We start from the raw sequence: 144,179 nt of genomic DNA on the forward strand, positions 1-144,179 counted from the left end.
GTAAAGCTAGACACATTTCACATCGACTCTAATGTCACATTTTTCATCGCACGTTAAACCCCATAAACCAAACCAAACCCAAACCACGTGGTGGCTTTCTGACGACAATGCGCACATCTTGTTTGCTTTCCTTGCCCACTCACAATGTAGTCGATGCGGTCGAATCTGCTCAGCGATTCCAGAGAAGACTGGCGGCTCTTTTTAACGCATGCAACGCACAAAACTGAACACACACAAAACCACGCTTGCATGGGAAAAGTTTAGTCTCTTGAAGCTGCTCTAGCGGACGCAAGCGTTAACAAATTAAGCTTTCAGATTTACTGTGCAAAACATCGATGTCATACATATTTTTGGTTTTGTAGAATAAAATCGTGTAATGAATTCACCGCTGCTTTCTGTTGTGCCAATGGAACTTAATAAAATATAAATATAGAGATAAAAATATGAAGATATAAATATAAGGATAAATAAATAGGAAGCTATGGGCATATTGGGTTAATGGGAATAACATTATTACATGAGTCGATGCTCCCTTAAAATCGAGTTCCTTTTTAAGGCAGAAATACTGACTAGATGTTCTCTGTAGCTCTGGAGCATAATTTAAGCGCTTTAAAATTAGACGCCCGAAAAAAAAAAGAGGAACGCATATTCGCAGGCCGAGTGATAGCGTGTGTATATACCTCACTTTGTCTTGCGACAAACATTTAATGCGCTGGAAAATGTACTCCAGCTAGCTCCTTGCTCTTTACAGGTGGATATCATCTGCTGTGGCTCACTGTGTAGATACATGCTTAGAATAAGTGCTTCGTATACCTACATGACCACGTGTTTGTATGTTGAACGCATGAGCTGTAAAACACCGCCGCGGGTGTCTACGTCGAGAATTCAACGGAGCACAAACACCAAATTTTTGGTTGTGTGTTTTCTTGTTTCAAATGAAGAGCTAGGCACTAGTGTACATAGCTGACTCCGTGGCATTGGTCTACGACCGCTAAACAATTCATAATTGAATTTCTTCTTGATGCTGTTTCGGTTTCATCAACCGAACGATAGCTTGAGTTAAGGCCTCGTGACGCATGAAAACACGTAGATATAATCACTGCTACGTAGATTTAATTCCCAACAACAATTAAACCAGCCTGCTTTTAGAGCTGGGATGACAAAAAACGACGCATCAATGGTTATATTGCAATTTTTTTCATACCTCACTCGTCGCAAACATTTCTTGTACAGTCTGCGTCACCCTTCTCCAGAGAGCTCGAGCGGCGCGTTTCTCGACATAAAATTTGACACCTCGCCACAGCTTCTAGTTTTTAGAGGCAAGGCTTGCAGGGAAGTAGAGCCACGCAGACATACCAGCAAGGTGGCCACGAGCACTTTGCCCGGAAACCACGTGATATTTTCCAATTCCGGTTTTTACGGGTAGGATACACTGCCCAAGCGCTTTACACAAGGGTCACACATGCTATACGTCACAGCTATCGGTCGCTTGATGAAACCAAAATAGCATCAAAAAGAAATTTATTATAAATTATTTAGTGGTCGTAGGGGAGCAACGTGGAGTGATCCATGTATAACAATGTTTTTGCGTCATTACAAAGATGAAAGCTTACAACTAAATGAGGTGTCTATAGTCCTTTAGCCACGCTTGACGACAGGCCCCGTTCACGATAGCCGCGTGCACATCACCCAAGATGGCGGTCTCTGAGGGCCTTGCACTGAACGCCTCGCCAGTGGGAGTAATGAAAACAAGTCTAGACACGCGTACCGGTAAAATAAAATAACTTCTTTGTTACAGCGTGCCTGGTTCTTTCGTATCCATCTTTATCGCTTTGTGTCCTGCAGGAGGGAGTTTCAGGTTAGCCCGTTGAAAAGGACCCGTTTTGATTTGTTTCGCTTCAGCGCTTTGCAACGAAGCTGTACCTTGCGAGACAAGAGCGATTTCGGTTTAGCGTGGAAGCACAAAGTTAGAGCAGTATGAGCAAATGAGTACAGCTTTCGCCGGGAGAAAACTACTTCCGAGTTCCAAACGCACTACGGCAGGCAGATGCTGTCGTCCTGACAGCGTTCTCTAGACAGCCGGGTGTAAGGCTTCAGCGCGCCGGAGAGACAGAGGGAAGAGTTCTCGGTAACGCGAAAAACGTTGTCGCGGTGGCTCAACGCCGTTCGGCCTAGACCCGGACGCTCTTCATTCACTGCCGGAACTTGTGTGCAACAACGTTTTCTGCAGATAACGCAAGTTGGCTAACTGGACAGAGCAGTGCATCGTGTGGGCGGAATGGGAGTGGCTGCAGATTATTACTTTTTTTATCCTCCTGCCCGTCGCATTAGGAGCCCAACTATACAGGCGTCTATCTGAGGCAGTACGGGCAAGGACTTTCTCAAAAAGGTAAGAGGGATATAAGGCAGCGGGCTTTGCGACTTGCGCGCGTTGTGTTTGGTCGTTGAGAAAGTCACAGCCGCTGTATGCGCAGAACTGTACGAAACTTCCGCGTAGCAGTATAAAACGGCCTATACGGAAGTAGCGCCAGTGGTGTTTATGCAGAGCGCCCACGTTTGACCCGGGTCGATCAACTAGACGAGCTCGGAGAGTACGCCATTCGCGCTACAAGTGCATCAGTAAGGGGGTGCTCTGCGGCTTGTAGGTGACTGCCGACTAGGCTGTTTTTTTAGTGCTGCTTTGTTTATTTTTAGGTTTTTTATGCTGTGACCTGGCCTCGCACTAGTTGCCGCTCTGATGCGGCCGTGTAGCTGCGGCTAAATCATCCGGTTGCTAAATAAGGCGGTGAATTAGCCCCATGCGCTCATTACCCAACGAGTGACTCGTGTCCCGAGGTTTGTTTGGGAGCTGCCGGGAGAAAGAAGCAGCTCGACGGGAGCGTCATCAGGGAAGATCGTTTACGTTACCGCTGATGATCACCCAGCTTTGTTTGCTGCTGGTTGTTTCAATCGCGGCGAGTGGCTTGCGGCTGACGCAGCTAGAGCGGTCAAATGCGCCGTACCGTTGCGTCGTGGTGCTTGTTTGCCTTACATCGTGCAATCATTTTCAAAGGAGGATCTTGTGTATGCATCTTGTTGCACGACACCCGCTTTGTCTGTTATCGAAGCTTTTGGAGTCGCGTTTTGATTCAACGGCAACGTCAGAATTAGCGCTGACATTCCTGGTTATTGATTCTAAACACCGTTGTGTCCAAAATGCAGCACCCGATCAGGCTTCGAACAAAGTCACGCCTTAGAAAAACGCACCTCGCAATTTCGCAGCTGACAAGAAAGATTTCATAATGGTCAAGAGCACTTAGACACAGGGACGGAACACAAAACACGACGACATATAGAACACGACGAAGAAAGACTTCACTCCTCCATATATTTTATACCGCGTGCTTCACTTATGGTATTTAGTAATCTCAAAAAATAAGCTTTTGGAGTTGGAAGAGCACTGTTTTCGGTATAACACTGTTTGCAGGCTGTAGTGCATCATAATACAGCTAAGATGAGCTAATTAGCAGGCTGGTTAACTAATACTGAATAGTTAACTCTTTAACTACTACTGCCAGTCTCCTTATTTACTAAGAGGCATGTAGCCCACCGTAATATCCATATTAGTTTTTAGAATGCCCAAAATGCATTTACCTTCGGTGCTGTGGCGTAACAAACTTGGGCGATGTCGCGCCAAAATACATGCGCTTTCGGAAAGATTTCAGGCAGAGCAAACCCCTTCAGTGTACTTATCTCGTCGAAAGAGCAAAATCTGTTGGGCCACAGTGCCGAGCATAACTGTGTTAAAGAAATTTTAAAAACTGATATGTATGCTACTTACGGTGGGCTACATGTCTCTCAGTAAATAAGGAGACTAACAGTAATTGGTAAGAGGTTAACCACCCCGTATTCCAAACATCCTACTAGTTAGCACGTCCTAGCTGCATTCTGACGCTCTACACCACGGTCAGTGTTATGCGTAATAAAGCGCTCGCCTAACCCAAAAAACCTATTTTTAAATATTGCAGAATATCTCAGGTAAAACAGCCGGTACAGTAAAGGGAAAGCAGCCCAAGATAAGAGCTATAGTGTTGTCTATGCGTTGAGTAAGCCTTAAAGGTCTAAGTTATGCTTGAAAAGAAAAAAAAGAGAACATACTGTGTTGAAGGCAAATGCACTCGGAGCTTATTTTTTAGAGGAAAAAAAAAGTACACGGCGAAGGCACTGAGAGGTGTTTATAAAAGAGCAGTGGGTTTTCTTAGGGAGGCATGAAAACGAAACAAAAAATTAACTCACCTCCTTCAGACAGTTTCCTCGCTCTTCTGTCTTTCATTTATGATGACGTGTTCATTTCAGAGCACTGGGCAACACCGTAAGCGGTGCGGCATAAACTACGGAGAAGTTTCAGGAAGCAGCAGCCGCAACAAAACGCAATCTTCCTACCCGTCATCCCATGATAGATGGGCATACAGCAGGCCCGCAGAGATTCTGGCAGCGACTTCTGGCCTTTTATTCTGCACCTCCGAATTTCTTTAAACTCGGCTCTTTATATATGCAACAGTGACGTGGAAAACAGCCACTTTCTTTAGCTGCCATCTATTTTTCCGCCAGCAGGATGGCGGGAAACGACTTAGGGGATTCTGCGAGAAAACTAGTGGCACTGCAGAATATTTTTATTTCCGACGGCCAGTGTTGAATTAGAGAGACTGCTGACTGCACTGGGGAGTTGAAGCGGAAGATACTTTTTCTGTACGCTTTGGAAGAGTGGCGCGCCTACTTAATTACAAGGAAGTCAACAGTCTCCAGGGTTAGAACATCAGACGAGGCTATAGGACGCGTCGCGTGATTCTGCGACGTCGAATGAATGAACGTCGAATCGCGCTGCTTGTCGGCGAAAAGCCTGATAGTGATGCGATTTCGTGTCATTGCGTCATGTAACGGGGGACATACAGCTCATAACTTGTTGTGATTACTTATGCGAATCCGCCTTTACTTGTGCTTTACTAAAAAAAACAATAATGCGGACATAGTTTGCAGGAAGTCATCACTTGGATACGTTTAATGTCGAAGATGGTAATCGTACCAAATAGAATACTGGAGCGAAATGCGCAAAATTCTACGTACTTCAGCTGTGGGTGTTCTGCAGAACTGGGCCTTTGTGTTACGCCTCTGAACATGAAGTATTCTGTTGTCGCAGCTCGGATACGAACATGCCGTGCGCTTGTAATGAGGAGTTGTTCTGAGTGCACTACATTTTCCAGAAACATTTTCTAGATTGTTGAAACCGACGAACAAGAGGGGATGCTCAGCTTTTGTATGCAAGTTTAGATTTTGCTGAGGTATTCGAAGACACTGACCTATCCCATCAACAACAAAATACAGTGCAAATTGCAATGCTTTCTTTAGCGGAAGTAATAAATAGAAGCCCCAAACTATCAGTAGACCAAAGAATGCGATTTACAGCGGCTTTTATTAATGTTTCTTGAGAACTTAGAGCCCTGAATGGATATAGGTAGTTCTTATTTGCGTGATCTTTGTCCACTAGCAGAAATCTGGGACAGGGGTGGTAATGAAGCTGAAAGCAAATTTGAACGTTGCAAGCAGTGTTGATAATTTCTTGCAAGCGAAGGCTTATGTTCCTTTATTACAGGTCTGAAACAAAGATAGCTACATGCCGGTAGATGAACGAAACTCTTTCAAAACATTCGCTCTGCTGTCATGACAAGACGTCGCTGCGCAAGGTACGACAAGAAAAATATGGTGCGATTGATTTTTGCTGGCAGAGTTTAAGGCACTATTTACCCGAAGAAGCCGCCGCCATTCACACAAAGAGAACCCTTTTGGAGCTGTCGCTTCTTTTACGATCAGTGGCTCGCTAAATCAAGCAACTACAGAATAAGAGCAAAGGCACGGCCGTAGCGATTTCATTCTGCCGCATCAAAACATCAGTAGAGCAACATAATAAAAACGCAAAGGAAAACTCAAAAGCAGCCACAAGCAGTGTGCGTCAGTAGAGATAAAACTTGTCATGTAAAAGCAAAAACACCTGCGCAATCCTTTTATCAGCGCACGAGGAGGAACCTGCTGGTCTTTGTCAGCACACTGCGCCTGTTCTTTCAACCCCGTATCGCGTGCTCTGCACCTGGAGTTTACAAAAGCAAGAGTCGATATCCGGCGAAGAAACTTGCACTGCCACCGGTGCGTGTTCTATGTCCTTTGTGCTGCCACTTTGCTGGCTGGATCTGTTAGCCGCATGAGCCCTGTCGAAAATCCTGCGGAGAAAGTTTAGGGGCCGCGGGGATTGCTCTCTCTGTCATTGCGGAATCAAGGCTACTCTATTGTGACGCTGTTGGTCGTGATGAAAGCTTTTTATCGTCAACCAGCAGTTCCACGTGCAAGTCATAATTGAAAACCGACTGTGGGTTACGCAGCACTGAAACCATCTAGGAGATCTGTGCTGAGCGGGAATTTAAAGTCCTTTCCTGTGACATAGGTAGTTGTCTTCGAACGAACTCTGGTCGAGGGTATCGCAGTGGTGTTTTTATGGAGGACTTGGCTCGGGAACAAATACGTCGGCGTCCCCATAGCTGCCGGTATAGTGTGTAGTGAGTGAAAACTTTCGCGCTCATCTGCGGGCACATGACGATGCTAACCACGTGATAAGAGAAGTGTAGTTGCTGTCGAGAGCAGGACCTGTAGCTGTTAGCTCCAGGTGGGCATTGCCGCTGTGGACACGGGATTGAACTCTGCCAAGAGGTGGGAAAGGAAGGGAGGGGGAGCACGGTTGTCTCCCTCACTGCTTTGCTTCAGTGAAGAAGGAAAAGGGCAGGGTTTGTCTTACTGCTTCACCGACACCCATAGTCTGAAATCCCGCTGTTGTGGATCACTCGCTTTAGCTTTGGCTGCTGACCCCAAGGTAGCGGGATCGAATACCAGCTGCGGCGGCCGAATTTCGACGAAGGCGAAATGCAAAAGTGCTCATGTGCTCGGCAAGGTCAGCGCACGTTAAAGAGCTCATTGTAGTGAAAATTATTCCGGAGACCCCCACTAGGGCGTCCCGCTTAGTTCACGCGTCGCTTCGGGACGTTAAACTCCACATAAAATACTAATGCCATTTTCTGAAAATCTTTCCTTTTTTAAGGTGTAATCCTTATGCCCCGCCCCCTTTACTAATGGGAAATCGTTAGATGGCTCATGGACTCGAAAACCAGGCGTCACCCAAAAAGCGGAGTCCTTACAGAGCTCGCGGTTGGTCGATACGGTGGGACGTCATCAAAGATGAGAAAATACGAAATTCTAACCAACAATAATCACTATCACTACTTCTGCACCAGCTGCAAGGCATTAGAATACCATTTGAGTAGAATTTGTATAGAATAGGAGTAAAATCAGAATATAATTAGAATGGAGTTGGAATAGAATTAGAAAAGAACCACAATGCTCGTACTTACCCGTACGTAAGTTCCTCGTACGTAACTACGTAAGTTCCTTAAGTGCTCCGGGTTATTTTTTTCTTTCCGGGAATATTTGTGTTTCCTTACTGTTGTATATGTTACTTTTTATGAAAGGTGGCAGCATCTTCGATGAAAGCATTCTGCTCCCAGTGTTTGGTGTGCTTCAAGGCTCCCGAAGCTGCAGGTGTTTCTTCTTTTCAGTAGTGGGTGCTACCCGACAAATTATGGGCAGGTAAATTTTCTCATATGTATTCCTATTTTAGGGGCTGTACATGCTATATTATGCACTGTCCTATTCGTAACTGTAACAACAGATAGCGACGGGATCCTTTGAATTTATGTCAAATATTGCGCACCTGTAACTACTACCTTTGCACAACTTTGGTGCTCTAAGCTATAGTACCGGCAATGGGTTAAAGAGGCGGGGAATATCGTTTTACACAGTCGCTGAAAGAAGCGTGACAGGTCTCGCAGGATTTCAAGTGTAGTTGGCATATTGGCATAACAGTTTGAAGAGCACGGTTGGGGTGTAGGTTTTATCTTGGGCCATTTACAATAAAGCTTGTGAGGAGTGAAAATGCATTTGCTGTGGTAAAGACGCCTGGGTCATCCCGGGAAGGCTTGCATTTATGTGGACTTATAGGTTAACATGAGTGGGCGTGTTCGGGCTACACAGCGTGCTCACTCGCTCTTGAGAAGCATGTACTAGGGAAGTTGTAATGGAATGTAGGGTTAAGTGTGGTGTTTGAGCTTATTTGAAGATTATGAATATCAGCGTTGAATATCCGAAGTCTCCAGTGCATGGTTTCCGCGGATTTTTTTTTGGTATGTCATGAAAATGTCGTGGGCTGCTCGCTCCAGAAAAGCAAGCGAAACACACTTCATACGATTTGTGCTTTATGGATACATATTATTCATGGTAAGAGCGAAACAAAACTGCGCGAAGACGACGGGACAAAAGAAAGGCACGAATACACACATACAAAGCGCAGACTTCCAACTGACTTTATTTTGTAAAAGCAGGGTGTTTATAAAGGCAATCACAGCAAAATAGGAGACAAGCAGAAGCAACGTGCGAACGGCAATGACAGGGTAAACAAGACCACGTGTGAATTACGACGCATGAAAAGTTCGGATGTGTACATCTAAGAACTTGATTTCCTGACATGAAAGAGATAAAGAAGGGGCGCTAACACACTTATCACCCCTTTTAGAAATGAAATAGGCCTCGATGACTTCTCTTTCGGTTTTTGTTTTGGCCTTTGAAAGGAACTTTGTTTTTTCCAGGTAAGGCCAAAACAAAAACCGAAAGAGAAGTCATCGAGGCCTATTTCATTTCTAAAAGGGGTGATAAGTGTGTTAGCGCCCCTTCTTTATCTCTTTCATGTCAGGAAATCAAGTTCTTAGATGGACAAATCCGAACTTTTCATGCGTCGTAATTCACACGTGGTCTTGTTTACCCTGTCATTGCCGTTCGCACGTTGCTTCTGCTTGTCTCCTATTTTGCTGTGATTGCCTTTATAAACACCCTGCTTTTACAAAATAAAGTCAGTTGGAAGTCTGCGCTTTGTATGTGTGTATTCGTGCCTTTCTTTTGTCCCGTCGTCTTCGCGCAGTTTTGTTTCGCTCTTACCATGAACCGACTAGCCCAACATCATGTCTTACTTCGATATTATTCATGTTTTAAGGAAATTCGTTTGACATCAGAAGTCATGCGTGACGCGCGTTCTAGCCTGCTTAGCGGATTTCGCTTACTGGTCGCTATTTTGTAAAGCGTGCTGATGCCAGAACGTGTGCTCGGCGCTTAATTATGCTTTAGGAACACAAAAAGACTGTTTATTTGGCTAGACATTTTATCGGCACAAACATTTGGTCCAATTTCGCCCTCACACCAAAGGTGTCCAAGAGCGAGAAGGCTGTGCTGAGGATGCAATGCCATTTCGACCCCAGGATGCCGTTCAGCGGAGCAGTCACATAATGAAAGAAAGAAACGATGACTTTTTGAAGATTCGAAAGGTGATTTGATTCTTAGAGGGACCTACGTTAAAGTTAATCATATGACAGTCTGCATGGCAGTCTGTCTGTGAAAACACATTTCTTGGGAGCATTTTCACAGGCCGTAATGCTTCGACTTCTACCAACGACGGGCCAAGGGTGCAGCACGGATGGTCTTGCCAACTGCACCGGGACAACAGAGACGAATCCTTCTTCTTCCTTTAAGGCGGCTGCTTAGGGATGTGGGCCATCATGCAAATGTCTCGCATCTTTCATGCTGAAAGCAGAGAAGGCGAAGACACATGTTTAAAATTCACGTATCTGGTTACGGGAATTACGTGAAAAAGTCTGCGCGACAGCTGGACGCGGGACAGAAGAAAAGAGCAAATATGAAAGTCACATTTCAAATCATACAGCACCAACTAGCCCGGCAGCATGCTTTCCTGGACGGGCCATGGAAATACGCGTCTGAACAGCCGACATGAGAAGGCTGTTCGCAACATTTCATGACTGCATATTTCAAAAACACCCATGACTTGAACTTGACAGTAAAATTAACAGGTTAAAATGCCGGTTTTTGTCAACCTACTAGGATTTCGTATTCCAGGTGGCAGTCGTACGATTATTGAGTACAGTGTTGTTTAAGAACATTAAAAGGATACTGAGAGCACAGTGAAGTGGACCTGTGTCAGTAGACTACGACATTATAACGAAAAAAAGACCACTCTCTCCGACAACGGAGACTTTACGCGCTAGAAAATTCCAGGAAACGAAATACACGTGTCGTTATAATCGGTTCATTTCGCAAGTAAACAGCCCGCGTCGACAGCGAATTTTGTGCTAATCCGAAAGGTTATGGTAACCAGCCATTCACTTCGAAACGACAGCAGCCAGTTCTCTGTGTAGACATAATGAGTTTGAATGGAGTGTCCAGAACATGTTTCTCAGCCATAAACTCATCTTTTTCTGCCGTAAAAATATTAACATGTCCTGAAAAAGCCGGAAAACCAATTTTTCCTCCGGGTCATTTTAAAGTTCCCGTGACTTTCAAAGCGGATCAAATGCTGATAATTTCGCACACGTCGTGGTCTTCGCGAGCAGGTAGACAAGCGCATTGGAATTGGCAATGCACGTGCAAGATGTAGCACACGAGCAAAAAAATAAGTAGAAATGAACCCCTCGAGACGAGGTATTGTCCACAGGGGATGACGTCTCAACAGTTCACGAGGCTATATAACGCATGCTGAGGCAACTGCACGTGTCCTACTTAGGCAATCTATCATTGGTGAACGCTATAATATAGCGAAATATTTACGCTATGCACAACATGGGAAGGTCTGAATCTGCGTGGAAGTTTTAATGATCACTCTTGGGACACAGGCCAACCACAGGCTGAGTGATACTGATGTTTAAAAACCGCCTTACGCGTGGGCGTAAAATAAATCTCTAAAAACATGTCTTCCCAGCAATCTTAAAAATGATAATGCGCGCTGGGTAAGTTTGTTTATTTTACCTGAGGAAGTATGCAGACGGTACTGCGCAAGATACTGGAGGAGAAAGACCAGCCTATTATTACCAAGCACTAATTACCACACGGTTTTCAAGTTTGAGAAATTGCTACGGACGGCTGAAACCCTCGGTTAAACCTTCGCCATAGTTTGTCATTGTATAGATGTGGAGAAAAAAAAAAACCTAGGTGAAGTAAATTATAAACGACTCAGGAGCAAGACTTTTATAAAACTCTGAAGATAGTTACAAGCGGCAGGCAATTAATAGTTATGGTGGTATGAGGTATGAACGAACCAACGCCTGCCTCAGCCCTGGAGAAATGGATTGTATTCAATAAAAGCTATGCGCTTTGTGCGCAAAGTTGTTAATCACACAGTAAAACTCCGTTAATTATAATTTCACAAGACCAAACAGAATGCCCAAATTATACGAATGCTGAATTATCTGGGTACAAAAAAAAATGCGGCAATTAGTATCACATGAGCGCTTTTATGTTTTGAAAAAACCTGTGTTCGTCGATCACCTTGGCCGAGTAATTTGCGGGAAAGTTGCGGTTTTTGGCCGTTACACCCACTGATGCGGTATGCGCACATTAGAATGAAGCGAGACAGCTGTCCTCTGGAGCAAGTGGGACATTAAGGGCTGCACACGACGTAATCTCAAAAAATTAAACGCTCCTCGATAACGCGAAGAACGCTCACAGCACTATCCACGACGCGCACGCAACAAAAACAAATAAGAGAATGGCGAAGCGCAGCACAAAAGAAAAAATAAACATCCGGTTGTAGATTTCCGACCCATGGTCATAGAGATGAGTGCTGCAGCTTTACATTTCGGTTGGACACTAGCCACACTAGTGCTACCAGACTTCTGAGTGGCGCACTCACCATCACCACCACCACATTTACAGGCCATGTGGACATGCGAGTCCCGCCGTCTGTCCGAATTAACCGAAGCGCGGCCGAATTCCCTCGAATTAACGAGTTTCACGTCATAGTATAGCAGATATGTTTATTGGGACCAGAAGGAGTGCGCGAATCACCCAGTCTTCCCAATTTACGCGGGTCGAAATAATGAGGTTTTACGGGATAGCTTTGCGTCATACCGAGCAGCGTTTGAATAAAAGAAACGATTTTCATTGCGTGATCTCTAGATATAAGTGCTCCTTTCTTTGCCGCATTATTGCGGACCACGCGAATTAATTTTATTTTTAGTCACCTTTGTTCTACTGGATACTCTACAGTTAATAGGAGTCTCTCATGCTACCAGAATGCAAGTACACAACGAACTGTAGGTAGTTTCTGGGACCAGATCAGGTTTCTTTCACTGATCACTGATTGTTCTCATAAGGGTGCGCATAATATTAGATAGGAAGTTATTCATGAGGGCAATATCGAAACACAGTTTAGAGGGGTAGAGGCGGTAAATATATATCTCAGTTGCACCGGATCTGGCGACAACTGCCGACAAATTAAAAGAAAAAAATACGCAGCACGCAGTGGCGGCGTACGAACCAAGCTGCGCAGTGCAAACTGGTGAGTGGTTGGATTCTTGTGCGAGAAGAATAGTCGACCTCAAGGTACTAGTCCAGCGCTATAGGAGATGGAAGAGTGGTCCGAGATACCTAAGGGTTGTGTGTTATTCTGGGTACTGCAGGGTTTAGTCAGCAGTCTGCTTGAAGTGAGAAACGTAAAATACAAAAAGAAAGTGCCATGCTTTACTCTGTCGATTTCAATCGAGAAGATTCAAGTAGTTTTGAATTAGAAAAGGGCGCCATGGAATGTTTTCACATCGTAAATTGGCCCCATGCTAGCTTAAAACCTTGTATCCTTGGGCGTCCATCAACGTTAGGTACCTCGTAATGTATGAGGCCATGCAAATGTTTCAACTTTTTAACGGGAAGGGATGTACAGCGTTGTCATCTTGTAACCTTGGACGGCATGAGACTGCAACTTTGAAGGAATTGGTGCTGTACAAGGTCAGCTCCTTGTTTACCTTAGGAGCCATGCATATTTCTGGAACAGCTGCACTCGCACTCGAATCCATCAGAGGAAACAAAGATTTTTGATTTATGGAACCTCTGGTAAACAGTGCCCACTGCTAGCGGTTCCGGTTGCTAGACATGTAACCAGAAACAATGCTGCCCCGGTTAGCATTGCCTGCAGGGTCCTACTGCCTACTGGAGACAGTTCTACTCGAGTTTTGTGAGATATTATTTAGACCATCCTGCGTTCGGTATATTTATAAATGCCCCTTTTTAAGTGCACATTAGTGCGTACATTTCCCTAAAGCGCTAGAAATCTGCACTTCATCACTCGTCACTTCCTGAAAAATCTATGGCGCATTCCCAATGTTGCCATGTTCTGTAATGAACACTGCACACGTACTATGAATCAACGGGCTTCCTGTTCTCTGGAGTACTTCGAAGCGGCATCTTGAATTTGCACTAATGCCCAGTAGACCTTTAAATTAATACGGAGGCTTTCACGTCCCCGTAGTGATGCGCTATCTCGAAATCGCTTCGGAATTCCCGAAAGAGCGACGTTATGTCAAAGTTCTTCGGGCAGGAACGCAACAGCGGCACAGCACTCGGGGCATCTGCGTAAGACGAGCGCGCATTCTGCGCGCGTACGAGATCGGGACACGAGAGCCGCGGAGTTATTTCTAGAAGGGAGCCGCGCCGGCTTATTGATTTACGATTCACTGAGCGCGCCGCTGAAACGGCCCGCGAAGAATGCACTCTGCGGATTCTCACGGGAACCGACGCGGAACCGAGTTCACGCGCAAGTAATCGTGAGTTATGGAAGGCGGCAGTCTCCTGGCGTGCTGTACTGACTACTCGAAGTGTTTGAGAATTTTGTTTTATCCTGCTGTATCGGCACAATATTCTTTAGGCAACGATATCTCCTCTATGTGTTTCTGCATCTTGTCGATGTCGATGGGCTAGCTGTCGGCTGTGCGTGTCTGCAAAAATTACTGAGATTTTTTTTAGTGTCATATACCAGGTACTGTAGACACTATTCTTGCGCGCATAGCTATAATATTTTTTGAGATGTTATTGCGTGAGAAACGTACATACATTCGTAAAACGGTTAAGCGTGCAAGAACATGGAGTTGATGCAATACTGTGAAGTGGCGCGCCTTGAAGATATATAGCAACACTGATAACATTGTGACTGGTCAGTAAGAGACATTCAGCATAGCGTTAGCGTTTACCACTACTCCCTGCCAGGAACATGAATGAGAATATGGCCCCGCTGGCCATCGGCAAATGCGGGGTTGGTGGTAGCGGTTAATGATAGCGGCACACGGAAGTGCTCTGTGCTAAACTCTCTACTCGTCATGGTGCTGCGCTTTCATCTACAGGCCATGCATGTAAAGAATGATAATCATAATCATTTGAGCTGCGTCCACGGACGGACAAAGGGCGTTCCAAATGACCTCCGACTGCCCATGTTTCGCGATAGCTGGACCGTTTTATTCGGGCAAGTTTACAACATTATGTCTGTCGCCCGCGATTTGTTCTTGTTTTGTTGGCATCCCCTTTAATACTCTAAGAGTTCACTCGTTTTCAGTTCTGCAGCACATTTCGTGTCCAGCTCATGTCGGTGTTTATTTCCTTTTTTTCTCCCAAATTTCAGCTCAAATGTCGTCTCCTCGCTGACGAAGTTACGGCAGATCCAGAAAATGAGAGAGAAACTAACAGGTTAATAATAATTCGGGGAAGTATATTTGGCCGCTATTCTGAAATTATAGAACCTAGCTCGTTAATAAAATTCAAACTGGAAACATATGACTGATGTACATTGCGAGTATTCAACTATAGGGTCGAAACATGGAGGTGAAAGCACTAGGATGGAAATAGGGTTAGGAACAGAGCTGCGGGCTTTTTACACCGTCGCTGCGGGTAATATATATGAAAATAATACGAGGTCTGTTAGAAAAGTATCCGACCTTTGGCCGTTGAAAAAAAACTTGCATAACTGGAGCGTTGCTAACCTAGTCATCTTTAAAGTAGTCTACTTGGGACTCCACACACTTCTCCCAGCGGTGCTGCCATTGTGGGAAGTAATCCGAAAAGGCCCTTTTCGGAATGGAGTTTAGCTCAGCTGTCGTTGCAGCCATAATGTTCTTCCTTGTCTGAAATCGCGCTCCTTTCAATGGCCTTTTGATTTTGGGAACCAGCCAGAAATCGCAGGGGCCATATCAGGACAGTAAGGAGTCTGTTGAACTACAGGAGTCTGGTTTTTCACCAAAAAATCTGATTCGAGTGCGAGGAATGTGCAGGAGCATTGGCGCGATGGGTGCGCCAATTTCCTGTTGACCTCAGCTCCGGGGTTCTTGCGCCGCACAGCATCACGTAGGCAACGGAGGACATCCCTGTAGTACTCTTTGGTCATTGTTTGACCCTGTAGAGTGCGTACTCGTGGTCTGCCACACAGAGGGTGTCAAAGAAAGCAGTCAGCATCACTTTCACATTGCTGCGCAATTGGCGGGCCTTCTTAAGCCTTGGTGACGTGGAATGCTTCCACACTGACGACTGGGATCTGGTTTCCGGGTCGTACCTGTACACCCAAGACTCGTCACTAGTGATTATGATGTTGATGAAGTCGGGGTCACTGTTTGCGGAATCCAGCATGTCCTGTGAGACTTCAACACGAAGCTGCTTCTGCTCCACCGTGAGCAGCTTCGGCACGAATTTCGCCGCAACTCTCTCCATGGCCAAATCTTCGGTGATAATGGAATGTGCGGAGAAATTGCTCATGTCCACCTCTTCCTCAATTTCTCGGATAGTCACGCGACAGTCCCGCATCACCATAGCGTTCAGTTCGGCAATGACCTGGTCATTTTGGCATGTTGATGGCCGATTGGAGCGTGGCTCGTTCTCCACCGATGTGCGGCCATCTTTAAAACAATTGTAACACTGCTTAAACTGTGTGCTGCTCATAGCATCTTCACCGAAAGCCGTCTGAATATTTCGAATGGTTTCCACTCGGCTGTCGCCAAGTTTATGGCAAAATTTGTTGCAGTAGCGCTGCTCCTTTCACTCCGCCATTTTCCTTGCAATAAAAAACCGACGAGAGCACTGCACACTGCCTCACTCAAACGCTGCTTCCCAGCGACTGACGCTATCGGCAGGCGGGAAAAAATTCATGCATGTGCATGAAGGTTCAAGGTCACCTGATGCAAGCGCGCTTGTTTCATATCCATCAGGTGTTCGCAAAAAAAAAAAATAAAGTCGGATACTTTTCTAACAGACCTCGTAGATGTAACGATAAGAGACAAACAAGCGAGCGTAGTTTAGAGAGGTAATGAGAACTGAGGACCCATGTTCATTTTCCTGTCAAAGCAATAACTCCAGTTTAGAGCTGCTTTCTAGTTTGACGTTTGGCTGAGGATGCTTTCTTTAGTCAACTATGAGAGTATAGAACAAAGGCTTCACAGCTTTCCCCTATCTATTTTTAGCCTGATGGCGGCTCTTATGGGGATGTAGGCTGTAATCTTTTCATTCATCGAGCTGCGCGCATTGAGTTTCTTTTCGTTGTCTGTGGCTTGTGAGTAATTTAATGCCTCTAGCTTCCCGGTACTGTTTTGCTTCCCGGTACTCGGTGTTTTGCAGCTTGCGCTGCCTACCCATCGAACTCGCATGTAATCCTTCCTTGATGGTGTTTGTTTGCGCAGTGTTCGTTATACGCGGCCGGCTTTGTCTTTGATATTTCTGAGAGCAATGACATTCGATACCATTTCTGGTGGCATATGAATCCATAGCCAATGCCAATCTGCATCGGAAGCCTACAGCCGGATCGAAGGCTGCTCATCGTAACAGCACATCTATTGCAACGCGCGCGCACGTAGTACCTCTTCTTTACGTTCGAACCTCAAAACGTGCGGGGAAATACACGAGAGGATGAGCACAGCGGGGATCAAGCTATTGGCCCCGGGTTCGATTTGGTTGTGCTCGAATATCATCTATTCCTTACGGCTTCTACTGCTTGAACAAAGGAGCAATTCGCTCAGACAGTGTCATATTTATATTTCTGTTTCGCTCAGACGCAATAGGGGAAGTCGTTATTTTCACCGAGCGCTTTCGTAGGTATTAGATGAACAATCACGAAAAGGGTAAAGAATTATTTCGTAACTAGAACTTGGACAGCAAGTACTTTTTAGAGTTATGGCACCTCCGTGAACAACAAATGTCGATAGGCCCGGAATTGCGCCGTTACTTCCGTGAAACTGCAATAGCCCGCTGCATGCCGCACTAAATTTCAATTGCACTCATCTAAAAACATAGCGACGAGAGGAACAGCAATTTTAACTGGAGGATAAAGACTAGCTGCACATTTGAACACCCTCACCTCCTGATCCGTGTGTATCACGCGAATAGTGTATGGAGCCTGGTTTCTTGCCGAGTGGTGCTCGTGAGGGCGCCGACAACTGGACGACGAGAGGGAGCCACTGAAATCAGGCGACCCTGGAAGTTGCCTGCGCACTTTGGTGCAGCAGCTCCCGACGTAAGTTGCCAACTGAAAACAAAGACAAAGCAAGAAGATCAAAGCAGTGCTTAAGAGTATAGAGTAAGAGGATTTTTTTTGTAGCACTTATGTATGGTAACAGTGATTACCACGTCACAGCGGGTGGGCCATCAGTCTCAGGAAGTCTATGTAGTGTTGCGACGGAAAAAGTTCGTCAGGCAAGCGCATCAGAAAAGTTCGCTTTGATGATCACAGTGCTGGCTTTGCTCCGGAGAGTTAAGTTGCGTTGCGCAACACAGCGTGTTTCATAACTGTCCGCAGTAGCCCAATAGGAAACACGCCCGAATGTGCCCTTGCTTGATTATGCTGTGTTAAGTTCGGAAAACTCAAAGTATGAAACCATAAGCTTTGCTGTTTCCTTAATAAGTAGAGGGGTGAAAATATTCGAAAAGTTACAATAAGAACTAAGAAACAAACACTGAGTATTCGTACAGATTCGAAAGCACAGTGTAGTGTGAATTTCGAATATTCGGAAGGCACAAGTATTCGAGAAAAATCCAATAACCGGCTGTGGAATTCGCGGGGGCGAGAGCTGCACAACTAGGGTGCCTCGAAGCAACCCATGGCACAACGACATGCAGTGTACTGTACGGCGAAAATTTTTAGATATATTTTTTAAATGCGTGATATTTTTACATGATAGCATGTTGTAGTTAATTCTCTGTTCTTAATCAGAACTTAAGTTTTGAAGTTAGTGTAAAAATAATGATGTGTTTCACCCGGAATGCTATTCTTGACTCCATCACGGCCTTTTCGGATTAAGATATGTCCTTGGATTATGTTTTAACCTGCGATATTACTCATTCGGGCTTGGATTTAGTGTTAAGGCTTAATGGTTTTTTTTTAAAACAATGTTGCAATACTAGAGTAGAGACAGTTGGTATTGAATTTTGAAAGCAATAACGCTAACAGACGATGGATGGTGGAAGAAAAAGATAACACAAGCGTTTTAGTTCCCTAATAGCTATTTGTACTTGAAAAAGCCTGCTCATCAGCTTATCCTCAGTATTTAGTAATGATGCTGCTTATCGTACGCCCCGTAAGAATAAGCCCAAGGTCTTAAGAAAGATTAACACCAGCGTTTTGCGATTGAATGGTTTGAACATATTTCTAAATAAGGTAGGGTAAGACGAAAGGCAAGAATTAGACTCAATATATGTTTCAACACCTGCATTTGTGCGTGAACATCTACTCCCTAAATTGCTTCCGAAATACCCGAAGTATCCTCATATCTGGCTGTAGTGACAATAAGTTTCAATGGTGTCATATCAGTGTGCATAGAGAAACCCTACAGACGCCGAGGTATGGCAAACGCATAAAGGCTCTTAGTGAAGCAGTCTAAAAGCGAAGCAGCCGCTTTAATCGCTACCCACCTGGAGTGGCGCGACAGAGTGCAAGGAATCCGGCAGTACCCTGCTCATGTACCGTGCATCCAACGCTGCTTCGGGTTCCATCTTTTCATGCATCAATGGTGACGCTGATTCCGTGTCAGGATCATCTGCTTAGGTAAAATTTCCACAGTTCAAGACAGCAAATGAACATATGCGTGACAATATGGCACGTACGAGGGTGAAATAAATCACATTGCTTGCACTGCCTGGCAGAATAGAAAATGCAGGAGACTCTAGCAAGTATGGCCGTTTATATAAAGCGGTAGCCAGCCGGAACACCCCTTTGGTTAACATCCCTGCCTTCCCTCTTCCTCTTATATCTCTCTCTCGTACTGCGAAGTGTACTGCATAGCTCTTCGTCTGCTGTATTATTTTACACTGCTCCGTGTGTCGGTTGTCGTTTCGAAAAAGCCCAGTTGGCCACTTAAAATGTAACAACGCAATGCAATATTTCAAAGCACGTGAAGAAGAACCAGGGTCAGTTTAGCGCAGTGATTTATTAGTGTGAGTGTGTCTAACCTCTTTACCACCTGAACGAAATTATTGCCAATTTTCCTCTCACGGCTTAAATATGCTGCAGGCTTGAAAACAGAAACATCAGCTACAGAGGAGGAAACGAAAAAAAAAGCAATTTTTTATGAACTCGCTCTGGCTGTAAGCTATCAGTCAGAGAAATTGGTTGTATTCGATAATGATGATGGCGATGACAATTGATTTGTACGGCGCCGTGGCAGCTTTTGCCAAAGAGCGGAATGGCACAAGGTAGTCTTCATTACAAAGATGGGGTCAAAGACCCACTTCCCAAGCATTTCACCCTAACTAAACCGAGCACCAGACCAGGAGAAAGCTTGTACCTATTGTATGAGCTGTGGCTACCCGGCGGTACTGGGGATCGAACCACGCAGCTCCCGCATGCGAGGCAGTTGTATTCAATTGCGCAATCATTTATTCAAGCTGCTAAATCTGCCAGAGTACGTTCACGTGAGTGACAAAGGCATAGTGTTGGTGCAGTGTGTTTCAAGCAAAACATTAATTGCAGTTAGCACCACCTTAACGAGGATATTCTAGCGGATTCCTGGTTACAAGTCTACTTCATTTCGACGGATTCTCCTAGGTAGAGGACACAGCGACGTTCCCGATCGTTTCGCTGATCACTTTTTCTATCGCCTAAACAGGCTAGCCGTCCTTATGCGTCATGATGGTAGAACGACGTACATACAGGGTGTTCAAAGTTAGACTTTACTGATTTAAAAAAAAAAGCGAAACGCCGTACGCTAGTGCCGCTTTTGTTCCTAGGTAATGTGGCCAGGCGTACACTAATTGGGGTAATAATTGGGGTAATATAACATTCTCGTTCTGAAGAAAAAACTGGCCTGCTTTCCAGTGGCGTTTACTTTGGTGCCTAGTGAACGCCCACAAGCTTGCACGCACATACACATGCATGCATGCGGAAAAAAAAAATCATGTCGAAATGTGCTGTGGCACTCGCCTGACATGCAGTACTTGGTTGTGATGAGATCTGGTGACAAGCAAACGATGCCACTGGAAGCACAATCGCGGAAAGTCTCCTCTTGAGAGCATCTGCGCAAGCGAAGCGGGAACTGTGGCAATATTCACTTCTACGTGCTTGCCTTGAACAGAAAACTGGATTATATTTTGTGTGACATCAACCCAAATACGAAATGCAAAAACTAAGCAGCCAACTTCTTTCTTAACACGCCTTGCGTTAAAAGAGAGTGATTTGAGCCCCGCTCATATATATTGGTGCTCAATACAGTGATGTCCTGGATTGTGTGCCACTAGTTCCGTATGCTTTTAAACTAAATAGTGGCATGTTAAAAGGGTAGAGGGCGAAGGCTTCAAAACTTTCCAGTTGGCACTCTTGAATAAGAAAACGGGTCGAGGCGGAAGGAAAGCGGTAACAACTATGCAGTCGCTGATAATTAAAAGCAAAAATAAACGCTCTGTTTGTTGGATCTTGTTCCAAACTCCACGCTCTTTAGTGTTAAGCTATACTTCAATCTTGTCGCTAATCCTTCCTTCTGATTGAGAAGTACTCCAATCGTCCGAGTGGCTTTCATCCTCACACTTCTGTCGGCGCTCTTCTGACAGCTGTTCATTCTTTCGTCGTTTTCACTGTGCGCATGCGCATATGCAGCCACACATAGAAAGCATTAGATTTAATGAAAATAAAAACCCGGCGCTAAAATCACCGAATTTAGAAAATATACACGCTTGCCTTGAGGAGCATGCTACTTACTTTTTCAGCTTGACTATTCCTTTAGAACCTGGACAGAAAGAAAGATATAAAGGCATGTAGGCACTGTAGCAGACGTTAATCACTGATAATAAGTACGTGTATATGTGATAAACAAAAAAAAAATGGCAGCAGCGGCTTCAAATACACCCAGAACTCTACCAATACAGCTGGATTCTGCTAACTCCACCAGAACTGTTGCGGTGCTTACAGGGCATTTCGCGTAACTTGAATCAAGGATTAAAAAGAAACATAGGAAACCGCCGCTAGGTAAAACCAACGATCGACACATTGTTTGCCGTCATATGGAGCTCCTAGGATTATTTTGTTATATTTCGCTCAATTACCAAAATAACTAATATGAATTACGCAAAAAATTTTAATGCTCACTTTAGGGACAAGTGCGTTTTGGTAATTTGTAGAGGGGGTTTGGAAATAAGAGATCGGGTTTTGTGGAAACGTACCTCTTGCATGTTCCTTTTTTTTTCGGCAATTAAAAAAACCCCACGAAATATGAAAGAAAAAATACCATGTGACTGCTCTCACGCCATACCACACTGTCGCACTCTCAATCGCGTTTTGAACGAATGAAACGTGCTTGGTGGCGCGATGACCACGCCCAAGTAAGCGGCCATCTCTCAGTTTGACGGACTGCACAAGGATACAAGGATTCGTGTTCTTTTTTTGTTGTGTTTTGTACACGTGTCCCCCCCGCGCTGCAAGTCATGTATACGGGGGGTTCAGGCTGTTTCAAGTGGAAGTTGTTTCCACTTTTTGCCTGAACCAACCCTCATCAATTTGTGATGAAAATAAAAACGTTTGATTGATTGATTGATTGATTGATTGATTGAGGCTACCTAAATGCTTCCTCTAACTACCCGACTTCACTGCTTTTCCTTCAATTTTTGTTTTATCTGCCTGATGGCTCAGTGAAAGCTCTATTTGAATTTTGGCTGTCGCTGGCCAGCCCACCACTTATCGCAAATGACAAATGACGGAGCGCGCTTTCCATGTTCCGGCAGAATCTGCTGACGCGCCTTCAAAACTGCTTACAGCGGCGTCGGCCGCTCACTTCGGGACGGTGAGCGCGCACACTTAGTTCATTAAAGACGCGCTTAACGGCGCTACAGTACGGTAGCTCAAGAGTGCGATTACGTGTTTTTTTTTTAAAATAATTCGCGGGCTTTCTTTAAGTTCTGGAAGAAAAGGACCACGTAGGAGATACGTTGGTAGAAAAAAGCGGATTTGTTGCTTCTTAACCTCCTCTACTTGCTATTGAAACGCAGTTGATCTTAAAGTCAACATTAAAAATTTTCAGCACAATAAGTTTAGCTAATTAACTTATTAAGCGGAATGAGCACCAGATGATGGCAAACAATGTATCGTTAGCTTCACCCAGTTGGGTTCACCCAGTTGCGTTCACCCAGTTGGGTTCACCCAGGTATTAAATCTCGCAGTGTTTCGCGGACGCCTGCACACAACTCGCAATAAAAAGTGCGCTATAAAGGAAATATGGCGCGAGCACATCCATTTGAACAACGTGGCCCACGCCCACCTTTTCGCTTGCGGCTGTGTTTTCGGTGCTTTGTCATAATGAGGCAAACGATCGCGCAGGTGAGGGCGACCACCACCGTGATGAGAAAGGCCAGAAGGTTTCTGGCGAGCCTCGCCGTGCTGGTGTCTGCGCATAAATAACGCCAAACTCGTTAGATCACACGATAATAAACTCACTGGATGTTACAAAAGGTTGAGCATGTGCTACTGAGGCTCCAATCCATTGCACAGAGGACTCCAATCCATTTATTGTTCTATGGAAAAGAATACCTGGCTCTATCTGGATATTTTGACGTCTGTTCGGCAGAAGAAAAAAAAGAAAACATTTATGTAAGAGAAAATTGAATTTAAAAGTTTCCCCGCCACTCGATTCAAACTCTTGACGTCTGCATCGCAGTGAACTGGTTGACGCCGTTCTGAAGAGTTATTTTGAAGAGCGCCCGCGCCCGTCCTGTGTTTCTGTGCTTCTGCTGTGTTCTGTGCCGTCTTTTTGCTCTGCCCGCTAATGTTTCAAGTATGAACCAGCTAGCCCAAGCTCAAATTTTTGTTTTGAAGAGATTGGCAGTGTAGCGGGATCCGCGCGAAATGTCCGGGGTCGACATCAATCCTGGCGGTGAGGTAACTTTTGTCGATGTGGGTACATGAACGAGCCATTTATTACACATGTGGAGTTGTCTGCTTCTAGGATACGGCGCGCAAGCCTCTTTACGCAATTAAGTCGTGGGGCTGACAACCCCCTCCCCACACCGATAAATAAAAAAAGGAGGGAAGTTTGGACCTCCTTATTGTTTGTAGCGTTTTATTGTACCACTTATTAAGCATGGCCATAGATAGGGGCGGATATAACGCCACTTAAACTACATTGGTTTACCGCTTTGCGATTTTTACTAGGTCTTCATAAGCCTTTCAATAAACTTAGCTCAGATTAGAAAAGAGCTAGACAAAAGGAAAAAGGACGGGATTGTTATTGGCCACTAGGCAAGAAAAAAGGAGAAAAAAAAAAAACTAGCTGCGTTTCGAGGATGTTCTGCACACGGTACTCGTTTTTCATGCTAAGGATGCTAAGGTTTTCTACGCCCTTATAAAGCCTCGGGGAGCTACATTTATAAGATAATTTCGGGTACTAAGGGACTTAAAAGAAGTACTCGCTGCATGCTCTGGCTTTCAGGCCACACAAGCAAGCGTAGCCTGGAAGACCGATACCGTGGAGAAACACATTTTTTCACCTTTCTTTGTATAGAAGCTGAAAGACCAAGCGTCTGGCTTCAAACTGGAAAGTAATCACTTTTATTAAATTCTGCAGGCAACAGATATTCATCAGAGATGTACTAAGGTGCTAAGGGTTGGCTCCATCGACGCGAAACATTAAAACAAACCAAAGGATGATAGAGGCGCTCACCCGAGGCGGCTGAGCCTTGTGTGTCGAGCAGATGTCGTGGATCTTCCGGGAAACGCACTTCAGTGGTGCCGCTACGTCCTTGCGAGTTGGCGGCGTAAACACACACTAAGAGGGGACCCATTTGCGAAATACCAGCAAATACAAATTGGGGCCACCGCGTGTCGCTCGCATTGCGCCGTAGCGGAAGTGGCAGGGTTGATGAAGCGGGTCCTGCGTGATACAGCTCGGCGAAGTAGGTCACAGGCAGTCCGCCGGTGGCGCCAGGCAGGCACCTGACCACGACGTCATCCTGGCCTTGCCGCGTTACTGTGCAGTTGTGTGGACTGCCAGGCGGAGCTGAAAGAAAAAAAAAATCGAAAAAAAAATGTGTTAACATGTGAGGAAAGATCAGACTATATTAGCGTTGCTCCCACATATGCAGCAGCACACAGTAAATCCCCTGGAAGAGACCTGGCTGCGGAAAAGGAGGATCTAAAGCTAGAAATTCTAAGCAGCTGCTGATGAAACATCACGGAGCCATAAGATCACTCCTTCATGCGCTTAGTGGCGTCTAAAGCGGCAATGCCGAAACTGTTTCGCGAACGCACACCAGGACCACACGTACCGGGCTCTACGATGCGGAACACGCAGGGCTCCCGTTGCATTCCCACGCTGTTGGATGCCCAGCAGAGCAGCAAGCCGTACTCCAGCTCCCTGCTGGCTACAGCTCGAGCGAGTGCCCGGTTGCCGTTCACAGCCAGGCTGTCGATGCGTCCCACTCGCCTCGTGGTATTGACCAGCCATTCGAAGTGCAGTGCATCGTCGGGGTTGGCACGCACCTCGCATACGACCCGGAGCTCAGGCGCAGCTGCGTATTCTTCGGTCCCGCCCTCGGCGCACTCCGGCCTGTCTGTGCGGGGATGAGACCAAAGAGGGTTGACGCTTTGGCGAAAGCAGACTCCCAAGAGCAAGATTATTAAGCAGCGTTCTCTGGCCTTCAGTTATGCGTGAATTAAGGAAAAAAGTAGAAATCAAGCTGAGCGTGACTGCACTGATATTTCCTGCTCTTCACGCACAACTCGCTTGAAAGCCTTAGGATGTCTTTTCGAAGTGCCCAACGGCCGGTGTCTAGTGCGTAGTTGAGCGTACGCAGGCGGCGGTAGGTAACACATTTTGTTACGTGTGGGCCACGAATAGTAGGCGATGTCATTAGAATATAGGTGATACAGTTATGTCGGGCTGAAGGAGACCAAGAAGGCTGGCCTTCGCCGAGTTAAAAATTATATTTTTAAGGTTGTCAAAAATTGGCAATTATGAGTTATCGGAAGTTGAATTGCTTAAGTTAGGCTGAACGCTGTCAACAAGAAAGGTGCCCAGCTCCAACTCAGATATGCAAAGCTATGATAGCTTCAACAATTGTAGTGATGACCGTTATTTTACTGGCACTGAAAGCAAGGCGGCGAATAAGTATCTTCATGGACAACTAGTTCGAGGGCGTAAATGTATTACCACGAGGGTCAATTATTACCATAAGCCCTACAAGTACTCCATGTGCGTAATAAGCGCCCGATTAGTGGCGATAAGGTCCACATGTTTTTTAACAGGTTGATGGAGTTAAAAGTTGGAAGTGGTCGGTATCCCACTTTGCAGGGAAATGTAACGAGTGGAGTAGAACGTGAGGAAAGTCAACGCAACGTACAGGGTACGAGAACGTACCCCTTTTGCCAAAAGTAACCCAGCAACAGGTTTTTGGTTTTCAACCGTGTAATGAAGTCGTTACGGCACTCCTAAATGCCAAAAGGTGTCAACACGTGAGGAAATGGGCTCACCTTACCTTACAGAGATTCATAGCTTAAGGGCTGCCGTAAGTGCTTCGCTACATGGCTAAGAAACAAACCACCTGTGCCGGGTTAATTTTGGCAAAGACTGTACGTTATGAACTATTTTTCCTACAGTTTCTTCTCGACCTCTGAAACGCCATTTACATTGAACGATCTTGGGAACAGGCTTCTATTTATACATACTGGTACATCGCTGTATGAGCTAAAGTGTACGGTGCCAGCACAGCAAGCTTTATAGATTATCATTGACGGAAAGAATTGTACGCTACCCTGCGGGTATGGAGGGCCGAAGAAAACATGATAAATCAGCTTTCCGAAAGCTCCTGTGTGTGTGCAACTGTTGACGCGTGAAAGCAGGGGCCCCTCAGCGGACAATGGCGCCCATCATGCAAACCGTGAGACATGACCCCAGCACTGCCCAGAGTTGCATTTGGTCTAGCCGGTGCATAAAAGCAGTAAATACAAAGGTATAGCGCTAAAAAAAAATGGTTCCCGCTACCGTCTTCGTTTACCTGTCGGCTTCCGTGTATACCTTTCTCTGAGCCTATATACGTTGTCGTTTCACTCCCTCTTCGTACCAACCGCAGAGCAGTTCTTGCTGTTACCTCCATGCAGGCCAAACGTTCGGTCAGCTGGAACAATGACACCATCGTTCACAGTTCGTCTGTCTACAGCTTTAGTTTACCTTTCTCTAGAGGGCAGAATCAGTGCTTGGGCAGCCACTATATCAGAGCAAATGCGAACACCCAAGATATTAACAGTCAGAGTGCCACCCAGCAGTGGTCTTATCGGTGCTTGTAGTGATTTCAACTTTCCATCGCTTAGTGTGGATCTTTCGGCTAGAACAGATGAAATAACTGGTAAAATCTTCCACGGATCGATAAAACTGCATGAACGCAATTACCGTATTCGTCAAATTCATCATCATCACCAGCCTAACTACGCTTACTTAATGAAAAAGTCCTCTCCCATATATCTCCTATTAACCCTGCCTCTTGCCATCGCTGCACCTTATCCCCGCAAACTTACGATTCTCATCCGTCTACCTTACTTTATTCCGCCCCCTGCTACGCTTGCCTTCAGGGGCGTATCCAGGGGGGGATGTCTCAGCCCCCCCCCCCTTCCGCCCCCCGAAATTTTTTCGAACACTCACCGACCCCAGCATGTCCCAAGTACAAAGGGCAAAACGCTTGCCTAGAACACGTTCTGGGCGTGTTTCAGGCTCAACACGGGATATCCAGCGATAACATGTGGTTACTCATAGGATTTAACCGTAATTTTTTGCCTCCCTGGTCACAGCGGCTTTAGGAGCTGTGGGACACACAGTTCGGTCGTTCTAGGCATGTGTTTTGCCCTCTGTACTTACATATCGCGACTTCTGCTATCATAGTTTTGTTCTTGCCTGGATTGTCTGTCTTTACGTGTGTAAAGTTTACTATCTGTGATTGCGCAAGATGTTTATTTGCCTTGTTTGACGCATTATACAGAGTGACTTTTGCTTAGATACGTAGATTTAATGGAGAAATACGTGTATTTAAATATCTTCTTGCAAGGTTCTGTGTATACATAAAGTGACTTTGTTTCCAGTGGCACTTCTTTGTACTTCATCAAGTTGTGTCTTCGCATTTCTGATACTCCATTTTATCTTCTCACTTCTAATCTATACTTTGCAGAACTCCTCGCTTATACATGTGCTCGCTGTTGCGACTAAACTGCTGGTGCAATTACTCGCAATACATGACCGGTGACAGCTGCTGCTGGGCAGTATACTGGAACGAAGGACAGCGTCAGTGAGATTTTTCCCTGGCTGTTGCATGTGTTCAAAAATGTACAGGTTCTTGAACGACAAAGATTAATTAAAATATTTCTCCTCTACTTGCTCATTTTATGGCCTTGTTTATCAGCGGCATGCACTGCTTTGCTGGTTTCGGACTGATATAGTTCTAGACTTCGTGTGATATTTATTAAATACACGAAAACATGGAAGAATTAGTATCAGTTATGTCAGCCATGATTTTTAAGACATACGAATACATTGTTTTATTTAATAAAATACATATCTCACTTACCTAGACAGTGCGTAGCGTTATCTAATATACAATGGCATTGTCGATATGGCAATGCAGGTATTATTCTTGCGTTTGATCCCTCCACAAATTCTATGAGGAGTCCGCACTGCAACATGAGCCCCCTCGAATAAAATTTCTTGCTACGCCACTGCTTGCCTTCACTTGGAATTCAGCCCGTTGCCTTTTAAAACCATCGGATATCTTGCCTTCAGATTACGCAGCCTGTCCATGCCAATTTCTTTGTCATGATTTCGACTATGATGTCATTAACTCACGCTTGCTCCATGATCCACTCCACTCTCTTCCCGTCTGTTAACGTCACACCTATCACCTCCCTTTCCTTAGCTCACTGCACTCTCCTCAATTTATGTTGAACCTTTTGTTAGCCTCCGCGTTTATGCGTCATAGATGAGTAGCGGTAAGATACAGCTGTTATATACTTTTTTCTTGAGGGGTATTAATAAACCACCGTCCATGATTTGGACACAATATTACGAGCACGATATGCGCAACAATATTTAATAGCACCTGCATAGAAGAACACTTGGTTTTACTTATTCATTAGAGGAAAGCTCCATTTACCTCAGCTGTTACGTGAGAAAGCATGCGACTACCTACAAAGGACGGACAAGTGGAGTTGGTTGCTGAAGCCTTCGCCGTGCTCATTGGAGGCCAAGCATTCGTACAGGCCTTCGTGCACCCTTGTCACGTGACCCAGGTCCACAACTGCACCCCGCCACGGCAGTAGCTGACCGTCGTGGCGCCACCAGACATCGGTGACTCCAGGGTTGGCCTTCCAGTCGCAGCGCAGGGTGACATTGTCGCCGACGTGTGGCCGCAAGTTTGCTGTGATCAGCGACACCTGGGGTGCGTCTGCGGCCCAGCACGGGTAGGGGGAGGGGTTGTTAGAAAAACAAGCCACATTTAGCAAGGTCCACTCATTGCAGTTTTCAGAGCCATAACGATGTTTTTATGTTAGAAACTAATTAGTAAGGGCCAGCTATTTTGGTACCACGAAAGGGCGTTTTGCGCACCAGAAATACTTCGTAAGAACTAAATTTCGGGCAGCGGGCTAGCAAAAAGGCCTATAAAAGTTTGTAAAGATTGCAGACGGCAGAAAGTTTGCAGACGGTCGATTTCATAAACAGATTTTCCTGAACCCATTCCGCTGCAGGGTTGATGACGGAATAATGCGTTAAAATTGAGAGCCGCAGAATACGCAGACCCCCGCCTCATGACTGGCTGCAGGAAAAAGCGGAGCAGAAGTGATCCGCGTATTTCAATATGTCGTAACAGAAGGCTGAGGGGAGCATTACGAGGCACTACATATTGAACAACGACCTCCGCTGACTGAAAAGGTCATGGACAGTGCAATGCCAAGCTTCAGGCTTCAGCTGTTATAGGCTTTCCATGCTCAACCGAAGTCTTTGCTATAATGAAAGCGTCGGTGATGACGAAACCATGATGACTGTGAAATCGAGGTGCTCGCTGTCAACTCAACGCATACGTTGACACGGTGCACGAGGGAGAAAGCGGTGCAAAATTGTTTGTGAAAATGTGAAAAAGTTTATTTTTTTTCGCAGTGCTGTATTGAGCGACGTGATGAGCACAGGATGGAAGCAGACATAACCACATGACATGCACGCCTGTTGGATGCTCTATGTCATTTCACGCTTTGCTCCTGCGGCGTCACTCAGGGCAGCACTATACAGGAAAGAATCAAAAGTGACCGAACTTTATTCTTAGTCTCCACGCTGTCTTGGCATTGGCCTGTAGTCGTCCAGAATAATATAAAAAAAAAACTCGCTCATGTCTGCTACGCCGCGCGAGAAGTTGTACGTCCAGCGATGCACGCGTAAATTGAAATCGGACTCGGACCCCAAGGCATATGCGTTCTTTGTGCCAAAGCCAGCGAGGCTGGCTGTCGTCGCTCTCTGCTCGTGCCATAACATGAGTTTTGGCAACTTCGTGCGTCCGGCTGCCCGAATTCCGCTGGGAATGTTGCTCGAGGGTTTTCAATCTCGGAGCTTGTTTGCAAGCGTCTCGTCGTTGTGCTTTGGTTGGCTAGTATATTGGCTGCGTTTCTCGCTTGCCCCTTGTTTGCCTTTCGTCGCGGTTGGAACATGTACGGCGTTGCCTCAGGATGCCATGTCCTTGAGGCAACCCGGTGCCCTGCTGAAATTCCTGCAGGGAAAATCGAAGCGACGTGGTGCTGTGAAATGAGATCGAGCGTACGCACGGACATAAGTGAGGGAGTGTTTTCGATTAGTTCCGCAGTGTTTCATCATAGCCCTTTACTGACTGGCGTTCAAGCGAAGCACATGCAATGACAGTCGAATGAAACTGAACAAGTTCTGTGCAGCTACGCGTGAGGGCCAGATCTTCTACAAAATAGCTGCTGTGTGTATTATTTGTACGGTGCTTTCAATTAAGCACCGCTTATTTCCTTACAACGTATAAGAATATACAATCACTCGTCCAGCAGTATTTTGTTTTCTGCGCTGGAATTTTAGGATTCTTGTCTGAATGACTTTGTGTACAAACTGTGTTGTCGGTATGTAGGAACTATCAGAAACTTTGCATGTTTTCTGTGTGTTCTGTGTGCTCTAATTCTTCATTGCACCCCCTTCTCTAATATACCGTGCAGTCTTAGTAAAGAGCATGCCGGTTAGCTCCGGCGCGACCGGTGCTCTCGCCGGCAGTGTCTTTGGGAATATGCTTCAAGCCCGTAGCTTACTAGATACGCAGAAAGTTAGCAAGTTGGTGCTTTTTCTTTCAGCCATGGTTTTTATAGACCATGTTCGTTTGATTCGTTACAGGGTGCCACCCACACTGAGCGTCGCATGCTGAAGCGTTAGACCAAAAAGTTGTGCAGGGATCAAAACACCTGCCCAAAATGATGGTCTGCGGAATCATTTTGACAGCTGGACCTCCTGTCTAATTTTTCCACTTTCAATCACATGGACGGCACCTTCATTGCTTGCTTTTTAAGCTCTCACGTGACATTGACATAAAACGATGAAAAAGACAAACGTGACTAAAACCGTGCAGTTCTTCGCTTGGAAGAAAATGAATTCGTAATATGTATGAAAGAAAAAAAAAAGATTTTTGCAGATAAAACCAGTAAACTGGAAAGCCTAGTACGTCGAAACATCGCATCAGTGGTTAGGGGCGAGAAACCCGTCTCCGTGCTTCAGTAGTTATGTAATTTGCAGGATAAGTTAATGGGGCTCTGAAGTACTTTCTAAGGAAAGTAAACTCGCTGCCAGTACGATGTGTTGTCATGAATAGCTTAGTCAAATACAACACTTCTTCACGCAGCAGGGAACCCACAATCGCGCGCGAAATTTTGCGAGCTCTTTCCGGCGACATTTTCAGACTCGTGCCCTCCTCCGCTTAATGCTCCAGCGTATGACGCTTAAGAAATAGGTATTGTCTAGATTCTTTCAGACGTCACGTATCTACCGTGGCCGCGGCCTGTCAGCTTGCGTAGATCCGGCGAGTCAGGAAGCTCCGCCCCTCGGGGAATTCTTGTCTGCGTCGGCAGTGGGGCGGCGGAGAAGTGCCGACCTTTCAATGTGCAAAATGTGACCAGAGGAAAGAGAAAGGTGCGAAGACATTGAAAATAAAATTTTGACTATAGACAACTAAGTTTCTGCAGACCGAAATTGAAACGATTTTTGCTGGGAGATGTTCGTGAAGTGTCTTGCTTTAATATTCCAGGTATACCGCAACTTTATTCAGAGCCCCTACCGGAGTCTCTTTTAAGGGCACGAGGAAAATATTGGCCGCTACGGCTCCATCTTGATGGAGGCGAAATGTGAAAACCGCAGTTGACAGCGAGTTTTGATCCATCTTAACGCAGGTAGCTGAAATTAATTGGGAGGCCTCCACTAAAACGTAGCTGAAAACACATTATTATGAATGAATACCACTTGCACTGTGGGTCAAGTAAAATAGAATCGTTTTCAGCAATTTATATTTTCCTCAACCTATCGCTCGCCACTGTTCTAAGAGGATCGAAAAATTTACTCACTCATAATAGTCGCATTTCAGTGGTGGCAATTTTTTAAAAATAGGCTGCTAAATGCGTTCATAAAGAATATAAAGAGTACAAATAATTAAATGTACAGATAAATTAATGTGATGAAGTGCTGAAATCTTCAGCACTGAAGTGTTGCATTCTTCAACAAGATCTTAACCGAATCCAAACTTGGTGCGAACGTTGGTTAATGTCTCTCAATATTTCCAAAACATGTTTAATCTCATTCCATCGTCGGCAGATGCATACTCCTTCTAAATACACTCTTTTCGGTTCAGAAGTATCGTCCGTCTCTTCCTGTAAGTACCTGGGTATTACTGTAACGCAAAACCTAACATGGTCATCTCATATCACGAACATCGCTAACGAAGCTAATCGTACCCTTGGTTTCATACGGCGCAATCTACGTTTTGCCACCCCATCCATCAAATCATTAGCATACATAACTTTTGTCCGTCCTAAACTAGAATATGCCTCGGCAATATGGGATCCTCACCAGTCTAACCTCTCTTTAACCTTAGAAAAAATACAAAATCGAGCTATCCGTTTCATTTATTCTGACTATTCGTACTACACTAGTGTGTCTGCCTTAAAAACTAAAGGTAACTTACCCAGCCTTGAAACGCGACGAAAAATTTCTCTATTGTGCCTCTTTCATATGTTTTATCATTCATCTTTAGGAGAATCAGTCATATCACCTGCTTATCGCCTCTCAAGCCGTATTAACCACCATAAGGCCGTCTACGCCCCCACCGCAAGAACTACCGCTCATTCCCGATCTTTTTTCGTCACGTCATCCCGGGACTGGAATGGTCTACCACAGGACGCCGTTCATCACATCAACGCCATCCATTTTAAGAACGCCATCAAGACCATTATTGTTTAACTGTCATGCCCATCCCTCATGTAATGCCCCATACCAGGGGCCTTTGAGGTATCAAATAAAAAAAAAATACTTTTGAGGAAATGCAGATTTTTTTTTCTTCAATAAGTGAATCTTTCTCGGCACAGCTTCAAGGTGACATCATCTAGAACGATTTTTCCGCGACTAGCTTGCCATTACTGTGTTAATATTCCTTCCTCCTCATGGCTACACTAATATTTTACGGGCAAAAACCCATTACGTGACACACGCCGCAAATAACTCCTTGAAAGTATTTGTACGGTTTTTAAAATTTGCTTTAAAAAGAGCTTCGCGGTGCTGAAAATGTCACACTGATTTGGAAGTTCTTCCTTCCATAAGTATTGAATAAAGAGGGGTAATTTTCATATTTTAATGCGAATAAAAAAGTATTAAGGATGCATTCGCTTTTCCTGCATTTTTATGCCTACGACTCTTAATTTTTTACATCACAAGTTTCAGAACGCAGCTCTTAGGCGCCTGTTCCTGGCTTCCGCGTCGTAATTACCGGCGTTGCCAGCGGTGACAAGTGGCGTGTGAAGAGCTGTGCTTAAATTTCGCATTACCGACTACCGTAATCGTATGTAAAGTATTTTGTTAGTTTTGCATGTCGATTTTGACAGACCTGGAGCGGGTTGCCTCGAATACACCAAAAGGCGCGCATCTTTGCAGCAATGGAAACCAAACATTTAAAAATAAAATAAAAAGATTCAAGGGACGAACACGCTAAACCAAAGCGACGATTAGAATTCATCATACTTCTCGAAATGCAGGTTGAATAAAAAAAGATGGACATGATTAAATGCTCGCTTAAGCTTGCAAGTTTAGTACAGTGAACCTGAACCGCGGGAAGCGAAGAAAAAACAGTAACTGCGAAGGTATGGTTAAAAAAAAAAACGGGTTTTTGAAGTTACTTTAAGAGTAAACACACCCGTTGGATGATTATTCATGACATTCAGTGCTTGGACATAACTCTTTCAGTCATGCCAATAAAGGGTAAATAGTTGGGGCGACTGCGGTTGAGAGAATAGAGGTACGGAAGGAAGAAGGCACGCATCACAGATGCCGATATTTGCGACTCTGGTCATACGCCTGTCTTTGGGATGCCTGACAAAACTGGACTGACAGCTGGCCGCCCAGCCATTGTACATATTTGAATGCACCTGTTCTGGTGCATATATTTGAATGTACAATATAGTATGCTAATGTGAGCTCCGAGTCCGCATTTCTTGGGATGGAAGATTTCATATCTGGCGGAGGCGGGCGTGGTTTCGGCCGCGAAGCCCGAGAATTGGCAAAGAAAGAACAGCTGGTTCGGCGCTCTTGGCGTCACAAATGGAAACTTTTTGGAATGGCAGCGGAGTATCATTGCTGATGCTCCTAGCTATGTGACTGGCATTGAATTGCTACCCCCCCCCCGTCCCCCCCCGCCCTCCCGAAAAAAAAAAAATGCTCCCAAATAGTGGTTCCTGGGCATCGCATATTGCTCGATCGACTTTTGTGAGCAGCTCGCGCAAGCTCAGCACTCCCCCCCCCCCCCCCTTCCGAAAAATTAAAAAATAAGAAGCTTTGACGTCTACGCGTACCCTGCAGCACACGACAACGTCAGTAAAATCCTGCAGGAAGCAATTTTATTTTTTGTCCGCAGTTTTTTTCTGGGCTACATTTAAGACGTGAGGTATTGACTAGGTGTTCATGCTAATATATGTAAGAAAATTGAAAAGGAATAACGCAACTTGAAATTTGTAGGGCTTTTTCAACGCCAGAAGCCAGCCGCTCTTGGGATTTTGTGGAAGCACGCAGTCTTGATCTGTACGTACCGGAGAACTGCGTACGTAATCCGTACAGCCATAGGACAGCTTCAGACATCCTGGATCATTTCATCCAAGGTAGAACAAACGTTACTGTTTTGTTTGCTCAGCGGCTCTGTCATCAACCAGTTCTGTTCTTCGATTCTCCCTGGGGGCACGCTTCGTTCCGGTGATAAGCTGTTCCGGGATATTTTTCCTTTTGTTCGACTGTTTCAGGATGGTTGGCTCTTAGGTATAAGCCTTGGCTAATTTCACTCCGGAGCGGCAGAAATGAACGGAGTGTACAAGGGTCAACAGAAGTACAACGATGTTGCCGGAGAAATTGACTCGAGAGTCTCTCTGCCGCTGTATGTTCGCCCTTTTGCTGGTTTCGGCATTTTCCCCAAGACGTGGCGCCGATATTTATTAAAAATTGCAAGAAACAAACGCCACGCAGTCCAGTTTGTGTTTTAAATTTGATGATTCGTGCGTTCACTTCTTTACGTACAATGATTTGGAGCAACCAGGGCAGAAAGGCCAGTTGTAAGGCAAGCTTCGCAAACAAATTCGAACGCGATACTAATTATAGCGTTGGATCCACCTTTAACTACTTTGAAAAGTGACTTAGTTCACGCAGAAAGGCCACTACAAAAAATGGCGGCACTTTTCATGCTCCGTTTCCTATGAAGTGGTTGTACATAGATAACATCTTATTTTGTTAGCGGTAGTGAGTTGCTTGTGTCGCCATAAAAACAGAACCTAAAATTACTCCGCGAAAATTCATGCCGCCAACCCTGCACCGATTTTTGTATAAACCAATGCGCGCTGAAATTTTGGGAACACGAAAGCCCCGAAAAAATTGATAAGGGCTTAACGTCTAGTAAAGCGAGTAGACCTGCGAAAGCAGGTGTTCATTCTTAAATTGGAGGGGGCACTTAAACTCCGCCTTAGGGGTGTGGCATGATATCTTTAGTCGGTCAATGCCCATGTATGCTGAATTGTTAATTCCTACTTAAGATTCATAGATGGCGGCGAGCTCTCATATACCACTACCAGCGCAATGGCACAGCGGTTAAGCGATGCGCTACTGCACTGACAGGTGGCTGTTTTTATCCCAGTCACTCGTCGAGATTTTGCCACCCATTTTGCCCTTCCCGAGCAACCTCTCGCACAGATGGCACGACGCTCGTCCGAACTTACCTGAGCTTACCCGAGTAACTCGTGTAAGCTCGGGTAGTAACTCGGGTTGCTAAGCAACGGCAAAAGATAGTACATCAGATAGAACAGCAGCAGAGTGGAATCACCTTCCCGCACCGACAGCAACCATCAAAGATTACCACCTTTTCAAGAACGCCTTAGCTAACATTGTATGATTAGACACATCTGGAACTTTTTTGATAATAGCCCCATTTCGTTCATTGTATTGTTTGTTTTGTTTTTTCCTGTAACCACTCCCCTCTCTAATGCCAATGGCCCTGAGGGTATATGAAATAAATAAATAAATAAATAAATAAATAAATAAATAAATAAATAAATAAATAAATAAATAAATAAATAAATAAATGCCGTTTTTGCCAATACGCTTGTGGTGTTAGGTTGTGGTTAAGCGTTTGGGCTAGCCCGTGCCGGCTCCCTGGCCGGCACGACGCCATCATGAGCTGTGAAACCCAGCGCCTATGCGAGGGTGGTGCCCTCTGGGTGTGTAGGCGACAGGATGGATGGATGGATGGATGGATAGGAGCGCCCCCTTTGAAACGGGGAGGTGGCAATTGCCACCATGCTCAGCTTTTCTTTCTTTATTATTTTTTTTTGTTTACTGTGTTGGCAATTCTCATTAAGATTCTCCATCACCTTTGCCTACTGTTTCCTACAATTCTAACCTTATGCCACATCTCTGCTTTCCAGCCACCAATCCTCCAATCGCTTTTTGCTGACTTCCACTGCAGATTTATTTACATGACCATTGTTATCTTTAAACCCTAGGGCCTCAGAAAGAGGCGGCAGCGGCAGCGGCGCGGCGCCATCTGTTGGAGCGCAGCTGAAGCGGTTGCTAGGCAACGGTGACTCGAGGTCGTTTGGTAGCCGCACCGCCACGAGCTTACGCGACGAGCCGAACTGGACTCCAGTAGTGTTGCTTTCGCAACAAAAGATGAATTTACTCACAGCCTGGAGGTCCAGCCTGCCATTGCTACTTGTTAATGCATGCAGCGCGACAGAGAGGACGAAAGATAGCAGATGGACAGCCCCAACAGCATTCTAGTGCGATGCATGTGCTCCCAAGTAACATAATGAACAAACTACACAACATACTTTCTTCATAAAATTGGTGCATATGGTGTGCGCGAAGGTCTTGAACGCTTTGACTGCTGCTGCGAGAATTTTAATGCACACCGCAAGGCGTTGCCAAGTACTTCAAGATTCCAACAGCACGGCATCCTGTCCCTGGAGCATGAACTTGGGGCCTGGTGTGATGGGGCTACGGCTGTGCGTGGGACAAAAGCCGAAGTAGCTTATCTTAAGGACAGAGGTTTGAGTGCACCCTTTGAAAATCCTGTGTGCATGTGAGTCGCGAGTGTTGTGCAGGCTTCATTTCGGTTATACCGCTTCTTTTTTCCTTTTATTTTTTCTCTATTTGACCTTCTTCCTCCACTCTCATCTGGAGTAGCATGCCAAGTTAACTACCAAGCACACCCATGATGGGTTCCAAAGCGCGACAAGACGGAGACGAAAGGAAAAGAACACACACGACAAGCGCTTACTAGCAACAAGCACGGGGAACAAGATAAGTCCTGCCAAGCCCAATTGGATCTAACGACAGTGATCTTTTCGCATCACGACCAGAAGACTAAGGAAATCATCGAAGCCTATCATATTGCTAAGACAAAAGGCTGTGTCAGTGAGCCTTCAATTTTGCTGTCGGAGAAGGAACGTGCGTTTTTAGGTAGTAACGGCTAATCTCTTTTTCTGTCTTGTTATTTTATGGTTCTTTGTGTTTTCTGTGAGCCCTATTTATTCCTAGCGTTGCAATAAACGTTTTTTGTTGCTAGTAAACGCTTGTCGTGTGTGTTATTTTCCTTTCATCTCCGTCTTGTCGCGCTTTGGAACCCATCATGAATGTTTACCAACTTGCCTAACTTTTTGCCCTCTTACCCAGCACACCTCTTCTGGGATCATTAAAATGTCTGTCTCTCTCTGATAAAATGACATGAAAAAGCTTCACTTCGCGTTCAGTAAGAAGCCACTCACAGTGAACATCGAGCGCGACCGTATTGCTCAGTTCGCTGCCGGGCAGGCTGGGGTTGTCGGCACGGCACGTCAGGTTGCCTCCGTTGTCCTCGGCACGCGCCACGAAGGTGACGGCACTCAGCGTTGATCCAGGTTCTCGCGACAACAGGCGGTCAGGTTGCAACCTGTGTCCACTTTTGAACCACGCAACCTGAGCCAGGGGCCGGGCGCCTTTGACCGAGCACCGGGCCTCGACCACCTCGCCGGCCACCAGGGCGGCGCCACCAGACAAGGGTTGAGAAAGCGCCGGCAGCGTCACCTCCACCTCGGTTGGCTTCACTGCGGAGGGGCCAATGTGGAGAGAGTAACCAGGAGACCTGCTCGACCAAGTGCCCGCCTGTAGGTGTGACCCGCATGATCGATGTCTATACTCCACCTCACAGTTTCTTACAATGAAGTGGAAGTTATGAGTTAGCGCTTGTCTGCGTCGTTTCTTTACCGTCCCTCGTGTTCTCTGTGCGCTATTGTTACATCATGAACGTTATCCAACTTGCCCAACTATCGGCTTTGAAGCTATGAGAGCAAGGCGACGGCTTTTACAGTCGTGCCACTGGCTCACGAGTACTTGAAGAGAGAGAGACGGAAAAAATTCAACGACGCTTAACCTACCCTTACTAAAAAGCGATGCTATAATGCGATAACATGAGAGATACCTTCCGGGAAGGTACTCCTTCTCTTTCACTGATTCGTGGATTGCGGGGAGTCCTCGTAGCATTACCGACGCAGTGGTGCAGCGGTTAAGTGATGCCTCACTGCCCCGGCAGCCACCAATGGGGCCTTTGAGACCCAGGTTCCCGAGCTCCCGTCGGACTCATTTTTGCACAGCTAGTACTTATGGAGGCTTCCTATCTGTCGAACAATGGGTTGACGTGCAGTGCCAGAGTGGGCAGGTGACAACTGCATAAAATTTATATGAATTAATTTCATTAACACCTCACATGGGGGCCAGGTTGTCCACCGTGGCAGGTGTGGCGTCCTCTTTTTCGTGACACGGGCGTACGGACGGGTGCCGGATTTTTTCTTGAATGGGACCTCTATAGTCGGATACAACTTAAGAAAGAAGCGGCAGATGCTCCTCAAGGGAGGCCTCCCAGCCAATGACGCCGATGACTTCATGACGTCATGGTTATTCCAATTAAGCTGTGGCTAACCCTCTGTAGACTTGCCCACTGCGATGTCACGCTAGCAGGTCTAAGAGGACTAACTACGATGTCATGAGACTTGGCCGACGTCAGTGTCCGGGCGGCATTCTTTGAGGGGCACCTGCCGCTTGGCTCTTGAGTTGTGTCCTTATATAATTCTGCCGAATTAATAATGAAATGGCAGAGAGGTTAACCGGGTAATGCCCGGCTGGGCACCCTGTGTCAGGGGAGGGGCGAAATCCCTTCATAAAGGGCAAAGAAGGAAAGTTGCTTTCAGATGTGTGTATGGAACCTCTTCGAGGAGCTCTTTCAAGAAACGGGAAAAAAATAGAGTGCAAGAGAAAGCTATGGCCATGCTGCCGGCTCTCCTTTGTTAATGCCTGAGACCTACAGTATTGTAAGACGTACAAACCTTGTGGCAACCTGGCTACCACAATGTTCGCAAAAGGAGCACGGTCACATGCCCAGAGCTGGTAACGTGGTAACACGTGAGCTCAGTAGCAAGGTCTCTCTTTCTTCCTTTATAATTCTACGTGTTTTCGAATAAACTTCCAGTTGTTAGTCAGCGCTCGTGTCGTCTACTTCTTTCTGTCCTTGTGTGTCGCGCTAAATTCTTTCAAGACGTGACGCGTACACGTGTCACGCGGACGCCATAGGATAGGATAGGATAGGAAAACTTTTATTGTCCAACAGAAAGAGGGTAGCCAGAGGGCTACCCGCCTAGACGACGGCCGAAAGGTCTTGACTCTCGGCGGCGGCTTCGGCCAGTCGGACGAGTTGTAACTGAGTCGCCGGGTCGGAGCTCAGTAGCAAGGTCTCCCATTGATCTTTTGTGTTTATACCTCGTCCCTCCCGGGGAGCATGAGGACATTCCCATAGTATGTGGTCCAAGGTGGCCCTAAGTTCGCAGTTTGCGCATGTTTCTGAAAATTGCCCTGGGTACATAAGACTCCAGAGGGCCGGGTTTGGAAAGGTGTAAGTTTGTAACCGGCGCCAGTTGATGGCTTGGTATCTGGACAAGGATCTATCCGCTGGGGGAAGTCTGCGTCAACGTGCGCCTGAGAGAGATATGTTTTTAATACATTATGCTGTTCGTTCATATAATAATACAAGCAGCTTTCTTAACCTTTACAGCGAGAGCTAAATAGCTTGAGAGATGTTGTAAAAGTTGAAAGATATAATTCCGGGGAGGTCCCTTATAAAAATTTCTATAGACAGTCCATAGACTGTCTATAGACTTTAGTCTATGAAGTCTATAGACTGTCTATAGACAAATCCTTTAGACTGGTCTATAGACAGTCTATAGATTTATGGCCATACACTTTTAGTAGACTTTTGTCTATAGACAGTCTATAGACAAATGTCTACTGAACGTCTATAGGTCTATAGGAAGTCTATAGACACATGTCTATAGACAGTCTATAGACGATCTATAGACTTATGGTTATAGATTTCCTATAGAGCTGTCTATAGCCCGTCTATAGACACTTGTCTATAGACAGACTATAGACGACCTATAGACTTATGGCCATAGACTTCCTGTAGATTACTGTCTATAGACAGTCTACAGACAAAACTCTACTGGTCCAGTAGACATATGTCTATAGACTGTCTATAGACATTCCATAGGTGTGTGGCCTGGCAGTGCTATAGACCTTTGTCTATAGACAGTCTATAGACCTCTGTCTACTCAACTATTGGTAGACCATTATCTCTAGACTGCCTATAGACTGTCCACAATCATTGAAAAAGGTCACCAGACAGAGTTCACACATGAAACAATCAATATACTTACAAATTTAGTTTATTTCCAAGCTATCCAGGCTGGGAATATGCAATACATGCACCATAAGAATGCACCACAGTAACATAAAAGTTGAAAGTAACAGTCCGGCTAGTTTCCTCAGAAGCATTCTTGTGGCATGTTGTCTGCAGTAAATCATCCGGGCATGTTCACCTGTACAGCACAAAGGAAAAAAATAATATAAGAGGAACTGAAAAAAAAAATTCCCATTCCATGTCGACACATGTGCTTTACAATGCAAGACATATCCTGGCTATGCCATTCTAGAAAGGCAATCTTGATCTTTTGGTTTGGTTTTATGGGGTTCAAAGACCCAAGGCGACACAGGCTACGAGACGCTGAAGTGAAAGGCTAGGGAATAATTTCGGTCACCTGTGCATAGTACACAGGCCTCTAGCATTTTGCCTCTATTAAAATGCGACCGCCTAGGCCGGAATCTAACCTGCATCTTTCAGGTCGCCATACGAACATGATAGCCACTGAGCTATCACGCCGGCTCAATCATTTCAGTAAATACACGACAGATTATAAGTGTCGTCATAAAACATTGTAACAAAGGCCCCTAATCCCTGGACACTCTACTCTGAATCCAGTACTGATATTGATTTCTGTATGGAAATACTGTTACAGCCAATACTGATCTCTTTATGGCAATCCTTTTACACTATTTGTAGCAAAAGACTTCGAACAATTGTGCCACATATCTGCATTGACAAGCAAGGAGCTGTTAAGAATGTCACCTCCATAAAATACAGATTCAGTGCAACTTACAGAGGGATCCAAAAAGGAGAATATTGCAGCATTTATTCTTATGACCGCTATAGAAGAAGCGCTTCAGAATACCCTGCGTGAATTAAGCCTGGTACACCCGGCCAAATTTTTAACTGGCTCGGGTGTTGCATCGCTAAATGCACCTTGTAAAAAAGGTGCCTTTCGGCTACACTGCTGGCGTATTCATGCTGTAATTTAACGAGTGAAATGTCATTTCGTGGTTCCTTTTTGTTCATATAATGTTTGAGTGCAGTACTTGCGTGTTTAGATCAACGTTATCAGTACCATTAGTCTGCGACTACGAACAGCTGAAACAAGTGGCATACGCAGCAATGGATCTGGTCCATTAGGCCTCATCCTCTGGGTAAAGTACCACTCCTTTCACGGCAGACAAGTCGTTTACCCAGATTAGTGCAAATGCGCTACCAGAACTGTTGCTGCGTATTCCGCTTGTTTCGGCTCTTCGTAGCGGCAGACGATGAATATTTCTGATAACTTTGATCTAAACATGCAACTACTCCACTCAAACATTATATTAACAAAATGAAACTATGAAATGCCATCTCACGCGTCAAATTACAACATGAATATGCCAGCAGTGTAGCCAAAAGGCACCTTTTTACAAGGTGCATTTAGCGATGCAACACCTAAGCCAGTTAAAGATTTGGCCGAGTGTACGTAAGCCGATACTCAAACGGGCACAAGCTATACAAAACCAGCAGGCAGAAGCAACCAGTTCACCACAGATTTGCGCCTATAACTTGAAGCACAAAGACGGAACAGCCTACTGGTACATCTGCGCGCGCTCTTAGAAACAAGCGGGTTGCAGCGCTTCCATGCCGCGCTCATTATTCAGAAAACTAATACAGCACACAGAGGCTGCAGCTGCGCCGTTTGAAAAGCAGTCGCGAGGTTGAGACAGCAAATTACTGTCACGACAAAATGCCGTCTGAAATTCACTTAGTTTTTCCTTCAAGTGCAGCTCCAACAGCGCAGTAAAGAGGTGTGTTTCTTGCATGGAGGCAGCCTAACCCAACGCTGCTAGAAAAATCAGCGAAAGCATTGAACGTGCTCAAAGTAGGAAGTATTTCAATGAAACAATTAACGCCTTCAACAGGCGCAGCTATAATAACACGAGAGCTTAATTTAATTTTAGGCGCAAATAAGCGGCGAGTCACATCGGCGCTTTCGTAACGTAGCTGTCTGAAATCAGAAACACATACTTTCCCTCTCGCGCAAATGGTATTCGAGAAATCTGTGCACGCGTGAGCGGGATTCATGAACGAACCACTCGGAACGAAATGTAAGCCACCTCTTGTCGAGCCGACCTTTACCCAGCTTTCAAAATGAAGTGCCCGCAAGCCAGCGGCGGCGGCCAACGGCTCTGATGACAGACACGGACGAATCCATACGTGTGCAACGAAGGGGAGATGGGATGGAGCTCGTGGGTTCTTCGCGGTGTTAGAGCACGCCGGCCATTCGCGCCGGCAACGAATTTTATTCACCCATCACACTACAAGCATTCCTCCAGCGCCGCTTGAACATAACTTTGACAAACGTCTCGCGCTCCAGTCTATAGCGTTACAAGACACCTTTGCTGAAACGTCGGCGTCCACGACGCGCACCGAGCGAACCTCCATACGTAGCAAGCAATGCACACCTCAAAAAGAACAGCACTCCATGGTCCAGACAGGCGATAACACAACGATAAGAAAATAAATGTAATCCACCACTGAACGAGACTGTATGTAAGTACGTTTTCGGAGGTGCAAAGTAAATTGAGCTCACACGGCGCTAACTAAAACACAGTTCCATTTCGACCGTTATTCACAGGCTAAACGACATTCTGGCCGCGCATCTACCTTGAAACACGAAAAATCTAGTAGACAGCTCGCGAGGAGCGGCTTATCATCAAGGGCATCGCACAGACTGCCGTTCCGCGCGTTAGTAAAGACAGCGGGACAGAGATAAGCGGCATTAGTCGAGAACCCGATGGCTTCCGCCTTAGAAACCAAGATAGGACGTTTGTAACTGCGCACATAATCTGTTCTGCACACCCAGCTCCGCTTAGAGTGGTTTAGGAGACCAAATTAATAAAATATAAACGTGTAGACTTACCGTAAGCGGACGATGAAGCTGGATTTTGAAGAAAACGTAATCCGCGAAAAACACTCCAACGCCTTTGATGCAGCCGCGCACAGGGTTGTTTGCAGCCCGAATGATTTTCCGCCGTCTCGCGGTAAAATGGGTAAAACGTGAAACAGAAACCCATTTCACGGTCGTATCTTTATCGCTCGCACTCTTGCCGTGTGCAGCTTGATCTGATATCCAAGACCACAGAAGGAAATTGGTTTATAAGCTTAAATTCTTCGCTTACCCTCTAAAAATCTTATTGTTTTCGTGAAAACAGAACCGAAATATAACTTCTTGTCGGTATACGCGCCGCATCTCCCACCGAATAGTATGTGGTACAATTCTCAAATAATAATTATAAGGTTGCATAGCATAACGTCTTTTTTGCGTGTGTTCGTGTTTAGAAAACTGTTATGCGCCACATCAGCGTGTCATCGGCTCTGAAGCAACAGGTCCAAGGGTAGGAACGAAAAAATACTGGCTTTGTGATTGTTGCGTCGCAGCACTTATTCACGTGAATACAAACTGCAAAGGTAAAAATGGCAGATGTTAATCGCACAGAGGACCAGGCTCTTTGAGATTAATCTAGAATGTTTCTAAGGGATGGGCGCTTCCTTGAATTCTCACACCCGTATTTCCCCCTTTATTTTCAGGACGTTTTAAAGAGAAATGTAGAACCGTTGATGAAATGTTTCTGATTTCAGCGCGTTGGACAGTAACGATCGAAAGATGGAATGGAATTGTGTAGAGCGATTCCTTTCACAGCGTATTCGTTCGATGTAGTGCAGTTTGCGGGCGCCCTTACTTCAAGAACGGCTGCCTTTCCTCGGCTTACTTGTTAGCATTAAATATCTAATTGTATTGACAAAATACGTCATGGTATAACGAAAAGGAGCTTGTCAATGCTCCTGAAAACAATATACAGGAGGGTGTTGTAATGGCCTTACGCAATACTTTTTAATTTCCGTAATAGCGAAGGAGGTGGGGGACTCCCGACATAGTTGCGGTCACTAGATGCAGGTCCCCTCAACATGCAGTGCAAAAAGAAATTGACATTGTTCTGGACTTAGCCGAAAGTCAGTGTATCGAACATAGATAAAATTACGATTGTTATAGACTGGTCTATAGGCAGTAGACTATCTATAGTGTACAGTCTATAGACGAAAGGAAATTGAGGTAGTTGTAGACTGTAGTCTATAGAGAGTCTATAGACCGTCTATAGACGAAAGGAAATTGAAGCAGCTATAGACCGTAGTCTATAGAGAGTCTATAGACCATCTATAGACGAAAAGAAATTGAGGCAGCTATAGACCTTGGTCTATAGAGAGTCTATAGACCGTCTATAGACGAAAGGAAATTGAAGCAGTTATAGACTTTAGTCTATAGAGAGTCTATAGACAAAAGAAAATTGAGGCAGCTATAGACCTTAGTCTATAGCGAGTCTATAGACCGTCTATAGACGAAAGGAAACTGAAGCAGTTATAGACTTTAGTCTATAGACAGTCTATAGACAAAAGGAAATTGAGGCAGCTATAGACCTTAGTCTATAGCGAGTCTATAGACCGTCTATAGACGAAAGGAAATTGAAGCAACTATAGACTTTAGTCTATAGACAGTCTATAGACAAATGGAAATTGAGGCGGCTATAGACCTTAGGCTATAGCGAGTCTATAGACCGTCCATAGACGAAAGGAATTGGAGATAGTTATAGACTTCAGTCTATAGAGAGTCTATAGACCGTCTATAGACAAAAGGAAATTGAACCAGCTATAGACTTTAGTCTATAAAATGTCTATAGACAGTCTATAGACACAAGGAAATTGAAGCAGCTATAGACCTTAGTCTATAGAGAGTCTATAGACAGTCTATAGACAAAAGGAAATTGTGGCAGCTATAGACCTTAGTCTATAGAGGGTCTATAGACAGTCTATAGACGAAAGGAAATTGAAGCGGCTATAGACCTTAGTCTATAGAGAGTCTATAGACCGTCTATAGACAAAAGGAAATTGAAGCAGCTATAGACTTTAGTCCATAGATTTTCTATAGACTGTCTATAGACAAAAGGAAAAGTCTATAGGATGGCTATAGAGTCTATAAAAAGTCTATAGAAAGTCTATAGACCGTTTTTATAAGGGGTGACCGTTGACGCCTTGCCAGTGAACAGGAGCTGATTTCAGTGCTAGCGGTTTTTGTTACGCTCGTTCACATTACATTACAGCTACTGTTTCTCCTTTTGCGTTTTTCACCTAACCTTTCACTGACGTTTACTTTTCTATATGCAAATGAACTTCACACAAGCTCGCTTTTCACCACAGAGCTTTGCTGACATTCTTAGCGTCGCTGTCTATGCGAGGTTGAAGTGAATTTTGTTAAAGGTGGCTTTGGGGTTATCGCCACTTGAAGTGTTACTACTTCGGGTGCTTCATGCGCCACTTGAGCGCTGGCATTTAGGGTAATGCAGTCATCCCATTTTCCTTTCACAATAAAGCGACAGGCACATCATACAACACCTTTATTAACATTGCTTAATGTGTAACACGAGTCCTTTCATAACAGCTCGTAAGAGTCCTTTCAAGTTAGTGTGTCTGCTATTTTCACTAATGAAATAATGAAATTTGACGGACAAGAACAGTTGCGTGTCCACAAGCAGATTTTAGAAATCTCGCCTCCATAAAGTTGGTCCGCATCGGTCGTGGAACAGAAGTATATTTTCTCGGCTATGGTACACGCGCCGTGTGGAATGATTCAGCGCATGTAAAGAAATTAGTATTACTTGTTTCAATGAAGATTTCGTGTCATTTAGTGAGGACGTGACAAAGGGTACGATTAGCGTTAGCTACTTCAGCTAAGTGACAGGTTGTTCAGAAATGAGCCTCTGCCAGCCTCATTTCTTTCAGGACTCCGAGCTGATGACAAAGTTTTTTTTTGGTAGAAGTCACCAGGCTCCACAAATCTTTGTATTTTTTATTGCAAGAGACTTTTGATTCATGTAGTGAGATGCATACAGAGCGAATGAACTTTAATTATTAACCGGGGAACCCTTGCTTTGTTGCGCTTTTGTTTTTTTTAATCTCTGTATATGTCTTCAAAGGAAAGACGACGACCGATCTGTCCAGATTTTAATGAGAACCTCATTACGAACAGGCCATGCTAACATTACAGTCTCCAGCGGTCATTCGAAATCCCTTGGAAAATAACTGAAAAAAAGGAAGAATCAAGATAAAAAAATCTGAGGCCACTAACCAATGATTTTAAACGAAAGTCCTAAAGGAAAACGCTGAGTAATACGATAGTTTGGGCTAGTATTGCTGTTTGCCAGCGCCCGACTTTAAGGACACAATGGCTGAGGCAGGTCCCGAAAAAAAACTAATTTATGTACGTGCTAATACTGACTGCGTTACGTTGTTTCACGGATATTCTTATATTTTGAGAAATTTTTCATACAGTGCGTTCTGATATCTGTATTTTACACGCCCTTCTGGGGTGAGAATTTGGTATCTTCGGTATAGGTGTGCCTGGTGACCGAATAGACGGTTGGGATTTACACTTTTGGTACTTTAAAATTAGAGTTACTTCTAAACTTTAGCTGGTTTCTACTCTGCTCCCACTCGAATGGAGCAGGTTTCTTTTGCTGCTTCCTGCTGTATTCATTTTTGATTACACGCTATGACGACGACGATCACTATAACGTCAAGAATAAAGTCAGCTGTGAAGCAGTTTCATGTCATAGTTGCGAACTGTGGAGCAGATATTCGTTTTTGAGTAAGAAATATGGAAGCTCTCAGGACAGGCTTTTCTTTGATGAAGCTCTGGAACACGGCCGCAGTGCAGCCGCATGCAGCAGTGTCTTGAAAGATACTTGAGAGATACGGACTGCGCATTGGATATCACACTGGTATCTCGGAGTCAAGTAATGAGGAAGCCGTAACTACAAGGAGCGTTACAGAGTGGATAACATAGGAGGAAGAGCGTTGTTGGAGGGGAGAAGGGGGGGGGGAGAAAAGATGGGATGTTAAAATTAGAAATTTTGTAGATACTATGACAGACGCCGGAGCGGCATGCTTGAAGAGCAACGGGGAGGCTTTTGGTCACAGGGCTGCTAGTTAGGCGATCGTAAAGACCACACAGAAGAAAGGATCACTTCTGATGAGAAGCGAAGGGACTCACGATTCAGCTCCATGATAAGACGGCTGGTAAGCGGTTCCGTGAGGTTGTTGTTGGAGGCCGAGCATTCGAGCTCCGACTGAAGATCTTGGCGTTGCAGTGGACCCAGCCGGAGCTCGTTGCGCACCACGCCCTGCTGTCGCAGCACTGAGTAGCTTGCGTCCACAAGCTCACCATTCCTGAACCAGAGCGCTTTGGGTGGAGGGTCACCTGGGTACGTTGTCGGAAAACGACACCCGGAACAACATTCATCAATTTCCGCTGTCGGTGATGACAATACTAGTGCCCAATCCTGGAAGAACTTCACGAATGAAGAGACATTGCCATGCCATCTGGAGTGCTTCGGCCGCCATTGGCAGCTGTTCTGATTTCGTTTTACAATAGCTGCATAGCATACATTCTCCAGGACGAAAAGGGTACCGGAAATTTTTGCGTTGGCTTGTTGGCCGATGCGAATGCTTTCAGTGTGAGCTCTAAACCAACGGTCTCCAGAAGGAGAGAAGTAAGCCAGTTGGTGGAGGTGGCTCACAACCATCAGGGACTCTGAGTGGATCCTGTCTTGTTGGCTGTTGAAATTCACTATTTTCAGTAAACTATTCTGTACAGCCAGCCCGTACATCTAATTAGACCGCTTGCCCGTCCGAATAAACTACCTAGAGTGTCTGTGCGGACCCAACAAAGATAGGGGTATGGTTCATGGTGGTTCCGCTTGGCACAGTAACGCTCTCCTACTCACCACCTTCCACTTCGCAGGCCAGTAGCATTGTGGCACCTTCGTTGTAGGGTCCCAGGGAGCCAACCTGCCTCTGTCCATGTTCATCCAGTACGATGATCTCTCGAGGAGGCACTGCCAAGAGAAAATGTGCAAGACGTGGTTTGTTCTTCGACGCTAAAACTTTTCGAGAAAGATGTATACCCTACCGTCTCATTTTTTTTTCAAAAAATGATTGAAAGTATTTAGACAGGTTGTATATCGTCCCTTAGAAAAAAAAAGATTTGGAAAGTGATTCAGAGCTAAGTGCCGTAAATGGTTCGTCGCCTCATTTTCGTAGTCTTTCTCATCAAAAGCTCCTCTAAGCGATTTCCTTTTCCATTTGCTTAGCTACCGAGGGCCGCGTTTTTAATTAAATATGTTGCAGTGATATTGGTACCCTTCAGAGCAGCTGCTATGCTTTATTTATCTTCGTTAGTTAGAAGTTCTGCTTCTGTGTTGATGAAAGAAAAACGAATCTAGTTAGCGTAGGACACTGTACGATTGTCCAGAACAAAGTGAACCTCACAAAGGTTCCTGCGTTCTTAGCACTGAGCAATGAGAGAACCTGGGAGCTTGTTACTCCCCATGATTCACTACGTACCAATTGCTGGACAAGCAAATGGTCTCCGAAATTCGCCAAAAGTTATTTGTATTCACGCAGTTAGAAGTGACACCCATGTCTAAGCTTCCACGTCTAATTCCTCTTCTTATTGTTAGAATATGAAGTCTTGTTCGGGTTCTAATCCACACAACACTCTTTTTTGTTTACTTATTTATTTATTTACCCTAATGTGCCTTTGCGTTACGTATATAGGACTAGTGCATTGCATTACATATATGGGCACAAATGGGCATAATATATAGGAGTGGTTCTTTGTATTAAGTATATATGGGCACTACAGCTGTTGCTGTTGCATCATCCCGGAAAGGTGATGAATGTGACAGTCTTTGTTTCTTACTAAGTTTTATGTACAGGATTGATCAAAAGTTCCCAGGCCGCAGGCTCTGCTTTTCAGTTGCATATCCTGCCACTCATGATAGCAATAAAGATATCAAGTTTTTCAGAGGCGAGAATGATTGATTCTTCTCCTATCCTCTATAGAGATTTTGGGCTTCCGGGGTGTTGTAACTAGCCATGTTTAGCGCTCGAAAGCAGACACTATGGCCTGGGAACTTTTTACCGACTCTGTACTACCTAGCGAAGTCAACTACGCCTCTCTTGCAACGTATCTCACCGATGACGCGCAGCACCAAAAGTGTGACCTGGGTGCGCGCCTGGCGGTAGTCCACGCGACAACGGTAGGTTCCGGCGTCCTCGGACTCGACGTGGGATACTCGAAGCTGCGCCGGCTGGCGGCTAGCGTCGAAGCTCAGCCGGGCCGCCAGATCGTCCTCTCCCGGGAAGTGTCGCGCCCCTTGGAGGAGGCCGCCCCAGCGGGCGTCCACCGTATACACGGGTGTTGTCGAGTTGTCCCTGTACCACAGGACTAGTGCCACGGGACGATCCCTGTCGCCAGACGGTGTTATGTTGCATGGCAGCCAAGCACCGCTGCCCGCAACGGCTGTCACTTGGAGTGCTGGCGCTGTACCGTTACCTGTTGCACGAGGAGAAAGGAAATCTCAATGCAGTTTGGGCTGGGTAACCATGCGTGTTCTGAAAGGAAAAATTCTGAAAGGAGAAAGCATTAGCTGCTCATTTATATTTCCTTTCTATTTTAATTTTGCTGTATATTTTTTTCCTTCCTTTCTAAGGAAAATCCTACTGACTGACATACAGTCGTAATGGAACTGATTTACTGTCGAATCTCGTTATACCGAAACGGTTCATAAAGAAATAGTAGATATAACGAAGAAATGACGATTCTCCTTGGAAGCTCGGTCAGCACTGGCTATAACGAAGCTAAGGCTATAACGAAGTGATCTCCGGGCCCCCTCAACTTCGTTACAGCGAGGTTCTACTGTAGTAGGTTCACCTTTGTTTGCCAAGAGGCAACGCAGTTTTTTGGTCTGTGGTTTGCGTGCTCGTATCGCAGTCTTGAAGTCCAGGGATAAATCCCCCGCACCTTCGGAAAAAAAATTATTTTTCTTTGCCAGGTAACGTGGGTTTTCGGACGCCACTTTTTCTGGACATCAGGTTTTGTTGCGGACGAGCCATATAATAAACACGGCAGTCTATTATGTTGCGTGCGCACCGCGAAATGCCTTACTGTAGAGTTTTTCAACAAAGATATTGCCCTGGAAGAGGCATGAGGCATATTTTAATTAGAGAGTTGGGCTTAGTCACTGTCAGGGGTGCGGGGGGGGAGGTGGCTGCACACAAATATTGAGAGATGAAAATAAATTCATCAGATATACTCAGGGTACACACGCTTGTACATGTGCTAATTACATTGACGCACGCGCGTGCTATCGGCAGCGTAAAAATTAAGTCTATACACCTTTTCACATTTGCCTTTTTGGGCGCAGCCATATTACCACTGGACAGTGCCAGGAGCGTTCCGTTTGGCGGATTTCAAACAACCATCAAACAAGTACAACACGCGCGTGCGTGTTGATCTGTGCGCATGGGCAGCACAGTCCAACACGCACGCGCGCTCAATCAAGCTGTGAGCAGTGAAAATGTCTATATGATTCGTTGGAAAGCCGAAAGCGCCTGCTTTGGAGATTTCAAGCTTCGGCCACAAATTTAATGTGCTTTTTTAATCCTGATTAGGCGCCTGCTGTATAAATATCGCTCTACGTGTTCCTTGATGTACGTGACGACCTTTTTCGCCTTCTCCGAGCACCCCCACGCAGCGTCATTGCTCTGCGCGCTCGGGCGGGCAAAACGCCGGGAGTGCTTCTCAATCAAACGGTGCTGTCGTGTGCGCAACGGCTGCACGATGACAAAATGCGTCGCATACTCTGCAAACCGGCCGGGTTTGCCACTCGAAACGCGAAAGTACTGCCGACGAAGCCCTTGTGCATCTGGGGAAACAGTGCAAGCAAGACGGTTGAGAGGAGCGCCTATCCCGAAAGCAGCACGCCGGGTGCGTGTACGGGGCATGTTGTGCTTGCGCGCGCGTCTGCGAGATGACATTCTGCTTCGCCGATGCTCCACAATGCCGTCGCGTCCGCCACAATGGTTGGCGGTAGATGCACCGGTCGTCTTGGAGGGCAACGAACCTCTTCAAAGTCCTCCACACAGTAAGCTCAGGCAGGCTGATGACAACAGAGATGCCGAAGTAGGAAGTACAGGGCCTCTAACGTGGTTACGAGCACGGAAACACAAAATGCTCTCTTTCAGAAGGGGCTCTCATAAGTCTGCGTAGTTTTGTGTCCTGTGAGAGCCTTTTTCTCTGTAGTTCGTGTTTTAGCGCTTGCTACCATGCGGCAACTATCCTAGAGGAACAAGATAGCTCAACTTCCTCCTTTAGTTGAAGTAAGCAATACATGGTGGGCTTTGCTCAACAAAAATAACAGGGGACTATGGAAATAGAAACGGTTATTTGGGAAAGAACATCAATATCGGCAAACAGTGGGAAGGGTGTACCGTGTACTCTGTCGGGATTTCGGAACCTGTGTCGCCTCTATTGCATTTTCTGCCTTTTGCGCCGCTGGGCTCGAAAGATAATACGGAAACTTTCTCGTGCACCTGCGGCCGCTATAACAATGTCAGGATGACGATACGTTACCGCGCCAGACGGCAAACAAACCCAGCTTGCTTTATCAAAGCACATATGCTCTCGAACCTAAGGGTACAGTTCTTTCACTGTTGAGTCACACCACGGTCTGTTTTGAATACAAATCTTTCCGTGAGTTAATACTGACAGCGTTTTAGAACTGTCATTTTTCAGCACTTAGAAGATGGTCATTGAAATTTTAATTGCCAAACACAGCAGTCTGTGAAACTCGATATGTGGAGGCGGCCTTTAAATGAAGGCGAAATTTAAAAAAGCCTGTGTACTTTCGTTGGATGTTGAAGAACCTCAAGTGGCTGAAATTAGAGTTTTGGATAGGGCGACCTCATCGGATTGGGGAACAGCGAGGCGTCAGTTCGCATTCGCCGAACGCTAACGCCTCATGTGTCTTAGGTTTAGCGGGCTACGCTAACAGAAAAGTAGCGAAATAGCGTGGCCCACAAACTCCGGATAGGGTCGAACAAGATAACGGCATCCGGCGTAGCGGGGGTGCCGCTCGCCTCACCTCCAAATCGTTGCTGCCGCTTCACTGTATCTCGCGTTCGCGGCAATGAATGGTGCATGAAGCTTTTATTACTGCGTTAGCATTAGAACTGTCTGTGCAAGCGGTAAGGCTGACCGCCGCCACGCGTGGACACATAGCCAGCTCGGATATAACGAACTTTTGTGTATTAAGTTTGGTTACAACGAACTTACGTGTGAAAAAGTCGGATATAACGAACCTCGGGTATAACGTATTCAGTGTGTCAGTCTCGGCAAAAACGAACGTTTGGGAGTACCACAAAAATCTAACGATAAAACGCCGCAAATTGCAAGATTGCTTCTAGATTTGGACAGCTGATAGGCTTAACAAGTGAGCGTTCTTCGGTCGCCATGGAGACAAGACGTCAAAAAGCGCGGCATGTTGTAACAGTTTGGCGTTTACATAAAATAGAGGTTAGAAGCTATTTAATTTCACATGACACGTTGTTCCTATAATTAATGCTTTTTACTGTGACTGGTGTAAATAAAAGTGAAAATTAAATATATTTTGCTAGATTACAATTTTGCGCTTCATTACTCAGCCGAAAAGGTGCGGTGATCTTCGACGTAATTCAGACGTGGCCCGTCCTCTCTTCTGAAGCTATCGCGACCACACTCCCGAAGAGCCGCCTTAGGCCCATGAGTTGTGGGGCCCCAAAGTCCGGTTACCGTATTCGCATTCTAGAACTTTCAATTAGTTCTATGCCTTCCACTGTGGCGTGGCTCAAAGCCGTGCTCGCGGCTTCAGCATGCTAACTTCAAATATTAAACCGGGGCAGAAATTTCGATAGTTGTTTTTTACAGCCCATTTCTGTTCTTGCTTCAGTGTGGCAAAAATAAGGCAAAATATTGGCGGGAACTTAAGCTCCGTCTTAATGGTATGACGCAAAAGAGTTAACAGGTCACTTCAGCGGCTTGGCGTCCTCTTCACATATCAGTTCGCAGACACGAACACTATTATTTATTTGATTTTTTTTGTTTTAATATTTTTTGTTGTTGTTTATATTTCGCCTTGTTTAAGTTTTATTTGCTAATTATTATCTAACACGAGACACACAATGCCTCCCTTTAACGAAGTCGATCGATGGCCTAGACAATAATAAAAAAAAAAATTCTCAGTGGCCCTGCAGGCTCCCTTTCCTTGATTCATGCATGTGCATCCCAGAATTTTGATGTGCTGACAAAGTGAGAGTTTGATGCTGGTGTGATTGTGCACGACGGGTTGCCTGATGCTTCCTGATTAAGTCGGACTTTAAACCTGTCAAGGTGGATGTACTTCCGTGCAGTAACGAAAGAAATCGATGCCCAAGGGTTAGCGTGTCGGACTCATGACCGAAGGTTCCCGTGTTCGACTCCCATCTGATCTGAACCTTTTTTGAGCGCTATTCATTTACTTTACGTTCTTACATGCCATAATTACGTTTGAATCATGCTGCAACGTTATATAATCGCAATTTATAAGATGTTTTAATGAATTTTAATTCCATGTGATGTCATAACCGTTTATACCAATGAGGCATTGTCACACACCTCACACACTTCACGAGGTCCTTCTTGTGGTGATGCCATGCTCTTTGTTATTTGGTCCGGAACATGTGACGTCATATCGCCATCGAACAATGGGTATCTCGTCCCCGCACCACACGGGTAGCCGCCTAATGAAATTTTGTTCTCACTCGTGCCCCTGGGGTTGCCGCCGAACGTACGTAAAGGCGAGTAGCGCGGTCGCTGCTTGTTTCGGAGTCCAAGAGGCTATTGAAAGACCATTCATAAAGCACCCCACAGGTCGACGTGTGTACTGTGCTTTGCCGCAGAAGGGAAGAGATAGAGAGAGAAGCTAAGTTGACGGCATTCAGGATTGCCCGTCCTCCACTCAGCTACGCTGCCCCTTAACATTGTGTGCTGAGACGCGGTGCAAAATTAAATTCGAATGTTAATAATATGCAAGCATACGCTTACCAGATTTTTTTGTCATGCGCAAGTTAATCTTACTGCTGCAGAAGCTTCCAAACAAGATGAACAAGGGTCGAGGGGGAGCTTCAGTCCGCTAGCCGATGTTTTAAACAGAAGAACTGTTAGCAAGAATCCCATTTTCCTGAATTTTCTCAGCCGTGGTACACTCGCGTGTACAAATGAACCGCGATTGCACTTACAGCCATCTGCTCATTGTTCAATTCTGGGATACCATTCTGATGTATGTACGGTGCGAACAGCGCAAGTAAACGAAGCACGCGATTCCGTTTTAACTGCAATCGCTCCTACCTATACCCTAAATAAATAAATATTGTTTGCCCATGGGAAAGCGCACTGGTGTCCCTTGCTAGCACGCACACGCCAAAAATGGAATTTTGAATTGCGCCTCGTGTTAACAGTGTTGAAAGGCAACAGCATGCTCGGTTTACTTTTGCCCACACCTATCCATTACAGAGCTGTGACGGTAGTTCCCTCATCACGCACCTCGTGCGAGTCGTATTTCATTTATTTCAGCAGTGCACGCTGCAAAACGACGTTGTTTGTTGCGCATTAGAAACGCACTTCCAAGCGAAAGTGGCTAAACAACTTGCCGAAAGAGAAGTGGCGCTGTTCTTTCGCAGCTTGCGGAATAAAATCCGCAACGTGTCGGGAATGCGCCACGCCATACTCTTAGGAAACAAATGATAGCGTCGACGGCCCGGCGAATATTAAAAATGATCGAGCTCAGAGACGCATTGGACTGCGTTTTTTCAAGTGCTGTTCTTCAGCACTTTGCTCAGAGAGCAGGCAACCAAGAAAAGGGGCCGAGGGAAATTTGCGAGGAAATGAGAACCAGCGCCGTGGTGATAAACAGTGGTTTGCGTTTCAAACTTATGAACTGTCACGGTATTTGCTGCAAAGAATGACGCTTTTTGCAGAATTTTTTCGTTTAGCGTGAGAAAAGCCGCAGCGCGAGCGTTTAAAACACGCTTGCCAGATTCGGCCGCAGAATTTGGTTGTAGCAGTGCGAGGCAGTAAAATCACACAAGCCGGAGCAACATCGCGTTTTTCTGTGTTAAAAAATTTCGCAATCAGCGAAAAGTTTCAGAACTCTAAGTTGTTGTTTTTACTCGGCACCGCTTGGGAAAGTTTGGAAATATGCAATCTCTCAGGGAAAACATTAAACACGGCCTGTGCTTACGCATTTGAGATAACCCCTTCGCCTATAGCCGTGGGCAAGCGTTGCGCATCGCAGCTACAAATGACAAAGTGTTGCTGCAGATGACGAGAAAACATGCTCGCTAGGCAGGGTTGCTCGTATGGCCTGGTTAGAAAAAACTAATTGAAGTTGGTGAAAGTTGAGAGTTATCGCCTGTTTTCGGGCTGACGCAAGTCTAGTTTTCTTCGAGCTGCGTGCATTGGCGGAAACGCCGGTTGGTTACAGTATGCTTGTTTTGTCTAAGTCCTTAATTTTCGGCCTTCGTAAACTGCTTGGCGTAATAAAGGGGCTGCTTCCTTGTGCTTTGGTCATATCCAACATTTCTGGACAAGAGAATGTTTTAGCAGGAAACCTTTTATGAAAGCAATTTTTTCAAGTTTTGTAAGCTGTCACTATAACAATCATATATCCGCGGATCACCTGACGGCTGTCTCGAATATTTTTTTCTTCTGTTAATGTTTTTGTTGCCGTCAAAAGCGTTCCCCCATTTGTTTTCTATGGGAGATGGCGTTGCGCACACTAAAAAACATACACAGGAAAGAGCAGAAGATGACAGAAAGAGCGCAACTGTTCATAACTCTTCGATGCGATTGATGGAAACACTTTAAAAGAGATTTTTGCTACACATCAGAAGAATGGACGACTACCTTCAATATTTCCGTAAAAGTATCTTACAATGCTCCAATTTTCAAAATTTTTGTCCGAAATTCTTCAGCATGTACTGCATTTCAGCTATTCCACAACTTGACTGTTGCACGCTGAAACATTTAACGACGCTGAAATTAGACAGGAAAGAAGATTGTTTTATTGGGGTTTAACGTCTCAAAGCGACTCAGGCTATGAGAGACGCCGTAGTGGAGGGCTCCGGAAATTTCGACCACCTGGGGTTCTTTAACGTGCACTGACATCGCACAGTACAGGGGCCTCTAGAATTTCGCCTTCATTGAAATTCAACCGCCGCAGCCGGGATCGAACCCGCGTCTTTCGGGTCAGCAGCCGAGCGCCGTAACTACTGAGCCACCGCGGCGGGGCAGACGGGAAAGAAGAGTCGATATCACACTTGTTGAAGGCTGTGAGTTCTGTTACTTGTTGATTCCAAGTGAAAGTGAAACCTTCTGCTTAATGACCATTTTTCGCAACTTAAACATCTGTGTTACCAAAACGAAAGCTCATAATGCTGCAAACAAACAGGTCTTACGTACCCCAGATGGCGAATTCCGCAGTGCGACTTCGCAAACATTTTTTTCTTGACTTCTTCTGGTGCAGGCTTTTTTCTAGCTTATGTAGGCTAAGTACTCCGATGCTTTCACTTTTTGGCATTGATTTTGCTTTTTATTTTCCAACTTCTCATTTTCGGACGCCTTAGGCAAGGTCCTCGTAATTTGCAGCAAACTCTCCTGTTCCCCCTGCATCAAAGCTTTGAGGCAGCGGAGGTAAGGAAAAAGGTTTACCGAGAGCGAGAAAAAAAATTATAAACGTGTCTTTTTACGCCTTTCATGATCAGGCTACCGAAGAACTGCTGCGACAAACTAGCTCAGCCTAATTAGCTGGTGAATCGGTACTACTGAGTGGGACTGTAATCGCAGTGGACATAAGATATATCTCAATAATCGGACGCAGGGCGCTTCTCTTAGCCTTGAGAAGCGTTTCTATAAACTCGCAATACGACTCATCGTATTCAAAATGCGTGAACTATGCGGATTTAGTCTTTGAAAGATTGCCTTCGCAAGAGATTGCCAACGGATCTCAGCAGCCCCACACAAAACAACTTCGAGTTGGGGATGAGAGGAGGAGGAACAGTGAGGGGAGAGAGAGAGAGAGTATTAATAGTTCTGGGAGCTTGGAATGCGATCCTAATCAGATGCTTTCTCTCTCCGTAAGTTTCGAAAAAGGTCAACCTGTCAGCAAGAACTGGAAGCCACACTGTGCTATTGGAGCGCAATATAATTAACATGGTTATAGTCTCGTTATTGCCTTCGCATGTTTTTGCACGCCAAGGTTCTAATAGCTGCAGTCCACCTTACCGTCTTAATTAAATGGTGCGGTAATTTCACTTTTAATTAATATTTCGCTTTCTGTATCGTTGCTTTGTTCATAACTTTAGCTGTCAAATTAGTGTCCGTAAAACGTGCTACGTTTTCATTAGCGCTATGCCTTTAAGATATCTTTCCTCGAGGACACGAAGAAATGCACGCACGATATATGTGCGAAAAGCAAGTTAAAGAGGCACGGCAAGGAAATGGAGACAGATTGTTGTCAACAGCACGAACAGCCTGCGGTCAAGCCATTGAAAGAAAGAGGAAGACAGTGAGAGGGAAGTATTGATGATCGATGGTCGAAACCATCCGAGCGCGGGTGTACAAAGTTCGGTGGCTTTTGGAGGCCGCCCTCCATCTTCCGTTTTCCCACCAACACTGCAGCCTCAAGAAAAATAAAGAAGAGGCAACCTTGCGCTTCATTATTTCTGACGTTCACTGACCTGGATATAGCTGTCGGGGCCATCTGGTATTTTCCTTGGTTGCTGGTTTGTTGCAGTGATTCGTATCCTGCGCACTGCTAGCATTCCAGAAGTTAAAGATAGGTATAAAAAAGGAACCTGCGATGGTTTTTTATAACAATAAGCATAGCGTCACGCGAATCCTGGGCTTTTCGTCATATTTTCTGCAACACAACTCGTGCAAATTATTCCTTTACTCTGCTCAACAATTTTTTTTGGTAAGGGCTTCTGCTAAGGCTTCAGAACTTTTTACCAAGGCTGCGGAGTAACTGTTTTAGCGGGATAATACATAAGCTTGGGCAAATTTCGAACACGTTTGTATGTAGAAACGAAAAACAACTTAGTCGATTCGGCGCTGTGTCCGGATGAAAGCATTTTTTAAGTGTTGCGTGTCTTGCTAACAATGAAAAACGCAGCTATGATTATGAAGGCTGGAAATGATATAGTTAGCATGCTGTTGAGTGGCACGATGATGATGATGATGTGCTCAGGCTTAATGGCACATGCCCACGGCGGGGGATATGTGCCAAAAGTGGGATAAGTCGGGTATTTTTTCTTTCTCTGTGTGATTTCACTGTATTTACATCTACCGCACATGCATGCGCAAGCAATAAGAGAAAGAGATCAAATACTAACACTGTGCTTGTAGTGCATCCTGAAGAGGTAATCGTGAATATTTATGTATCAGTGATATGCTAACGCAAGAGTCTCAAAGGCCTCGTTGCCCAGAAAATCCGTGGTGGGCGCTGTCGGCGTCGGCTTTGCACGTGATGCCCAGAGAGCAACCCAGGAGGCAGGTGGGCCGCATAGGTCACGTGAGCTTACAACGTCATCCCAACCTGGCCATCGGTTAGTTAGCGAACTGCCTGCCGTGGCAGGTGGCAGTTGAATTAATGACTGGTCGCTCGGGAAGAGCAACTAGGCCACACAAGGCCCACCGCTGTGAGCACCTGCCATCGCAGAGCAGTGGCGCATCGCTTAACAGCAGCACCACTGCGCTAGGAGGGGTGTGAGGACTCCCAGGGATCTACGAATGTAGAGAATGACTAATTTCGTATATATGGACATTAACCCAATGCGCTATCCCGTCATACCTTAAGACGGAGCTTAACTTCCCCCTTCAATGTTTTTTTGTGTTACTCTTGTGCACTTGAGGTTCATATTGATTCGAAAAGTGTTCAAAAGAATCAATTGTTAGATTCGAATTGTTATTACACTGTTCGTACGTCCATTCCAAAAGTGATAACTGGAAACAAAAAGATTGCAGCTTACACTTCGCCTTTTTTTTTTCTTTCACAAAAAATTCCGTGTCAAGGCGTCGACAGGACAAGGCGCCGACAACAGTCGACGAACGGTACACGGGTAGTTTACAGTGCACGTCAAATGCGCCTATTTTGCGCGTATTTTTTACAGCAGTGGGCGTTTCTGTTTGTTATAAATTTCGTGGGCCTAAGGGCATTGTCAAGTTCTATCACGTAGAACCTTTTTAACCGGAAAAATAGAAGGTAGTTTAGGCGCAAAGGCAATAGAAAAATTTCTGGGCGATGCCTGGTTTCGTTTTGTGAAAATCTGCGGCAAATACTGTCTTAGGTGTGATGTATAAAAAAAAGTAGGTTGAATGGAGCCAGGTTTTATTGGATGATCTTGGTGATTTTTTTCACTTCTTTTATGATGGAATGTTTTACCTTTGTTCAGGTCACTTATTTTCGGTTGGGAAGCTGCGGTACTCAGTTGAACCGAGAGAACATAGATGGTGTTATTCCTGTTAGCTTAATGCATTCCAGTCCAGCACAAGGATCGTCAAGTAAACGGGTTACATACTCAGTACACTTTAGCACAGGACTGCCACAAAAGAAATTCCATATTAACGGTAAGTCAACAGGGGATCCGCTGTGGACACACTGTCTGTCGCATCCCAGGCGTGTTTGTTCCGTATGCAAGGCGGAACATTATGCGCCTGCACGCATCAGGATTCGCCGTAGCGGAAGAGTTTCGCATCGCTGAAGTGCCGGAAGTCAGGCGTGCTCTCAATGTATGCGCATCATGCTGCTCTTCCGCCAGCCCCGGCCGACTCACACCCGGTTGGCTTCATTATGCTGCTCGTTCGCACGTCCAGGCTCCGGCAAACTGCAAGAAGCTGGCGTTACTTTTGGCTGCCTGTTGTACGCAGTTCCAAAGCGCTGCATGCCTCGCACACCGTGCCCTCTTCCGGCAGCGTGGCGGCCTTGAAAAAAAGAAGAAAAACTTTGAATGCCATTAGAGAACACAATAGCCGGCGGATGGCGCGCGCTTCGGATCGCAAAACCAGGGAATAGCTAGAGCACGCGGTTTGTTCTGTGCGTTGCTACGCGGCCTTGCGCGTGGGTGGTGCTCCGCGGTGAATAGATGCTGCTTGGAAACAAGGATTTCGAGGGGTGGTCGATAGAAAGCGCGGGGAGGGCAGGGAGAGACCACTTCTCATATTTCCATCTCCGCGATGGGAGAACACGCGGTCAGGAAATAGAGCCCATGTAGAGGAATGCTGTCGCGGCGTGTGGTTGTTCGCGTTTAGATTTTAGTTTTTTTTTTCTTAAATATTCCTCGGTCGTTTATTCAGGAGAGCTTTCAGCGCTGCTTCTGGCTTCTGTGGAAGCAGACAGGATATTGAAAGAGGCTGAAGATGGCGAACGAGATTTATTTCTCTGCTTGGAGTGCCAGTGCTCCACTAGCTACAAAGGACACCATAGTGTCGCGCTGTGATTCAGTGTGACTTTGATTAGGAAGATCACTGACGCTATGTAATAACCTGTTTTCGTCTCCATCACAAATAACTCGCGGGAAAACACGTCTCTCCTGCTTGTGGAAGACAGAAGTCGACACGTAGTTCTGCATGTTCGTTGCAACAGGTTCACGTGTCGTTGGAATTCCTAGCGTACTTGGCATTACATTAGCCTACTGAGCACAAGCGGAATACGAATTGCAGAAAAAAAGTAGCGTTAAAGGGTTGGTGAAGTATTTTTGCGTGGTGAAAATGTTCCGCGCTTAAACTTAGTCTTGTGCGTATCTATACTTAAGATAATTAGCATTTTTGTTCATAAGCTTAAAACTCTGCTTTTTGTACATATTTTGTACATTTTGTACAACTTAAGAGCGTTTCGCACGACCCAGAGCAGTTATAGATATAAATCGTAGCATTTTGGTACAGCGTGCTTCGTTGTAATTTATTACCTTCAGTGTAAATTGTCTGCACTGTAATGAATGAGTTCGTGCGCTCGTTGCGGAAAGACAAACCAACATAAAAAACTTGCAGGTCTTGTTGAAGTGAAAATACTGCGTCAGACGTGTGCCATCTGTCAGCAGTGTTCCGTGTCGCACTTGTTTCCGGCACAGAGGCGGCGGAGCTGACAGTTCCATAAATCATCGTTTCGCACTAAAAGAACTGGCATGTTCGTTTTCGTGTTCATGACTTTGAGAAAAGCTGTTAGGAAAGCAGGAAAAATCTATACCAATGGAAGGCCTTCACGGGACGTGAAGGTCTTATTCTAGCGATGCGCCTTCAGGCTTCTTTTTTGGTCAATGCGAGGCCCTTTTCTTGAGGAGTGGGAAGTCGTGTTGGTAAGCTCAGACCCGGCCGTCCAGGTCCGGGCCACCCAGGTCGCCGTCGGTCGAGGTATGATGGCCATCTAGCACGGAACGATCTACACATGCTTTTGACGAAATAAAGTTTTTCCTCCTCCTCCTCCTCCTGCTCTCACGCGTGCCCTCTCTCTTTCTATGACATCTGCTAGTTTAGCTGAATGCATGGTCAAGTTCAAAGAAAAGAGGCACCGGGATTCTTTGGCGAATGTTCGTGAGTGCACACCGCTGATACTTAAAGCAGACATATTGACGTAAGAAAAACAGTTTAGTTTTGTAGTGTTTATAAACAATGTTTCAATCTAACCGAGACTCATTATAAAAAAACAAACAAAAAAACTGAGAACCTGAAGAGCGCAGGAAAAACTAGAGACGAGTGAGTCTTCTTTAGAGGACAGCAGCCTTATAGTACTGTAGTATAGACACAATTGCTCTAATCAGTGACTCATTCGGAGGAGTTGCCGACAGGCCGCTGAAAGGAAAAGTACTCCCGCCTGTACATTCACACCACCGCTACCACCCGCCCGCACTAACATTAATACAAAGGGGAGGTCGATACACGGGAGGTCAATGCAAGAACTAAAATGTCGGTGACGTCGTGAAGTGTAGTCACTGCGTGATACACGAAATTCAATATGTAACAGCAGATTACAGCTTTCGACCCACCCATGTAGATGCATGTGTACTATCAGCAATGAATGAAACGCGAACAAGAAAACTGAGGTGACATCACAAAAACACCATCATATTAACTCGTGAAGAGGAAATGCAAGTGAGGTTGATAACACTTCTGAAGAAGTGCTTTCGCACCTGCGAACTTAAAAGAACGTGATCTAGTAATGAGCTTCCGCTGACTAAAATATATATATTTTTTTGTGGTTTCATGGCTTAGCTGTCTTGTTCGCGCTTCATTTCTTTACTGAGAGTACACGTCCTTATGGCAGTGGTTACTGCATTTGCCAGCAAAGTGTGAAATGAGTAGAATCAGTTTGAAGCGTTCGACTGCTGGAACAACAAAAGGGGAGGAAAACTTCTCCGGGGGGAACGGTGATGGCCAGGAAATATGTCGCAATGGAACCTTATCAAAATTGTTTAGAATAACGAACGTTTTGTGAGGCGAAGACTAAGCTTGGGCTCTGTTCAAAGCTGAAACCTGCCTTTTCCTGCTTCCTGCCCATTTTTTTTTTGCTCAGTGAAAATAAAGCTGAAAGAAATTAAAGAAATTTGCTTTGCTGGTGTAAACGTTCGGCGCTTATGACGCATCGTGCACTGAGGCGTCCTCTGTCTGGTAAGTCATACACTTTCTTCTTCAAGAAGTAGCGTCATTTCTTAATAACGACTACTCAGTGTCCTTTGCAGCTATAAACTGATGGCTTTATGTATATGCTGACATAAAGGCCAACCCAAATTTATTGGTACAATTCGATTACACCTGTAGTGTCTTCAAGAAAAGCCTCCTGGAGTAGCATGCCAGGCCTATAACCAGGCAGACCTCTCCATTATCCATTAAACTCTCTTTCCTTCCTTCCTTCCTCCACGAAAAAAAATAACGCATTTTAAACTGTTAACACCACCTCCAGCAGTTAGTTAAGCCTAAAAAGCCTGCAGATATACTCTGCAGGGGCAAGAAACAGAGACAAACGCTGTCCCATGAACCGTTTATCACAGTGGACTGCAAGTTTTGATAAGTCATAAAATTTCTGGAAAGTAGCCTGAAATTTAATGATAAAAAATTGACAGGGACATGTATATCCCATCAATGCAATAGCATTTGAAGCTTTCAGAAGCGATTAGGGTCTAGTGACACCACTTTCCTCTAGCCAATCGGAATTATCCGCCGCGGTTACTTTACTTACCGTCTGCCATTGGGGATTATCCAGTCTGGTGGCGTCACTTCATTTCAGTCAGTGGCCGAATTTTATAGGCAACGACACATTTTTTTTCTGATTAGGCTGTTAATACTGTTGCATAAAACAAGGACGCTTAAACAGCATTTCGTAATGCATACTTTGCGAACAGTTAAAGAAAAATAAAATATATTCGCCGAGGTCCACAGATGTGAGAAGTGGTGTTAAGTGCTAGCAAGGCTGCGCAATGTTCTTCGACCTTGAATCATTAGCACGAAGAGAACTGCCCCGAGTAGCTGCATTCATCCCTTAGAATTTCTAATTCCTCCTTCCCGTCACACGCAGTGGTTGCGCCTCGGGCCCCTCCCCGATTTCTGTAACGAGTGCTGGCTGCTTTTTTTCCCGGACTCCTGGGACTCGGCCACGGAGGCATTTCACAATACCTCGTCAGCAAACTGCAGGCGCCTTGCAGCTGGACAACGAGGTTTCGGTACCGGCGGCTAATGATTTGCCAAGCAGTGAGCGGCCAATTCTTGGCAGCCAGTTCGGCTGGGATGAAAACACTCGACTGCACTGTGTAGGCAAAGTTACGACGGTGTCATTTCAGATTGTCGGAACAAAATGGATCGTTATGGAAATGGCGCGCAGTGGAACGACGCGCCGCATTCGTTGAACCTTCGTCTACTGTGCCGAACATGAGGTGCGCAAAACGTTAGCTCGATGTGCGGACTCCAACCTTCGAAAGCAGGGATACTGAAAATGTAGGTGAGCATGCGTAAAACTGAACAACAAAATTTCTAATAGTCCTTTTTAATGTCTTTTTCATTTAAATTTCTCATGCACTTCGGAGAAGGTCATAGCGACTTTACTTATCGTAGACTTTTGTAAAAAAGAAACCCATAAGAACTGTCTCATTGAAATAAAGCGCGGTAGTCACATAAACTCAGCTGTATCTAAAAGTTAAATTGAGCTATAAGTTAGGTGCTAGAGCAGTATTCAAGACGTATCCTGGAGAACAGCATTGGATTAGGCTCAAGGCCAGAAAAGTCAGAAAATGTCCTTGGAGGAGATGATGAAAATTAGCACAAAGGCACACAATAAATGGTACTTGGAGATGAAAGAGCGGACTACGAGAAGCTTAGTAAGCGAGACAACTCAGGAACCGACACACGTACTTGCTGTATGATTCAGCGATCGCGCCCCCTTCAAATGCCGAAAGATGGAAAGGCATTTGCGGCCATCAAACCACAGCGAATTATGTAATCTTTATAGCCCCACAAATAGCGGATCTCTCTTATTCAGTTGCGACCGTTTATTGAGTGCCGAGCGGACTGGTGCGTTTGAGTCGTACACAGCAGGAGAGATGGCTCCTCTAAACAAAAGCAGAGTTAAGAGAAAAAATGCACTCTCTGGCCACACCAAAGCATATCCAGGTGCTGTGCGGACGGGAAAGGCAGTCCAATCGAGAAACGGTCCCACGTGCCGAACGCCCATTCATACGTGAGGCCAGCAGTGGGGAAACAAAAAAAGGGAGGAGACCAGGGTGCGATGAGGGAGAAAAGAGGAGCCGAATGCTTGAGCAGGAAATTGCTCCACGGCCTCCCCTGTGGGTTAGACGGGCTGCCTTAGGGAGGACGCGCCTTTGTTCGCGTGCACGTTCGTACACGTAAGCTGGCTAGACTCAGTGAGGCGTGCTACGCAAGTGCGCGCAAGAAGATCGCTGACGCCCTCGTTAGTTTTGCTCAAGTAAACGAGGAAGTGGAACACTTCCACGGCGCATCGTTCTCTCAAGGCTGGGAAGAACGAAGAGCAGGCTCCCAGTGGCGAATAAATGCTGCCATTCGGGAGGGACGGAGTGGGACGTAGGAACTAGCGAGGTGCCGTATCCGGAATGCTAAGAGAGAAAAGAACGAGGAAGGCATCCCAGAGGTCTGCAATTTCCGCCTGAACGACGGCACGTGATCTCAGCTTTTGCCGAGATCCGCTGCTGGCCGATGATATCTCGGAGGCCCTCTGGGGAGCGTGGAAGCGCGCTTCCAGTGGACCAAGCAAGACACACCGCTTCCCACTAGCGAGAGCATTAAGGGGGGTAGGGGTTGAAGAGAGAGTAGAAATCATCCTTCTTCCTCTCGCTGCTTGCTTTCTTATATTATGCTTCTTCATTTGCTAAATATCGCAGCTGTAAGTTGTGGCTTACAGGAGGCGATGTATATCCATAGGTGATGTTTTGTAAGCGTAATAAAGTCAAGGCTAAAGTGCAGGGGATAGTTCCGGAAATTCTTGGAAAAAAAATACTTGGTCAGAGGCAGCTCGTCAGCTTAATTTTCTTGTGGGACTCAGACGCGCTCAAGCATAGAAAGAGGGTGGTAGGCACATGCGCTGGCAAGAGGTATGCTTAGCGATATCTTAGGTAGACGCATAAGCTTGATGGAATCTTTATTTTTCTAAGCCGGACGCAGTCGTTCAGCGTGTGGTGCACTATCTTAATTGTCGTGCTTGTGCGTTTTTTTCTTAAATAATCGTTTTTTTTTACCTGCCAAAGAAACTATAGAAACTGCGTGTGAGTACGAACACAAAGTTCAATCACCATTCCTTTTCTCATGGGTTTTTTAACTTAACGCGTGCACAGGCCTCTTCATAACAGGGGGTGGGGGGGGGGGGGGGGGGGGGGCAGTGCCTCTTCAAGCCTTTTGGGTCAGAGAACAACGGGGGACAAATTTTGCCCCCCCCCCCCCCTCCCCTGCACAAGTGTATGGTGGGCACAACTTGATGAAGGCGAAGGGGAGAAGAAGCCACTTTTGCGGGAAATTTCGTTTTTTGGAAATCTTTGTAGAGCAGCCACAGTCGACCAGCAGGTTTCACAAAATGACAAAGGGGCCGCTGAGCCGTATTTTATCTGAGCCGTGGAAGTGCGCTTCAGAACTTACTTTAAATCCTTAAAATGCAATAAACGAGCCTGGACTCCACCCACTTCGCGTTGAGGGTGTCCTAATGCTGAGGGAATAAAAAACAATATCACAGGAGAAGACGAGAAGCGGGTAGCGGCTCAGGGCGGAGCACTCGCTCCAGGCCCGTTGGCCATTAAATCATTCCTTGAGCTCCAGTCACGTTGAGGTTTTTTCACCTTGCCGCTCCAAAGCATTTGAACGAAGCGGTGGCGATCCCCTTAATATTGCCCCGGAGTTTCGGAGCCTGTTGTCCGCTGAGGAGTTCGGTGAATCACTCTTGGTACGCGATGTCCGGCTCAGCCCGTCCGACCTGCTGTGACCCAACTTGCCGCTAAACACCGCGTTGTCCCTGCCTTGACCAAACGGCACGATGGCCCGCCGACAACCAGATTCCGAGCAGCTAAGGACCTGATAATGACCCGACGCCACCCAGATGAGACGTACGTACACCAGGCAACATGACGACCAACCCCACCCTGCATTCCGGCTTCCACCTCCGTCGGCTGCTCGGGACAGCTGGGCCTGACGCTCTGCGGGCCTACATACATTACAGCTGAGACATCGCATCATCCATCGCAGTGCCAATCCATTCATCCTCTTCCCTCCTTTCCTGCTCATGCGCGTCGTCGTCTCATCGTTTTCGTCGCTACCCCTCGAACGGAACGATCTCTCTTTACCCCGGGGTCATGCAACAGGAGAAGCATACGAAGAGGCGTGGTGGGGGGCGATCTCATGCTAGGCCCGCCGATCATTAAATCATTCCTTCACCTTCAACCATACGGTAATAATCTTCGGCTTGCAGCAGGAAGGGTCTGGTTATGTCCCAGGTGGTTAGACAGAGGCGATTAAAATTCTAAATTTTGTTCATTTACTCTTGTCACTTCAAGTTTGATATGTCTTGAAGTCGTAACGTTAAACATCAGTCGGGTACACACACTATATATATACTATATATATACACACACACATACATAATAGTATTTTAGTAGTAGTTGTAGTAATAGTAGATTTAATACAGTATTTTTAGCTGTCCCATCAGTAACTTCAGAAAAAAGAGGCGTTCGATCATGAGTATTTTAAGGACTCCGGTAAAAGCATCAAACAAATATTATGCAGTATTATATTTTCAGCTTTCCAGCATGCTTACATAAATCACGTGGTCGAAACTAACTACGGCTTGTTGGAACGGCGCAGCTGTTATCGGTCGTCAATGAAAAATGAAACTCTCTAAATATACCACCCATTGATTCTCAAAAGTATATCCATGTATCCAAAAAGCCAATTCACTCTTTTTCCTACGCAAATGATCAACGGTTAATTTCTTAAGGCAACTGAACAATTTCGCACAAAGTGTCCCAATGAATAAGGATCGGGAATACGAGAATTTTTGAAAATAAACACGTCAGGAATCGTAAAATAACTGCATTTTGAACATCCACATGGCACTAGAAGGTGTGAAAAAATTTGATATTATTAATGACGGCAAAACCTTTCTCCGCGAAAATGGCGATGTACGTGCTAGCAAGAACGCTTTCTAATATTATTTACTGCGTTCGCTATGCTGTATAAAAAAAAAAAACAGCTTTGCGTCATGAAGTACGCTGAATCCACCTCAAGAAAAGAAATCACTGTTATGTGTACCACGCTGTCGGAATAAGCTTCGAGTGCGGTTTGTATCCGATTGCCGTAAAAAGTGGGTTATAGGGTAAAGTGGTTCTAATTATCTCCCTAGCACTCATCTGCGGAAATAAAGTCGAAATTTCCTTTTGAGCAATTAAAGTTTTGGCTCGGGCTAGTTGGTTCATGTTGAAATGTTAGAAATATTTAGAAATGTTAGAAACACGTGGAGGACGAAAAGGGACACTTTCAGGCAAGACAGGCGCTGTATGAAGTTTACGAAAGTGATGGATGCCGTCTTGTCTGTAAGATGATGATGATGATGTCCTCAGGCTTCCTTTGCGTCGTACACTCGAGAAAAACTCGATAAAACTCGAGAATAAACTCGAGAAAAATAGAAGCGCACCTACTAATTTATTTGTTCAAGCCACCAGAGCCGGTAGCGTAGGGGGCATCGCGGCAAGCATGATAGGGCCAGTGCTTGCTACACGCTGTCGCATGCGACGAGTGCATGCGTGTAGATTACATGACATATCCCTCGCTAATACACGTTTCAAGCGCGAATTATTACCGAGTCCTGTGAAAATTTTCATAATGTGAAATTTATGTAAGGTGCATGCTAGTATTCCGCAGAAAAAATTTTGACCTTCCCAATGATTAATTTTGCAGTTTCTGTCGGCTTTTCATATTTCGCCATAGTGACACAACACTATTTTCAACGTGCCGGTTACACTTATTTTGTCCCAATTCCTATCAGATTAGGTTGTTTGAACGAATCAGCGTATTCCAGGTACTTCAAAACGTTTATGGCACCAGAAAAGGAAGGCGAGAATTAAAATTCTTTAGGCATAGCAGAAGTGCTGTAGAACACGGAGCCGTACATTTAAAAAGGAGATTTCTGAGTTGATTTCTCACGCCTGACTCCACATATTCGAATACAAGACTTTTGAGACACCGCATTCTTCGCGCCCACGTTTGTGGAAATTGCGCCTTTTATAGGCGGCATTTCATGATGGTCGGGTCTCTCCCACATATGTGGACCGAGTTCCAGTAGGGGATACTTGGCAGTAATTAAGCCACTACTTGCTTACTCTGATACTGATACACTAAGTAGCACAAATGAGTAACTTTTGATTTTCAATGCTCAAGAACAGGGTGAAGCCTTTGTGTTCGGTCTAGCTTTTTGTTTGGTCTAGCTTTGTGTTTCGCCTAACTTTGCGTTTCAACCCGTTTCTGCGCCATTCAAAACAAAAATGGACCACAACCAGCTAGTCCAACAATAAGTTCCCTTAATAGTAATGGAAGCTGCAAACAGCGCCGAACAACGAAACGAGCAAACAGCGAACGAAGACAAGACACACAATACAGTGATGATGATGATGATGATGATGTCCTCAGGCTGAATGGCACATACCCACGGCGGGGGATTGGCCAGGGTACATAGCGGATACAATACAGTGCCATTGTGTGCGTCTCGTCTTCGTCTTCATTCATGTCCGTTGCGCCATTTCCAGTCATCATGTTGAGGCAACTAGCCCAATCGCCTCGCTAATACTAATTGCTTCTTTTATTTTTTCTCTTTTCGCAAATGTTCTCGGCGCGTTTTTAGTCATGAGCTGGGATTATTCAGGCTGGCCTGAAAGCGGTTTTGTAAGCCTTTGCCGACTCTTTGGATAGAAAACTTGAGCTGCTAGACAGCAAGGGAGAGATGAATGCTGACACGTATTCTGTTAGACTTCAGTTCACACTGTTAGGTAAATGCCCAACCGAGGCCTTGTGCTCATAATCATCCACATAGAAAGCAAGAGTTGAAGTCAAGGCTGTAAGCCGGGCTAATTGGTTGTACATTATTAATTAAAAAAGACGCGCTTTAGACGAGGACACAAAAATAGAAGTACAAAGGACACACGCTGTTCTGTATACTTCTATTTCTGTGTCCTCGTCTAAAGCGCTAGTCTTTTTTATTTAACCGAAGTTGAACTTACAAATCAGTCACAAAGGTTTCTGGGTGTCGTAAAGAGTGTGTGGCCTCTAAAATAATTAATGAGTGTGCGAGACCTGCGGCATTTAGGGCCAGTAGTGAGTGGTATGTAATCCGGAATAAATTTTTCTCACTGGTATTGCATGCTCGGAGTGGAACAATTATCAGTCTGCTTACATGGCCGCGAAGCTATTTGAGTTGTGACCGCCGTGAATTAGTCGGGGAAAAAGTTTGGAGGAAGGTTAGAAGTTGCAGTGGGATAGTTTGCGTAATATATACTCACATATATTAAAAAAAAAATAAAGACCAGCGTGCGGCACAGTTTACTGACATTTAAGTTATGCCACTGGCCCTCGTCAGAATTTCTGGATCAAAGTGGAAGGTGCAGCATATATAGTCATGTGCACAGCAGCATGCAGCAAAATACACCGCAGAAAAATAAAAACATGTCAGGCACGTGGCTGGAAGACGATACGTTAGACACAGCAGCGGTCAGAAAAGCTAGGTTCGAAATATCGTGCCGCCTGTCTTAACCACACAATGCGGCGGCAGCAGATAAGTAAGCATGCGTGGAATACTCAGTTGGCATACTGCCATTTACAAGATGCCAATCCACAAATGCTCAACAGCAAAAATCGCGAATCTAGAAATTACGCATGATCTAGAAATAACACGGTGGCAATGAACAGCAAAACAGAAGCTTGAATAGTTATTACAACATCCTGGGGACACATCATTGAGCAATCCGCCTGTTTCACCTGAGCATGCAAAAGATAAAACAGAGATCAGACGCAATTTACGATGTAGACTGGATAAGGCAAAGAACAAAAAAAGTGATTAAAAGAGCACCAACCATGGTTAATTTTTGGGCGTGAAAATCGAAAATTTGTGAAAAAAGGTCATGTGGCCGTCGCGTCATGACCCTCTTGACCAATCAGGATATTTTGCTCACGGCAAACCACGCTGACTTTAACGCTTTTGCGTTAATGCTCTTGCGTTAAAGTCAGATTGTTCCGAGAAAATGCGCATGAAACGAGCTGTTTTATTATTGGGGAGGCTGGTTTTAACTTACTGGAAATTGTTACAAAGTACAGATACTGCTGGCGAACCGTCGGTTTTCGGTACACTGTTGTAGTTAAGTTATGTTCGTGAAGAGAAGTTGCAACGTCAAGAAAATTGATGGTACATCCAGAGCAGGTATGAACAAATGATATGGAAGGATACACAATCTTATAATCGGTCATAAATGGCAGGTGCTCAGTTTCACGATGAGGCCAATTGAGAAATATGTCATCAATATAACGCATATACTATAAAGACACTAAGGGCTGGCTTTGAAAAATTTTGTACTCTAGTATCGCCGTACTAATGTTTGCATAATTAGGGCCTATTAATGTGCCCGTCCAAGTTCCACTGGCCTGAACGTTTCCGTAAACTCAAAATTATTTAGTTGTAATTTCAGTTTGAGTATGGTGACCGAAGTACAATTGCCTGTGTTTTTTTAGCAGCAGCTTCCCTGTAGGGGGTTCGAACGGCCCGAGTACTATCTCTATCTGCGTGCCGAATGTTAGTGCACTGAAGTAAGGTTATGTCGATGATATCAGAGAGGAAGTTACTGCTGTCATTTATGAAAGATAAAGATGTGGGCTGAATGTTGTTAACGGGCGTGTAGAAGTAACGACGCAGATTTTCCTGAGCCGTTGGCAAGTAGTGGTGACGTCGCAATAATTGGGGCAAGTGCACACTGTTGTCTCAAGATGTGGGTAGAAATGCCGAATTGCACCTCGGACAGCATTTAAAACCATATTAAATTTTGTTCTATCAAAGTCTGCCAACTGAAACAAGTCATATCCCATGTTTTAATTCACAATTTTGTGTATGTCAAAATTTTGTGTATTCAAAATTTTGTGTAAATTTTGTGTAAAGAACGTAGTGGTCCTAATTCTCCACACATAACAAACATCTCGGATTCCGAATTAACCACAGAAGAAAATAGAGTGTTGTTCCGCGGACTTAGCTTTTGCCCTTAAAAAGGCGGGTGGTGAGCTCCAGCTGCTGAAAGATTTAAACAATTTTGAACAAAGTCCGTGCTTTCGGTATTGTTTTCTTGATAAGGCAAATTCAGACGCCTCGGGCATTCCGTTACCGTCTCACAAACAATGGGTTCCTCCCACCCAGTGGAACAAGTGTCTAGTTTTGTACATCAGTCCTTGACATAGATGTCCACAAATATACAAAAACAGTTCGCTTTCCACCAAAACTTTGCAGTAAGCAATGAAACAGTTATCATTCCAAAATAAAATCCTCATGAAGACAGCTGACAAGGGTGATCCGCAGCAATAATGAATTAAAATGATTACGTCGCAGCGATATACAGGCCGCCAGTAGACGTGCACAGATAGTAACTTCTAACTTGTGACCCGACGGACTGGTTCAAAGAAATACTTACGAATACATTTCTGAACCTAAATAATTAAACAAGTGTCAGAAAACACTTTTCGCTCAATTGTTTCATTCAGCCCAGTGGCCAGCAGTTTCAACTTGCTACCAAAAATCATAACAAAATAATCCAGATCGGCCTATTATTCGTGTCGGCATGGTTCCGGACAATCTTGTTTATGTAGATACGCTGATAAATTGCATTCCACCCATATTTTCGTCTGTCATAAAGGACACCACTAACTTCCTGTCAGAAATAAGCGAGATTACCATTCGTCGGGATTCTTTGGTTGTCATGCTGGACGTCACTTCACTCTACACGAACATTCCGAATGCAGGTGGAATTCGAGCTGTTGTCAGCGCCTACAGTGAAGCTTGTGTTGAAAAAAATAATTAAGAGATGCTCTCTCGCCGCCCTAATCAATCTGATATTACAGGTTAATAATTTTGAGTTAGACGGAAAAGACTGCGTTCAGTTCAGTTGAGCTTTAATGGGTGCACTAATAGTCCTGAATTATGCAAATATATTTATGGGGATACTGGAAAAGAATTTTCGGAAAGCCGGTCTTTAGCGCTTCTGTACGTAGGCGTTACACTGATGATGTATTTCTCCTTTGTCCCCATGATGAAGCCGGGCTCCTTCCATTTATAACCAATTATAACAATGTGCATCGTTTTTTATCATTTCCTTGCACCTACTCTGTACGTACAATAAATTTTCTTGTTGTAACAATTTAGCTTCATGACTTCATGAAGACAGCTAAACTACAACACCGTACCAAAAATCGATTGACCACTAGCGGTATCTGCACTCTCATAGCAGCCGTGTCAAACATGTTGAAACGAACATCGCTTACAGTGAAGCAGTTCGTTCCGTAAGGACTCGCTTGGAAAAATTTGATTTCGAACGTAACTGGGTTACACTTCGTAGCGTGCTCACTAAATAAAAATACCCGTCGCAGCTTATACAGATGCCATGAAGCGTGCTGATACACCTGTGCGAAGGTTGCTACTGGCTACAGGCCAACAGAAACTCCTCACTTGCATAATAACTTTGTTCAGACTCACTGTGCAACCGCCCCGAAAGTTTCGACAATTCTAACGAAGCATTAAAAATTCTCACGCAAAGCGAACGGATGAAGAAGATATTTATTTAGTCATTTAGAGCTTTTTGCAGAAGATCTAGAGACCTAGGCTACAGTTTAACATAGTCGGAGCCTATTTTCCTGAACCCACAGGCTGTAATCCTTGTAACAGGAATAGTTGTAAATTTATGTCCGCACATGATCACGTATCGAAGTCTCAATAGCATTGGTTCAAACTCTCGTTTAATCATTCAGGGCAACCTCACAGACGACACCGCAAGCGTCATTTATTTAGTGAAATGTACGGTATGTAACTGGCAGACCTGTCTGAAACCCCTTTAGGATTACGCTGTAATAACCGCAGAGCCCATGCTCAATCCCTTCTAAACATCACCCTTTCAGCAAATTTTCTCTTTCCAGGTTCATTGGATCAGATTTCAGCTACTGTTCTAGAATCCATCTACAAAGCTAGTAATGACCAATAAATTAGCGTTGGAGAAGTCACAATGAAACATGTTGGCCAGCGGCTTTAGTTGCAGGCTTCAGAGTATACAGAACCGGAATAGCTGACCCCTGTCTTTGCCAACATGCTTAGTAAACGGCACGAATTCAGCTCTCGACAATAAAACACCATGGAGGATGTTACTAGTACTTTTCTAAGTAATCAGAACATCCTTAGTTTTATGCAGAGCACGTCGAAAGTCTCGAATCTTGCGTAGCGCACAAAGGAAGTTCTTGCAAACTTCGGATGCAGGTTGGCTATTTTATTGTCCACTAGTTCAGCTACGCAAGACGGAAATTTCCCAGGTAAGGTAGCGGAGGACACCAGTGAAACTGCACAGTGCGGGTACAAATGCATGGATAGGAAAAATGTAGGCTGCGACAAGGTCAAGACTTCTGTAAAACAACACAACGCTGCAGTCAGAAGTTGCATAAAAGACTAAGAGAATAAAAATGGTGCGAAATCCGGAGAGAAAAAGAAACAGGAAAGAAGAGAAAGAGAGTAAGAAGAGAGAAAAAAAGGAGGAAGACACCACGTTCCTTGTGGCAGACCTGAACCAACTGTTCTACCAATCTTCGCTGGACAAGAGAGTACAATGGCACTGTTATGCAAGTGTGAACTCCTGTTGCTTCCGGTGCACTGTCAAGGGCCATAATTCTTAGGCGAGCTTATCGAAGCCCAAAGAAACGAATAATGAAAAGCTGTTGGTGACCCGACACGGGACATGGAATAGACCGAGTATCGTGTAACAACCGGATGCTTTTCTGTTCGTGGATCCCCTCGACCATATCAGCATTAAGTGTAAATAAATGACTGCAGCTTGTCACTAACAATAGAAACTGGCGACTCACCTCGCACTTGAATGGCAGGTACCAGGGCAACAAGAAATACGGTAGCAGTCCAAAAAAAGGAAACATCTTGCACTCGGGTAATCCGAACGAAGAATGGTTTGGCCTTTGGTTCCACTGTGGTCATCAGTGCAAAAAAAGCAGGTGCCGAGCCTAGTTTAACTACGAGGAGTAGGAGGTGCTGGAATACTTGTTAGCACGTGCCGTCCTTTTTGCTCAACTCAGGGGCTTTGCTATTCTCGTCCTTGCAGTAATACAGCCCCAACAGGGCTTGGTATTCGGAAGCGGAAGAGTCGTTGAAAACTTCATTATCCTCATCTACACAATTTAAACGCGAGTTGCTTTCACTTCAAGCTCAACAAAGCCATGCGAAACAAAACTCTGTAATCAGTTTTGCGACGTGAACGCTTTAGCAGGTGCGCTGATGGGAGGAGCTCTCTGCATTAATTAGACTCGTTTACAGCTGGAGTTTCTGGCCTCTCAAAGCTCGCGCGTAGCGGAGAGCGGAGGTTTAAACTGGGGCCGTAGCGAGCACGCGGAGTACCGATGTGAGTACGGCAAGCAGATGGGAGTCGAGCACCCTCTGGGTCGGATGCGGAAGTGGGGGAGGAGAAGGAGGGTGGGGCTGGGAAGGCAGGGAGGTTGGGGAACGTGAACGGGCGCTTCCTAAATCGATGACGCCAGCGCCATCTGGCGAATCTCGCGAGACGCAACGGAGCCCACCGGCTGCCGTAGCCGGCCGCCAGCCCGAAGCCGCAATCCCGATGAGCGGGGCCGAAGTCGAGTAAGCAAGGAGATCTGAGCAGAGCATACACTGGGGGAACGAAAAACAAACAGAGCAAGCGTTGAAGCACGTGGCGAAGGCGGAGAGACTTGGTAGCTTTCTTCCACGTTCTTTCTTGCTTGGGAAGCGTTATGCGACCGGCGGGAGCAAAGTGCAGACGGGAGCCGACTGATATTACGGAGCGGGGCGTCCTGCTCCGCTTGTACCGGAATTGAAACGTCGAAAAGAAGAGAAACATAGACCCGGAGTGAGTTTCCGTGAAGTCGAACCGAGTTTTACGCGAGATGCACAGATCGAAAAATTTATGAGTGAGTTGACCTCAGGGGGCATGCTTTTTGAGGCACCGTGGAGGTGCATAAAAAGCATATAGCAGATTGCCCCTGGGACTTATTTTGCCCAATTTCTTTCTTTTTGCCTTTACATCATGGGTACCGGTCGCCTGTGAATCCAGGAGCAATGGCTAGCAAGGTGATATCGAGTGCCGGCTCCTGGCTTGTATAAAGGGTTCCGCTGGTCAACAAATAATAAAGAAAAGATGAATGTTGAAAAGAATATGAAGTACGGTCCCTGGTTACAAACTACCTTCCTGACAAACTGAGGATGACAATCGTCGTCCTGCCGTACATATGCTTTGTCCTACTATCATGTTAAGCATATTTCTGTTAACGTGATCAGCGGATGCTCTCTGTTAAGAAAATACTCAGGTCATGTTTTAGATGCGAGCGCGCATTGAAATACATTTCTCATTGTGAGAATATGTATGCTTTATTTTTATGGCAGCAGTGGTATGCGGAGTTTAACGTATAGGTGCTGCGCGTAGGCTGCAAGGAAAGGCGTATAAGAGGCTTGAAATTAATTTAGGCTGCCCGGGGTACACTAACGTGCGCGGACGTGTTCCGAACGTATATGCTCTTCGCCACCATCGAAAGGCCGCTACCGCAGCTGCAATTCAATACTATGTCTTTGGGCTCAGCTGCTCAACGCGAAACGCACTCAGCGATCCTGGCGGCTATTTCTTTGGAGCAGAGAGTGCACATTTATGAGCTCATTTAGCTCTCCTAAAGGAAGTCTGTTCGAGCTGCGATTGGCGGCGTATCCACTGTTACACCAGGAAAAGCACACTGCAAAAAATAAACCCTCCCAAACCCGTAATTTCATTTGCGTTGCGAATGGGTATTCCGCAAACCTACCGTGACCTCATGTCTTTCGAGGCCAAGAAGTACACGTACGAGATTAATGCGGTCTATGCAATTTTGTCAGCTTGGATAGAGCCGGGAAGAGGAAATTATTGAGCGCAGAAAAGGGGCCTCGCACGCTTGTAAAACAATTTTTCAAGGCTATTTCTGTTTTATTCATTTGCTCTTTTAGCCCCAGCGCAGCCATAAACATCAGGCTGATTGGAAAAGTAGACACAGGGCTTTATTTGATACTCCAAGCATCTCAGACATGCTTCGTCGTTTTTTCTCTGGCGAGGAACGGACACATCATAGGAAAGAAAACAAGGACGCAGTGGAGAGTCCTACTTACAGGCATTGCAGGCAAAAGAATATCGTATATCTCGCCCTTGCTATGCACTACAGCATACGGTGTCACTTGAATACTGTTTAATAATTTCAAATGGGAAAGTGATTTTACTTCATGCGATAAGAAGGGATGAAGACTATATCGGAAGAAGGGTGTTAAGAGACGGACGTAGAAGGTAAGTGGGCGCGTGCACGACCAAGGAGGAGGATGAGAGAACTGGTTGAGAGAGATTGTTGGGAGAAAAAGCTGTCGGTGGGGAAAACCCAGAACAAGAAGAGAACTCATTAGAAACAATGGTCCCACATAAACAAATGCTATAACCTGAAGGTGGAGGAGATAGTGATCGTGATGAAGAAGGCATTAATTTTATAGGTGCGTGATAAGTTTCTTCGTAAGGTGGAATAGTAGATGTCGTTGTGTGTGCAAAATTATCGGCTTTCAAGCACGCTTCGTACAAATGCTGAATTCGACATTACGATGAGTAATGAGAATACAGAAAATCAGCATTTACGGCAGTCTGTAAGTAGTGTTTAGAGAAAGGCCTAAAAGGAAATAACGCCCGTCCCCCAGTTGAAAAAAACTAGCAGTCTTTTACACGAACTGCACTAAACCGAACCTTACGCCCCATTTTTACGAATTTTGTTGCACTTAAACTTGAACTCACCATACAAATGAACTCACCATACAAGAATATTACTGCGCTAAAAATACCTTTATATTTTTTTTTCCACGAGCTGTGCGGGAGTGAAACTGCTTTGATGATTCACTGACTGTACAGCCAACTACTGAGAAATTTTTGGCGCTAGCTGGCAAAAGTGTATTGTCAGGGAACAAACTGTTATTTTTATATACTTTTCGTAATATTTTTGGGTGTTTTTTATGTATTTGTATTTCCATGTATTTATTCCTATTTCTCGTGATGATTTATGAAGTGAAAAGGCGGTCATTATTAATGCGCTGTTTTTGTATAGCCTTTCTACAACGACTCTTCCTATTTTCCTCATAGTTTTCACTGTCATTTTTGCATACTTGAAAAAGTGTTTATGCCTTTTCGACTGCTTGTCTGCTGCCAAAACCCACTCCTGTAAAAATTCTTGAAAAAGGAATTATTATTAAATAAATAAATAAATAAATAAATAAATAAATAAATAAATAAATAAATAAATAAATAAATAAATAAATAAATAAATAAATAAATAAATAAATAAATAAATAAATAAATAAATAAATAAATAAATAAATAAATAAATAAATAAATAAATAAATAAATAAATAAATAAATAAATAAATAAATAAATAAAAGCAGACAACTTTGCTTCAGGTTACAGCGAATGTGACGCTAAGTTTTTGGCAGTTTATGCCTTTGGTTTTGCTTCAAGGCAAGAAAAACGAGGTGCTTCCATTACTCACAAACAGCTGTCGCAGTGTTGTGAATAATTTTAGCTGCTTGAAAAGGTGCTTTTTGCATTATTGTAAAGGCTCTTGTACTTCAGTTTTAATATCAGGCTGCATGTTCACTATATCTGTATTTCGGAGCTAGACGATGCCCTCAATTTCGCATTTTTCACAGCGAGGTGCTGAATGTTTTTGAAAACAAAGTATGCTCGCCGATGAAGCTAACACGCTCGCTGGTACAGCCTTTGTCAAAAGTTTAGAGCCCAATGGGGTAGCTTCTAAGCACTATTGTAGCGCTCCTGCAGCACTTGTGGAAGTCCTACGCATCGGAGGGAGCAGGACCAAAAATCTTCTTACCTTCAGGAGATCTGGGACGCTGAGGTCGCATTACGAGCAAAGCAATGCAGCCCAGAAGCAAACCCCCTGGGCTCTAAACTTTTGACAAAGGGTGTACGTTCCGATAGAAGATGGCTGTATGAAGCAGCCAATCGCTTTTTAATGAGCAGTGCTCGTTCTTGCTATTGTTTCCGCTGGCTAGATTTTGCCTTTCATCTGCATGTGCAAGTTCACTCAATGAACAACCATTATATTATATTCGTCGAGTCATTATGGCTAGCCTTCCATCGTCTCCAGGCGCCGTGTAAGACCAAGAATGTGAGTAACAAGACCTCGCCGAGTTCCCCTTACTACGGCAGCTTTTATTGAGGTTCGCTGGTCCCATATGGTTCTGTACTCGCATATAATACTTTTAGAGTGAAAACTGTATGGGCCACTTTCAGCGAGATCATGTCTGGAAGAGCTGGACGATAGCGATACCTGGTACCTTGAAAAACTGTATATCCGATACCAAACAAAAATTGATTTCCGATACACATTCTCGCTTCTCTATTGCCGATACTTCGATACTCCACTGAAATCGGCAATGTTAACAAGACTGGTAATGATATGTTAAGTTACCAAATTTCTCAGTGATTTCTGGAATTTTCAGTGTGTTTGAGACAGCGCACTGTATTTGAAAATGCTTAAAGGAATGCGGTCACATTTCTCAAATTTCTTTAAGATCCACTGTCAGCGCAACTGATTTCGTTAAAACTTCAGCATTGGTATGAAACCTTGGTGACATTTAAAAGATCGCTTCCTTAAGCAGCCTAGCGAAATCCTTTTTCAAAGTTAACGTTATTCATGTGAACCGGTCTCTCAGCATTTTGCAGCACACGAACAAACTTGAAACTGTTTCTGATGCTTTCAGTTTGTTGCTCTAGTATTTACTGGTTGCCTCTTCCTTTACACTGTGCTAAAAGGCGCAAGCTTCGTGCGCTCTGGATAGCCAAAAAGATATTTCCCCAGCCCTATATTCAGTGTGGAGTTGAAGTTTGGAGTTGAACATTGTTCGTTAAAGGTTAGAAGGAAAACAACAGACAATAAAACAGCAAAACATATCCTGCTAATCTATCTTTGTTGCTTAGACTTTTTTTTTTGACAGTAGTAAGTAACATCACTCCCTCAAATAATCTGTACGAAAGAGCCTAGCGATGCAGCCGTTATTTAAGAGAAGCGACTGAAAAAAGCCAGTCTATACTGGAGCACACGAGCACATTGCTGTGTTAAATTTTATGAAGGTCACATTTAACAGGAAAGTTTTAAGGATCCCGTTCAGCGGAGGAACCACCGTAGTTGGCGTTGACTTGTCGAGAAAATCGAGAATGGTCGAGAGGATCGTGATGCGCATTTTAGAAATTTTATAAACTGACATGGCTATTACCAACGACCGGCTACAAATCTCTAATTGCAATCAATTGCCTATCTGTGATAGTTAGTAGTTATCAGAAATTAGTTTACAAGCTTACTACTTGTGACAGTTCACCGGCTTTCCGGTGCCCTCCAACACTGTTAATACTATGCCTCAAAAGCTATATTTTCAACCCAAAAATCCTATTTTTGAAAATTTTTTAAAGTCTTAACTCAGAAACCTCGTATATTGGCTAAACCTGCTGTGATAGACGATATAAAAGGTTTTCATTTTATGCTTTTCTCGATACTGGTCTCAGTGTGATGTGGACACTATTTATAAAATGTAAAAAAAAATAAAGCCCAAGGGGTTACCTCCGCGCAGATGCGTAACATGACTCTTGTAGCATCCTAGCAGATGCGCAATAGGACTCTTGTAGCATCCGTAAAAGTACTAACTTTCGGAGGGAAGTGGACGAGAGTTTCTCGCACATTCAGCAGAAAGGGAACACTGGCGGCGCCTAACGAGCCGCACAAGAAGGTCCAGAAGCAAAACTTCTGGGCTCGGAACTTTTCACTAAGGGAACTTTTCACTAAGGCTGTGCATCGCAAGTCTTGGAGACCCCTCCATGTCCATTCAGTGCAGCGCCTACGCTATCCTCTAGTGTTCTTAAAGAATTGCGGGTGCAGATTCCGGGACGGCTTTTCGTCTTAGGGAGACGAGGTGGGCCGCCATATTCTTTTCACAAAAGTTCTGAGGGTGCCAGGGCACAAAACGTCGGAGGCCTTATTATGCCGGCTACGTAAAAGGCGTATACGCACAAGGGCACCTGCCGCATAATGGAAAAGTGCAATAACTATACTGCCTACCTAGAGAAATTCTGGCGTGAAATGTCTTATCGGCTAGGGCCTGCTATAAATTTGGGTGTCCGGGCATTCGGCGTGTTTACATTGATAAGTGTACCACCAAAAGAAACGAGCCGAGTCTGGATCGGCCACAGGCTGCTCTTCTGTTTCTGAATATGCCCCTTAAACATGTTCGAATACGCACTGTCTCAAAGCGACATAAAGGGAGCAGCATGCTTTCTAACAGCCCGTATCGCCGAAGTGTTTGTTTTTACGCAGAACAAGAAATATCCCGTCACAGCGATAGCATGCACTGAAGACCAAACTATTACAGAAGGGCATGAACAGGCCAGTAGGCGGCTGACCTTCGGTGCTCGAATCGTTTATTATGAATGCCCGCGGTCCCAGCCGGCTCTGCGGACGATGGAGGGACGAATCAGACTCAAATGCACAGCTTTCCTCCTTTGACTATATTGGCCGCTTTTCCGGATGGCTGGATTCGGTCGAGTCGGGAGGCCGTTCCCCTTCACTAAAGGTCCCCGGAGCACGTTCCCGGTGGTCTCCGCGCGCTTAGCTGACCGATAATCCCAGATGATCGCTTCCAGGAACACCGTCACGCTTGACGTCATGCCTCGCAATCGTTCGGTTGTGGTGTGTCCATTGGGACTAAGGCTTGCAACATTGCTTGAGTTCTTGAGCAAACAAGGGTAGGGAAATGAGGGGCTCGTTATGAAATACATAACGCCGTAGCTTAGTTGGTAGAGCGCCGTACGCGAGATTTGAAGGTCGTGGATTCGAATCCCACCTTTGGCATGCGGTTGTTTTCTTCTGCTTTCTAATTATCTTGCATTCCAAAAAGCAATTATAAATTTAATTTTTCATTAATTATCACCGCAGATTAAAAATAAAGGTACAAAAATTCTGGCACATTTTCTTTGGTTTCAGTGACTGTTGGCTTGCGTTATGTGCATGAGTACTTGTCGCTTATAAACGTATTTTAGCGATTGACTTGTTTATACCGCTCATTCGAAACTAAAAAGCACGTTCGTAATTCGAGACGTGTTTATTTTTCTCTGCAATGTGCGCCTGTTATTTGTAAATTAGTTGTTCGGCCAGCTTTTTACTGCCATAGCATTTAGGCTGTCGTCATGCAGTTTCCGATTGCCTCGTAACGATATTCTCTGAGACGTAATCAGAGTCATGTGGCTCTGATGAGACGTCATTAGAGTCATCGCTTAACTGCTGCAACACGGCGCAGTAAGGGTAAGAGGACTCCCCGCGATCTATGAATGCGATTGAGAAGGTTGTCCACATTGCTTGACCACCAGTGGACCAATATAAGACACCGCCAAATTTTAAAGTGTGAGGACCACCAAAATTTGGAAGTTGGCCCATCTATAAAAATTCCTAAGGACCCCCCAAAATTTTGGGTGCCCTTAGAAATTTTTGGACACCGTTCCTTACGCCGACGTCGACAGTGATGCTGGAGCTGACGACGGCGCCGGCTCTTCTGCGACACTGGGCTCTTAAAGCTGTGACGTTAATAAGAGATTCTATGGCCTGAGACCTTTGTCTAAGGCTTTAATAGGATTTGCGTGCTTTGGTGCAGTAATAACGGTTTCGAAAAACGCCCACTTTGTGCAGTCCAGGCAAGACACGTCCCATGGCTTGCGTGTGCACCCTTTGGCGATCTTGTGTTTGTCTTGCTGATGAACGTATTGGACGTATTTGAGATGCTGCTGCTGATGATGGTGATGATGAAGGATGCGACGTCTTTAATGCCATTAAAGACGTCGCATCCTTCATCATCACCATCATCATGTACGGAGCGCTCCGTACATGTCGTGTGTGTTCTTTTGTTGTGTCCCTTCTTCTTCGCCCAGGTACGTACCCGTTCAAAGATGAACAAACTCGCCCAAACAAGACCATTATATGCATCGTTTGTAAGCATTCGGAACACTGACAAGCAACTCTTAAAATTTTGCGAAAAGGATGTTACTTATGAACGAATGAGATTCACAAGTTGCCTCACCTTTCCGGCAAGTGATATTCCTTGGCCTTGGCCCTAATCAGGATGAAGCGGAGTGTATAAGAAGCACGGCCTACTCTTTGTCTCCATGGGTGAACACGCCTCAATCAATTATTGGCCTTAAGGACGATATGTAACCGAGCACTCGGTTACGAAACTTTCATTTAGCACGGTTATGCTTTTAGCTGATGCGTCGCTCCTTGTCTCTTACCGAACGTGGCAGCCGCTTACGAAAGCTACCTCGTTTCATCGACCACTGTAACTCTTGGCCATCCTAGTGTAAATGCTTCAGTGGCAGAGTCAACGATGACCTTGACTATGAGGTCACTTTCTCCCCGCGTAAATGGCACACGAACCACGCCTGCTGCTATGCATTAAGGCAAAGCTTCGTGCGATTTCGTTGGTTAGCCAATGCAAAATAATTGATGGCGGTTTAACATTGCGAAGAGTGAAACATTATACGACAGCAGTTTTCTGTGGATGTACAATAGCGCCACGTACCTGAAAGCGTGTTTCAGGTGCCCACTGACCCAGGAAGCCAGTTATGCGCTTTTCCTGTCCTCAAAACCAGTGGAGTCTTCAACGTTGCCAACGCTAACGCGCAATTCACCCAGTGAACGTCGGCGCCCTATTGCTCCAGTGCCGCGTTTCTGCCAAAACGTCAACGCAAATGCAAGCAGCGTACATCTCTCTGTCACTGCTGCCACGCAGCTGAAAGCGCAATTGAGGTGTCTACTGATCCAGGGAGCCAATTATGCGAGTTCCCTTTCCTTTGGTGACTTTTGCGCACAGATGGAAGTTGATGAAGACGACGACGTGCAATACACAACACGACAATGTGGCAGTTTGGCACGAGGCAAACTCCGGACAATCCCCAACCTTGGGTATGTGCCATTGCTTCAGAATCAACAATAACAGTTGCTACTGCAAAACAGCTCGTACGTAGGAGGTCCATCCCACCGCTTCATAGTCTGGGCTCCGGCCCACTCGGGGCTAGGAGGAAACGAGGGAGCAGATGCAGCCGCCCGCGCGCTCTCTAACCGGGCAACCTCGTCCCCCGCCTCCTCTGAAGAAGTAGCGGAAGCCACGCCGACCTACACTTACAGGGAAATAACGCAGTTATACCAAGATAGACATAAACTGTACCCCCACCCGTGTAAAGGATTAACGAGAGCGGAAGAGCGCCTGTTCCTCCGCCTTGTCACGAACACCATGATGTGCCCGGCCTCGCTAAAGCACTTTGACCCTGCCTTCTCCGGGGAGTGCCCGCACTGTGGGGAGAGGTCCTCGGACCTCTACCACATGGTGTGGGCGTGCCCCTCCGACCCTGCTTTTACTCCAAACCCAAACCCCACCCGGGAGGACTGGGAGGCGACCCTACTCGCCTGTTGCGACCTGAAAGCCCAAAAGGCGATGGTCGAACGAGCTATGGCGGCAGCGGAAGCCACTGGGGTCCCGTACTATAGGACTCCACCTAGTGTTTGTGAGGGGAAGGGCACTAAGCCTGACTCCAGAGCAACCTCCATGTAACTCCCTCTTTTCAGAGGAAATAAACGTTTTCACCACCACCACCACCTCGCATGCAGTGGTCAGCGAAGCGGATCTATTCGCGTCGGTGCCGGTTCGAAACCAGTCGCGTCAACATTTTTTTGTTTCTTTGGGTACTTGACAGGCTTCAGGCAAACGTAGGCTTTTTCAGGATTGCTAGTGAAGCAGTGTTTTCTTGCTAAAAACTGCGACACGCTTGAACTCTGTCTTTAAGGATGTGACGCGAAGCGGTTTCTTTTGCCCACGCAGACTACGACAGTGTTTCCTCTTTCACAGTAACAGTCATTAAGTGAAAGAAAACACGGCATACATATTAAGCTCCACATTAACCAAGCCGTACGAACGTGTCTGTGTGGCGTAACGGTATATCTGACTCGCAACCCGCGGGTGGGTCAGGGGCTCGATGCTTGCCTAGGCTGCAGAGGTGCAGTTACTAAAAATGTAGGGTTGGGTCTGCTGCGTAGCATCTTGAGAGGCGACGCTTGCAACGTCAGTCGTCGTCTGCTGCTCCGTGTTTATGGGTGCGTTCCAATTCTCTAGACGTCCGACAAGACGTCTAGTGTGACGTCTAGGAACCCGTCTACATGTCTACATATTGGAACGTGTCTACTTCACGTGCCGCCTTGCGGCATGTAAACTGAACTAACATTTGCGAATAGTTGCACTCCTATGTTCTTAAAAATTCTTAAGAAAACAAGTTAAAAACACGCTGTTAGTAGTTTGCTAGTTTTTTTTTTTTTTGCAATAATGGTGCGTTCATCGCTACCGCTTCAGCAGACGATCTCACCCGCACGATTTCCTCTCGCGGGATTCACAAATATAATCGTAGGTCCACAGAGACGGCTTTATTTGCCGCCAGTTCCTATAAAAATCAACTTAACGGAATGACTGACACTTGAAAGATGGTGCGTCTCCGGGCTCCAGTGCCCGCCAAGAGCACGGCTCACTCAGCTCTGTCTGCACCAACTGCTCTGCCGTCTTTAGACAGGAAGTTAGCCTGCATCGATGTGGACTTCGGCGAAGCAGTCTTCTTGGACGGCTTCATGAAAAATGGAACGCGTCTCAAAATGGCGGCGGTCCGGCAAGACGTGTAAGTAGACGTCTACTCGGGAGTATTGGAACGCACACTATATGAGAGTGAGCGGAAAGATGGCGGCCGGTAGTTCGTGCCCTTGGCTCGTTGCTCGCGGTTGCTTCGGTCGCTGAGCTCGTTCAGTGCGCCTATCAGGGAAAGAAATTTTGGGGTGGAAATTTAGAACCACTACATCATAGCAGATGCTTACGGAATCCTGGTGAAACAAATTAGTTTCTCCCAGCCGAGCGGTGGTTGCCATTACACAATCAGAACACATCGCACCAACGCGCCTGCGGCGCGGCCGACGCACTTGGAGCACTGTTTATTACCCGGTGCAGGTCGACTAGCAAACAGAGGTTGCCGACAATGCTGCTGACGAAAGTAAAGCAAGGGGGCGCAGAATGCCGGCACTGGTCACCAAAAAGAGTTAAAAGGCCGCTTCCAAATTGAGACCTTTATAGTACGTGCGTGTGAAACCACCTCCAGTATATTGCGGATATAGCCTGCGATATACTCCCGACGTTTGCAGAGGCGCGAAAAGAAACGTTTCGTGCGATGTGCCAATAAATTCCTGTTGAAAACAGTGATTTATGCGGCTTCTTTATAGCATGGTTCGGTTGAAAAAAAAAAGAGAGAATCGTGCCCATAATACAGCAGAATGTTTTGTCGTTAGGGAAGATTTTCTGCAGTTTTGCAGCAATTTCCTGCTGTACTGCGGTATTTTTATGAAGTTTGTCGCTACAACAAAGGAGAGCGCAACACTATAGAAAATTCTGTTGTTATACTCCAGAAGATCTGTTGGGACGACAGAAAATTTTCTGTTTTTTTTTTTTCTCGGGGCAGTGAAGGTAACTCGGGAAACAGTGCTTACGTGCACTTATTTGTGACTGCACACAAAATGGTGCCCGACCATGTTACGCAATGGCCACACGCACTTCATATTCGCGGGGCATCTGCGCTCACTTTGCTGCTTGGAGGCTAAGGACCATCGAAGCAAAAAGCGTGGCTCAGGTGATGGCTTTGCCTCCGATATGGGAGCAGTAACCGGGCCAAAAACGACCAAAACCTGCGTACTTCGGTTGCTAATTTTCAGCAATACAAAACCGAGCAGTGGACAAAGCAGGGTCGAATAACCGCGAGCGAGCCTGCACAATTTTCGAAATCGGGATGGTACAATCGCACCAAACCACAACCTGAGTGAAAGACGTCATGCAACAAAACAAATCGGAGCGAGACGCGCTGGTCTCTACAGAAAGGCTCGAAATATCAGAGGGCTTAAATGTCTTTCAGTAAAGGCGCGAGCATTCTGAGAACTTTTGGTTCTGATGGCATAGGCTAATTTTCGTAACTCTGGGCACAACAACCAAAACTGGAAGATGACGGCACATCACCAATGATTCGATGGACTCCAGAAAGAGTAAATGCTAAGGGACGAAATTAGTGACTCTCAGTAGCCGTTAGAAAGCGGCTCGAAGGCCACGAATAGCTGTTCTAATCTCTTAATGGGAAGAACGTGTTTATAAGCCTGCACTGCTTTGTCGACACCCGGGAGATACCGTTATCGGCCTCACCCACTGTGGGCTCTGTGCCGCAGACTACAACCCTCAATTTTCATTTGAAGCTTCTGTGTCGAAATCCAGTCGTGGTTAAAATCCCCTAAATGAAGAAACGTTTCTTGCGTTCTCTGTACCTTCTCTTTTGAACTAACACGTACGGCTGTTTCGTGCGTGCATTCCTCGCTGGTACCTTCCAGCGGTGCTGGGCCCACTCCATCATGGCAGGATTAGAAATATGCTTTCGAGTCGGAATAAATCATTAATAAAAAAAAAGTGCGCCCCAAGACAGGACAAGCTTTTAATGTCTCGGCGGCCCGCTTTGCCTTAGTTCTCGCGTAAGCGCAGTGCGTGTTCGGAGGAAAAGCTGAGGTGGATAGAAGGGGGAGTGGAGCAATCGACGAACCCGAGTGGCTACTTTTTTTTTTCCGTTGCTTCTCGCGGGTTTCCGCAGATTAATTTCGCCCCTCGGCGACGAGAAACAAATTACGCGAGAGCGCTAAAAGAAACGACGAGCCCTAATCCTCCACACGTGCCATCGAAGTTTGCTTCGGTCAGGAGAATTCTGCCGCGATGGCTTGCCGAGACTCTCGATGAGCTGAAGCATTACTTAACCCGAAACGACGGTGCTTTGGCCACTTCCTCTACTTTGCTTTCGCTGGGAAGAAGATGAGTGTGGATGGTAAGTAGATGCAGTGTGTTCGGTGTATTAGTTTTTTTTTTTACTTTCTTGAATCAACCTCTGGGGCAACCGAATATCATCGTCATTTGGCGAAGCCATAAGCTGGCTCTTCGTGTTTCGGACTGGTGCGTAATATTTTGTGAGCGTGTCAAGACAAGAAACAAAAATGAGGAAAAGTGCGAGACGACAGAATTTGTGGTTCTGGCTCCTGTTACATGTTAGAACGTACTCTTTTTCTTTTATCATATGTAGTGCCTCTCCGCTGGTAGAGACGTTTGCCACGTTCTATTCATGTTTTTGTTAAACAGACATTTTGGCCTAGGGTGCGTAATTTGATCGATGTTAAATTTTAAACCATCGTGACATTTTCGCTGAAATTTTATGGGCGACATCAGCTGAGAAAAAGACCAGTGCACTGTTGATTTGTTTGGAACAGCGGGCACGATGCTATACAGCACCGGTGAACCTGCTTCTTATAAAAAAAAGCAGGTCCACCTTCGACGGTCATCGCAACAATCTCTGACGCATCACCGTCACAAGACATCATCACAGCGCTGAGGCTACGCGCGACTTCTTAGCGCGACTTCTTCGCGCGACTTCTTAGAACGCCCCCGACGCGCACGCACAACTTGAGTACTAGCCAGAGAAGAGGTATAAGCTCAGAGTCAGCCAATATACCGTGCATTCCAGCGAACACTTTCAATGATTCCTGAAGTTAGTTTTTTCAAGAGAAAAAAAAATCTCCCAGCAGCATGCTGTATAGTTCAGCAGACATCGGTAATTGTGCAAAAAATGGTAATGATCTAGTCTAATAAATATTTCGTAATCATCTTTTTTAATCAGCGAATTTTAGACGCTAGTCCGGGCCACTGAGTGAGATCACAAGGTCGCCGAGAGCCATGGGCTCGAAGCCACCAAGTACAATGCCCACTAGGGCTCAGTGCTGGCAATAAACGCTTTCCAATCAATGAAGGTTATTACGTAAGGCGAGTTCCTAGCCGCGGAGAAAACAATGTCATGTCGTTTTCTTTAAGGAAGATAAAGTTGTTTTCCACTGCCCTGCTGCGCGAGAAAATACGTTTTTTTTTTTTCCCGCAAGAAACAAAAACACGGCGTGAACAGCATTAGAAGTCCCAGAAGCCTGGTGCCAACGAAACGTCCGCTGGTGAAGTATTCCATTCACTCCGGCGCCAAATTCGAAACGTCTGTGGAAATTTTCCCGGCTGTAGGGAGCCTCCACGCTATACTTAGACCGCGGCCGTTGTTATATTTTGCTTAGTCGCTCGAAAGGAGAAAGAGGATAGGCAACCCCAACTCAGCGACCGTAGTTTTTGAGACCTCTCATAGGCTTTTCCAAGAAATAACAGCGCGAAAAACGGGGACGAAGGGTAGAAAACACAGGACAAGCGCTGACTTTCAACTAAAGTGTAATCACAGGAAACAAGCAAATATAATAGCGTCCTCGATCAGATCGCACCTGGTGCGCCCCGAAACCAGCGAGGTTCCCTGCGCACCGCGGTGGTGGCGCACCGGCGAGGGTCAACATCGAGGACAAGCTGCACCCCGCAGGGGCTCGTGCATGCAGCGCCGCCTTTAGGGTGTCTTTCTTCTGGCGCGTGCATTTGATTGTAAACCACAACACCAATCACACGCTCCTGCTCACTTGAAAATGCTTTCGGAACTGCAAATAAATCACACATTTCACATGTCAAAGGTGATGCACACTGCAGCTATATATGCCAAGCAGTGCAATGTAAACAGACGCTCACTCCGGTATCGGCGAGGCGCCTGACGACCCGATAAACGAATTTTCGGTCGTTCATCGCCGTGTTTAGGCTATCAAGTCGATTATCATGTAATCTTCGCTATCAGACGAACTTGACAGCAGTTGATCAATGGCGGCCACCATCCGTATTCTCTGCTCCATCGCGTGAGTCTGTGCGCAGGCACGAGCAGGATAGTATGGACCACCGTGTACGGCTAAAAGCGGCTTGTCCGCAGCACGCGTCCCGTAATGCTTGCCGGGATTGCACCCTTGCAAACCGCCGATTTTCCGGGTGCGAGTCAGGGCAACGAAAACTGACCCCGTAGGGTGCAGTTCCGGTGATCGAGGGCTGCGGGTGCGCACCGGTGCAGTTGATCGAGGATGGAAGGTGCGCACCAAGGCGCCCCAGTGCGCACCGGTGCGGGTGATCGAGGATGCTATAAGGAACCAGGCAACAACCGAACAACCGAACAAAACCACAGGACACGTGCTACTATGTTGGGTCAAGATAGGCAACCTGACTGTCACGCAGGAGCAGGGATGGTTTGCTGACGCACAATCTTGGTTTTCTGCTCATTTGGTAGGCTTCGATGATTTCCCTAGTCGATTGGTCGGGGTGTTTATACAAAATATCACTATAGTATATGGAAGGAAAACAGGATTGACGCTCTCGGCAGTGATCGACTAAATTAGTGGAGTGGTTAGAATCTAATCAGTTAAGATGTTCTCTGAGTCATGTGTTAATACACCGTCCCGTTTGACCTATGTAAATCTGACCACAGGACAGCGGTATTTTATGCACTACGCCGTCAGAGCACGGCAAAAATTTCTTATCATGCTTAATGCCACAAGACGCTACAGTTTTATTAGGGTTGCGAGCCTTATTTTCTACAGACTTGCTTTCTATAATTCTACTCTTCGTCCCTGTTTTTCGCGCTGTTATTTTTTGGAAGATGTATCACCACCTGGCCCACCTATCTATCGTGTTGACTCTCATAGGCGTTGCTTGCAATTTGTTTCTATTTTTTTTTGTTTCCGCTGCCTCTAATATGGCTACAAGGCGGGGTAGACGTGAAGCGTCACCATCCGTTAATTTATGTACCACCGTCAGCACGCTTAACACGATCGCTCGAGCGCGTGTCTTCCACTGACTTTAGCGGCGCTGGGGGTCGGCCGCTGGCTCTGAGTCAATATTAGGCTGGAAGCAGGGAACGAGCTGTCTCCAATCGCCGCAAACACACCAGTCAGCATGGTCTGGGATTCAGCGCCCAGGGGCTGTAATATCAGTGCAGGACGCTCAATCGAGCGTTCGTGTTAAGCGGGCTGACGACTGTACTATAGGCTGAGCTATTGGTCATGTATAATCGCTGCGTGTTAGGAAGTGCATCAGACAAAGGAGTTTTCCGTCGACTCGCAATGAGGACTTGGCGTCAGTGGCTATAGCCTATTAATAACAGATGTTCTTCCGTATTCTAGAGCCAGTTTCACAAAAACCGTTGAATTCCTTTGAGGTACCTGTTTTGAAGGTGCGCGTGCTACTCAGCCATTGCACCGCAGTTGTCTCAAATTACATAAAATTTGTGAAAAAAAGGACGACAACCATTCTTGCTTTTACACTTACTTTTGCACTAGAGGCAATGACTACTCGTGCCCCCCCCCCCCTCCCCCTCCCCCTTTCTATAGTCCATACTGTAGACATGTCCAATTAACCTGTAATTTAAGCATTTTCCTGTCTTACCTATGTATAACCTTTACCAGAGGTCAAAGGTACTTTATAGGTAACACCACCTGTGCATCTTACAAGCGGCTTCTGGTGCCTTACTGTGCAACCGGCCTTCATCGTATTCTCTGAAATGCTTCGTCTACACAGTGTGCTCAACTTATTCGGTGCAGAAAAAAAAACGTTTACCCTCACTCTCTTGCCAATTTTTTGCAGGTTTGCGGAAGCATGTTCTTGTAAAGTATAACTGCGACTTTACTTTCGTCTTTTGTCTTTTCGGGCTGCTGGTGAGACATGGCTTCCTTTTTTTTTTCTTTTTAACAAGCCCTTCGGCTACTGAAACCAACATGTGCAGCGGATAACCTGCGTCCTGCAACCTTCTTGAAGTCATGCATGTGTGCATGACTTCTTTGATGATGGTTTTGATTTTGTTACGGCGCAAGGGCGTCTGTGGCCAAAGAGCACCATGCCACAAGGCATTTTTCTTCTTGTGAAGGTTGGTTCAGAGGTCCATTTCCCAAGCATTTAACTCTAAAGAAGCCCAGCACCTGGGCTGGACAAAGCTTGTACCCACTGTACCACCGGTGGGTACCCGGCGGCACTGGGGATCGAACCCGGCACCTCCCGCATGCGAGGCGGGTGCGCAAACCACTAGGTCACCGCTGCGGTGGCATGACTTTTTTACAGAGTTTAGGTTTTAGTTGATGAGCTTAGAACACGAAGAACTGAACGGTAAATGCATTTTTCCAGTCCTGGGATGATAGATCGAGCACGTGTTGTCTTCCAAGAATTTCAATTTGATATCAGGAAAACGTATGCTGCTGTTCTCAGCAAGATCATGCGTGACGAAAAATAGTGATTAGGAGCGCGAAAACTTGTTTAAAACGCTTTACACAGCCTCATTGAGGGTGATGGATGTGGTGTCTAAAGAGATAAAAAAAATCCTCAAGAATACGAAAGACATTCAGAACACCAAATCTTCAAAGCAGTCGGAAAGCTTTCTGTCACATTCAGGTGAAAAAGAGATCACTTAAAATTGGAGCAACGCAAAACCTTATGCATATTCCTTGTTTTCGTAAAAACAAGTTATTGCCCCACCTAACAAAATGTGGAATTAAGGCAGGTACTCAAAGGGTCTAAAAACCCCCAACGCTCACAACCACTCAATTCTGGTAGGCAATGAAACCAGTGCTCTTAATGCATCTTCATACGCACTGGAATCAACCATCTTGGGGCAAGGAATGGTAGAGGTTTTTTATGTCGACCGAGAAGGTAACCAGATTTTTTCTTTCGGTTTTCTTGAGAAAAACTCAATGGCACTTTTTGAATTTTTCGTCACGAATGCGTCATCAACTTCTTATTCCTTAAGACTTCTCTGCAAGAAATATGATACTGGTTTTTGCCAATTACTTGCCTCCGAAACGGTAGTTCTTAGTGGGCAATCAATCTTGTGGATCACAGCAGAAGAGAACATGTCTAGGTTCACGCTACTGTGTTTTTTAAGGGACTGAGCTGAACGAGTAAGGTTCGAGGTTTTACAAACCGATCTTGCTTTTGACCTTACTTCTGAAAGATTTACACCTTGTTGCCTATCAAACGCATTCTTTACAGCACGATAGACTTTTTGCTGAAAAAGACTCCGCGGCATCACAGCAGAACCACTTTCGTTATCGCAAGGGCGCCGCCGCGGTGGCTCAGGGGTTACGGCGCTCGGCTGCTGACCCGAAAGACGTGGGTTCGATCCCGGCTGCGGTGGTCGAATTTCGATGGAGACAAAGTGCTAGAGACCCGTGCACTGTGCGGAGTCAGTTCAGGTTAAATAACTCCAGGTGGTCGACATTTCCGGAGCCCTTCACTACGGTGTCCCTCATAGCTTGAATTGCTTTGGGACGTTAAACCCCCATAAACTATAAAACTTATCGCAAAGAAGAAGACATCAATCGCCTTGCTTTGAGAAGTTGAAGACACTTGCAGGGGAGGCCAGAGGGCTTGTCTGCGTCGGACAAACGCACAGTCCTCTCTGTGACAACTGCGGCTCGATCGAAACTGTGGAGCATATCCTGCTTGAGTGTCCTGCGTATGCTGACGAACTTGCGTATTATGTTACATTGCATGGAGGAGCTCTCCCCAGTGCCTCTAATAACGAACAGTGTTTTAGGCCCCTTAGCCTGCCTTAGGCAACAAAAGACATCCAATGAACTTTTTGTTTTCATATCTAAATGATATTGGGCATCTAGAAAAGCTCTAATTTCACCTTGCATGTTACCCTCACTCATTCTTCGCGTCGTAAATTTTGTTAGCTCATTTTTCGGACTATGCGCTTCATCATTACGTACGTTACGTCATTAGTCACTGATGCACCATAATACACTTTTAATGGCCGCATTTATCCTTATTATTTTTATTTTCCTTTATTTTACCTTTCCTGCACTATCTTCTTCCGTCTTTGTCTCCGAAATTCACTTTGCCATGTAGAGTAGCATGCCAGTAACTTTTAAACAAAGGCTAAATTTCCTGTTTTTCATTAAAGGGTTCTTCTCTCTCTTGTCTGCGAACACTTGTTTAAAACGTCAATGCCCTGCGACACACAACTCGCTTGCTCAAAGAAGGGTGAGAGTCTTGAACTCGTTCTGACCAGGGCTAACAGTTCCGTTCTTGATTTCCTTCGCTCCACGGCAAGCTTTGGCCAGAGCTGAAGAGTACGGTGCACTTCTCAGGAAGTGTTAGTTCCCCAAACGTGGGGACATGGTAGGGCGACGTAGACTGGCATGGAGAGACCATTTGTTGAAGCATTGGCCGGATCGTGCTCCACAAAAACCCTAAAGAATGGTTAACCACACGACCAGATTGCTGCCATTTTTTTTTTGGTGCTCGGCAGGCTCTCCCGTGAACAATCTCGTTTGCAGGCAGTCCTAGTACAGCCTTGCTTGCCTTCTCTATTTTGCCCTAAGTATCTTGTGAATTCATTTCCCGTGGCTGGCCGAAAGTCCAAGAGATGCTAATAGTGCTATGATGTTCGGGGGCAGCACGTAGCAGCGAATACGGAAGAAGAGAGCACGAGCTTGTTAGATGGCGTTTATGGTGAGGGACACAAGATAACACGGGTCTACATTCACACATGAAAAGAGCTCTTTGTACTGGAAATATAATTTAACAGCGGCAGCGTTTGAGGTAGTTATAATTATCAGTTTGTAGGCTAGAATTATCTTTTCGGAAGCAGGTACTTAGCAAAAAGTAGCATCAGAGTTCTTGCAGAGGAGTCTAAGAGAATTACGAGTTCTGCTAATGACCCCCTCGGGATAAAAAAATTCATTAATTAAAAGACTAGCACATGTAACTACGACATGTAACTAGGATTACGGCGTGTAATTAGTTACATACGCTAGTTTTTTAATTAATGATTACCCACCAACTAATCCAGCTTTCCGCCTCGAAAAAAATTCAGAAATTGTCATTGCCTTTCTCAAGCACAGTGAAAGAAAAAATCTGGTTGCTTTCTCGGTCGACATAAAAGACCTCGACTTCTTTTTGCCCCAAGAGGGTTTATTGCAGTGCGTAGAAAGATGCATTCAGAACGCTGGTTCCATTTGCCTTCAAGAATTTTGTTGGTGTGTGTGCTGGGGTTTTTATTAGAGCTTTTGAGTGTCTGTTTTAATTCTATGTCAAAGTTACCCGAGAAATTGTTGAAGCTTTGGAAATAGCTCGAGCTTTGGACAATTACGTAAGGGCGCCTTCAATTCTTCTGTCTGATAAAGAGATGTTTTCTCTTTCATCGGGTTAAGGGGATATTAGATAAGAATCCACCTTCCATCACTGTGTGGCTGAAGCCTTGTAAACATCGCGTCGCTATCGGTTTGAAGTAAGCGCACTGTGTGTTCGTCTCTTTCAGCGTCGAGCCGCCGCGGTGGCTCAGTGGTTATGGTGCTCGGCTGCTGACCCGAAAGACGCGGGTTCGATCCCGGCCGCGGCGGTCGAATTTCTTTGGAGGAGAAATTCTAGAGGCCCGTGTACTGTGCGATGTCAGTGCACGTTAAAGAACCCGAGGTGGTCGAAATTTCCGGAGCCCTTCACTACGGCGTCTCTCATAGCCTCAGTCGCTTTGGGACGTTAAGCCCCATAAACCAAACCATCTTTCTGCGTCCTTGTCTTTTTGAGTGTTGTCACGATGTAAATATGCTTAACCAACTAGCCCAAACGCCAGCGCTGTTGATAGTGGCTTAGTCAACCTACAAGTTGAGACAGTTGCCGCAGTGGTACAGTTCGTGTTCTAAGCTGCAGACCGATAGCACAAAAGAAGTGAAAGTAGAGAAAGGTGCTCTCTCATTTCCACTGCATCATTTCAATTGATATCTCCTCAGTGTTTTTGCACAATGAGTTGTAACCGCCTTAAAGAAAAAAAATCTGAAGAGCTTAGGTTTTAGTTCAGATTGATTGAGCTATGGTTTCGGTTCCAGGGAGAATAAAATTATATGCTTTTGTCAGGAATGTCCGATTTGGGTGCAAAAAAAAATTGTGTGGCTATGTGACAAAACCCAGAAAACGCAAGACAAGACGAAAAAGTCTGAAGCAAACGATCTAGGAAGCAGAAAAAATTAATGCGCGGGATTTCCTGTCCCACAGGAATAAATGCAGGCAACTGATGGTTGCAGCCTGTAAGCGGCTCAGTGAAACAACAACAGCCGGAACAGCGCTCAGATATATTGTTTATTCTGAAAATAGATTTTTTCATGAAGTGAAGCGTCATATTTCTCGCATTTCTCCGGTTGATATGATTTAACCATGGGGCCATGACAAAAATTTTTCGTTACGAAGGCGCAAATATGATGTCGTAGATAGCCGTACTTTTTCGACACCCACAACATGCACAAAAATTTCCCTAGAAACGAAGAAAAGTTAAAACAGATTAGCATACGTAAGACACAGTGGTGAAATGAAGAAACGTAATTAATTTAATTGCACGCAAACTGTATTTCACGCCGAGAAAACTGCATTCGTTAGTCGCTTTCAACGTCAGTGTTTTATTCGAGTATTTCCCCTTACGGTGGAAACGTACGAAGGGATGAAGACTCTGCTCAGAGTAAAGGAATCACCGTTGAAGATTGAGGGATCAGGTTTTTTTTTAAGAAGAACTCTAGTTTGGGCTAGTTGGTTCATGATTCAACAGGAAAATGGCGCAAAAGACGTGGACAAAAGAGACAAACACGACAGGACCAGCGCCAATTTACAACTGAATTTTATTTCGCACCAAACCCGCCTTTATGTAGGCCAACACGCCCTAACATCCGTGTAATCACGCACAGGAAGTAGAAAAGATAACTGTAAGATATTTAGCACATGAAGCGAGAGATGTAATGCGGAAGCATTACATCTCTCATTGGCCCTACAGCTGGTCGCCGTCTTCCATCTATGGTACGAAATTCGGAAGATAACAGAACACCTTTTACGCGGCGCCGGAACGAAATTCGATGCAGCGTCATCGTGGTCAACGCATCTGCGCACGACCACCACCATGCATTGCTTGGGCATGCGGATTAAGATTTTCACCCACCAGCACCCGACTCTTGGTAGTACCTGCATCATCATACTGCACCAACATGCGCTGAGTAGTGCGCAGCATGTCTCCAGATGGCGACAGTGTGCAGTCAAGCTATGAATGGGTCTCGCGCTGCCATCGCAGTCACTGGGCACGGCAGCATGGCAAGCATGCGGAACACTAATCTGATCATCTACTTTGTGCAATTCTACATATCTAATACCGGGTGTTTCAGAGATGAATTTCAAGAAATTTCAAAAATGAGGCTTTTTGGGGTAAAAATGTGGCTTTTGTATTGTAGTATTACTAGTGTTGGCGGACACTAGAAAGCAGGTGAATCATCATAAGTGGTAAGCTGATTAACTATTTTTTAATAATTAACTTTTTAACTAGTAGAATAAGATGCCTAGTAGCAATTAGAGATTTGTAGCCGGTCTTTAGTAATAGCTGCATCAGTTCTTCGAATTCAGAAAACGCGATTACCCTTGGCGCTGTGGCTCGGCAAAATTTGTCTTTTCTGACTAGTTACATGCACTGGAAAGGTTGCTTTGCCGGCATGCGTTTATAAATGCCATATACTTTACTTTGGCATGATGCAACCGAATTTTGCTGAGCCACAGCACCGAGGATAATCGCGTTTTTGAAATTCTAGAAACTGATATGACTATTACTAACGACCGGCTACAAATCTCTAATTTCAACTAGGCGCCTAACTCTGCCAGTTAAAAATTATGAAAGCCGCGGCGGTTGAATTTCTTTAGAGGAGAAATTCTAGAGGCCCGTGTACTGTGCGATGTCAGTGCACGTTAAAGAACCCCAGGTGGTTGAAATTTCCGGAGCCCTCCACTACGGCGTCTCTCATAGCCTTAGTCGCTTTGGGACGTTAAACCCCATAAACGAAACGAAACCAAAAATTATAAAAAATTAGTTAGGAAGCTTACTAAAGGAAGATCGCCAACTTTCCTGTGTCCGCCAACACTGGTAATACTACGCCGCAAAAGTCATATTTTTACCCCAAAAGCCCTATTTTGAGTCTTTCCTGGAACACCTCGTATAACGTTTAAGCATTCCCACCCATAAGCAGTCTTAAGTGTCTCTGCCAAAATTTTTTTAGGAACATCAATATTGTTACTTAGGGGCTAGCCGATGAAAACAGGACTACAGGACAGATGGCGATGGCATGACTTAACGACAGCGGGCCTAGCGCGAGTGCTCCGTGCCGCGCCACTGCCCACATTGTCGTCTTCTAGCCCGTGACAATATAGACCAGCGAATCCACGACAAATCAGCGAAAACGAACACATTCGCGGTGATGTACTGTACGTCTGAACTGCACCGTACTCGGAGCAGCAGTGGGACCCAATTTCAAGATTCGCGTGTTACCTACCGGTGTTTCCTTTTTTTTTTTTTTTTTATAAAAGCAGATTTGTTAAGTCCACATTATGACTGAGACAGGTGGCGAATGCACCGCCATTGTTTAGAAGGCCTCGCAGAGCTTTACGTCGTAAGTTTCCGCCATGAATTTAAAAGTGCTAAGGTAGTTGGAAACGTTCATCATCTGCTGTGCTCCTGCTGTCGACATGAGTCACGAGAGGCAGCGAACACCCAAAACTTTGATATATCGCTGCCGCTACCGCCATTGTACTTACGCGTGTTCTCCCCCTCCTCTCCCCCCAACCCTCTCTCTCTTCTGCGTTTCGTCCCGAAAGGATAATAAAAATTGCGTATTTTGTTTGACCTCGGCTTTTAGCTAGTTTTCTCCACACTTCCATACCAAAATAATGAGCTACTGCCAAGCATTCTGAAATAAGCCCGCTGTAGAGTAAGCAGACAATATCTTTTTTACTTAACGTAATTAATATAGCCGAAGTTTTTGCTGAACAGCTTCTGCACAAGTTGGCCATCAAATGCGTATGAGATGAGCATCTCTGTTCTTGCCAGCACATGCCTTACGCAGCCAATTGACATCGTCCTTAAGAGCGTGTTCTTGAGGAAAATTTTCAGTTGTGTCTTTTCCTGGTGCGATGCGCGTATGGAAGAGGGCATGATGAAAACACGGTACAGAGCCGTTGGCAAAGTCAGCTTGAGCAACAGCAGGATGACTACTCAACACGCAGCATTCACTGGTAAGCTGCACGTAACTGCAGGCCCCAAGAAATCGAGTGAAATAAAGAACGTCTTGGCAGCGATTGTATAAACTTCTAAACAAAAATTTTCTTTTCACGATGACTGATTCTTGATTTGAAACTATTGTGGATGTGTTATCGATTGAACATCTTCTATCATACTCCAAGAGCCTCTGTGACATTTTTACAGTGGAGTCAAATGAAGCGGTCAGAGCGGATGTTAAAAAGTTTCAATTTTTCTGACCATGCGAATCGTTTGCATGGCGTTTGGCGTGAACTTGACGGAGTTCATTCGTGAAGATTGGGAGAAATATGTTCCCCTGCCCATTCACGTTTCCATACTTATTTTCTGAGCGTAGACCCCAAGCATGACACTTCTCTAAAATTTTTCTAACTCAGATGATACATTCGTGCTTCGAACTTAGCTTGAAAAGGAGACGACCTCATTAGAGAAGGTACACAGGTGTTATAGACGCAACGCCTGTGTAAATACCTTTTTCCGCGGCAATTACCAAGTTAGCACAAAACGTGGCGTCGTTATCATATAACTGCTGTTCGACTAGCAGTAGCCTTACCTTGTCTGTCTCGATGTTCGCCTACTACAAGGCATTTGTTGCTAGCATGTAAAACTTCGTAATATTTAGGTGCTCCATGCGAAGAATTCTTTCCTGTAAAAGTATGGGAAATATTTCACCTCATGTCATCTGCTGATGCCGATGCTTCTTTTTATAGCATCATGCTTACTTTTTCGGAGTTCCCACCTGACTTCAAGCAAAACTTTCTTGTGACAAAATATGAATCAGCAATACTGGACATTACCGTATGAAGTTGTTAAACGCTTGGTCTTAGCTAAATCTGGGGTGCCTCCATACTAACGTGTCCGTGAAGCTGGACGTCGGCGCCCTCTTGCGGATCGCCAGTGGGGTAACAAGGGTAGTTAACTAGCACGTTGATGGCGGATTGATGGCTAAGGTAAATGGCTTCTGCGTGGTGCCTCATACCGTAAACATTATTTTCCTGGTCAGGTGTTCCAATGGGGTCCTGTTGCAGAAGCTGCAGGAAACCGGGGAGGGTTCGTGGTATAGGGTGCAGTAACTGCTGTTATTAATCCTTATCCATTGTTTTGCGCAGTGTTGCCGCAAAACTAGCAGAAAAATGTGAATTAGAAACATCACAAGAGAGCACCATTTCCAACATTCCCGTGGACGTCTTGAAACGGGAAGGAAAATTTGCTCGTGCCATCTCACGTTATCTAACATGCAAATGATGTCAGTCCTACTTCTCGGGCAACATCAAGCTTCAAACGCTAAGTTACTGCCGTCTGCTGTTAACGATAGCAGCTTATTAGAAAACAGAATTATTAGCGTTTGTAGTTTTCATGCAAGCAGTACTTTTGGATGTTATTCACCATACGACGTAACCTCCAGTTGAGTGTTTTCATCGGCTCCCTTCACTTTAATCAGGATCTTAAATTTTCTAAAATGATGCGGTACAGTGTAGTTTGTATTCTCTCGCTCAATGCAGCCAGCAACTGAACAGAAAGTAAGGTAGTTCGGAGCGGCACCCGAAAGTAGAGTTCAAGTTGACATAAAATGTACCCTTACTGCGCGTTACCTAACTCCTAGTTGGTTACATGATTTCAGCGTCGGTACAGCGAAGTCATTGTTTCTTAGACTTGCTTTACAGCTACTTATGTGTTTTCAGGTGGTAGGAGCTCTGACCACGCGCCTAGCAAGAAGGGAGTATTAGAGGATTTATATTTTTTTGCACTTCAGTCCGTAATGCGCTCGGCATTCTAGGAGCTGTTTTTTAGGGCTGGTAATAATAAACGCAGTGAATTGGGAAGATCCCTTTGTCCAAATTATAATGCATTTTAATCATTATTTCTTCAATGCTCATTTTGCTAAACTTCGTGAAGGAAGCTGTTTATTTCACAAGCATTTTTGGTGGCAATATGCTTAGACCCCCAGGTGGTCGAAATTTACGGAGCCCTTCACTACGGCGTCCCTCATAGCCTGAGTCGCTTTGGGACGTTAAACCCCAATAAACCAATCCAAACAAACAAAAAAAAGAAACTGAAGTGATTGGATTTGTCACCAGTCCTCGACGTTGAATGTTCAGAATTTTATAGATGAATTATTAGGAGTTTGTAATTAAGGGTGCCTTTAGCTATCACGGAGGTTGACAATGAAATTGGAAGAATGCTTCATATTGTTCCATAACACATTGGAACATCCTATTCTTATATGCAACTGGCCATAGCTTGTAGTGGCCTATCGTTAAATTAACCTATTGTTAAATTGATGTCTCAAATTTTATATCTGGGTGATCAAAGAATTATTTGTGCATTCCCTTACGGTTACATTTAAGCATCGAAGAAAATAATAGCTAGAAAAAGATACTTACTCTGGCTTCCACCTGTGATAAAGAAAGAAAGAAGTGCATGTTAGCTGCCGGGTCTGTGCAAGCTGCATGCTAGACGACGCGAGAAGAGATGAATTAATTATATTTTTCCGTGTTACAAGAGGAGGAGGAAAAGCTTTATTCATGGCCAGTACTAGAACTCCGTGAAAAAGGGCGCTTGCTCTGCTAAGGCTCGTTGTTCATCTGCCAAGTGCGATTGAAGTGAAGCACTATGGTAGGAAGGAGGCGGGTAAAGGGAATAAGGGGAGGTAATGGTAGCGTTACCTGAGTAATGTGTCCTGCATCTTACCTGATCTCCATAAACTTGAGGCAGTGAGCTGTATCACACCGCCTGAAGTTGCATAGCATTAGTGGATTCCGGGCAGTGTTAGTCCGAACTTTGCAGAGGATGTTTACACGTGGTGGGTGTGGTGTTTCGTCCTGCTCTTGTTATTTTTGGTTATTGGCTCTTTCCATGTTTGTTTTTGCATTAATTTCACTGGGAAGTTCATGAACAAACTCAGCTCCCGAAAGGCTGTCGTGGCCGTGAGTACAGTGCGCGGTAATTGTAATACTGTAATAGCGGCTGCGGGGCTTCATTATCATGTGTAGTACTTTACGTTGGATTTTGCTAATTGTCTCGCTTGAATCGGTGAAGATGAGGCTGCTGATGCTATTTTATTTCATTTTATTTATTTTATGTTTTTTTGCTTAATAACTACCCTGGCCTCTTGTATGCCGCATTTTATCGCACGCATTTCCCGCGTGGTTATTTTTTTATGACTTACTGTTATCCCAGGACAATGTTTTATGATTTGCTTTTTGTCTCGTGAGTTTGCATACGAGTGGTGAAGCTGGAAAATACATAAACCCGGGGCATATTCCCCACATTTCTCTTGCGTAAATGGAGTTGGTCATTGTGGGGCCTCTTCATGCCGTCATGACTGGCACGTTTTGCCATAAGCGGTGCGGGCATGACGCCAGTTTTCTTATTTATTTTTACTGTCCACTGTTACCCCTCTGGCGCCAAACATGTACTGAGCGTGGTATGGAAGGAGAGTTTTGTGGTGGCAACGAAAATTGATGAGGGTTCTGATATACCTAATTTCGATGCGCCCTTAGCCGCTGCTTAACCTGCCGTCAGTTTGCTATCATATTTCTATCAGAACCTCAGAAACACTGAAGAGTGGTATGCTGTCGGACACATTTTCAAATTCGACTCTACTAGGCTGCAAGTTCGCAAGAACCCGGCACATTATGTGTAAAACTAGTAGCACAGTCAGTCGCAGCAATGTCGGGTAATTATTTATTTTACATTGCTAATGTCCCGAAGTTGCAAAAAAAAAATTGACTATAATACGAAAGACAGCCCTCTTGTTACAAGGAAGAAAAAAATGTAGCAGATGACTAGAAATACATACAACCCATGTGTAACTATCTTATAGAAAACTAGCGAGTTAGGTTCCATTTGATTCAGGTTACCTAAATTTTGTTTTCTTTCACAATGCTGATTGACAAATATAGTAGAGCAGAGGAGACATTCTATTTTTGTCTCAATTGATCTTATAGAATTTGTTTGGTACCTGTTACAATGTGTGGTCAATAAACCAACAAGATTTTACGACAGAAAACGTGGTGAGGATTTTTTGCTAAGCACTAGTTTACCTTTAGTTCCACCTGTTTTAGGTATGCAAGAGGCACCTTAGTGATGACCTCGATTCCAAGCATTTATTCAAAAAATTTCTGGGCAACTGGAAGTATTAAAAATTTAGGCAGATATTTTTGGCAAAAAACCCTGAATTACCAGTAATTAGTTAAAAGAATAGGGATTTCGGTTAACTGGCATCTACTGAACTGGGTTGCTCTTGAAGAAGGTTCCCTCTTTATCTTCAGTTCATAAGAGTTGCTACAATAACAGAAATTACTCGCGAAGCTTTTTTTCAATACAATTCAGTATGAGGTGTAGTTTTAATACCATCATATCTAGAAAAAAGGGGCCAAACCTTGTTACAAATTCTATCACTCCCGCTGTACGACATCTGTTTATGGTGCTTGCTCAACGATTGTCATATCGCCTTCGTCTTTCAAAAGCCGTTGCCTACATCAATGAATTTTTTATACGAACAGCCAACTGGCGCAATCAGTCCAATCCTTGTTATATCATAATTTATATAAGCATTGGCAGTTTTTAAATTGGGGCGGGCGTGGGGAAGGAAGAAGCCGACCCCCCGAACCGCAAGTGACTTTATCTTGAAAAGGAACTGCACTGAGTCACTTTTCTGGTACCCCCCCTTGACTGCCTCTTTCAAGGGCAACCCATAAAACTCCCCTGCATTGAAAAAAGCCATGCAGACTGCTAGAAAGCCCACTCATCATGCAAAACCATGAAAGGAATATTTCAGGTAGAGCGAAATAATTCTTAGGCGAGCTTGAATGAAAAATTAAGCATAAAAAATTTAGCACGCAAAAATATAGCAAGAACAAGGCAGAGTTCGTGCAAAGAAATGGTTGCACTGCGCAGTCGTGGTAAAAGCGTATGCGGTTCATAGTGGAATAGAACTAAAGAATGAAACTTCAAATGCTTCTCACTCAAGGCCCTCCTGCTAATGTCGTGTACCGATTCTGATGACATCGCAGTTAATCCTCTTGCACCTGCCGGACACCTGCGATATCATGCTAGTAGGTGCAAAATGATTAACTGCAAGCTCATGTCAATCGATTGGCGCCTTTGGAAGGAGGCCTGCCATTGAGGGGCATTTGCCGCTTTTTTCTTGAGTTGTATCCGACTACAGTGCATACACAACAAGGCAGTCTTGAGTTCAACACCGGCTACTTAGGTGATGTATCAACTAAGACTGGACGAAGCTTACGTTTTGTTGATGGCGTGTTGGTACTCGACGATGGCATGAAAGCCTTCGGAATCATTGGAAAAGAAGTGGGACTTTACGCAGCGAATCGCAGATGTGTTGAACGCTCTTTCAGAAGCCCTCAGTAAGAGCATTTCTTTTTTCTGAAGCATCTGTGTTTGGTATACAAGGACATTGCGTGGTCAATGGCAAGGGCTAAATGAATTCAATCAATATCAAAGAATGGGTGGCTGCCAAGGCAAGTTTTTAAGGTGCCTTAAGTATAGCTTCCGCGTTCCAGAGCGCACCAGTAGCCTTGTGTTTATTTCGGTACTCCTGAATCTCATTAAAGGATAGGGTTTCTTGCCCATTTATGTACTTACTGCTACAAACTTTATCGAATTCATTTACCATCAGCAGCACGCTAGCCGAGAAGTGCACCATGAGAGAGTTTTGACGGATAAATGTTGCAACGGTTGCAGCTTTTAACTGGCACAGAAAAATAAACTATGATGTAATAAACAAATCTTTATTGCTTTGCTGTACGATATACCTTAATAAGCAAAATAAATTTTAAAATACTCACCTTCTCTGGATGGAACCGCCTGGTTTCTTCGGTGCCGTAAGAAAGGGAAAGATTGTTGTGGAATGAATTATTTCGCATATATATTAAAAAAAAAAAAGAACGAACACTTTTCCTTTGTTCTCGTCAATTATATTGATTCCGCTTAAGGACTAGGGCCTAGAGCACTGTGATAATGCTCATAGATAACGTACCTTGTAATCATTCTAGGGACCCATCTTAGACAAGACTTGAACTGGAGGCGCATGACGACAACGTGTGCGATAAGGCAATGCGCAAGCTTTCATCATTATGACAAAAATTCCGTGACGCCACCGCGGACGTAAAATTGATTGTTGGCAAAATGTGTGTAATTTAAGCGGTTAAACACATCTCGCCACTGAATTTTAGAGAATAATCTTTCAGTCACTCATTTATAGTTCGAAGCATAGGTGTATGCCGTAATTTACCAAAATATATTGCAGAATATTCTGATTTACAAATATTTGAAAACGCTTTCTTCAAATACTTGTAAGGTCGGAATTATTTTTCTGCATTATTTGATGAGTCTGTTTCTGAATCTTAGTTTTTGTTTGGTCAAATGTTTAGGGCAATCCCCCAAGGTGGAGTAAATTTGTATTAAGGGAGTAATTACTCATTGACATCCACCCGAGCGCTGCCGTAGGGCTACAAAGGAAAGCTATACAGCTTCTCAGAAAATTCGTAGTTAAAGAACAATTCGTCGTTTGTAGCCGTATGGCAGCCCTCACGTGGATGCCAATAAGTAATTACTCCCTTAATACAAATCTACTCCACCTTGGGGGATTCCCCTGAATATTTGACCAGCACAGTTCCCACTTCGAATTATTGATCAATTCGCTCTCGCACTACCATAAGCTTGCCCTCCCGGTTAGCTCAGTAGGTAGAGCGACTGCTACGGTAAAGCGGTGGTCCGGGGTTCGAACCCGGACGAGGACGAATTTTTCTTTCACTGTGAAGTTTCTGAGAAAGCTGTATAGCTTTCCGTTGTAGCCGTATGGCTGCGCTCGGGTGGATGTCAGTGAGTAATTACTCCCTTATTTAAAAAATTCGTCGTGCTCCGGGGTTTGAATCCGGACTGCCGCCTTACCGGGGAAGTCGCTCTGATTTTGCCGACCACTCGGTCGGTCCTGCGTGAACTTTCAGTTAATAACGGCCATTCCTTCGATACGACGTTGAAACTGCCCCACTCACAACAGTGCACTTTTCCAAGACTGACTGGGCTTCACCACTTATGTTTGTGCATTGTCCTAGCTAAACCAGACGCCGAGCTATTTTATCAAACTGTTCGACGTCAGTCGCGACCTTTGCATTTGATGGCGTTGCATGAAACGCAATTGCTATTTTCAGGTGCAGTTCTACGTAAATTTCGGAAATTATATTAAAATCTGCACCCCCGCTAGCAAAGGCAGAGATGCTTCCATGACGAAGCTGCGGTTCCTGGGCGCCATGAAAACTTCTACATTAGAAGACTAAGTTGAAATGAATGTCCGAGAAAATACTGCAGAGCAACACTAAGTATAGCAAAACTTAAAGAAGCTTAGCGAGATTCCAGACATGCTTTTTCTCTATTGGAAACAGCCCTGGAAAAGCATTGAATATTACAGAATAACCAGTGATAAGCAGTGATGCCTCTCGCAGGTTTCGATAACTGCACCCCTTGAAAGAAATTCGTCGCCAGCCGCTGTTGGTTCGTCGCTATCACGGGCAAAACTATTTCTACGGAAGTAAAACAACGCTGTTACTGTGTAGAGTAGCGCGGCGAGTGCTGCAGAGATGAAAGAGTGCGAGGGGTTGCTCTTTTTACATGCCGCCCACTGAACCTACGTCAAGGTGAGTGCATGAACCTCGGAAGCTCAAGCTATACGTGTGGGCTGATTCGCGCTGTTTGCGAAAGGCGACGTCGTCAAGTCTGGTGCAGAGAGCGAAAGCAGGTAATGGATGGTGCTACCACAGTAATTAAGAAATGGCATGGAGTTAAATCAGCGAAGTCTCAAGATAGCGTACACTCACCCTATACCGGATAACTTTGCGCAAAATGATGCCACGCACTAGAAAGGCTAAGAAACCTGTGCGGGAGCTTGGGGAGTCGTGCTATTTATTGGTTTATTACACAAGAAACTAGGTTTTTTATGACTGTATTGCATTTTGCGCGGAGGTTTAGCGATCCATCTATGGTAATATCGCATGTACACCGGCATTTTGATTGCTGCTGCTCTTTCCTCGAAAAGGCCTATGTTCTCCCTATGTTAGCTTCAAGGAAGTCATTGAAAGAGACTAAAGCAGTAAAACAGAAACAAAAATTGGTCTCCTCAGCCAATATCCTGGAGTTCGAGTTGTGCGAAAGTCCTATCTAGATGCTTAAAAGAAACAGGGAGAAACAAAGGAACGGAAAGGAAGGGAGGTTAACTGGGAACTAGGCGACGCCCATGCAGTCTGTTACCGTACGGGTGGAAAGGTAACAAAGGGAGATAAAAGAAAGAGAGGAATGAGAGATCAGTTACCCAGAACCAACGCCCAATGACTACTAACTGATCCTAGAAAAAAGGGTAAAGTTCACGCGCAGATGCGGCATTTCATAGTAGGCGGAGGTGTTGAAAGAGGAGGTTGCGACGGCTCTAGATGTGCGGCACTCTTTGGCCAGACACCATGCTTTTGTCGATGCTCGTTTGTCGACAATGCGTTTTCCTGCATTCAGTCGGTGACAGGGGCTCCACGATAGTCGGATAGGTGTACGGCAGTACAAAGAAAGTAATCTGCATTTGCCCTCGGCTAGCGATAGGTATGGTCCTTGTACCTCAGCAAGGTTCCTAAACAAACCAGAATTGGGCGCATAAATGTGAACATTTAAGGCATTGCACCACGAAGTGTGCGCGTACCAGTAATTATGCACACTTTTTTGATGCATTCTTTTAAGAACATCACAGTGCATAACCGTTGCTTTTCGAGCAAAACGTATAGACAATAACTCACCAAATAATCATCATCATTACCACCAGCCTAATTACGCCCATTGCAGGGCAAAGACCTCTCCAATATCTTTTCAATTAACCCTGTTCTTTGACAATTGCGGCCACCGTATCCCCGCAAACTTCGTAATCTCATCCGCCCACCTAACTTTCTGCCACCCCCTACTACGCTTGCCTTCTCTTTGAATTCACTCCGTTACCCTTAAGGATCAGCGGTTATCTTTCCTGCGCATTATATGCCCAGACCAAGCCCATTTCTTCCCCTTTATTTTGACTAGGAGGTAATTAACCGGCATTTTTTCCCTCACCCACTGCGCCCGCTTCCGATCTCTTAACATTACACCTATCATTTTTCTTTCCATAGCTCGCTGCTGCGTTGTCCTTAACTTAAGCTGAACCCTCTTCGTTAGCCTCCACGTTTCTGCCCCATACGAGAGTACCGCTAGGATGCAGCTGTTGTATACATTTCTCTTCAGGGATATTGGTAAACTGCCATACATAATATGAGAGAACTTGCCATGTGCGCTTCACCCCATTCTTATTCTTTTAGTAATTTCCTTCTCATTATCCGCATCAGCGGTCACTGCTTGCCCTATGTAGACATATTCTCTTACAACTTCCAGCACCTCGCTACCAATTACGAACTGCTGTTCCCTTGCTAGACTGTTGAATGAACATTACTTTGGTTTTCTGCATGTTAATTTTTAGACCCACCGTTCTGCTCTGCCTGTCTAACTCACTGATCATGCTTTGCAGTTCCTGTCTTGAGTGACTTAGCAAGCCAATGTCATCGGCGAATCGCAGATTGCTTAGGATTTGTTCATTAACTCTGATTCCCGACTGTTCTCAATTCAGGCCTTGGAATACCTCCCGTAAACAGGCGGTAAATAGCATTGGCGAACTCACCACATTCGTCCCAAAATACGCACCGCCCGTCTTTTGTCTGGTATGTTCCTTCGATGCACGCGCACCTCAATGTTAGTGGTGCACACGGAGTAGCCTTCACCCTCGGGCACAGCAGTCCGGGAATCTTGCTATCAGTGCACGCAGCTGGAAATTCATGGGACTTGCACGCTGATCACGCGAAAGGAAAAGAATAATAAAGGAGTCACTAAAAGGAGTGCTAATGGACTAACGCGGCTTATTCTGGTGAAAATATGTTTGAAGTAGAGATGTCTCCTTGTTGTTCGCGTCACCATGTTCAACGTTTGCGGTGGTTTTCGTGGGTACCAGCAAGGAAGAAGCGGTAAGAACGCTGTGAAGTACACTGTACGGCTGCAGTTAAGACACGTCTGTCGCTGTGCACCGCCATTATCACTGCCGCGTGCAGACAGAAGTGACTTTAAAGAAAGATGCCAAAGGATAGAAAGAAAAACACGCATCGCAGCAACCTCATCTGCCGAACTGGCATAGACGGCTGCTTCTGCAACAGATACCCCAATTACCAATTACCAATTTCCAATTACCTTACCCCCGCTGCGCACATTCCGCTAAAAGTGAGCGCTGCACCAATGCCAGCAATTCCAGACAGCTTCCGGTCACTGCGAAAACATGTTATCGGGGCTATAGCCGGTTTGATTCCATGCTTGCAGTGAGTGTTCAGAGCCATGCGCCACGTGGTGGCAGCTGAGGGAACTAGAAGTGTTTCTCCCGAATTCCCGGTAGTGTCATATCGGTGCTCATGTTTATAGAGAGCCCCTGCTGACGTCAATTTTCTCGCAAGCAAGGAACGGCCACAGCATTACTTTTATGTAATAATTTATAGAAACGCTAACGCGTTCACTCGACGGTCGCCGCGACCACGTTTGGCGTCCCCACTTCCTTGCGGACGTGTAGCATTCGCCACCGCACCCCTGAAGCCATACTAAACGGCACCGTGAGCCAGTCTATGCAAGGGCATAAAGATGGTCTGGGGACAATCAAGGATTCGCTCAAGCTGTTCAACAGCTTCCAGTGGGGTGGTTTAGGCGGATACACGTACCTGCGGGAACTTCCCGTTTGCGCGTAGCAAGAAGCAGTGTCTGCGACGCTCCGTCATCGGCTTTCGAGGCGATCGAAAGACCTGTCAATGACCACGGCTGAGCGCGCGCCACGCCCGAAGACTACGGAGGTGGCGCGGGGCGCGCGCGGGGCGCGCGCGGGGGTCAAGCGCAGCCGTGTTTACGGCTTACTGAAGCCGATCGCGGTTGGGTTCGCTGTTACAGCTTTTGGCTGTAAAACATGCAACTCCGCGTGACATTTGCGGCTTTTGCCTTCGGTTTTTGTCTGCCACGACCCTATGGCGCAATTTATCCGGACCGAGTCACAGCGAAATCGTTACCGCGCTTTGCGGCCACTGGAGCGGCTCTGGTTAAGCAGCACCCCCGCTGACCGAAACTGCAGGCGCAACGCAAACGATAGCAGCATTAAGGGTCTTTATTCGGCCCCGTCAGTGCGACGGTGTGTGTTAGCGTTCAGAACTCTGCAAATCTAGGTCCCTAACATTGCTCAAATGTGTAATTTTCTGCTTGCGTTGGTTACATTTTTCGTTACAACACGTGGGATTCATTCTTCCTTGGCAAGCAAGCCAGCAAACAAACAAACAAACAAAGAAGCAAACACGGACAGACGGCTACCGCGGTGCCTCAGTGGTTATGGCGCTCGGCTGCTGACATGATAGACGCGGGTTCGATCTCCGATAGAAGAAGGTTCGGTCCCGGCCACGGTGGTCGAATTTCGATGAAGGCTGTGCGATGTGCGCGCACATTAGAGATCCCCAGGTGGTAGAAATTATTCCGGAGCCCTCCACTGTGCACCTGTTTCTCTCTTTCTTCTCTCACTCCCTCCGTTATCCCTTCCCTTGCGGCACGGTTCAGGTGTCCATCCAAATGTGAGACAGATACTGCGCCATTTCCTTTCCCCAAAAACCAATTTCCCATATCAGATTGTAGAGGCCCGTGTGCTGTGCAATGTCAGTGCACGTTAAAGAACCCCAGGTGGTCGAAATTTCCGGAGTCCTTCATTGCGGCGTCTCTCAAAGCCCGAGTAGCTTTGGTAGATTAAACTACCATTAATTAAACGAAACAACTGACGGATAAAGACAGACACACAGACAGACAAAGGGCGTCTTCGTAAAAAGAACATCCTTAACGCATTTCTGGAATAAAAGAGACATCGGTTATGTATGGACAAATTTTTAAGCGCTTTTCGGAGTATTTATGAGAGATGTCGCTGGAAAGAAAGCCTTGTTGTCAAGCATGATTGGCTGACGTAGAGCATTGCACTTTGAAAATTGCTGACAGTTATAGCGTTTCATTTCCTGATAACAAATCATTTTTTTCGCAAAAGTGACCTATCGACAGTGGCTTATGCCTACATACGTTTTCGTGATGTTTAATGTGGCAACCGCAAACGCGTCAGTAACCATTTATTGTGGCCGGCCAGTATGTTCAGGATAAGTAACATGGAGAATGAGAGAACAAATCATTTTTTTCGCAAAAGTGACCTATCGACAGTGGCTTATGCCTACATACGTTTTCGTGATGTTTAATGTGGCAACCGCAAACGCGTCAGTAACCATATATTTTGGCCGGCCAGTATGTTCAGGATAAGTAACCTGGAGAATGAGAGACCGCAATTCAGGAGCGTACACGCCATGCGCCCTACTCTCGCTGTAAGTTTTTATGTATTACACTCAATGCCCCATAGTAGACAACATTGGATTGAAGGAACGGCATAAAATCAAGCAATACGCATATCGTTGTGCAGAAGAATGCAAATGATTAAACAATTAAATTGCAAAACCTATCGACTAATGCAGCCGCTGACAAGAACCTAAACGCAGTATCTGCATTTGTATCATTAGATAGACCGGTGTGCGTTTTCCATCGTTTTGTTGCCTATAGAGGTCTGCCAGTTCTAGAAACGACAATCTTATTGTTTGGCTCTCTGTTTGCCATTGAAACAAGGCAAGTATGTGACGTCACCATAACAATTACTCAAAACAGGACATAAAAATCTCAAAACAAGACTGCGCACAGGCACACTTTGGATACTGAGCAAAGCAAGAAGTCTCACCTTCAACGCGCTTCCGTAGAAAACACGTAATAAGGACCATGGCAAATTGAGATACTCTCATAGCCACAGCTGTCCTCGGAGCCGCGCTCGAAATCTAAAGGAGAAAAAGTGCGCAAGCACATTAGAGCTGGATGGAACACGCCGACTGCAGGCTGGATGCTAGTAACATGATGCTAATTTGTTGGACCAAAGCAGCGCGTGCCACTGTGTTTTCCGTGTCTATTACGACGAAGCCGCATCTCCAGATCAACGGTTCGCGCAATATATGCGCTATCTCGGCATTCCATTCTACGCCTTAAGTGCAAAAAGAGACAGCTGTGCAATCTTTCGCGGCGTTCATTTCTGGTCTACGAGTGCACGTGCTTTGCTGAGCTGCGAATAGAAGGTGCTGCAACAATGAAACTTATTATGTTGTGGTGTTTATGGATTGTGCTTTGTTCGGAAAAGAGTGTTTAAAAAGAGCCCGTGATGTTCAAAAAATTCATTTTCTAGCATTTTGCTTTGACACTGACCTTTAGGTTAAATAAAAAAACAAATATTAGTGGCACTGTAGATTATGTTGGCACAGCCGTAAAAGGAAGACAAACATTTTCTGGCCTCACACTGCAGAAGACAACACCCTCAGCAAAGCTGCCGTTGGAGTTCAAGTAGCATCAAGGCATAGCACCTCGCTTTTCAGTGCGGACGGCTGGCTGCCACATTCATTTTTTCTTTCTTCGATGGTATATGCCTGCATCAGTTCGCGAATAGAACTGTTCTGATGGCAATGCAAATGCTAGCTAAGCGAAAGGATGCGGCACCCATTTCTTTCGCATTTCTGAGATGAATGTTGGCACAACGCCCTTTCTGAGCCAGTGAAAGTTTATCGCAAGAAAACTGTAATCCATTGACATACATGCAAGCTGAGGGTGGATACAGTGTCTTATGATTGGCATAGCAAATAAAGCGACTATGATTCAGAGAAAAGCAGCATCGTTACGTGATGAAGATTTTTTTATGCGGATTTAACGTCCCGAAGCGGCTTAGGCTATGAGGAACGCCGTAGTGACGGGATCCGGAAATTTCGACCACCTGGGGTTCTTTAACGTGCACTAACGTTGCACAGTGCACAGGCCTCTAGAATATCGTCTCCACTGAAATGCGACCGCCGCGGCCGGGATCACGGCCCGCGTCCTTCGTGTCAGCAGCCGAGTGCCGTAACCACTGAGCCACCGCGGAGGCGAAGATTTCATTTGAACTCAATCAGCTGGCCAAGAAGGCGCAGGTCTGGTAAGAGGCCGCCGATAAGCGGAATGCCGTGGGTCCTGCCATTAACACTGCAGCAGAACAGCGAAGTTTATTGCAGAAGGAATCTACAAAGTTTCGGAACTATGCAGTGTTTGTGAGGTTAAAGAGTTCAATGACGGCTCTTTCTTATCCGTTGTTCATTCATCAAGCGTGCGTGGTGATACTCGGACGGGAGCAGGCACCTTCTCAACAGCATATTCCCCATCGCGGTATGACACGCAGCAGCCGGCCGTCGCCACGTCCGCGACGAGCCGTGCCCGTTGCCCGCCTGCCAGCGCCCGCCCGAAATCCTCCGATTGCAATTAACCGAAGACTGCAGATGGCATTTACCTCTTGTCACCGCGAATCGAGTTTGCCTTTTAGTTCAGTGGATAGACGGCGTACTAATTCTGTTGACAGCCTGAAATGACGCCTAAAAGCATAATCAGGCACCTCCAAGGGATCCTCATATAGTACACACGGCTGCTGTTAACGATCGCTGAACAGCGCGCACATCAGGGAGGCATGTGGAAGAATAACCATGTTTACATTGAAGCGCACGCTAGCTGCGTGGTTCCGCAGACGGCCGGCTTATCAGTTCGCTTCCACTTAACAGCCCGGGTGGCGTGTACAAAAACCGCGGTTCTGCCTCCGCGAAATGTCGTCTCGCCACCGGTGACGACACGCGGCCCTGCGCGCACCGGCACGCGGCGGTTCGCTGAGAAGTGAGTCTGTGTCAAAGTGAACTGCCTTCTGGATTCGGGCCCAGATGACTTGAAGGTGCGAGGAATTGTCTTCATGCTTAGGAAAGTTAGGAATTCTGCTGATGCTCTTATGGACCCACTGTTAGGTTTATCAGGAAATCTCTTGGGCTCTTTACAGTGGCAAATACTGCACGTTGTTTTCTTTTTACTCTCAAACACAGGCGCGGTAATAACCGCCATAATTAACATTAGGCTAATCGCTTCTTAGTATCATCTCCATCAAATTCATTTCTCTAGAGCCACTCTGCCATCGTCAGGAGTAGCGATGCCGCTCGTGAGGAAGATTACTGGTCACATTATAAACGAGTTATGTCCTAAAATAAGTGGGATGAAGCGTCAGGTTCAAACGAGTCCTCTTTTTGCCCTACCAACATTCAGTCACGAAGACGATCTTACTACTTGGTCGCTGCTCAACATTAGTCTCGTCACAGTCTTCAGTAGCCCTGCTGCTCGCAAGCTCCGTGCAGCAAGGATAACTTCTGCGAATCTGATCGTACCAAAGCGACAGGAACATCGCTAGCTATATAGCATACGCCGTCGGTATCTGCGAACGTGAAAACCCAATTATGAGCTAATTATGAAAGGGGTTGTCACTTAAGATAGTGATGTGATTGAAGGCGAAGTGTCTCAAACATGATTAGTTAACTGTAGCTGACGTCATCGCCCTCTCATTCAGCTTAGAAAAGCTGCGCACATGTGGCGCAGTGGAGAATGGCCGGACACTACAGACTTCCCTCTTAGTTGTGGTGATGCTCACGAAAGGTCACCACTGCAGACACAACGCGTTTTGTATGTGACGTAGTTCATCGTCAGCGGTCCGCCTTTGCTTTCGTGCCAGAGTTTATATGTGCTAAAACAATCGCAGCCTTCCCGTCGCCGAAAGAAAAACTATGCGCTGCATGTCCGTAATAAACTAACACCTGCATAGTAAATGCTCATTCGCAATTGATGGAAATAACAACCGGTTCTTTGCATGAAATTAAACACTTCAGACAGGAAGCAAACCAAACGCGCACATATTTTTCGCTTGACTTGCAGCTTTTAAATTATTCTTTGACTGGAATACCTTAGAAAATTCGCAGTTTCAGACTCCCTAACGACGTTACATTTCAAACGCTTAATGGTCGCTGGCGAATTCGAGCCTGACTGTCAAGAATGCAACCTTAATCATATTTGTGACAACCTGTGTATGGAGTCTTGGAAACATTTATTTTCGTTCTTGCCGCTCTAGGGTATAACGTATGGCCTGTCATGATTACCAGGATGAGAACATATGCCCGCGTGCCTACTGTGCACGTGCACTATGATATCTGTGGCGTTGTGTCGAGAGACAGCGCACACAAATGTCTTGGAATGCACATCATCACTGTTCGGCCTGCGGGCTTGAAAGGAATTGTCTGGTGCTGATGAGCGATGCACTCCTTCGAGAAAGGGCCCGCGAAGACATCACTATTTTTTAGACATTTTTTCATTTCACTTGCGCTTAACTTTATCTGTTACAATCTCGTTACAGAAATGGGAGCAAAGGAAAAAACAAGAAGCATGAAAAAGGTCTCTCCTGCGTATTTACTTCGGCACGCAGGCATCACAAACATGTAAAAACAGAATTGCGAACACAAATTAGTTGTATTTACGCAAGACTAAATACCGATACTATGCAATAGAAACGCCCTTAGATTTTCACTTCAAGACACCTAAGAAAAAACTTAAAAGAACGCACGCCGAGGAAACTACTCAGACGAACAAAACATGAAAAGTGTCTGACAGAAAATGTATTTCGATTTGCAGCACCAATTTAAATCAGTATGGTCTCGCATGCACACTGACGGAGTGAAATTATTTTACAGGTGGTAAAAAATTTGCTTCCTTTTTTACGGGAACGAAAGGCCTAAAAGAAGCTTGGTTTTGGTTTTATGGAGTTGAAGGCTTAGGGGTACAATAAGCAACCATGAAACGCCATATATGCGAAAAAAGCATTGGAAAAAATCAAGCAAATGAATTCAATATTTTCTTCCAAAATTATATTCTTGAGAAATTTCTTGGGAATGATCGTGTTGAAATCCAGCAGTTTTTTTAGTGCGATTCAACAGAGATTGTATTTGAAACTGTACGTGTTGCCTCCTGCAATCTGTCCTAACTGTAGAGATATCCAAACTACAGGATAGGACCTTCCTATCTTATTATACAGGAATCCTATTAAGTTTGTGCTTAGCAGATTAATCTCAGTATTTTTCAGGTTAGCACGTCGGGAGTTTGTTAGGTTTGCATTTTGGTTTTATTTTTAAGAGCGAACGATTCTTGTCTTGGCTTTTGTACTTAAAACCTTGATTGAGTAATGTATATTTGGTTAGTGCGTGTGTGATGAGTCTGACTTCGTAGCTGGGCTGTGGAACTGACAATATTTCGTGCTTAACAATGCCAAACTACCAGTAGTTTTTTACCCGCATCAAGCTGGACATTTTGTTGCTCTGGCGTGGTAAATATAGAAAGAAAAAAGGGAAAATAGAAAATTACAATATATAAGCTGGCACACGTGGCGTTCAGCTTTATAGCGTGTCTACCGTGCATCACCATTCATCCGGAAAGTCTGGAAAGAGGCTTTTGTGAGCACAGTATTACGTTTATATCAAGGTAGCTATCAGTAACGGATCCTGTAGTACCGCCAGAGGTCACAGAGTTGAAAGTCCTAGCTCTTCTTGTTCCATGCGTGCAGTCTACTGACATGCGGTACTGCAACCGATGGGTCAATACTGTATAAACGAACACGCCAACGAATCCTTTTAACCTGTTCCGCTCTTGTTACGCACGAGTGGAACACGTTAAAAGGATCGGTTGGTGTGTTCGTGTTGCATTTTTCAAAATTCAAGACACAGGCCCGAGTCAAAGAAATCTGGAACAGCACCGGATTTTTTTTTTCCTTCCGTCAAATTCCATGCGTGGATGGTTGTATCATATATCTGTTCGAGGAAATGTGAACGGTAGGATTCGCAAATTTGGAATTTTTGTTCTGTTATTGGAAGTGAGGGCAACCCTGAAAGGGTGGTAGCTGTGTTACTATGACACGAATAAAATACAGTCGTGCCTCGTTAATACGAGTCCCGTTTAATACGGACGACTCAACTGATGGACCATTTTTCTGGGTGCCAAACTTCTCCAATGCATTTACGCCTCATTGATATTGAATCTCGCTGTCCGGACAATGGACAGTGGGAATATGCACAGAGGCCATTGGGGCCCATGTATTTTTGCCGCGTTAATACGGAGACAGCGATGCGAAAAAAATCTCTACTACGCCAAACGGATATCTCAATTTCTACATTCTGAGCACAGAACACCACAATAATGCAGTGGAAAAATTTCCAATTCACTGCTTGACGTTCTTTTCTTTAGAGGTTTTTTGCTTTGCAGTTGAACGTTGCCGTGTCGACACCTTTATCATTTGCCATATTGCATGAATGGATGCGAAGAAATCAACAGGCAGTTTGTGCTGCATAGAAAGCCTGTTCAGCAGCTGCCAGCCGGCTTATTAGCGGGGTCGTAGGAAGTGAACAGTTGTATTAGGAGTTAGGTCATCTAACCATGATGTGCCATTAAACGTATCACATGTAGATCCCTAGGGGTGTGAAGCTGCACCACATTATTTCGAGCATAATGATGACCAAGATAATGGCCTTGGGGCGCCCGAAATGCGTATAATTTCATCTTCACTGACCACCACTGTACACAGAAGCAGACCCTAATCAGAGCGTGTTTTTTTTTTCTAAATATTTTTTCTTTGCGATTGGTTTTTACGGACGAATCGCTTTATGTATAGTTTTGCTGAGGAACCAAAGTGTCCATATTAACGAGGCAAGACTGTATATACAAAATATTTAGAACGAATTGTTGTGTATCCATGAATGCATTGAAATAAAGTATGGAAATTGGACCAGCTGCTAGTAGCGGCAATTGTAGAAATAAGACGCCTTCTGACGCTGTAGGTTTCACGGCATAATGCAAGGCTGTATAGCTAAACTAAAGCTATATAACCGCTGTCGCCGTTAAAAAGGTGAAAAGGGCGCATGCCACCGGCGACAAAAAGAACGTAAGCAAAGAAGTAAGAAAACAATCAGCTTTCATGGCACAGCGTACAAAATGCACAAAGCTCTCTTCAACACAATTTATAACATTGAACACAGAACTTCTACGAATGCACTAAATTAATGAAGTAGCTGTCATATTTACAGAACAGCATTGTTTAAAATACTAAGCGCACACGACACTATGAAATGTGACGTGCGTGCGAGATTCGAGATGAATGTCTTGATTGGCAGTTGCGTTAACACGTTTTGGCGGGCTAGTTGGTTAAGCATCTTGAATAAACAGCGCGAACGAAGACGAGCACAAAAGGCAAGAAAATGGACGACAGCGCTGTGTCGTCCATTTTCTTGTCTTTTGTGCTCGTCTTCGTTCGCGCTGTTTATTCAAGTTGATTGGCAGAGTCCGCGTAATTTGTTAAAAGTTGCGAAAAATTACCACAGAAATAGATTTAAAGTGCTGGGAACGTCTACATCCTGCTGTTTAATCAATTTACTGCCGCTTTCTCAGGTGGCCGATCGACAGGAAACAGGTTGAATGTTTCGTATTGATTTTGTACAGTTGTCGCGTCCATCTTCCAAATTTGTTTTCTGATTAGTTTGTCGCTGGCGTAGCGAAGTTACCGTAGTATTCTATTCACTTGAAGCGTCGGCATCACTGTGGTGTCTCTGGCTGTAGAAAATCAGCGTTGTAGAGCATCATAAATTGGCCGACGGGTTTTATCCTGTATTCTGCGTCTGCTTACAATAAAAGGAAATCCCAAACAATTATAAAGTGGAAAAGTAGCCGTCTCTCCAAATTTCATGCCGCGCAGCAGCCCCTGTTTTCCCTAATTTTTATAGACACCTCTTTGCTTGCTTTGACCATTCTCAGTCCCCGTCAAGTGTACGCTGACCTTGGCGCCTGACCTTGGAGTCACGCCGTCCATAAGTCGCCAAACGACTGTGCGCCACCCCTCTTTTAGCAGCTTCCTCAACGTCGCCCATGCCCAAACGTGGCATGGAGCATCCGAAATTAGCCCTTTGAATGACCTTAGCCGAATTTGATTTCGGTTTAGGTTTAATGGGGTTTAACGTCCCAAAGCTGCTCAGGGTATGCAGGACGCCGTGGTGGGGGGGCTCCGGGAATTCGATCACCTGGGGTTCTTTTACTTGCGCTGACATTGCACATTTCGCCTCAATCAAAATGAGGCCACCGCGGCCGGGATCGCACCCGCGTCTTGCGGTTCAGCAGCCGGGCGCCTTAATTACGGAGTCACCACGGCGGGTTCGCCGAATTTGACTGCCGGTGATTGCGTGCGTGGTCGGGTGGAAGACAGGTTTGATTTAGTCCCAAGATGGATTTGGTCAACCTCCAAGAAAGGCCTTGGCTCATTCCAGAAGTTTGGCTGGCCCACTACCGAAAATTTGAAGTTGAGTGGACCCAGATTCGGAACCAACCTCGGAAACTCCGGAATGGGTCTGGCGCACCCCCAATTTTTGGGCGGCCCACTGTGCTTTCGCAAAATATTTCGTGCTTTGTAATACTAAACCGCCAGATATTTTTTGTTTAATGCTAGGAGCGACCAGACTGTGGTATGTGCATAAAACATATTCTGATTTAAATTTTCTTATCGTGCTGTACAGTTTACAAACAGGGCAATCTGCAGAAGGACGACTGTAACTTAGTATATAAAGCACGTTTTTTTTTTTTTGCCGTCGTGTCATTCTTGAAGGGAAAAGGGCGCTTTTAGAACAAAGTAAAAGATTACATTTGGAACATTGGTGGCGAACCCGTAAAGAGGTCTTTTTATTTTTAAATTTTGTATTTTTTTACACAATACTGCGGGCCCTTCAGGTCCCCTGCAGAAGAAGCGATATAATGCAAAACCAATACAAAACGCACTTAAAGAAAAGGAGAAACAAAAAACCGATAGGCTTCATGACGTCAATCTTTTATTTTAACTCGACAGCCTTAAAAGCCTCGTTACTCAGAAAATCCGGCGTTGGCTTTGTGGCCGTCGGCGATGTGAGCGAAAATTGTGAGCCGGAGAAGTGAGCCAGCTAGGTCGCGTGGCCTTAAGGCGTAATCACTACCTGCGCACCGGGTTCTGAGCAAACTGAGCGCCGTTGCAGGTGACTGTTGAGTCAATTATTGATCGCGAGGCGCAACCTGTGTCGCACAAGCCCCACCGGTGGCAGCGCCTGCCATCGCAGGGCTGTGATGCATCCCTTAACCACATCACCATTGCGGAAGGAGTGGTGTGAGGACTTCCAGGGACCCATGAATGTAGCGGAGGCGGATGATGACGTCATCTAAGGCATCGGTACATTTCCAACGCATGAACGCCTGCTTTGAAGGAAAAAAAAAAAACAACACCCCCGAAGGCAATGCCCTCCGAACGTTGTTTTGCAGCATCTAACGAGTCAGGGCAGGGTGTGGCTGACGGCAGCGGCAATTTGAAATCACACCTTCCGTGACGTCACACTAAACTTTCCCGCACTGCTCGGGTGCTTTGAAAAAAAGCGCCAAATTCAATACTCGATTACGTCACTGTTTTAAACGCTAGTGCGAAAAACTTGGCATGCTTTGCCTACAGTGTTATAGATTTGAATCCTTGAATATCGCAAAATTCTCAAAAAGTCATGCAGTTACTCTTTCAGGTGCAGCGCAAGCGCCCCCTTTAATGTATTTTATATAGATTTTATGTTATGTGGTGCTGTCAGTGGTAACGCATTACAATCAGTGATTGTGCGAGGAAAGAAGGAATATTTAAATACGTTAATTAGTTCTGGCGGTCAGAGAGGTTACTGGATCTGTGCGGCGATGTGACGTTTACCGTACCCAGGAAAATGGCTTAACATAGGGATTTAGGCGTATTGATAACCTGTTTCGTTTGAGAAGAGGAATGATTTTTAATCTCTGGATTTTACTTCTCATTTGTTACGTTTGAATTTTGTGTTCCCGCATTGATAAAGCTCGTGAGTCTGTTGAACGGTGTTGCGAAAGACGAATCGAATGGTTTTGCGTTGGATCATTGCAAGCGCTTGAAATCCGGGCTTTGACAGAAACCTTTCTGGTCGGGAACGTTAATGGCGGAAAAGTGTTGAGCGCCGACGAATATTAAAATAAAGGACGTTTCGACCCTGGTACGAGGGCCTTGTTCGCAATGAAGGGAGTAATGTGAGTGTTGATTACAAAGCCTTCATGATGTGACGTAAGCAACGGGTGTATACCGTTGGTAGATTGCCTTCGTTGCAATTGAGCGTGTGTCATCATCATTATCATCAGCCTGACTACAGCCACTTCAGGGAAAAGACCTCTCCCATGTCTCTCCAATTAACCCTGTCTTTTACCAACTGCAGCAACCGTAACCCCGCAATCTGTAAAGGCTACATATAGGGGTTGGTTATACGCTGTGTATGTCTCTATCACCTGATTGATGCAATAGAGAAATGCATAGTGTATAACCAACCCTATATACACCACAATAAAGCGGTGCTCATTTGTCGAAAAGGCTTGTATCGAAGGAACTTGGGAGGGAAGCACGTCTCGCTCTTAAAGAAAAATACAACAAAATACTAATATAGCAGTAACATTAAACTGTTATACTATAGAAACCAAATCGCTCTGTTATCATGCCGTGTTTGGGGCCGCCGATGTCTTTGCCAGGGCTTCACCGGCGGTGCCCACGATACCGGCTGCGTAGCCTTCTCTAAGCACTTCAATTGCGCTGTAGTTTGTGCATGGATGAAAGAGGCCCGCCATGGGCGTATGCAGGCTGTCGTAGGGGAAAACTAAGAGAAATGTTACGAGCGGGCACCTTAAATTAAAAGCCATGGCAACTAGAAAAGGGTGAGGACGGACACGCATATCGAATGCAAAGGAGAAGTATTCATGTTGGCGGAAGCAAATTCTTTAATTTCTTGCTGTTACGTTAACACATAGGTAGGATTCCTTCCAGACCACATCTCTCGTGAGTCGCCTCGTTGTGTGCATTGGGTTTCTTGGTATCGAAGACGATTTTTTTCAGGGGTAACTTCGACGTTGTCGAGGCGGTGCTCTCAAGCGTAGACTGCTACATTTGACATATCCAAATGTTATAGCATTTGATAGGCGCACTGCATGTGCAGTGACGCACTTTGCTCTTTCATCTGACCTCTAGTTCTCCTACCTTCTTTGTTTGCTTTTCCTAAGCTTCGAATCATTATTCTTGCCGTATGCGCGCTTGAGTTGCAGTTGATCTGTGCAGTTCCTAGTGCATGGCGCAACGAGACTGAAATGTTTTGTTAAAAAAAAAAAAAAACTTACTGCGTCTGGTCCCGGACATCTGCTGAAATAAATGTCATCACGAGATTGATCTTTGCGCACTGACTGCAAAAAGCATCAAAAGATAATTGCTTTGCGCATAAGTTCGCAAAGGGCAGAAGTAAACGCCCGACTTGGATAACCGCCAGCAAAATAACAGAGCTTAGCCTTTCAGAGTTACAAGTTAAAAAAAAAATCCACTTTGCCAGGCGCACATAGGAAAAGAAAAGTTTACGCTGTTGCTAGAGTTGGTCCAGAAAGGCGAGCTTAAGGCCGCTCTCATTGCGATCTAAATAGGGCACCTCTGCTGGACGTTACTGAGTGCTCTAGAAAGCTGTGTGTTCATTTACGTAGGCGAACTCGTCGTTTGGGGCGATGGTACTACTTAACCCAGTGAGCAGCCTTGACCTATGTAATAAAAAATTCAGGGGTACACTTTGTTGACCTAACGTGCGGTGAGGCGAAAGCCTTTAACGCCGTGTTGCTGTTAATTAAAAATGTTAATTAAGATGTTAATTAAGTACACAATTGTTTGTGAATCTTAAATGTTGGAGACACTTGAGGGCGTTTGGGAGGCATCCGCCTGATTTGACGCCTTTCTGAAAACACATTCCAGCGTCCTGGACAAGGAGAACTACATGTGCATTGGCAGGACAGGAAGTAGCGTAGCCATTAGCACGCTTGGCTGCGGAACGGAAGGATGGGGGTTCGAATCGCATCGTGCAGAAAGATTTTTTTTCTGACTAGAAAAAGCGTGACACCTCTGCTGACGACCTTCTGCTGCAACCTTCTGTCGACAACGATGAGGCATTAAAGGCTTTCGAACTAACATTGCTGGGTTAAGCCTCACGGGGTGCACTGGTCCTATTCTTGTCTCCTGGGGGGCGGGGATCAACAAGGGTAGGCGCTGGGACCGCACTTTTGAGTGCCATTCGTTGTCATCGCATCACCCCTACTTCCCTTCACGTTATGAGTTGGTCCTCATTCTTCTGACTGGACAAACGCAGCACTGTACACATGTCAGACACGGTGCTGGACTTGTTCGACATCCTTCATGAACAGCATTTAAGTGATGCTTTTTCGCAATTTTATATATTTTCTGTTCGCCCAAGAACTTTCGCCGCAGGTGGCTTTTGAAAAGCCAGCTCCGGCAAAACAGGATTTCCTGGTACTCTTATAATCTAAAAATATATAAATAAAAATGTTAGGATTATTTATTTGAGAATAATTTGCATTTTTACGAGAAATCAAGTGATAGTTCTGATACGTTGAATGTTTCGTAGTGAAGTTGTGCTCTTTCAACTGCAACGGAACAATAGATTTCGCCATGAAAAATTGCATGTATTACTGTCGTTCACGAGTGTCATAATATTTGAGCATTTGGCTTCGCCTTATCCACGTTTTTAAAGTATTAAATACTGCAAAGCCCTCTAAATGTCAACATTCCGGTATTCCCAACCGCAAGCTGCGGTGACCTACTCTTTGAGAGAGCGTTCCGAAAAAGCACAAAAATAAGCAGCATGAATGCCCTTTGCGTATCACTGCCGCTAGAACATTCGTTTATAGCTGTAAGTTACAATAGTCGCTTTTGGCTTTAAAAAAACCTTTCCAACAGCGTTCTATTAGTGCTCTGGATGCTCTCAGCCACATAAAGGCGCACTACTTTACGTCTTTCGGCACATTCCCGACATATGCTCACCGGAGGCGGTGAGTGATAGACGCACGCTTGAATTTCAAGCAGAAAATTCTTTGGCATCGAAAACTTGAAGACGGAATAGCGTAAGTTCAGATTGTTCCTTCTTGTGAGCCCTTTGTGTCGTAAGACGGTGCGGGCAGGGCACTTTTTTCTTATTTATTTTTTAAGCCCACACTAATATCTGTTCCTTCTTGTAAAAATATTTTATGCGGTCTTCAGAATAATATCAGGATAGACCGCGTCGTTATATTGGAACATTGTCTCGGGTGCCGTTTAGTTAGTTTTGTGAATAGATGGCAGCAGTTCTACATGACCAACCGAAAAATTCGTTTAGGCGCGAAACATTACCATTCTTTGGAAGGGCAAAAGTAGCCTATGAAAGATGCCGAAGACAATAGTTTAGAACACGTAATGAGAAATACCAGGAATTGAAACACCTCAATCTTATCCTCAACCCCGCTGTTACGAAAAGTGGGAAAGAGGAAGTGAAAGAAGGAGAGAGAAAGAGGCTCTGAAGGAGAGCTAGCGCCTGTGTTGTCTTCTTCTACTCTGTCTTCCTTGTTTTTTAGCGCTAATACTATGTCCTCTCTGTAACAGAGCGCTCCAAATAAAATTCGACTACCACGAGTTCTTAAAGCGCATTGACATTGCGAATTGCACGGATGTCTTGCATTCATCTTCATCAAAACCCGGCCGCCGCGGCCGGGCTCCGAACGTTGAGCGCAAATGCGAGAGGGCAAGGAATGCGCAATTAATGCAGAAATGCATTCTTGACCTCCACCTCGACCTTTCCGAGCACTTCGTGGCGATTTCACGTGGATTGATCGGTTCGACGCTGCGAGCATCCTATGCTATCTGTTCAGCACTCGCCATGTGTTCGACACATGGCAGCACAATGGACGTTTGTGGAGGAATTCGCATTTTTACTTGTAATTTGTGGCAGATGCGACAACCGCTGCGACAGATGCTCGCTGCGCCTCCCTGTTCGCCAAGAGTATCTTCTGATACCTGAGAAAGAAAGATGAGGAAACTACATCGCACCACGCAGAATAGGTTATAGTAGACGACCAAAAACGAAAGCCGTTACAGACTCGAATGGCAGCCTCAGAAATAGCGCATCAATGAGATGCAGAGACAGAACCCAAGAGTAGGAGGCAGCTATTGCGCTCGCAATAACCATTAGGACCGTGAGGGACATACAAGAAGTCGAAAGGCAGGCGAAGCTCACATAGACACCAGCGCATCAGTCCATAGAAGGGAAAGAAGGCGCACGGGCCGGAACTCGAGCCCTCCTAGGAATTGCCAAATGAAGGGAAGATACGTTTTCTGGATATGATTTTCCTAATCCGCAGCGATCACCTGTGCTCGCACCACGAGCCCCGACCATGTACAGGACTTCTCATCACGTCTGCACACTCCAAGATCGTCAAGCGCCATGTTGCTCCAAGAGCCCTCAAGAATTCCATTGCGAGACCGTGCCAACACCAGGTGCAAACCAACTTTCACGTACAGATGAAACATTTGAGGTCGGCTAGCTTTCCGGAGTTACTTTTGCTGGGTGTTACGGAAGGTTTGCTACGATGGTGCCGCAACTCTGCCGGCCACAAGGAAGTAGAATCCAGGCTCAGGCGAAACGTCGCCGTTGTTTCGTATGTTCTTCTGGTTTGTCACAAGCTGAAGCGCGTTGCGCGCAGGGTAGGAGTTCACGGGATGATTTCAGCATCATACAAAATATAGCGGTTGTGCAAAAAGTGAACTTCTAAGGGCCTCGCGGTCTTGTGTGCCGCAAACGGCACGAAACGCATTTTGTTGCCTGCCGCACGCATGATGTTTACGAAGTGCCCTTTTCGTGCGGCGACTCACATGTTGGGCAAAGGGGCGATGCATAAATGATCGCCTCAGAGAGCATGCTGCATCCCCAGATGCCGCCGCGCCGAACAGCAACCTGGCGCTCCACTACAAAAGCTAGAAAGGGTGTTTACCCCTTTTTGGTCGGTGCACCACCCTCAGGCATTACGCCAATGCACGGACAAGGGAAAGCTTTGAAGTCCGCGTTAGCGCGCGGAGACCCTGCCTCCCTGTCCCGCCAGGACTTGGCGTATCTTAATTCCTAAGTGACACGCCCTAGTGGCCTTGCTTCTGGTGATGTTTTTTTCTGCTGCTGCGCAAGCTTTCTACACATGTATTTATCCTCGTGCAATAAACGCGTCCAGTTTCTAGTCAGGGCTCGTGTGTGTCTGTTCTCTTCAGTACCGTTTCTTTAGCGCTGTGTTTGTGAACTTCATAACACTCTTACCCTGGGGCACCCCAACACACTGCCGAGCGCAACTACTCAAACATCAGTCGTGCACTAAGAAATCCTACAAAACTATAGGCTGGGAATAAAGGAGTATGTGCCTCCGGATAAACCATACAACGAACAAGAAATAACGCTGAGAAGAATACAAACAAACACATACTCAAGCCCAAAAAAACTTCACGCAACTTACCCAGAAGAATATATGAGCCACAGTGCGCACACTGCGTCGCGTAAGTAGACCTATACCAAACGAAATGGGTCTGCCAAGGAAACGCTGAAATAGGAAGGATGGAAGAACCGACGATTGAGAGAGGGGAAGAAATGCTGTTCAGCTTAGACCCGAAAATTGACAAGGAGCTGACGGAACGGGCAAGAGCTGTTCTACGATACAACCGAATTCCGGAATAGCGGGACCGACAACCAGTTTTAGGTAAAATAAAAAAAAATTTTCATCATTATGAGGCCATGTATATATTCCGACACCTAAAAAGTGTTTCTGTTGCAGTGTGAAAGTAAAGACATCTTACTGAATGGCTCTTGTCGCAAATGGTAAAATAGTGGATATCGTGTCAAGTATGTAGGGTGTTTCTTGTAACTTCAACCAAGTATTTAAAAAAAGTGCTGCACCATAGCTGGGTGAATAGAACGACATATTGTTTCCCGCCGTGTAGCGCTCCTTATAGCATTTTGGAATTCAGCTTAATTGGTTAACTGCTCAGAAATTTAATATTCTATATACAGTCAAGCGTGTTTCCTTATACAGGGTGTTTCACCTAAGACTTTCTGCAATTTTTAAAAATAAGCTATTTGAATTAGATGCGCGATTTTTCTGGCATAGCATTGTCAGTGGTGTAGTACATCATAATAAAACTAAGACGTGCTAACTAGCAGGCTTGTTAACCAATATTTAATAGTTAACTTTTAAACTATTACCGTTGGGCTCCTTAATTTAGAGGCATGCAGCCCACCGTAAGTAATGTCCATATCCGTTTTTAAAATTTAGAGAACGCGATTATCGTCGGCGCTGTGGCCCAACAAATTTCGCCTACATCGCGCCAAAATACATGCGGTTTGAGAAGCTTGCAGGCAAAGCAACCTCTCCAGTGAACCTAACTCGTCGAAATAGCCAAAGTTTGTTGGACCACAGCGCCGAGGATAATCGCGTTCTCGAAATTCTAAAAACGAATATGGCCATTACTTACGGTGGGCTACATGCCTCTCAATAATTAAGGAGCCCAACGGTAATAATTTAAAAGTTAACTATTAAATATTGGTTAACAAGCCTGCTAGTTAGCACGTCTTAGCTGCATTATGATGTACTACACCACTGACAATGCTATGCCAGAAAAAGCGCGCATCTAATTCAAATAGCTTATTTTTAAAAATTGCAGAAAGTCTTAGGTGAAACACCCTGTATAGTAGACGGGGTAGAGAAACAACTGATCTCATTTTTTCTGCCATCGTATCTCATACGTGGTTATTTTTCAACGTTTAAAGAATGCTCGTGAATTACGAAAAAAAAAAAAACACATGGCGGCACTCTTGAGTTCACATACTACAGCGCTGCGAAACGCGGTTTGAATGAACGAAGTGTGCGTGCTCAACGTCTCGAAGTGAGAGGCCGACGTCGCTGTCAGCATAGTCTTGAAAGTGCGCCTTCGCATTTTCCCGGAACATGGAAAGGGCATGCCGGGATATGCGACAGGAAGGTCACCGGCAGCCAATTTAGACGGAGCCTTTACTGAGCAGTCACCAAGAGAAAACACAAAAAAAAAGAGAAGGGAAAGCAGTGAAATCGCGTAGTTAAAAGTAGCCTTCGTTTCTTTTATTTCTACTATCACGCAGCCTGTCAAAGAGAGCAGCGGCCGCTCACTTAGGCACGGTCAGCGCGTTTTGTTCGTTCAAAACAAGGTTGGGAGCGCTGCAACCGGTAGCGTATGACCACAGTCATATGGTATTTTTTATATTTCGCGGGCTTCCTTTAAATGTCAGGAGAAAGAGACACTCAGGAGGCACGCTGGTAGAAACAATTCGATAGGTCGTTTGTCAACACCCTCTGCAACATAACGAAGGGCATTTGGCCCTAAAAAGAATATTAACTATTGTGGATAGTTCATCACAGTCAATTGGCTAATTAAGCGGAATATAAAAATTCTCTGAAGAGCGCCACATGAAGGCAAACAATATGTCGTTGGTTTCGCCCAGGTGCAGTTTTCGCATTGTTTAGATCCTCGGTTTAAGTTACGTGAAACGAAATGTATACGTAGCAGCAGTTGGTTATACAGGTGCTGAGAATTATTTCAGAGATTTTTCGTTACAAACCATTGGATACGTTGGCGTGGTTCCAGAAGTTCGAATGTTGGGAAGGCGGGGTTTATCTGTGCGATAGAGAGCAATTAAAGTGCGAATGATTGTTAAAGTGAGCTGATTAATCAACATTATGTACAGCGCGAAAAACTAAGACAGGGGAAGAAACACGCAAACAAACAAGCGCTGTTTGCGTGTTTCTTCCCCTGTCTTAGTTTTTCGCGCTATACATAATGTTGAAAGTTCACCAACTCGCCCAGTTTTCGGTTCTGATTAATCGTTGTTTTTTTATTTTACACCAAAAAAATATATTTTGAAATTGAAAGCTTTCGTCGTCGACAGTGAGTCTTGCATGCGTGTTTACCTTTTTATTCTTTTGTCCAAGTAACTCAGAAAATCTTCGAAGAACACTTGCAGCCACGGCATTACCGTGTCGAACTCACATGTATATTTTCCCCCGACTCCTCTCTCTAACACTGACTGGCCCTGAGACTAAATAAATGAACGGTGTTGGATTCGGTGTGCGAACCTTTTCGTGATTATTGCAGATTCTGCCCGCTTGCAACAGGAAGAATGAGAAGACAGTTCGCTGGAGCCTTCTGGGTTGCCTTGCTATGTAAGTGTCTTGCTTTTGCCTAGTTCCTATTGTTAGAATTTTAGAGCGATTCCAAGTTTGGATTCAATGAAAATCGCACATGTATGAGTTCGACTATTTGAAGAGTTTCGTAATAGTTAGAAAAATATGGGGGAAAACTGCTCGCTCCAATTTTGCAGCAAGCCCCTATTTTCCACAAATAAGCTAATAATAAAATTGTTTCTCTTTTCAGTCGTAACAAAAGATGTTATTTTTCAAAAACCAGTCTCGGCTTTGACGTGCTATGTTGCAGTCAGTACTGTAGTTAAGCTTCGCTGCATTCTTTACTGTAATTCAGCCCTTCACTTGCTTAATAAGGAAAAGACATCAGCCTATCGGATGTTGATGTGGCATTTTTCAATGATCTCTCTTCCAACTTCTTCGCTTCTGAGATTTATTGTGAACGGGCGGGAGATAAATGAGCTTGTTACTCTGCCCGTGGAACTTTTACTGATTGGAATTTTCTCACTGTACTGCTAGGCAGTACCAGGGTTGCATGCCTCGCAGCTCTCGTGGTAGCAACTATACTTGCAGTTGATAGACGTTTCTACTGCACAATGGTTGCATGACTGTAGTTGTTTCCACTGATTCAATTTTTTTTCGTAGTCTGTGAAGGCGCCTCGGGTAAATGATAGTGAAGCTAAACAATCAATGCATGTTATGATACGACGGAAAAAGCAGTTCAGGTTGGTATTTCGATACGCTGTCAGTTAATTACTCGGAAAAGGAAGCCAGTCAAGAATCTTGTCCTTACATAGAAATCTCAAGGTTGTATCTTTTCATCGACATTGAAAGCCTATTCCTGTTTTGACGACGTTTGAGGGTTGCCGTTTCTGAAAATAACGCAATGGTGTACAGTGCCTCATCGGTATAATGCTGAAAAGGCGGAAAATGCGTTGCTACCAACAGCTAATTACAATGCAACATTGTTTTAAGAAATGAAAATGCGTCACGAATTTTCAGAGATAGCGTTAGCTAGCTATCCAAGGCAGCTATTGCAGGACAGAGTAAGGCTCACCGTGTCCAAAATTCTCGGAAAAAATTTTGAAAACTGGAAAATTGTAAGATGCTGTTATGAAAATATTGAAGACAGTAGTTTATTCCTCTGACATGTAGCATATGTAGCAAAATCTTTTTTCAAGCGTTTACATCGATCGCAGCGAACAGTGAAGACTGACATAAAAAAAACAATGAAACGCTTTTGTGGTAGCAAAAACATTAGTAGAAAAAAAATGAAGAGTGCCATCGTTTGATCGGCGGATATATTGATTATTATAATGAAAGCTTCCATTATACGAAAAAGAAAAAATGTTTTCCCGCTAAAAAACACTTTTGTCCAGAATAGTTGGGTGTGTTAGTTGATGGTGAATTGCAGCGTGAAGTGAAAACGATGGATGGCCTGAAAGACTCGGACAAGCTCTGGACTGGAAATATAGTCAAATCAGGATCTTTTTCATGTCGTTTTGTCCGTCCCTTGTGTAACGTAGGGAAGACAGGCGATTATCTCTGCTACATTCACTTACTATATCCACTTGTGCTACATCCGCGTAATATATCCGCGTAATATATCCGCGCATTAGAGAATACTTGATTACAGAAACAACATAATTTCCTGTTGGGCTGCTTGGTTTTCTAAATTTTGATGATCAAGCGCAAATGAACACAATGCACAAGACCAAGAAGGACAACAGCATCTTCGTTCTGCTTCATAAAAACATGAACCTTGCTTCTTTGAAGTTATTATCAGACTACAAGCGAGTTCAAGTATACGAGTGAAAGACAGATGCACTAATAAAGCACCCATCCGCAAAAACTGCATAAATAAATAACCTGTCCTAGATAGCGTCCACCTAGAAGTTAAGAAATAAACTGCTGCGCGTGGGTCGAAACAGTAGTTAATGAGTACGATTGGCGCTTATGAGAACGCGAGAACATTCTAATTAAGGTTGATTTTACGTTTCAAAATAAAATAGTAAGCTTTCCATCGCTTTACAATAAGACAGGCAAGATAATTTCGCTTAAAAATAATTAGAGCGCCTGAAAGGATCAAGAAGACAGGACATATTGGGTGTTTTTCTTTGACCCCAAAATATTTTCGCTTTGTCAAGAAAATGGTTGAAACTAAAAATGTCCACAGGAGCCAATCGTATGCTACGTATTTTAGGCCGGACAAGGAGCACTGCTTCATGGCCATGAGCCACCTAAATTTTGTTTGATTTTCGTCAATATCTTCTTTAACTGTGATGTAAAACTGTGTCATTTTGCTGCAGGTGGCCACCGAAGTTACGGAGTGCGGTTAGGCATTGCATCTTGTACCAGTTCCTCAAAATAAGTACTGGACCCTAAGACTTTAACGGAAAACTCAATATTGCTCTGATTACATCAAACCATCGCTTTCTTGAAATTTGATTGCAAGAAAGCGATTGTTCTACAGATCTGATTTTTGTACCGATCAGAGGGAGGGGGAGTATTCAATTCTAGTTTAAAATATACTCAGCCAGCAAGAGAACGTCCGTAGCTGTCTAAGGTTTGAACGATCCAACTTTTATTGCCTTCTACTTCTCTTTGAGCTACCCCATTTCTACGGTTCTTCTTCAGTACCCTTCCCCGAGTTGCTGACAAGTTCTATTTTCCCTGTACCCTTTTCCGAGTTGGGGACAAATTCTCTTCCCCCACGACGCGGTTGACGTGTCCACCTAGAAGACACTAATTGCGCTATTCCCTTTTCTCAACAAACACCAATTAATTAATTGAAGGCGCCGCGTGATTACCTGTTGTAGGAAAGCTTCAGCTTGCAGGCTGGCACAATGCCATCATAGCTGGGGTAGACTTCTACCATCCTTGACCTCTACCTGACTTATGGGCCACTTGTTACAATCCTTTACAACAGCGCCACTGCTCACATCTCCAGTGGTCTTGAACTAGTGTTGGGATCTCTGTCAATTCTTGAGTACTGTCGCCGTAGACAGCTTGTTTAACGATGCGGTCCTCTGCACTTCCTTTGCCGATTTGGTAGCAGTCGCTGCTGATGGCGCCGCACTGCTCGAGTATTCGAATTTAACGGGAGGCACTTTTCGGCATCCCGTGTTCGCGAACACTCTGACCTGGAGCGCTGTTTGGCCGTCCTTTCTGCATTGGCGATGCTCAGTTTTCGCATGAGCTCGGGGTATTGCTGACACACTCCGTTCGTCCTCTTTCCTGGCATTGACAAGGTTATATTTGCATTAAAGGTGGTTGGCTCCTCCAGCAGCGCTTCTCTCCATCAGAAGAACAAATGGTGGTCTTGTAATAACGGCTTTGCCAGTCCTCCAATGCGTGACCAGAAACGAATGTTTCTCTTCAGCGAGACGTGGACGTAGTTGTGAAACAATCGGCTCTTGACCACCATCATTTTTCACGTTTAAATCCTTCTCTAACAGGATGACAGGGTGGTCGCGGTAGCTAGTGGTGCAGTTGGCAGATCTAAGTTCTCGCACTGTCCGCACCTGTGGACAACAGCTGAATGCAGTCCCCGGACAGGTGAATTGAGTTGTTTTCGCCAGACTTCGGTGGCTGGCCGTCTGCATGCTCGCTGGCTCAAAGCAGGGAAGGCATATGCTCATGTACGTCCTTTCATGTGTTGCCGAAAGGCATGTCAGATTCCTCCTCAAACCATTTCATACAATGCCAGCTGCCATGCGTTGGTGCGTAGACGAAGTCCGGATCGTGATTTCTCATACTGTGATATCTGACCCGTAATCGAACTACCCCGTCCTCATCTTAACTTTCTTGTCCCCTGCGCCACCCACAGAGGAGTATAAAACGCCGACCATGTACTTGGTCTCTTTGGAGACAACTGGTTCTGAAGTGCTGCATTGAAACGTCCAGCCAAAGTTTGTGGTTATGGCGTCAACCTTGTTATTAAGGTCTACCAGCGTCCGTGATCGATACGTAACTGAAGAAGATCATGTGCATTATTCACTAACACCCTTTTCTGGGCCCGTGGGACTGCACGCTTCGCATAGAGTTTCTCCGTAATAGAAGGGTCAAGACGAGGAAAGGGACAAAGAGTGCTCTTCAGGATATGACGCACCGTGCCGTCCAGAAGATGCACACGGGTCAGCGTGACGTCGTGGCGAAATCTAAGGCCAGGTTCATTCCCTTGTTTCAGCAAAAAAAAAAAAAGAAAAGAAGCGAAATGCCCAACCAGAAACAGCGCGTCCGTAGCGATCTATAGTTGCCACGATCACACATTTATTGTCTTCTTGTTTCCTCCGAAGGAATGGCACAAGCCCACGGTGGAGCATTGGCCAAAGTTTGCTGCAAACCTAAGCGCAGAAGAAAAATTCGCTTTTACTTAGATGATACGGTATATTTATAACGAATTAGAAATCAGGGAAGGTGAGTAATGAATTGGGGAAGGTTTCCACATTGTGGAAAGAGAAATCGAAGGAAACGAAGACGTGAAAAAAAGTGGTAGTGTTTTAACGTAGTTCAACCAAGTAGACGTGCGAAAGCATATGTTCAGTCATCTAGGGTCATAGTTTTGCTTTTCTGGGTCATGGACATGTCTGGCAACGATATTAGGTTCAGGTTAACCTCTCATCGAGGTTAAGCTGATTTGATCTGTTCGCGCCGCAAGTGGAAATTGATGACGACGACGTGCAATGCACGGTGCGGTAGTGTGTTTCCCTTTAACAGGAGGCATGATCGGTTGCGACGATAGCCTAATGCTCTCGTGTAGTGGCCAGCGAAGCTGATCTGTTTGCGCTACCGCTGGTTCCAAGTGCAGCCGCGGATATATTTACTTCATTTCTGCATAGGCTGTTGTTATGCTAGTTTTGGCCAAGGTCAGTCTCCCAATGGCAATGCTGGCGCGACGCTCCTCCGAACTTACCTGAGCTTCCTCCCATTGGCTGCAGCTTGCGCGACGCTCCGCCGAACTAACCCGTGTTTGCCCAAGCTATTGCGAGGCTTCTCGCAGATTCTTGGTTGGGATCGTGTTAAGTAGTGGTTTCGCACTAAAAACTTTTGAGAGGAAAGCTAGGAAAAAAAAAGCGTTAACAGAAAAATCTCTTGGCTGCAGTAACGTAACTATAATCTAATACACCGTCTTTAGGGAGTGCCTTTTGATAGGTGCAACAAAAGAGATGAGGGAGCATAGCTGACATACTTTTTTTGAACAGAGATGATTGTGTGCTTGTCTAAAGCAATAAACTGAAAATTTATCATCCTGATATGAACAAGTAGCTCCGACATCATGAATTTCTCCCAAGGAATGGCTTATTGATGGCCTCATACAAGACTTGTGTTTTATTAGCTTAGGTTCAACGGAAAATGTTTTTCTCAAGTAAGTTTTTTCATTCCTTGCTCTAGGTGTCGTGTTGGGGGAAGAACAGCCGGAGATCGAGGGTAAATTTTGTTTTGAATTTTCGTGCCTTTCGTTCATAATAAATATGCCGGTAATATATAGCATAATTAAACTATCTGCAAGAAACATAGCCCATGTAAAAAAACGCCTTTGTTAAAAAGGTACCACGAACACGTAAGATGCTACGCACTTCAGTGCTAAATATAAACCTGTTTTATACGCACTATCTAGAAAAAAACACTCTGACTTAAGTTTGGTTTTATAGCATTTACAAACCTCTTGCATGTACTTCCGGAAGAAGGGACCGGAATTTGAAAGTTAGTCTTTCTTCAGCAGTGAAGTTCTAAGCTATGCTCTTCTATCTCAACCCGTCAGGAGAGTTCTTGATCTCCTGACATTAAAGTAAGTACTCTTTATGCATTTTGCACTGCTTTAGGCGTTTTATTATTCTTCTATTAATCTTGTATCTCTCTGCTATAACTCCTCAAATGGCGATGTGGCTGCAAAATAATGAGATGATGCTAATGAGTGTTCTCTCAGGGTTGGTGCATGTACCTGCACGACGAAGCGAGAGGGGTCACCTGCCGCTGGTCACATATAAATCGCCTATAATATTATATATCACTGAAAAAGCTAAGACACAAAGGTTAGCTATCTTTATTCGAAGTTGAGGAACGCAGTATCCGTGGCCAAGATCGTGGAGAAAGGTTTCTTTGCCGCTATTTTAAGGGGAGTGATATTTATGTTAATCGCATGGTTAGTTATTTTTTGCGATGCTGGGATATATTCAGATACGCAACATTTTCTTTGTTTTGTTTTCAGAAGAAGACAGAATTACCTTGGGACTGTACGTTCTGTACGACAGTACCTTCTATAGTCGAGCAGTCTTTAAGAAAAGCAAAGAGGAACTCACCTCCTATTTTACTGTACTTGTCAACACTGTAAGTAACCTTTTAATGCCGGGAAGACTTTAAAAATGCACCATTGCTAAGATATGCTTATATTGAAAGCACTGTGCATAAAACGTTACGTTGAACTGAGAATATGCACCATCATCTATTGTTTTGGCGTCGTGAGGTGAGGAAGCAGGCATCCTGGCATTTCTGCGTGTAGGATTATAGCCAGGTTGCCAGGGACGAAGCGAGTTGCTCCAGTGATTCTTTACTTAACAATATTTTATTTGACACATATGATTGTACCACTGTTTTCAACTAAAATAGTATACAAATTTATTAATTAGTCATAAATTGTCATTAATGTACATGTCTATGTCAGCGGTCATGATATGTACGGCTAGGGTACGTATTTACTTCATTAAGAATCTGTTCGATCGCCTGCTTGTGACAATCGGGAATATCAAGGAAATTTTCCGAAGGATATTTAATTCAATTCATTTCAATTCAATTATTTATTTAAATAAATTATTCAATTACGGTTACTTATCAGTGAATAATTGTACTCTTTGTTGTTCAAGATATCAATTATTCACTCTTTCTCCTGGGCTGGTCATAATGATAACATCAGAAGGAAAAGCGGATGTTTTTAAGGTGTTCATTTACTTGAGTTCAGAATAGTTCTTGCAGCCCTGTAGGCAACACAACTGGTGGCACAGGGCCTTCCTACGTGGCACAATGGGCTAATGACTTTGCTATGCTAAGTAACTCAGGGTTCTAATTGCGAAACACAATTGAGAACTTAGACAGGCAAAACAGAACGGTAGACCTAACAAGACTGTAGACGTTCATGAAAATTGATGCGTCAGTGTACGCGTTAGCCTTAGTTGCCCCACCGTGAATGGGTGGCATGATCGAGTCCGTCAGTCACCGTGTGAAACGTCGCACCCGCACTCCACTCTCTGGATCCAGTTCAGCAGAGACAGTGTGACACGCCGTACGTCTCCGACCCTTTCCACCTCCTCCTCCGATGCTCTCCAATCTCTCGCACCAGCCACCCGCCGCCTCCCACCTTCACTACCCAACTTTTCCTCTCTCCCCCTATCCTCTATAATTGGAGAGGAAATTTATTCCTCTATTCTTTGCACCTGCCAACTGAGGCTTCCGATGGACGGGCGCACGGACGGGCTCACGGACGGGCGTGCGGACAGATTTCTCAACATGGGGGTTCTAACTTCAGATATGGCAGTTGCGCGTTGTTCTAACACTGGCAGTTGTTCTAACACTAACGTTCATGGCAGTTCTTCTAACACTAACGCACTAATATTATGAAGAAAACTAAAGTTATGTTCAATAGCCTCAAAAGGGCAGGAAATAACTACTGGACCGTATGACGACAGTGAAATGACTAGGAGAATAAGAATGATGTGGAGTGGATTTGGCAGGCACTCGCAGGTCATGACTAGCATGCCACCAGTATCTTCCTCAAGAAAAACGTATACAACAGTTATATCTCTCCAGTACTCACCTATGGGGTGTAAACTTGGAGGCTCGCGATAAGGCGTGAAATTAAGCTGAGGACAGCTCAACCAGCTATGGAAAGAAAAATGATTGTTGAAAGTTAAGAGAGGTGAAGAAAGCAGAATGAGACAAGGAATAAACAACTAAAGTTGGCGATATCCTACTTAAAATCAAGAAGAAGAAATGGGCTTGGGCAGGGCATGTAATGTGAAGGCAAGATAACCGATGGGCCATTAGGACAGCGGAATGGATTCCAAAAGAAGGCAATCATAGCAGGAGCGCCTGAGAATCAGGTGGTCGGGTGAGAATAAGAAGTTTACTGGAACAAGCTGGCGGCAGTTAGTACAAGACGGAGATAATTGAAGAGATATGGGAGAAGCCTTTGTCCTGTAGTGCACGGTAGATACAATGATGATTTGTTGAAAATAAAAATACACCTAATGTGTGTTGCAAGCAAGTGATTTGTGTGATTACAGGCGCAAGCGTACTTCAAAGACCTAAGTGATCCAAGCTTGACCCTGACGCTCGTAGGCTCTGAAAGACTTTGGGTAAGGATCCGAAGAAAGATATACCTCCATGCCATGCTAATCAATTATTTTCTTGCCAGGACGAAAAAATTATTTCTTACGTAGAAGAGGGCAGAAAAAAATTTCTTGACGCAGCAGCAACGCTACCAAGACTGGAAGATGCTGTGCGATGGAACGAGTTAGTGCCTGCAGCAGTTGACGTAGTGTTTCTTATAACTGGGTAAGTGTGCGTAGCTCGTAAACTATGGTGAGATGTTACCACTCTTTCTCTACAGCAGCCTTCAAAACAGTCGACATGTACTGCTGATGGCAATCAACGAAAAAATCTGGGAGAGCCGGTCATTAAATTTTGGAAAATTAAACTAGCGCAAAAGACATAGGAATAGGAGAGAAAGCGACAGGAAAGGCGTCTGCCTTCACTGATTGCCCTGCCTCCTTCCCATCTGTGTCGTCGTTCTCCCCGTTGGTGGAATGCTTCAAAATGTTCGTGGTAGGGCTTAGCTGGCGATTCCAAGAGCAGAATGCCACAGCGAGGACAGTAATTCGTACTGAACTCTGAGGCAACACGTGATTTGATATCCGGAGCAGCCTGACCGGCGGCAAGCAGAGAGAAACTCTGTTTATTTAAATGCCATCTTAGTACTGCCGGAGATGCATGCTCACAGCTTGCCAATTCTATGTGTACAAGAAGACTTGACGGTATTAATGCAAAAAGTAAAGCGCGTTAGAGGAGCCGACGCACCGTGAACGGATGCGCGCTCGGGCGAGACCTGAGAAGAGTTAAAATGCCCGCAAGAATTCCTCAGATTGCATGACTATAGTGCACTGCTTTGTGTGTGTTACTTCGATGCGGCCGAAATGCCAAAGATGCCTGTGTGCTGTGAAATATCGATTTCACATTTGGTCAATATCGATGAAAGTTAAAAAAAATCCCAAGTTTCCGAAATTCATTCGTAGCCATCCAGTATGGCGCCTTATTGGCTTGCTGCTTTCACTCCCTCCTCTATTTCCTTCCTTCATAGTGCGGTTGAGTTCTTCACCTTGAAGTCAAACGGTTCCTGCACTTTTTCTGTTCTCGAAACCCATTTTTCTTTTCCTGCGATGCCCTTTCCATATACAGGGTCTGTCCTGAAAGTAATGAGACAAGTCGTGGTGTGGCGCGTGCATGCGCTAGATCGGGAAACCGCTTTTGGGGGAAGGAGGGGGAACCTTCAGCTTCACAATGCAAAGACCTCAGTTGGCTTCGAGCAGGTCAAGCGAGTGGACGTGTTCAAACGTGTACCCCTGTTTCGTCGCTGCGTCGAGGAAACCATGGAGCGAAAGTTGGAACAGCGCGAGGCGGTGAAGCCTTGCGATAAACTGAGTAAATCACCGACGGAGACATTTGACAGCATGTGGTAATGCTGCAATGTCCAGATCGCAAGTGTTCCAATGGCAAAAAGCATTTACAAATGGCCGTGAAGACGTTCAGGACCACACAGTCAACGTTACCATCCGTAACCGTCATCGACGGGCGCCCGGACCGTTGTTCGTCGTGAACGTCGTCCCGACCGTTTGTAAATTCTTTGTGCCATTAAAACACGCGACCTGGACATCGCATCGTTCCTACACGCTGTCTTTATCACGTTGATTGACTCGGTAGGTGGCGTACTCAGTATTTTGCAAAGCTTTCCCGCGTAGCGCAGTTCCAACGTTCGCTCCATGGTTTCCTCGACGCAGCGACGAACCATGGCTACACGCTCGAAGACTTCCACTCGCTTCGCCTGCTCGCAGCCAACTAAGCTCGTCGCATTGTGAAGCTGAAGGCTCCCCATCGTTCCCCCAAAAGCTCTTTCCAAATCTAGTGCATGCATGCGTCATGCCGCGACATGTCTCATTACTTTCAGGACATATCCTGTAGCTGTGGGGCCGCAGCTTCCCGCCGGCGCAGCAATGACGCAGATTCTCGAAGTTTCCTTTTCTCCTGATTAATCGCGATGAACGTGCCGGTGGGAGGGCGACTAAGCATCTAAACGGTCAATGCCCGCGTTTGCGCGCGCCCTATCTTGGAACAAACTGAAGAAAATAGGCGGCGAACCTAAAAGAGGAGTGTTTAGCGCTGGTGACTAGGTCGCGCAGCAGTGCCATCGGTACCGAAAGTCTCCGGCCGACTCCCGGGTCTACGCCACTGGTGCCTAATCGAACCAGGAAAGGAACGCGTGCCAGCCTAGGAACAACGACTTCGGCACGGCCATTTTAGCCTCCTCTGTTGAGGAACTGTCGCATTACCCGATGAATAATTGTGTTTGACTTTCTGCTCTACTATCCATTTGCTGCTGCAAATCTTCATCTGTTAATTGTGCTGTAATTTTTCTCAGATGTAACTCTGCACCCGTACTTGAGTGTTAAGTGTAATTGGTCTGTATTGTTTCTTTGGTGTATACATTTTTGCTGTTCTGTAAACCTGTGATGACGACATTTCCTGCGTCGCGACCGGTAAAAACAGGGCCTCACACAGCCCCCACCCCCCCTTTTTTTCCCTTCGTAGCGCTCTTCCATTCGAGCATATCACTTCACACTGAGGACGTCTACTGTCATTCACAAGGACAACTATCCCTACAAGCTTTGAGTGTGTCTGAGTAGAGTGCACAGTGTGTATTGACCGTTATATTTTTGGTGAAAATTCTTCGGCCAGAGGATTTACTTTTGAGCCGCGTGAGGGAACACTCACGGTACTCTTAAAGACCAAAGAATCCTGCAATGGTAGCGCAACGGTTCTTCTCGCTTTTCAGAAGTTTACAGCTTGACGAGTGCCCTGAATGCTTCACTAAATGGCTAAAAACAAAACTTGTGACGTGAAGACTTTTAAAGGGGTGCACCGTGTTTGCGTAATGCACGTAGAAGAAAGGACGCTGTCTCAATGACAAGGGCAATGAATGAAGCACTGAGTGGTACCAAAAACTACTGCAGCTAAAACGTGATTTTCCATCTTAAATGTACCTTTGTTATTTGCACTTGGTGCACTTGGTTCAGCTGCACAGTAGAAGTTTTCTATTCGTGCTCAGGGGTATCTTTGCACATGGGTGTCTTGGAAAGCGAGGTGGCTGACAGACTCGCTCATGAAGCGCTGCCAACGACATCACCAAGAAAAGTCCCCCAAGATACCAAGCGATTCTTCAAAGGAACAGCAGTTATAAGCATTTAAAATCCCTGTTGCTTCCACTGAACCATCGTTTCTTACCCAGGGCATATACAGGGCTACATCGCATTCGCAAAGGTTGTGCTCGTACCCTAGCGCGAGCGCATAAGGCCGGACAGAAATCGTCTCTGTTGGGTTCCTCATACGGTGTTTGTGGCATCTCAATCGATACCACTTATAATAAGTATGAAGGTTACATGGATTGCGTGCGTTGTATTCGATGTGCGTAGTAAGTGGGCTTCTAAGATTGTCACGTTGTAGTGACGGCAGTCCAGCAATCAGGAAGACAGCAACAAGACTTCCAAACGAAGCTCTTTATTTGGGCTGACTTGCGCCCGCAAAAGAACCGAATCACTCGGTGGCGGCGTAAGCAACAAACGCGCTCGTCAGCCGTCGGACTACGAATGACCGCCGCTCGCGGCATCGCTCAATTTAAAGCCGGCAAGGAAACTTCGAGATAACAGGTCAAGATCATCTACAGTAATCTGGAAAAACGTAGATGCAGCTCTTCATGGCTGTGAACAATCGAGATTAGTCCGCTCGCTTCTCGCGTCACGAACAAAAATTAAAACACTCGTTTCCTGCGGCCTTGAGCGCGAACGAACGGACACTACAATGATATGTGGAAATGTTGCTGCTAAAAATCCGAAGTTAGACAGAAGTGACCTTTATGAATTTAAAAAATGTGTTATCGAAGTCTACTTCTTCAAAGGAGATCCTATGGCAGCGCTTTCCAGCTCAAGCGCGGTGAAATCTTCCTGCCGAGGCGCTTGCTGCCAACAATCTACATTACAGATGCGATGTAACTAATCGTGGTTGAATCATTTACGGGAGCTAGGCGTAGGTCAAACAGCTTATTCAGATTCGTGGAGGTCGGGGAGTAGTCGTCTTACTTCACCTACGATGGGTTCTTCATAGAACGGCTATGCGATGCTCGCGTGCGCACAAACGAAATGGCCGTAGGCGACATCCGACAAACTGTGCATCAACGATGCGTTGCGTGCATTCACAAGAATCTGATCATTTGGGTCTTCGACAGCGTCTTCTGTCTTACCTGGCTGCAGAGGCGATGGAAAGAAACGCGAACAGAGCGGAAAGTAAGTGCTCTGCATTTAGCATTTCTTTTCATTTCGGCGGTACCGAAAAGATGCTAGAGTCGACCCTGCACTCTACGACGACTCTAACGTCTTTTTCTTACCACCGAGGTAAAATCGTGATCAAAAGAAATTCGAACAGCGGAGCGCGTAGGTGTCGCGTTGTTCGCGTTTCTTTGAATTGCGTAGTACAGGCAGGAACAAAATAGAGCACGTGCGCATAGTTGCACTGTCTGCTATCTGCGCAATGCTTGTATGTGATGAGCCTGCTGGGTAGGCGACGCATACAACGTGAACAGCGTGTTCAGCAAGTCGTTCACACTGTTCAAATCGCTACCGTTAGTTGACCCACGACTGTGCGCAGTAGCCTGCCTTTCGGCACTGTCATCCGTGTTTCTGCTTCTAACTTACTCTTTTGCGCACCGTCACACACGCACTTAATGATTGACCTTTAAGGCTATCCGAGCGCGCTTTGCCGGCGGTTATCCAGTTTAAATACCAGCATGTTTTTGCTTCTTTGGGTCGCCGTGTTCTTTCTGCGACAGTGTGGCGTTGCTAAGAGACGCTCTTCGGTCTCCACTCTTGCTGGAAGCGTGAGGTTTTGAACGGCTGGGACTATTTTACGAAGATTTCTCGTTTTCTTAGCAGAGTGGTACGGCCATAGCTGGTCGCTGTATCTGAGAGGAATTGCAGTTGCACTAATGCATATTTGGTGGTAGCGCCGCCCTCGTTCACAATAAGCGACCGTTTGTTACACTTGCGGTCGTTATAAGTGGGCTCAACTGTGTATAGTTTTGCTAGCTGTGCTAGCCATATCGCAGCGTTAAGATACGGGTCCTGCTCGCTTCTTTCAAGAGGGCAGGGGTGCCGTACAGTTCTCTGGAACAATGTGGCCCTCGGAGTGAGAACCGGATAATGAAGAGAGCGCGTGCTAGCCTCGTTTTAAAATTCCACCGTGACACTAAATTGGCATTCTTATGGTGAAGATCGCAGCTTTAGAACCTTGTCAGTAGTTATGTGCGTATTGATGAGGTATCCTAATTGACAGAATTGTTCCGCTAGCATTAATACTTAATTATTATTCACGCGCCGCTATAGTGCAGCAATATAGGCAAAATAACGCAAGGCTGATTCGGTAGCTCAAAACAAACTTAAACCCAACGTCAGAATAACAATGTTGAGGGGCAAACGACAACTTGCAGTGAAAGCATATTTGATCTGGGAGGAAAGGAAAACAATGACAGTGCCTCAGCCAGTGGGAGGAAAACGACTTGCTCTAAACGTTATAAAGAATTACTTCATGCGTTAACAAGAAAATACTCAAAGAGGCTTAATTAGGGCTCGTTATGACAATTGGCGCAGTTCCTAGGCCCCGAAAGAAACAGTGTTGTTCTCAGTGACAGCAGCTCCGAGAGCTCACTGCACAGACACGTGAAAGAAGACCGTCCAGATAAATAATAGCAATTAATGAATTCGGTCACTACTTATATTATCATATTTACTGATCACGACAAAGCAAATTTCACTCATTGTACACAACCAGCAGTGCTGGGCAAATAGCTCAATATACTGGATGCTAAAATAGTGAAGTATAATTTCACGTG

General features: G+C 45.2%; 1 protein-coding gene and 1 long non-coding RNA gene across 2 annotated transcripts; both read right to left on the bottom strand.

Annotated features, from left to right (window-relative positions):
- Nucleotides 1–9,557: 9,557 nt before the first annotated feature.
- On the bottom strand, nucleotides 9,558–75,626 carry LOC149340201 (kin of IRRE-like protein 3). Its single transcript, XM_089550677.1, has 14 exons — nucleotides 75,503–75,626; nucleotides 49,982–50,341; nucleotides 48,729–48,839; nucleotides 47,996–48,202; nucleotides 37,940–38,257; nucleotides 28,579–28,833; nucleotides 24,676–24,960; nucleotides 24,072–24,407; nucleotides 22,674–22,799; nucleotides 21,122–21,149; nucleotides 20,351–20,442; nucleotides 18,844–18,968; nucleotides 17,294–17,461; nucleotides 9,558–9,705 (listed from the first exon to the last, which is right to left on the bottom strand). The coding sequence occupies exons 1-14, from the start codon at nucleotides 75,624–75,626 to the stop codon at nucleotides 9,679–9,681; spliced, it is 2,562 nt and encodes an 853-aa protein (XP_089406803.1). The 3' UTR covers nucleotides 9,558–9,678.
- On the bottom strand, nucleotides 40,907–43,876 carry LOC149340202 (uncharacterized). Its single transcript, XR_016283838.1, has 2 exons — nucleotides 43,814–43,876; nucleotides 40,907–41,077 (listed from the first exon to the last, which is right to left on the bottom strand). It is a non-coding gene; the product is annotated as an uncharacterized LOC149340202 (long non-coding RNA).
- Nucleotides 75,627–144,179: the final 68,553 nt, after the last annotated feature.

This window comes from Amblyomma mixtum, chromosome 6, assembly GCF_055824585.1.
Source record: "Amblyomma mixtum isolate Tamu chromosome 6, ASM5582458v1, whole genome shotgun sequence".
NCBI classification, from domain to species: domain Eukaryota; kingdom Metazoa; phylum Arthropoda; class Arachnida; order Ixodida; family Ixodidae; genus Amblyomma; species Amblyomma mixtum.

Bases quoted from the DNA above. Each gene is read 5' to 3' on its own strand.
- LOC149340201 (XM_089550677.1), bottom strand. From the start codon at position 75,626: ATGACCACAGTGGAACCAAAGGCCAAACCATTCTTCGTTCGGATTACC. The intron at 48,203-48,728 runs GTGAGTAGGAGA...CAACGTACCCAG, and splicing joins GGCCTGCGAAGTGGAAGGTG to GTGACCCTCCACCCAAAGCG. The intron at 20,443-21,121 runs GTAAGTAGCATG...TCGCTTGCGCAG, and splicing joins GGAATAGTCAAGCTGAAAAA to ATGCTCTCAAGAGGAGACTT.